Source organism: Dendrobates tinctorius, unplaced genomic scaffold, assembly GCF_039654945.1.
Source record: "Dendrobates tinctorius isolate UK_male_01 unplaced genomic scaffold, ASM3965494v1 ptg000007l, whole genome shotgun sequence".
In the NCBI taxonomy this organism is placed as follows: Eukaryota; Metazoa; Chordata; class Amphibia; order Anura; family Dendrobatidae; genus Dendrobates; species Dendrobates tinctorius.
In genome coordinates this window covers 37,889,277-38,033,455 of record NW_027361675.1, presented here as the reverse complement: position 1 = coordinate 38,033,455, position 144,179 = coordinate 37,889,277, and the positions used below count along the sequence as shown (strand labels likewise).

Here is a 144,179-nt window from a genome sequence, read left to right as displayed (position 1 = left end):
ATTGACACCTTAGAGGTAGGTATTCGTGGAGGCAAGGTTTCCCAACGCCTTGCATAAATGGAGACCCAATGGATCTGGAGGTTAAACACGGTCCACCCAAATGAGCTTAATGAAAACCTAAGTTTCGTCCCTTTCTTGTGATCACTTTGGTTTGCTGCACTTTTGTGCCGTCATCCTTAACCAATTGTGTATTTTTATTAATTGCTTTTATTCCTTTTTTTAGTTTGCATTTACCTCGGTATCACTTATATAGTGCCGGTCACCTGGAGGATTCAGAAAAACCTTATGAATTGGATGCCGTCAATTATACATTCCCCTTTCTTTCCTTTCCTCTCCCTCCCCTTCCCTCCCTTTCCCCCCCCTTTTTTCTGATGTATACCATAATATATACATATGATTAGTAATCATCTGAATTATTAGTTACAATTATTGGCTGTATTTGAAATTATGATGTGAATATGATATCTGGAATTATGATCTCTGCGCCTATATATTTTACTATGCGTTCTAGATATATGTTTTTTGATATTTAAATTGATTAATTGATGCATTTGTATAATTGTATATTTCTAGGCTGCAGTTTACATTTTGTATAGCCATATACTTTATGCCTCATATAGCTATATGCCATATGTTTCATGTAAACTTTAATCTTTAATCTATTATGTATTTATATGTGGCTTTCTATCCATATTATGTATATTATATATGTCATTGTAATGTTATGCCTTACATTTGACTATCCCAATGTGCGGACATGTGCATGCATCTATTTTTAGGGCACTTTGCCACTCATTTGGCATAAATAGGATACATCACCATTGATGGGTTGATATTGGCATTTTTTGCATCCTCTGAACTCCCCTCCTATACTGTGGATATTCCGCTGCCGTGGTGCATGTGCGTCCTGCTGGGTGGCTTTCGGCATCTCCATGCTTCAGGCGTTGCTATGACGCTCCCCTGTTGCATGACACTGACGCCGCGCGGCATCTCGGTTGTTGGGATCGCGGATGCGTCACATCCGGTTTGCGGCGCATCCACTTCCGGTATTACCGGTACTTATACAGTGCTAATTACCTCAATTGTCACGCCCCCTGATGTAGGACTGACCCTCCGAAATGCGCGTCGGGGTGGGTGTCTGGACACAAGGAAGGAAGGAAGCCTCTGGCTGCTGTCTCTCAGGTATAAGCATTTCTCCTTTCACTTTCATTATGACGCCTGCATCTGACCACACAGGGCTATCTAATGTGTGATGCTTTCTCTATGTGATGTTGACTAAGTGGATGTCTATTATACAGACTACAACTAAACTCTTCTTTTGAGTCTCTAAACTGGAGCAAAAACCAGGGAGCGTCCTCCCGTTTGCAAAAAGAAACAGCTCCCCGCAAGAGAGCGCGTCCCCCTGAGCGGCAGACAGCCACGGCCGATGGCGCCGCCGAACAGTAGCGTGGTGAGCAAGGGGCGTGACTGGCGGGGGGCGCGAGTTGTGGGTGGTGACGTCACCGTGCAAGGGCCAATCCTGACGCGTTTCGGGGGAACCGTCCCCCTTCCTCAAAGGTATGGATCTTGCACTACCGCCCACACTCTATATACCCCTGCCTCCACAAGAAAATGACGCAAACTTATCCCATTATGTGGCGTAATACCCTCAGACTAAATATTACTAAAAATCAATAAACAACTAAACTTTATTCAAATAAGACGCTGACAAATAAGACAATTTAAAACCAAATGCAGACTACTTAAAATCAATTATAATACGAGTAACACAGACTCCACGCCCCCCAAATTATTTCAGTTTGTAATTATAATTCCAACACTAATTAATATCCAAAGGGGCAGTCCTTCTTAACTATGGGAAAGCAAGGAGAGATCTTTTTATTATTATTAACATAGAGAAAAGAACCCTACATACAAGGGGAGAAATAAAAAAGGAGGCAATATATAAATAGATCACAAAGCATAAAGTTCGATTTCATGATTAAGCCCATTTGGCACCAAACTATCCAATGTAAAAATCCACCTAGACTCAACCCTCGACATACTCTTAATGTAATCACCACCCCTCGGATTTTTTCGAACCTTTTGAATGCCAAAAAAGGTGGACCCCATACCTGTCTTGCCATGTTTCTCCACGAAATGGCGAGACAGCGGATGTCCTAAAAATCCCTTAGAGATATTATTCAAATGTGCTTTTATTCTCTCTTTAAGTTTTCTTTTCGTACGACCAACATAAAACTTATTGCAGGGACATTTTACTATATAAATAACCCCCGTAGAATGGCATGTTAAGTTGTCCTTAATATGGAACATCTCAGTTTTTTCCATATTCCAAAAGGTAGTCTGCGTGACTCTCTTGTTTTTCACATGCACACAACATGAACAATTGCCACACGGTGTAAAGCCCCCAGTAATGTTGGAATGTTTCCCATTTGATGTATTACTGCCATTTATCAAACCCTTCTTCTGGGTGGGTGCTAACAAATTGCCAATATTTTGGGCCCTTCTATAAACAAACCTGGGTTTTTCAGGTGGCTGTCTGCCGCTCAGGGGGACGCGCTCTCTTGCGGGGAGCTGTTAATTTTTGCAAACGGGAGGACGCTCCCTGGTATTTGCTCCAGTTTAGAGACTCTTCTTTTTAATATTCATGATTCTAAGAGCAATATGATTAGCCACAATCAGTCTTCGCAACAGTGAGTAATGTTTGTCTTTTAAAGTTTGACTGTCATTTTCAGTTTGCTTGATATATTTATTACACAGCGTTTAAGCACGGCCACTTCCAGTTTAGTTGCAGTTGTTTTTTCAGTGGCAGATAGCACACAATCTGCCAGGTGTGCCAGCAGCTTATCCATTGACTGTGTATTTGCAGCGCCGGTGTGTATTTGCTTTTTTTTGTATTATATAGACTATTTTACCTGATGACATGATTTACTTTACTATATTATACCTAATACTATATCAGCCAGCTAGGCCTTAATTGGTCCAGCACTCTTTTTGCTATACCCATGCGGTTGTGGATGTGACACATTTCATTGTTCCCATTCGTTCCCCTCACTTGTCATCTGTCTCTTTGTAGTGCATTAATAAATTTGAATTTTACTCAATCCCTTTCTGGACCTTTTTTGTCGTGTTTTTGGAGCTTTGCTCACTGTTGCTATATATGTGCGATAGGTCCATATTCTTCCATGTTGCCAGCTGATATCACTATTACGTATATTAATCCTTGATTTGCTATAACTAACATGCTGACAATTGTCATTAGCATCCTAACAATTTGAGGGAAAGAAGCAATGTATTCTGGGACAAAGAAGGGCCATTTTTCTTCTGTGTATATCACAGGATGCATGTGTTTACCTGTCCTCCATGTTAACTCTCCAATTTGAGTTCGTTATCCGGGTAAAGCATATCTGTTTTACCGCATGTTCTATACTCTTCACCAATAAACAAGTTAGACTACAGAGAACAGTCTGCTTATTTTGGAAGACAGAGCTGTGGTTTATGCTGTATGCTGGATTGCACAACGTGTCAGCGTGCCTGAAGGCAGAACAGTAAAACAGATGCCAGACGCCTGCGATAGTGAATTCAGGCTGTAAGGGACCGCTATCACCCAGACTGCTCCGCATACGTGTACTACAGCAGCCGCCATACAGCCGCAGGAGACAAGTCCAGGGCCCAGTAAAACAGATTGCCAGATGCCTGCGATAGTGAATTCAGGCTGTAAGGGACCGCTATCACCCACACTGCTCCGCATACGGGTACTACAGCAGCCGCCATACAGCCACAGGAGACAAGTCCAGGGCCCAGTAAAACAGATGCTAAACGCTTGTGATAGTGATTAAGACTTAAGGAGCCACTGGTCGCAAGCGGTTGTTACCCAGGCTATACGGCACCGCTATCACCCAGACTGCTCCGCATACGGGTACTACAGCAGCCGCAGAGACAAGAGCCCAGAGCTCAGTAAAAGACCGCCGGTCGCACGTGGTGATTGCATAGACTGTACAGGACCGCTAACACCCACACTGCTCTGCATACGGGTATCACAGCAGCCGCCATACAGCTGCAGAACACCACTGCAGACCGCCACGAAGTGCTACATCTTTCCTGCCCAGAATGGAATACCCGGAGGACACAGGTGCTACCTCCAGTTAGACCCCGGACACGTGGCAGCGGGACCAAAAGGGATAACAGAAGTTACAGCAGAGTCCGTAATGAGATGGGTCCTGGATTCGGGTAGTTGGTAAGTAGTTGGTTCCAGTGACCTTCACACAGTCCTCGGACTCGGATAGCTGTTGGAGGAACGGGATGACTTTCGCCCAGATGGTTGCAGATATAACCAGGAAGATCAGGATACTGATACTCTGTGGAGACAAATAGCATTAGAGAATGCACAGAGACTGCAGACATAGTGCAGACAGGTTAGCAAGAGAACTGGATGTAGCAATGATAGATACTCGTTGCTCTGGCGCTCTCCCTATGGAGGAGAGGCCAGAAATATCAGCCAGTGCGCTGCCACTGGTTAATTGTTCTTTTTGAAAAATGCACGCTGTCCCTTTAAGAAGACAGGAGAGCCCGCGGGCGTGCCCTAATAGCTTTAGTTACAGATTTGCCGACAGGACGCCAGGAGGTGGAGGCAGGGAAGAGACCTGAATGCTGAGCAGCAGCATGAGACACAGAGGAGGCTGGCTGCTGCCTAAGGACAGCGTGCGAGGAACGAGGTGAGTGCCCAGAACGGGGGGCAGTGGCAGACCTGGACGCAGCGCCAGAACGGGGACCAGGTGTAACAGTGGCAGACCTGGGTGCCGCGCCAGGACAGGAACCGGGTGTAACACACCTGTATTTCAAGATTCCGAAGAATATTGGTATCTACCCATTTTTGGCGTGTATCATCCTAAGAAACCTGGTCAGATAAGAGTAGTATTTGACTCAAGCGCCAGATATGAAGGTGTATCGCAAAACGATGTCTTTTTGTCTTGCCCAGGTCTACCTCAACAACAGACTTCTAGGAGTACTTCGCTTCTGCAAAGATGCAGTGGCATTCATGGCTGACATACAACAGATGTTTCATTGCTTCCTTGTCAAAAAAGAACATAGAAACTATTTGAGGTTTTTCTGGTAATGCAATAATGACCCCTAAAAGGACATTGTGGAATATCGGATGAAAGTACACATCTTCGGGAATGGTCCTTCCCCTGCTGTCGCCATCTATGGTCTTAGACATTCAGCCAGAGAGGGCGAGGCAAATTACGGGTCGGATGTTAGATCATTTGTGGAAAAGGATTTCTACGTGCATGACTGCTTGAAATCCACACCCACAGATGAATCGGCAGACACAAGAAATGCTTGCTTTGTCCAACTTAAGGTTGCACAAAATTGCTTCCAACAGCCAAGGAATGATGGCAGGATTCCCCCTCTAGATTACTCAACTGATCTAACAGACTTGGATTTGGACACGGACTCCCTTCCCATGCAACGGAGCCTTGGTTTGCTCTGGGATTTGAAGAGAGATGCATTTACCTTTCGGATCAACGAAGAAGAAAAACCTCTCACACGTAGAGGCATCCTATCCGTGATAAACAGCCTGTACGACACTCTAGGATTTGTAACCCCTGAAACTATCCAAGGTAAAATGATGTTGAGAGACTTCACTCAAAAGATGTCTGAATGGGATGACCCGCTTCCCATGGAGAAGAGAGATCTGTGGGCAAGATGGAAGAAATCTTTAGAAGCCTTGTCAGATCTTTACGTGGCACGACCATACGCTTCAGTGCCATCAACAGAAGTCAAGAATCAAAAGCTCTGTATCTTCTGTGATGCCTCAATCAAAGCGATTGCAGCAGTAGCATACCTGAAAAGTACTGACATCAGGGATAAATGCCATGTAAGGCTTGTTATGACCCGGACAAAACTAGCGCCAGTCCAGGAGCACACAATACCCAGACTGGAACTCTGTGCGGCTGTGCTAGCAGTAGAGTTAGCTGAACTTATCTCGACAGAAATTGACATGGAAATCAAGGACGTTGAGCTCTACTCAGACAGCAAGGTAGTGCTTGGGTACATTTGCAACGAAACTCGATGCTTTTATGTTTATGTCATCAATCGGGTGCTAAGGATCACGAGATCCACTTGCCCTAAACAGTGGCACTATGTGTCCACACACCACAATCCTGCGGACCACGCAACTAGATCAGTTGAATCTGGACACCTTAAGGACACAACCTGGTTTATGGGCCCTGCATTCTTATGCCATTCAATGTCTTACAGTGACGAGTCAGACACCTTTGAAACTGGTAGATCCAGATGCAGATGAAGAAATCCGCCCTCAGGTATCCGCTCTAAGTACGGTGACTTCAGACAATCACCTCAAATCCCACCATTTCAGCACGTTTTCAAAGTGGACTTCGCTTGTTCGTACCATTACTTGTTTAATTCATGTGACTCAGTCTTACAAGTCAACATCACCCACCAGTCAGAAGTCTTGTAAAGGTTGGCACCATTGCAAACACGCATTTACCGCTCCGAACCTGGAAAATGCCAAGAACACGATAATTCATGCCATACAACGCAAGGTCTAGGTCAAAGTATGGAAAGCTGGGGAGAGTAAACTATTCCTCAGACCAGTGGCGGAACTGGTTCTATTGCTTTCGCCAAAGGAGCCTGTAAGTGGCATTAGTTAATGCCAAGCGGGGAGTGCTCTGCCCTCTGAATAGGGCAAGGAATGTTCATATTATATGCTGGGTTAGTTATAGCACCATCTAGTGGTGGCTGAATTTATAGCAGTGTCTTTGATAGAATTTACAGTCTGTGACTTTAACAGAAGCAATGCACATGGGATTGAAGCAATGCTTTGTGGGAAGGAAGCAATGTATTCTGTGACAAAGAAGGGCCATTTTGCTTCTGTGTATATCATAGGATGCATGTATTTACCTGTCCATGTTAACTCTCCAATTTGTGTTCGTTATCCGGGTAAAGCATATCTGTTTTACCGTATGTTCTATAATCTTCACCAATAAACAAGTTAGACTACAGAGAACAGTCTGCTTATTTTGGAAGACAGAGCTGTGGTTTATGCTGTATGCTGGATTGCACAACGTGTCAGAGTGCCTGAAGGCAGAATATGCGCAATGTGAGAATTCACAAGTATGCAGTCACATACTTGTGCTCACATGCCCACTGCCGGTACTGGAGACTCCCCACACCTCGCAGTGTGCGCAATGTGAGAAATCACAAGTATGCAGTCATTACGAGTGACTGTAGACTTGTAGCTTAAGACTGAACAACCAACCCTTTAAAAATGTAATGATCATTTAATTTTTTTTATATATTATAGGAGCTGCTATGTGCTGCTGAATGGTGGGGGATTGGGTCTTGCGACCCCAACAATCTATCAGAACACTGCCTTGAAGAACGCAGCTCGTATACAAGCTGTGCATCATACAGGCTCATCAGTAGTAATTCTGTGGATCCTTCCACCATTCTGATGAAAGTGATGTACGGATGCATACTCTGTCTGTGAGCCCGTACACTGATCGCTGCAAAACTTATTTTTTTAATATATTATAGGGGCTTAAATGCGTTGCTTATAGGTGGGGGTCCAAGTCCTGACAACCCCAGAAAACCGTCAAAACACTGCGCTGAATTGCACGCGACGTTCTTCACCACTGGGTTATGACCGATTTCTTGGGTTCTCAGAACTTGGACCCCCACCTATCAACAGTACATTGAAGCCCCTATAAAATATATATATATATATATATATATATATATATATATATATAGTGGGAAAAAAAGTATTTAGTCAGTCAGCATTAGTGCAAGTTCAACCACTTAAAAAGATGAGAGGCGTCTGTAATTTACATCATAGGTAGACCTCAACTATGGGAGACAAACTGAGAAACAAAAATCCAGAAAATCACATTGTCTGTTTTTTTTTTCATTTTATTTGCATATTATGGTGGAAAATAAGTATTTGGTCAGAAACAAAATTTCATGTCAATACTTTGTGATATATCTTTTGTTGGCAATGACAGAGGTCAAATGTTTTCTGTAAGTCTTCACAAGGTTGCCACACACTGTTGTTGGTATGTTTGCCCATTCCTCCATGCAGATCTCCTCTAGAGCAGTGATGTTTTTGGCTTTTCGCTTGGCAACACGGACTTTCAACTCCCTCCAAAGGTTTTCTATAGGGTTGAGATCTGGAGACTGGCTAGGCCACTCCAGGACCTTGAAATGCTTCTTACGAAGCCACTCCTTCGTTGCCCTGGCGGTGTGCTTTGGATCATTGTCATGTTGAAAGACCCAGCCACGTTTCATCTTCAATGCCCTTGCTGATGGAAGGAGGTTTGCACTCAAAATCTCACGATACATGGCCCCATTCATTCTTTCATGTACCCGGATCAGTCGTCCTGGCCCCTTTGCAGAGAAACAGCCCCAAAGCATGATGTTTCCACCACCATGCTTTACAGTAGGTATGGTGTTTGATGGATGCAACTCAGTATTCTTTTTCCTCCAAACACGACAAGTTGTGTTTCTACCAAACAGTTCCAGTTTGGTTTCATCAGACCATAGGACATTCTCCCAAAACTCCTCTGGATCATCCAAATGCTCTCTAGCAAACTTCAGACGGGCCCGGACATGTACAGGCTTAAGCAGTGGGACACGTCTGGCACTGCAGGATCTGAGTCCATGGTGGCGTAGTGTGTTACTTATGGTAGGCCTTGTTACATTGGTCCCAGCTCTCTGCAGTTCATTCACTAGGTCCCCCCGCGTGGTTCTGGGATTTTTGCTCACCGTTCTTGTGATCATTCTGACCCCACGGGGTGGGATTTTGCGTGGAGCACCAGATCGAGGGAGATTATCAGTGGTCTTGTATGTCTTCCATTTTCTAATTATTGCTCCCACAGTTGATTTCTTCACTCCAAGCTGGTTGGCTATTGCAGATTCAGTCTTCCCAGCCTGGTGCAGGGCTACAATTTTGTTTCTGGTGTCCTTTGACAGCTCTTTGGTCTTCACCATAGTGGAGTTTGGAGTCAGACTGTTTGAGGGTGTGCACAGGTGTCTTTTTATACTGATAACAAGTTTAAACAGGTGCCATTACTACAGGTAATGAGTGGAGGAAAGAGGAGACTCTTAAAGAAGAAGTTACAGGTCTGTGAGAGCCAGAAATCTTGATTGCTTGTTTCTGACCAAATACTTATTTTCCACCATAATATGCAAATAAAATGAAAAAAAAACAGACAATGTGATTTTCTGGATTTTTTTTTCTCAGTTTGTCTCCCATAGTTGAGGTCTACCTATGATGTAAATTACAGACGCCTCTCATCTTTTTAAGTGGTGGAACTTGCACGATTGCTGACTGACTAAATACTTTTTTTCCCCCACTGTATATATATTTATTTATTTTTTTTAAAAGGTTATCTTTAAAGCTCTGGCATGTAAGACAACATTTATAGTATTCCCTTGTCCCTGTAGTCAAGTAGTCTGTTAATCTTGTTTTCACAGGAGGTGTCCTAGATGAAAGTGGTAAACAGGTTTTTAAATTACCTCTGTAGTGTCATAAAAGCCCTCAGAAGCTGTCCTCTATAACCAATGAAATGGCAGAAAGGTATATGATGGTTGTGTACACTAAATTTGGTATTTTGGGAATTTAGCACCATTAAGGCTGGTTTCACATTTGCGTTTTTTAGCGCTGGAAAAAAACGCACACCTGCGCATGCGTTTTTTCCCCTATATTTAACATGGGTGCGCATACCTGCGCACTGGTCAGCGCATGTATGCGATTTTCATGCGCTGCGTTTTTTTGGGGTGTGCGTTGGGATTTTCCAGACGCAGCATGTTGCATTTTTTGGCCCTGCAAAAAAGCGCATGCGCACATATGCGCACGTTTTGCGCTAAAAATGGCCATTATAGCCTATGGATGCGCATATGTGCGCACTGGCATGCTCATGTATGCGTTTTTTTGCATATGCGTTTTTTTTTTAAACCATGGAATTTAGGGGTTTGGGTTAGAGTTAGGGTTAGTTAAGGGGGTTTAGGGTTAGGGTTATGGTCAGGGTTAGGGTTAGGGTTAAGTATGGTTTTGTTAAGGATTAGGGTCATGGTTAGGGTCAGGATTAGGGTTAAGTATGGTTTTGTTAAGGGTTAGGGTCAGGGTTAGGGTTAGGGTCAGGGTTAGGGTTAGGGTCAGGGTTAGGGTCAGGATTAGGGTTAAGTATGGTTTTGTTAAGGATTAGGGTCAGGGTTAGGGTCAGGATTAGGGTTAAGTATGGTTTTGTTAAGGGTTAGGGTCAGGGTTAGGGTTAGGGTTAGGGTCAGGGTTAGGGTCAAGTATGGTTTTGTTAAGGATTAGGGTCAGGGTTAGGGTCAGGATTAGGGTTAAGTATGGTTTTGTTAAGGGTTAGGGTCAGGGTTAGGGTTAGGGTCAGGGTTAGTTAGGGTTTAGGGTTTGGGTTAGGGTTAAGTATGATTTGGTTAAGGGTTAGGGTCAGGGTTAGGGTTAGGGTCAGGGTTAGGGTCAGGGTTAGGGTTAGTAAAGTCATGGTTTGGGTAGTGTGAGGGGCCACCTAAAAATGTTGGAAAAAACCGCAAACGCGGTAAAAACGCGCTAAAAACGCATACAAACGCATAAAAACGCTGCGTTTTTTTCATGCATGCTCATAAAAATGCTTGAAAAAAACGCAGCAGTTGTATGCTTATGTATGCGTTTTTTCAATGCGTTTTTTTGCGGGAAAAACGCGCTGCAAAAAAAAGCAAGTGTGAAACTAGCCTAACAACATTGTTTCAGTGCTTTTGTTTCAGACCAGGGCTTGGTGCTTTTATAGCATGCAGCTGAAATTCTAGTCTCACGCAAATTCCCCAGAGCCACATACATTGCAGTCACATGGTAGTAAGGTCACGGCCTTTTCCAATTACACCTCGACAGAATGTAAAACCAGCCACTTATTTAAGAAAGCTTTTGCTTCTCCTGTTCGGATTAGCCACAATGTTACAGAAGACAGAATGAATTATAAAAATAAAAGCACCGCCTAGACAAAAATGAACAATAATGGCAATTTTTGCATTAAAATTATTACCATATTAAATAGCATAAAATTATTCTTCTGCCTTAGTAACACCAAACCAACACTAAATCTGATCACATGTAAGCACACATATACATTTACAGGTCAGGAAATATAAAAATAACCACATACGGTGCCCACATGTAGTAATTCCACCACAGTGGTCTCATTTTGTGTTATATGTTTTGTCCCTTCTCTGCCAATTTTTGAATTTAGTTAATGAAACCACCCTTTCATTATATAGATGATTAGTAAGTTAGCTGTATGGCTGTATTTAAGCTACCTAATCATATATAGTGCCCATATGGAATCAATGGTGCTATATAAATAATAATAATAATATAAAGGAGCCGCCTGGTTAAAACTTGCTGATCAATGTATTTTTATCCGTGACATAGAACTTTTATCCCTGTTACAAAATGGAGCAGCCCACAGGACTCCCGACACTGATCCATATATTCTTTATAGGGCTACAAGAAAAAGAGGAGTACAACGTTTAGCAGCCCAACACGGAACTAAAGCACTACTCCAGTGTTTTTTTTTATTTTACCACTGGAGTGGTGCCTAAGGTTTCTGACACTAGTCTTATACTCGCCTACTGCTGCCTTTCACCACCGCTTTCATCAATCTCCAGCAATTTATGACCTGCCGAGTCACTCCAGTGTTTCATGGAGTGAGCTGGAGTTCACTTTTCAATGTACCATAAGTCTATGAGAGCCTCGTTCTGGTTCTCATAGAATGGCATTGAGAGCTTGTGAATTAACGTCTGACTTCCGGACAGTCAGAAGTTGCGGTCACAAGGTGAGGCCGCGGGACTGGAATGGTGCCGAAAAAAGGTGAAGATGCCGAAGGGTGAGTATATGACTGTGGGCAGAGACCTTTCATTGAAAGTGGTGCACACAGTGCAACCCGGCCCCCCCCCAAAAAAAACCCAAAACAAAACAAACAAAAACGCAGGAGTTGTGCTTTAATGGAACGCAGGTTGCACATGTACGCTTCTGCTACATTCTACCAGGGATAAAAGTTCCCCAATCTAATCGTTGCAGGTCCCACCGATCAACAGGTCATGAACAGATAAGCACTTTAATAGCATCATTAAAGTCATTACAAAATAAAACAATTTTATGTTTGGAAAGCACCAAGTTAGCATAATGAGATTTTAAAGTCATGCAATTCTCCCGAGGGTATTTAAATATACAAATAGATTTTTCAGAGAGAAAGCAATCAGGAACTCTAGTGCCACCTATTGGAAGTAGCAATCTTAAAAGTCAATATCGACACTTTACAGGGTCTTGATCTTGACACATGATTTAGGCTTAGAAGTCACACCAGAAATTTAATGTTTTGGAGTGTTGACCATTTATCAGTGCAAAGCATGAGAACTGGTTTGGCTGGGTGAGAAACGTTTGGAGTTGCTGTCCTCCTCCTCTGAAGAGACTAGATTAATATTTTAACCTTAGGGCTAACATACCAGTTCAACTTAATGTACTGTACCCTCTGTTTCCCCACCATGAACCTGTAGTTATAAATATTAGAACCTAACACTCCAATGACCAATAGATCACCATGTTATATGATGTACTGCTACATTAGCTCATTGAATCTTGTTCGATAGCAGCAAGTAATAGTGGTAGTCTGACATCTCCTCTACATACAAGAATTGTTGAAGGCACTGGCATTTCTAGTTTTATGCATATCATCTTGCCATCACGTTCTATACATCCATTTATTCACATAGTATCTGTATGAAACATTTCTTCTATCAAGACTGCAGCAATAGTCAACTATTTGTTGCAAGAACTGTGGAACCATCTTGCATATCAGATAGTACGGCAGTAAATGGATCTCTAACTTATGCCTGACCACTACAGTTGCATACATTTCACAGTTCTATATGATACTCATATAACGGTAGAATGTGCTAACCAGTAATACAAAGCCTGTGGACTACCACTTGCAGGCAGAAAAAAAAAATGCTAACCATGATTTTTTTCAATTTTTCAGAAGTTTGTACTGCGCATGTGCTAAAACCGCCGACATGTGTAGTGTAAACAAACTATAAAACTCTTCAATAACCGCCAACCCAATGACAGCATCTCCATGCCTATGGCTGTGAGCTGCACTCAAGAAGAAGCAGAGGCTATTGGTGAATAGCATAACTGACTATCTTCTTTGCTGTGTGAAAGTGGCAGCAGGCAGGTGAATGTGTCTCAACATGGTGTATTCTATGTGATGTATATATACAGCAGTTTCAGTGTATCCTATGTGATGTATATGTTGAAGCCTGTTTATCCTATGAGATGTGTCTAGCAGTCTCTGTGAATTCTATGTGATGTATATAAAAAGCAGTCTCTGTGAATGCTATACAATGTATATGCAGCTTTCTCAGTATTGTTGTGTTTATTATTTTCTAGGTCTGCGTGCCTAGGGGCATGTGAATGAAACAGTGATTGATCACTTTCATATACACTTAATTAACACAGGCTCGTTAGATTCTCAGGATGAGTAGTGGTCTCTTCCAGGCTCAATCTGGCTATCTGCCCCCGACCTGGTTCCTGCAGTTGGACCCCAGTTATCAAAAAGTTGTCACCTATCCTACGGGTAGGTGAAAGCTTACAAACTTAAGCCCCCGTTACACACTGCGATATCACTAGCAATATCGCTGTAAAGTCACCGATTTTGTGACGTTGCAGCGATATTGCTAGCGATATCGCTGCATGTGATACTTACCTCCGACCGGCTCCCCCCGCTGGTTATCGCTGATCGCGCGAGAAGCTGCTGGACCATTCCTCGTCGGTCACTTCCTGCGGCGCTTCCTGCTGTGACGACGAGCGACGCGTGGAGCCGGGCGGGAGGACGCAGGATCGCCGCGTCTGACAGGTAAGTAGCGATCCCCGTCCCCAGCGATGTCGCTGGTGAGATCTGCCTGTGTGGCAGCTCACTAGCGACCACCTAGCGATGCACCAGCGATCCTGGCCGCGTCGTATCGCTAGTCGGGATCGCTGGTGCATCGCTAGGTGTAACGGTACCCTTAAGACAGACCCTTTAAGGGAGTAGTAAAAGACATGACCGAGTAAAACAAAATTTGCTTAACCTTGCACTGGGCCTTGATGATGGTTGGGAAAGATATAAAACTGGCAAAAATTAAGATACCACTGCACAGTTTTATAAAAATCATCTCTGCATGTCTGAAAGCCATTCCATTCCAGTGTCAGTTGAAATCCAACCAGAGTACACCTCATTCTACTTAATGTGCTTCTGATTAGGTGATAAGATTTGGTTCAGGTTATTTAACGAAGGAAAGTATAAAGAACCCTGCTGTGGTGTTCACAATCCTCTTGCAATAGGACAAGCTGGATGGCAAAACAAGTGCTAGTAATATCCCAAAAGTAAGTGGAATGAAAATAATCACTTTTAACCATGCCAAAGGAGTTGAAAAGAAAAGTCTTGAGTGAGGAAAGGAAGGGCTCAATTCTGGATTTACTAGCAGAGGGATACAGTAGGCGTCAGGTTGCCTCCATCCTTAAAATTTCTAAGACGGCAGTCCATTACAACAAGGTCAAACAGCAATATTGGGGACAACAAAGCTACAGACCGGCAGAGGGCAAAAACGACTCTCCACTAACCAGGATGATCATCGTCTTATTCGAATGTCACTCAGCAACCGCAGGATGACATCAAGTGACCTACAAAAGGAATGGCAAATGGCAGCTGAGGTGAAGTGCACGGCAAGAACAGTTTTTAACAGGCTGTTAGAGGCAGGGCTCGAGTCATGTAAAGCTAGAAAAATGCCTTTCATCAATAAGAAGCAAAGGAGAGTCAGGTTGAAGTTTGCTAAAGACCATAAGGATTGGACCATGGAAGACTGGAGTAAGGTAATCTTCTCTGATGAGTCTAATTTTCAGCTTTGCCCAACACCTGGTCATCTAATGGTTATACGGAGACCTGGAAAGGCATACAAGCCACATTGTCTTGCACCAACCGTGAAATTTGGTGGATGATTGGTGATGATCTGGGGATGCTTCACAAGGCTGGAATTGGGCAGGTTATTCTTTGCGAAGGACGTATGAATCAACTCGCATACAAGGTTATCCTGGAAAAACAGTTGATTCCTTCTGCTCAGGCAATGTTCCCCAACTCTGAGGACTGTTTTTTTTCCAGCAGGCCAATGCGCCATGCCACACAGCTGCTAGGTCAATCAATGTGTGGATGAAGGACCACCACATCAAATTCCTATCATGGCCAGCCCAATCTCCAGACCTGAACCCCATTGAAAAACCTCTGAAATGTAATCAAGAGGAAGATGGATAGTCACAAGCCATCAAACAAAGAATGTTTAAATTTTTGTACCAGGAATGGCAAAGGTCACCCAAAAGCAGTGTGAAAGACTGGTGGAAAACATGCCAAGACACATGAAAGTTGTGATTAAAAATCATGGTTATTCCACAAAATATTGATTTCTGAACCCTTCCTGAATTAAAACATTAGTATTGTTGCTTCTAAATGATTATGAACTTGTTTTCTTGGCATTATTTGAGGTCTGCAAATGTGGCGCCCCTGAGGGTCCAGTTGCCACAGAGATACTGCACCTCACCCAGAGGTGTGGTATCCCACAACCAGGTAAGGTGGAGACACCCAACCACATTCCATCCCACATACACCAGTAGGGTAGCAGAGCCCCTTTATGGCCCCTGCTTGGAACACGAAGTGTGCTGGGAGGTGGGTGGAGCGTAGTTAGAGAGACGGATAGGAAGTAAGGTGGAGTTCCCTCAGAGGGAGGGAAGGAGAAGGACGTGTCTGGAGCAGCTCCTATGACTGGAGGCTGCTGGATGGATTGGATTATAAAGAAAGCTCCCTAAAAGAAAAGAAGGTTCTTCTGGGACACGGCTGGAGCATACTCCCTGTGGGTCCCTTATCCACGCTGACTGATGTCAGGTGGAGGGAGAAACTGGTCGCAAAGGGTCACGGCCCCTAGCCTAGCTAGCGTACTTCAGGGCGCTACTAGCAAGCCGATAGCTTTGGTTACTTTATGGACCATTGCTCCTACCACAGTTATTCCCAATAAAAAGGCAGCTATATAGGATCACAGAAATGGCAGGGCGTTGTCTGACAGGATTCGCAGCTGCCAGCCTGGAACGATAACTGTGAAGTGCTGGAAAGGAAGGAAGGAGACGGCCAAGAAAGGTACATACTGAGACAGGGAGTGCTGGAACGGTGTACTTCATCTTATCCGGAAGTTGTCTGGACCCCTCACCTGGAGAACACAGCACTGAAGTGGGCCTCTGTGTGCACCAGAATTGTAAGTAAAGTATTGGAACTGCACTCCACTGTGTCTTTGCCTGTTTCCTGCGACTTCAACTTAGCACGGCTACATCCTTCACTCCACACTACCTCACCATCTACAAACTCATCTCTACTGCCCTGGGACTACAGCTCCGCCTGTGGGGAACTTCACCAACTCTGCTGCATCATAACATCTGTCCCAGAGAAGCAACACTGTAGCGCTGGTCATTCTGACCAGAAACCACAGGTGGCGTCACAAATTCATACAAACTCTACTCCTATTTAAATTCTACCCCTTTTACATGAGCGCCTGGGGCCACAGACCGGGTCACTACCACTGTGACATCCCTTTAAGATGACCGGCCCGGTACCGAATATACCACGGCCCCTGGGGCGCGTCACAAGCACTGCATTTTTTGTTCTTTTGACCATTTCTCAATTTCTTAAAATAGATACAAAATTTAGTGCTTGGGAATTCAAAGACATGTTGTAATTATTTTATAGAATAAAAGCACAATTTACATTTTACTCAAAAATATACCTAGAAAGAGAAAAATCAGACAAACTGAAAATTTTGCGCTGGTCTCTTAATTTTTGCCAGAGCTGTAGTACTGTATGTTGGCTGTTGAGGTTGTACGAGATGGCTGCTTTTTTGCCCTAGTTTGTCCCTGAAAAATACTATTTTACTGATTAATGGGTAGTCCAGGGTTAGAAGCACATCACTGTTTTCTTCCAAAAAACAGTGTCTCAGCTGTTCACAAGTTGTGTGCAGTAACTTTGTTTCATTTACTTCTATGCGTCTGAGCGGCAATCCTAAATAATCATATTTGATAATTTACAATAAGAAATCAGTGGTTCTGGTTGACACAGGGACATCCAGTAGGGCTGAGTAACTTATCAACTATTGAAACTGTCATAGTAGTATTAAAGTAAGTGATTTTTTTTCGAGGAAGGGAATAGCAATATTAGTAATTTTTTTTGTAAAACAAACAGGAAATAGATTATTTTTTCAAAATATGTCAAAGGGGACTACAGATAGGACATAAGGTTTGAAAACTTTAAAATGCATAACCGTATATGGTTAAAAACTCATAATTCTGTTTTGTTATCCATGGACCATTTGACAGATGCAGAAAGTAAATGGTCTTGTGTGAATCTAGTCAACATCAAGTTACATAACCATTGGCCTAAGATGAGAGTTGAAAAAACATCAATAACTTAAGCTTATGTAAGGGGATAAGACAACCTAACAATAATAAGTTTACAGGATTCTAAGTTCTTAAATGGAAAATCTACCTAAATGTGACCTTACAAGACAGTCACATTATGAGATCACCATGCTGGAGTTTATTTTCTTGGTCCGATTTTCCATTGCCAATCATGCCCGACAAATCAATCATAATTTACATCACAAAAGTGGCATAAATTTTGTGTCCATATGCTGTTAGTGTGACACATATAGAATGAAATGTAGCATAGAAATTAAAGCATTTTAAGATGTTCAAACTTAGAGATAAATAGCGGTGAGGAACATGATAGATGATAGAAATATGTCAATCTGATTTCTAATCACTTGCTTTGCATGCTTATTTTTCTGTACTTGCATTTATTCTTTAAATAAATTTTTTTAAAAAATGGCATACGATAATCCTTAATTTTCATAACCAGCTGAGAGAAAGCCGACAGCTGGGGGCTGATGTTAATATTCTGGGAAGGGCCTAATAGCTATAAAGGTTCCCTGTCTATTAATATCAGCTCACAGCTGTTTGTTAAGCCTTTACGGATTATAGGGGACCCCCACAAAAAATGGCGAAGGGTCCCCTATATTTACCAACCAGCAAAAACTAAACAGACAGCTACAGGCTTAAATTAATAACCTAGCAAGAGGCCATGGCTTTTGGCCCCCTCCCAGTCTAAGAACATCAGCCATCTCAGAAATATTGCATCCATTAGATGCTAGACACCTCTCCATTACTAACCCCTGGGCTTGAAGTCAGTGAACAAAAAACAGAAGCCATCAACTCCACAACTATTACCCCACTAGCCACCGCACCAGGGCAATTGGGAAGAGTGGAGACTAAGCACCAGAATTGGTGCATCTAATGGATACCCCATTTTTGGGGTGGTTGATGTTCTTAGTCTGGGAGGGGGCCAATATCCATGGCCTCATGCTAGGCTATTAATATCAGCCTGCAGCTGTCTGTTTAACATTTGCTGGTTAGGAAATATAAGGTGGACCCCACATTTTATTGTGGGACTGGGTCCCTCTAATATCCAGTACAGGCTTATCAAACAGCTGTGAACTGATATTAATAGCCTGGAAACATTTAAGGATATTGCTCCCTTTTCAGAATATTAACATCAACCCCCAGCTGTAGACTTTCCTTCAGTCGGTTAGGAAAATGAAGGTGGTCCCCACGCCGTTTTATACACACAAAGCGGGTGCTGACTCAAACTCCCATCAGCGTCGCTTGATTTTGCTGATCGCAGGGAGAACAGACAACAATGATGAGAGCTGCACTCAGCAATTGGCGCCTTCAAACAGCGCTAATTGTTCTGCTTTTCCTGGTCTATGTGAAAAACTTGACATGTCTGCACCAGCATTGAATACAATGGATGCGCGTGTCTGTATTTGTGGTCCTTAAAAAATGGACCACATACAGACATAAAAAACGGACATGTGAAGGGGGCTTTAGGTGCATCTTTCACCAGGGCTCCCTTCATTAAAACTGGTGTAACAAATGCCAGTCTTAATGAATCAAAGCCAGAGAGTGCAAATGTGCCTTGATTACTAATATCTATTTTAGCCTCCAAAAACACAAAGCAAACATGGAAGCACACAAAAGGAATTGCTTAGATAGCGAAAGTACAGTAATATTCTACAGTTGTCGATTTATTCAACAGATTTACTAAAACATATTGATTGGGCACCATCTAGTGGTCATTACATATTATTTTACATGTTTAGTTGGAAAAATGCCATATTTGGATGAAAAATAACATCCTAAGGCCTGGGTCAGATGGCAATTGTAAAATCGGGCCAGTCAAATCCACAAATAGCAGATGTGACTGATCCCACGTGGACAGTGTCGGACTGGGGTGGAAAGGGCCCACCAGTAATACTGACTTCGGGGACCCACTGTTCAGCTTCATGCCCTGTTTCACAAATTTATTTCTGCTTTTATACAAGAATAAACTAGGTAGTTTGTTGAATGAATGATGAGAACCTTCCCTTGCCTGCATACAGTGAATTAATTTATTGGCCAACTACAGCTCATGTTGGGGGTAAGTGGCTTATTCTTGCAGACGGGCCTACCGGAGGATTCTCCTGTTCTCCGGTGGGCCAGTCCAAGCCTGCATGTGGAGGTCTGCATAGTGGTTCGATGCAGGAGCTGCCGGCTATTTTTCCATGATTCTGGTCTGTCAAACAGACCCAGACTGTAAAATGCCGCTATTACACATGGACCATCGGTCTTTTACACCTTAGCTAATATTGTGCACCACGCACAGTTAATGAAAATACAGCCGTCTGAATGAGGCCTAACTGGAGTGTGACAGTTTGGAGCTGGTTTATTGGCTCAAATCCTGAACACCGTGCAACCAATGAGGGAACCATTAATTCAAGTGTATAGAAACATTTTACAGGAGATCTCAAGGAAAGCACCCTATGACTTCAAGCTGAAGAGGCGTTGGGTTCTGCAACAAGACCCAAAGCAGACAATTGAATCATCTAAAGGTTGGTTCACAAGGATTATGATTTGTGTTTTGAAATGGTCATGTGAGAACGCCACCCTTAATCTTGGCGAGATGACAAAAGAATGTGCTTGCAAGACATCCTTAAAATACTGATTAAATAACATATTTGCAGGAAGAACAGGTCCAAAATTCCTCCTCAATGCTATGTAAATCCTGTTTCAACTTCAGGAAACCTTTGGTCGAGGTGACTACCATTAAATGACAAATGTGTGCATTAAATCCAAGTTATTAAATGTTTTCTATATTCACTGTATGTGTTCAATACAAGAGATTAACCCATTCCAGCAAATGGACGTAACTGTACATCCATATTGCAAGAGCTTTACTGCAATCGGGTGTACAATTATGTTTCAGGGATTGCATGGGCACAAGAGTTTTGCCTGTGCCATCCACAGCTACGACCAGAGCTAGTCAATAGTGACAGCTGCATGTGAGCTCATGGTCACCTCCAGCGTCCCTGCTTATTGACATCTCTGCACTATAAAACTAACTTAATGCACAGTGAACGACCTTTTATAAAACAAATATATGAACAACCATGTCATTATAACTACTAACATAAGTGACAAAAAAAACCTAAAAAAGTGATAAAAAGTTGTATGTATTCCAAAAATTACCAATAAAATCTACAGATCATTAAGAAAAAAAAAGTTCTGTAAACAGAAAAGTGAAAAAGTTAAGAAAGATACCTACATAATGACAAACAAAAAAAAATATTGGATTTCTCTGGACTAAGATATCAGATAACAGATATCAAGGTATCATTTTATTCAGCTTCCTAAGACCTACATGCCCATATAGACGGCTTGGATGATTGATCCTACTAACAGATTCCCTTGAATACGGTTCTGATCGTATGGACCTGTAGAATAAAGAAGTCAGAACGATGAATGATGTTTATTTTTCATTTTACTTATCAAAGTGTGTAATAAAAAATCACCATGTTGTCACACAAAAAGCCCTTATACAGATCTGCTGATTAACCCCTTAGTGACAGAGCCAATTTGCTGCTTAATGACCAAGCCAATTTTTTTTACAATTCTGACCACTGTCACTTTCTGTGGTTATAACTCTGGAACGCTTTAACGGATCCCACTGATTGTTTTTTCATGACATATCGTACTTCATGTTAGTGGTAAAATATATTTGATATGATTTGCGTTTATGGAAAAAAAGAAATCTGGCAAAAATTTTGCAATTTTAAATTTTTAATTTGTATGCCCTTAAATCAGAGAGATGTCACACAAAATACTTAATAAAAAACATTTCCCACATGTCTACTTTACAGCAGCACAATTTTGGAAACAATTTATTTTTTGTTAGGAAGTTATAAGGGCTAAAATTTGACCAGCGATTTCTCATTTTTACACCACCATTTTTTTGGGGACCAAAGTGTAGTCACTTTGAGGGGTGTACATTACAGAAAATACCCAAAAGTGACACCATTCTAAAAACTGCACCCCTCAAGGTGCTCAAAACCACATTCAAGAAGTTTATTAACCCTTTATGTGCTTCACAGGAACTGAAGCAATGTGGAAGGAAAAAATGAACATTTAACTTTTTCACAAACATTTTACTTCAGAACCAATTTTTTTTTTTTTATTTTCACAAGTATAAAAAGAGAAAATGAACCACAAAATTTGTTGTGTAATTTTTCCTGAATACGCTGATACCTCATATGTGGGGGTAAACCACTGTTGGGTGAATAGCAGGGCTCAGAAGTGAAGGAGTGCCGTTTGACTTTTTTCAATGTATAATTGGCTGGAATTGAGATCGGATACCGTGTCACCTTTGGAGAGCCCCTGATGTGCCTAAACAGTGGAAACCCCCCACAATTGACACCATTTTGAAAACTAGACCCCTCAAGGACCTTAAAAAAAACAAAGGCAAGACAATGTGTGCAAATACCATAATGAAAATAAATAAGTAAAAGCAAGTGCATTGAACAATTAACATAGGGTACTTAGTAAACACTGATTTTGATAAAAAAAAGCATAAAGCTGTCCCACCGCGACAAGGTGTACCCCACTGGGACAATAGCTACACTCTCTAATGTTAAAACCTACTTAGTGTGAATAGTGGCAGAGAGTCACCGAGTCCCAACCGGACACCCAGCTTTGGAGGGACTATATATGAACTGTCCAGCTCAGTGAAAAGGGGGCCACACCCTATTTGTACTGAATACAAAAATATTGAAGAAAAACAGAAAACTGAGCCGGAATATAACTTGAATAACATGCATGATTTAAGAGCATGTTCACACTGGCCATGGAAACAAAGTAAAAGAAAAGGAACTTATCTAGATATGTGGTGAGCACTTTGAACTCTCAAGTGCATCACAGAAGTTTATAACATAGAGCCATGAAAAGAAAAAAAAAAATCATGTTTTTTCCACAAAAATGATCTTTTTGCCCCAAATTTTTTTCCCCAAGGGTAACAGGAAAAATTAGACCCCAAAGTTGTGTAATTTGTCCTGAGTACGCTGATAGCCCATATGTGGGGCTAAAACACTATTTGGGCGCACGGCAGAGCTTGGAAAGGAAGGAGCACTGTTTGACTTTTTCAACGCCGAATTGGCTGGAATTGAGATCAGACGCCATGTTGCGTTTGGAAAGCCCCTGATGTGCCTAAACAGTGGAAACCCCCACAAGTGACATCATTTTGGAAACAAGACCCCCCCAAGGAGCTTATTTAGATGTGTGGTGAGCACTTTCAACCCCCAAGTGCTTCTCAGAAGTCTATAAACCCCCCACAACTGACCCCATTTTGAAAACTACACCCCTCAAAGATTTTATTAATAGATATTAATAGATCGTTCCACTCCATAAGCATATATGTATACACAGAGAAACGTAGATTGACTGAATCCAAAAAGATTTTAAGTAAAGTATAACAAACTTTATGACAAATGTGTACAATAAATATCCATAGCAAAATTGCACATAACTAGCTGACACCAAAAACCAAGGGGGAAAGCGAAAGGGGGGATGACACATAACCCATTGCACCGACAGATTGAACCATACTCTATGGAGAGCCCAGATGGTATGTGAATAAAGCGCCGCTGCCTATACTCATTGAAAGTGAAGTCACAGCCATAATAGGTCTGAAAGAGCAGCAAGCCCACAGGGCTGACTCAACATGATGAGAAGGAATAGCGGTAAAACAGTCCCATACCCAGCATAATCACACCATAAAGGCAAGGTGTAAAGCGGAGGGAACACTTACCAAACGGTGCCCAGGTACCCCAGGTGGTGAAGAGAACCCCGACGTGCATTTCGCGCTACCAAAGAGTGCTTTCTCAATATATTTCCCAATATATTCTTTGGTTTCACATATGTCTTGCATTGGTGGCCTAACACCTTGAAATGTTCAAGCTTGTATAGTTGAAGCAAAGCTGAACTTTAGGATCCTGAAAAACGCAGCAAGAAAAGCAGCAAAAAGCCAGTAAAACCTTTTTGTCTGCAACTTTTCTACTGCCAAAAGATCAGGTTTAGGCTTCATTTACCCCTGAAGCCTGTTTTCCTCTTTGTGACCAGGCAAAATTTTACAATTCTGACCAGTGTAACATGTGGTAATAACTCTGGAACGATTCAAAGGATCCCACTGATTGAGATTTTTCAGAAGACATTTTATGTAATGTTAGTGGTAAATTTATGCTGATATTTGTTTATTTGTGAAAATATTGAAATTTTGGCAAAAATTTTCAAACAAGTTATTTCACACAAAGTACATGTCTATTTTGCATAAGCATCATATTTTAAACTTTTTTTTGTTAGAAAGGTTAAAATTTTATTAGCAATTTCTCAATTTTCCAACAAAGTTTACAAAACTAATTTTTAGAAACACATCACGTTTGAAGTGACTTTGAAAGGCCTATATGCAAAAAATATGCAAATATGACATTATAAAAAAACCTGCACCCCTCAATACTCAAAACCAAATTCAAGAAGTTTATTAACCCTTCAGGTGCTTCATAGGAACTAAAGCAATATGGAAGTAAAATATTACATTTTATTTTTCCCACAAGAATGTTAATTTAGCCCCAAATGTTGCATTTTCACAAGGGTAACAGGAGAAAATGAAATGAATGTGTATTTTGTTGTGCAATGTCTCCTGAGCATGCCGATACCCCATACGTGGTAGATGACTACTGTTTGGGCGCACGGCAGGGCTTGGAAGGGAAGGCAGCATCATTTGACATTTGGAGTGCAAAATTGGCTGCGATGGTGGACGCTATGTCGCATTTGCCTAAACAATGGAAACCACTCACAAGTGACCCCATTTTGGAAACTACACCCCTCAAGAAACTTATCTAATGGTGTGGTGAACACTTTGAAACCACAGGTGGTTCACATAATTTTATAAAGTTGAACTGTAAAAATGAAAAAAATCAATTTTTCCCGCAAAATATTGGATTTGCCCAATGTTTTTTTCACAAAGGTAACAGGAGAAAATGCACAGTACAATTTGTGCAACTTCTCCTGGGTACACCGAAACCCCGTATGTGGTGGAAAACTACTGTTTGGGCACAAGGCAGTGCTCGGAAGGGATGGAGCACCAGCTGAATTTTGGAGCTCAATTTTGGCTGAAACACACTGTGGATGCCATGTCACATTGAAGAGCCCCTGACATAACAAAACAGCCGAAAACCCCACAAGTGGGCCCCATTTTGGAAAGTACACCTCTCGAGGAATTCATCTACGGTTTTAGTGAGCATGTTTAACCTTCAGGTGATTCACAGAATTGTATAACATTAGGTTTATTAAATGGCAAATTACCATTTTTTCCACTTAAAATTTTGATTTTTAATTTTCAAAAAACATAATAGGAAAAAATGACCGGTACATGTAATTACACAGTTTATCCTGCGTACATCAATACCCCGTAAGTGGGCAAAAAATACTTTTGAGGCACAGTGCTAAGCTCAGAAGGGAATAAGTGTCATGCTGGAGTTCAGATTTTGGCGGAATGGTTTGAGGGTGCCATGTCACATTGCCAGAGCCCCCGAGGCACCAGAACCTCTTCATATGTGACCCCCATTTTACAAACTACACCCCTCAATGAATTCATCTAAGGGTGAAGTGAGCATGTCACCACATGTGCCCCACAGAATTTTATACCTTTTTATATTTTTACCATTAACATTTTGTTTTAGCCCAAATTTTACATTTTCACATGGAAAAATGTGTAAAAAAAAAATGGCACCAAACTGTCACACAATTTCTGCTGAACGTGGCAATACCCCATATATAGCTGTTTTGCTATACAGCGAGACTCGTGAGGGATGGTGCCAGAAGAGAGGAATTCCCCTCTCAAGTGACCCATTTTGGAAATTACACTCCTCTATGAATTTATCTACAGGTGTAGTGATGATTTTGACTCAATTGGTGTATTCCTGAAACAAGCAATTGTGGATGTGAAAATTGCAAACCTGCTATTGTAGTGCCCATATATTATGCTTACCTTGTGCTTCTGGAGACATGCAACTGGATTTGGAAGCACAGAATTTGCCAGATTTCTTTTTGGGGACTAGGGGCCATAGCGCTTTTCCAGAGCGTTTGTACTACCTGTAATGTGGAAGCCCCTAGATTTTCATTGACACGTGATGGACCTGAGTGGGGACTTGTTTTTTGTGGAGTGAGTTGAAGCTTTTGTTGGGATAATTTTGCATAACTTTTAGGATCACATTTTTCCGGTGCTTCTACACTAAGCACTTACATTGGGGTTTACATCTAAATCTCCAAATGATGTGATTCAGTGAAACCCCCGAGGGAGCCATTCACTATAATGAGGCATCAGTTACTCGGGACTCCGTTTGGCAAATGTTCAGCGGTGTCCTTTTCAGAGATGAACAAAACTGTGGCCAACTGTGTTTATATGCATGCTTAAAAAGATGGACACTGCTGGATCATAGGCCAGACGGCGTCCACAGTGACTCCATCTGCCTCACTAGAGTGAATCTTCCGTCGGGGATTCTGTCTGAATCACGTATTTCAGACATTTACACAGAAACCCTGGTGTAAGCGGTCAGGGTAGATCGCAGGATAAATGTGAGCTGAGCTTAACTGCAATCTTTGGGAGACAGAATGAAAATAATCAACAGCACGTTAAGAATTTATTATGCCTTCCCTTATGTGGTATAAGTGATTAGACGACTTTATTCTTGGTGCGATTACAGCAATACCAGATTTACGGTATAGTTTTTTTTTTATGTCTGGCTGCTCTCAAACACAAAAATTTTGTTTTGCAAAATAAAGTTTTTGTATCACTATAATCTGAGTTATAATTTTTCAGTATTTCTGCTGACAAACTCATGTGAGGGCTTGTTATTTGCAGAACAAGATGTTTTTACTGGTACCTTTTTCAGGCACAAAATTTTCTGATTGCTTTCTATTCAACTTTTTGGAAAGCAGAACAAAAACCAGCAATTCAGGATTTTTTTTATTTACATAAATACACCTGTTTATTGGGTATTGTGTTTGGCGGGCACGTCAAAATGACGCAACCGCATACAACGCTTGTCCCTGTGTACACAGTGTTAAATATAGGTACGCAAGATGCATGTGGATCTATGCGGATCTTAAGGAAAGTACTCAGGCCTACGCTGCGCACAGAAACGCTAATGTGAAACCAGCCTTAGACAATGTCCTGAGAATTGAGGTTAAATGGCCCGGGGTGGTGTGGGCAATGCTTCTGGGAGTGATAGCCGAGCTCTCAGTGGCGATCAGGTGGGCGCTGCTCCTGTGCCCACATGATCGCCATGATAAGTTTATGTAATTTTGAGGGAACTCCTTCCTGACTATGACGTAAACATATGTCAAATGTTGGGACGGGTTAATAAAGTAAGAATTAATTTTACTGGTAATTAGCTTTCCAGGAGTTTATCATGACAGCACAATCAGTAGGTAGTCCTTCGTATCCTTCATAGGAACAGGAACACATAAGAGGTGTGAAAAAGACCCCGGCTCTCCACTACCCACCAGTGATTTTCCAAGTACCACACCAGAATGAATGTAAATCTATTTTGAGATTCCTTCTACATAAGAAAGGGAATACAATGTGTGCTGCATGATGGACTCCTGGAAGCTCAGTTACCGGTAGGACTAATTCCTACTTTCCAGGACGTCACCTCTGGCAGCACCTTCAGGGGAATACCAAAGCATACATACAGGGAGCGACTACTGCTTGGAGGACTTTACTTCCAAAGGCCATAGAATCATAGAATCGTAGAGTTGGAAGGGACCTCCTGGGCCATCTGGTCCAACCCCCTGCTCAAAGCAGGATTCGCTAAATCATCCCAGTCAGATGTCTGTCCAGCCTCTGTTTGAAGACTTCCATTGAAGGAGAACTCACCACTTCTCGTGGCAGCCTGTTCCACTCATTGATCACTCTGTCAAAAAGTTTTTTCTAATATCTAATCTGTGTCTCTTCCCATTCAGTTTCATCCCATTGCTTCTAGTCTTTCCTTGTGCAAATGAGAATAAAGTTGATCCTTCTACAATGTGACAGCCCTTTAGATATTTGTAGACAGCTATTAAGTCTCCTCTCAGTCTTCTCTTTTGCAAACTAAACATTCCCAAATCCTGCAACCTTTCCTCATAAGACAGGGTTTGCAGACCGGTCACCATTCTGATCGCTCTTTTCTGAACTTGCTCCAGTTTGTTGATGTCTTTTTTAAAATGTGGTGCCCAAAACTGGACACAATATTCCAGATGAGGTCTGACCAAAGAGGAGTAGAGGGAAATAATGACTTCACGTGATCTAGACTGTATGCTTCTGTTAATACATCCTAGAATTGCATTTGCCTTTTTTGCTGCTGCATCACACTGTTGACTCATATTCAGTCTGTGATCTATTAGTATACCCAAGTCTTTTTCACATGTGCTGTCACTTAGCCCTATTCCTCCCATTCTATATATACTTTTTTCATTTTTATTGCCCAGATGTAGTACTTTGCATTTCTCCCTGTTAAAAACCATTCTGTTAGTTGCTGCCCACTTCTCCAGTTTATTTAAATCTTTTTGAATCATCTCTCTCTCCTCTCTAGTATTAGCTATCCCTCCTAGCTATCTTTTGGCCTGACAAAATGTCCCGCTTATAATGTCTGCAAAAGGTATTAAGATTTGTTCATGTTGCAGCTCTGATGTTGTCTTGGAGCGATTTCCTTTCTGCTGAATAGGTCAGACTGCATACCGACTTGATCCATCTTGCTAAGGTCGCTTTCGACGTAGTCTTCCCCTGCAAATTGAATTAACAGATTGTAATCTACCTGCCAACTTTTTGTGGCCTCCAGGTATTGGAGGACTGTTCTACAGAATGATACGCGAGCTCTCGACTGTCTTTATAGTTTTGTCAAAAAGAAATCAAGACGACTTCTTGGCTCATATAGAAAGTGAAAGTCGTTACTTTAGGTAAGAAGGTTGGATCTAACCTTAATATAAATACAGTCTTCCAAGGTCCTTATGTATGGATAATTTATGGAAAGGCCTGTAACTCCCCTATCAATCTTGCTGTATATATTGCAAATAGAAAGGCTGCTTTGAAGGAGAGTGTATGTGAGTCGTTCATATGGTGGTTTACATAGACTGTTCAATACTAGGTTAAGGTTCCATGGAGGGACAGAGTTTTTAACTGGGGGCCTAATCCTACTTGTGGCCATAACAAAGCTTTCAATCCATGGATGGTTTGCTAATGAATAATCCAAGAAGGCACTTAAAGCTGAAATTTGCACCTTCAATATGCTTGGTCTTAGGCCTTTATCAAAACCCGACTGGAGAAGATCTATAATTTTGTAATATTAGGGCTTGAGATAACCACCATTTTTCCCTGGTATTGTGTGCAATTTTTTCCAGATCTTCATGTATATTGCTGATGTTACGGGTTTCCTACTTCACTGGATAGTGGATATGACCGAATATGAAAGACTTCTGGATCTCAAAATCTGCATTTCAGGATCTAGGCAGTTAACTGCAGGAACTTCACATTGGGATATAATACTGGTTCTTCAAAAATAAGATTGTGCCTTACTGTAAGGAAGATGGGGTCCTCTAGAGTGATCTTTAACAGGGGAAAACAGCTTCTCTTGAGTGACAGCATCACTATTACCTTGTCCTTGTCCTTCTGGATTTTCCTCATTTCTGTTGGAATCAGTGGCAAGGGACGTAAGGCATATGCCAAGTCCTTATTCCATATCTGGGAAAAGGCATCTATTCCTGTCAGATTGTCTCCTAGATATATGGAAAATAATTTTTGAGTTTTTGCATTTCCCTTTGTGGCGAATAAGTCTATCTGAGGGATACCCCAGTGATGGGTTAAGTGATGGAATTCCTCTCAATTCAGTTCCCATTCCAACTATTGTACTTCTTTCCGACTGAGAAAGTCTGTCACCAGATTCTGAGACCCCATTAAGTTTATCGCTGACAGTGAAAGGACTGACTTCTCTGCCCAACGGAAAATCTTTTCAGCCACAGCCTGAAGATGGCGATGTCTCAGACCGCCTTTATAACAGAGGAAGGCCTCTGTCATGACATTGTTTGATAGAATTCTGATGTATTGATCACTGAAGCTCTAGGCCCAGCTTCTGCACGAAGGCATGAGGCTAGCATTAGCCCAGAGGCCTAGGCCTTCAACACAACATTCCACCATGCACTTACTTGTGCTGGCTCCACACTCACTAACAGAACAGGGGGAGCTGGTAATGCAGAGAGCCCACCCCGAAGTGAAGCGGCGTCACATCAGGAATGCTGCATTACTGGTGATAATGCACGGGCTGGCTGAGGGACCTCTCTCAGAGAGGTGTCAGCTACAGAATGATTGACGAGGAAGGGAAGCCCGTGACCCCCAATCACACTGAGCCTGTACTGGTACAGCGACTGATGACTGTGGTTACCTCTCTTCAGAGAGATGTCGGCCACAGACTGCTTGACCGGAGGAAGGGAAGGCCGAGACCCCGATCCTCGAACTTGACTGATGGTTGAGGGATCTCCATTCAGGTCTTGGCCACGGATCGCTTGACAGGGGGAATGGGAGGCTGAGACCCTCCCGATTCTGTTTAACAAAGCTCCACAGGTTTTCACTGTAGGAACAACCTCTCATACAACTATCCCCTGTAGGGACAGGAAAAACACTGGAGAGGGGAAGTGGGAGGGGTCATTTAAGCTCTCTGTGATCCTGTCCTGCTATAGGTCAAGGAAGGACTACCTCCATGGTGCTATCTAGAGGGACGGACTGGAAAAGGCATTTTTTTCCTCTGGTAAGGTTGGGGTTAACTCTTCACCTTTCCTCTGTTCATGGTCAGTATAATAACAATTTGTCCACTAAAATTGACTGCATATCCCATCACGGTCTTTTTTTTGTCTAAGTGCGGCCTTGGAGGACTGAGGGGAAACTAACTCCGTAATGGAATTCTGAACCTCTTCTTATTATGGCCCTCATATCAGTCACGAAATAGGAATGTTCTTCCCTTACTACTTTTGCAGTACATTCTGGACATAATTGTTTCCCATGTGTGTTCGAAAATTTCATATTGCATGTGGTACATTTTTCCCCTTTCTTCTTAGATACAGTAGGGGCCATACATCTTTTAGAACATCTATCTCCTAAAGGATAAATATAAATAAAATAGCATACAGTGGGGGAAATAAGTATTTGATACACTACCAATTTTCCCACCTACAGAGAATGGAGAGGTCTGAAATTGGTATCATAGGTACACTTCAACTGTGAGAGACAGAATCTTTAAAAAATTTTGCATTTTATTGCATGAAATAAATATTTTGTAAAATAGAAAAACAGAACATAATATTTGGTACAGAAATATTTGTTTGCAATTACAGAGGTCAAACGTTTCCTGTAGTTTGACCAATTTTGCACACATTGCAGCATTGATTTTGGCCCACTCATCCATACAGATCTTCTCCAGATCAAGTTTCTGGCTGTTGCTTGGCAACACTGAGTTTCAGATCCTTCCAAAGAATTTCTATTGGGTTCAGGCCTAGAGACTGGCTAGTCCACTCCAGGACATTGAAATGCTTCTTATAGAGCCACTCTTTTGTTGCTGTGGCTGTGTGTTTCAGGTTATTGTCATGTTGGAAGACCCAGCACACGGCGAGTAGGAGTCGATACCTATTTTGGTCTCACCGGACCTTCTCCCATGCCTCCTCTGGATCATCCAGAACTTCAAATGGGCCTAGACATAAGCTGGCTTTAGCAGGGGGACCTTACATTCCCTTCAGAGTTTTAATCCATGACAGTGTAGTGTTTTACTAACAGTAAATGTTTGAGACTGTGGTCCCAGCTCTCTTCAGGTCATTGAACAGGTCCTCCCGTGTAGTTCTGGGCTGATTCCTGACCTTTCTCAGAGTCCTCTTGCATGGAGGCCCAACATTGACAGTCATCTTGTGTTTCTTCCATTCTCGAATAATTGTGGTAACAGTTGTTGCTTTTTTTCCCCAAACTGCTTGAGTATTGTTCTGTAGCCCATCCCAGCCTGTACATGTCTACAATTTTGTCCCTGGTGGCCTTAGACATCTCTTTGGTCTTGGCCATGGTGAAGAGGTTGAAATGTGATTGATTGAGTATATGGACAGATGTATTTTATCAAGGTACCGCGTTAAACAGGTGCAATTCATACAGGTAATGAGTGCAGAGTAGGAGGTCTATGAGTCAGAATTCTTGCTGGTTGATAGGTGATCAAATACTAATTTAATGCAACTTAATTGTTTAAAAATCATACAATGTGATTTTCTGGTGTTTTTTTTTTAGATTTTGTCACTCACAGTTGGATTGTACCTACGATAAAAATTACAGACCTCTCCATTCGCTGTAGGTGGGAAAACTTGCAAAATCGGCAGTGTATCAAATACTTATTTTCCCCACTGTAGATGCTCAGTGGAAAAAAAAAAACATGTAAGTGTGATTAATTTCAATATCGCTCACTTGTCCCAGGGATTCAGAATGGGTATCAGAACGGACAGTGTTTTGTCCTTCCATTGCTGGCTGTTTAAATGCACTGGTAACTCAGCTCCCTTCTGGTAGTATAATAGTACCATCTCACCTGCCTTGCATCTGAATCATCAAAAGACGCTTCGCCTTTAATTAGGTATCGGGCATCATACCCCTGTAATTGGAAATGATCCAGCATGCCGACATCTTCGATGCGTACTCCAGCCACGTGACCAGGGATGAACAACATGAGCAGAGAGTCCCCTAAAGGGGAAGCGGCTCAACCCAAGAGCTCCAGCTCTGCTGGCTATGCTGAGACCCCTTGTTCAGCAGGGTGTCAGCCTCCGGGACTCTGCTGCGGGTGGAACGAGATATGAGGTATTCACCCCGATCCTCCTGTGCCCAGCAGTTAGGAGCTCCTGCTTGACCAACAGGTGATTTCTTCCTCCGGTCTCTACTTCTGTACCACGAGCACACCTCCTCTGCGTCTGTCCATGGTAAGGACAGAAAATCACTGGTGGGTGGTGGAGCCTTTTAATCTATTGCGTCTTCCTGTCCCTATCAAGGATACGAAAGACTACCTTCTGATGGTGCGGTCATGAGAGACGTCCTGGCAATAAAGCTTTTACAGCCTTTGTCAATTTTGCTGTATTTTTTTTCTATATACCGAATATACTCGTGTATACACTATGTTCCAAATTATTATGCAAATTGTTTTTAAGTGTCATAGCATTTTTATTTATTTTTTTTTAATGAAACCCATTAATGGTATTGTGTCTCAGGGTTCTTTGGATCACTGAAATCAATCTCAGATACCTGTGATAATTAGTTTGCCATGTGAGCCCAATAAAAAGGAAAACTGGATGTTCCACACTATTTAGCAGGCAACAGTTTTCAAGTAACATGGGAAAGAAAAAGGATCTCTCTGCTGCCAAAAAGCATCAAATAGTGCAATGCCTCGGTCAAGGGATGAAAACATTAGATACTTCCCAAATACTTAAGCGTGATCACCGTACTGTTAAGATATTTGTGGCTGATTCTGTGCACAGACATCTTTGTGCTGATAAAGGCAGAATAAGGAAGGTTTCTGCCAGGCAAGTTCATCGGATTAAGAGAGCAGCTGCTAAAAAGCCATTACAAACCAGCAAACAGATATTTGAAGCTGCTGGTGCCTTTGGAGTCCCTCAAACCTCAAGGTGTAGGATCCTTCAAAGGCTTGATGTGGTGCATAAACCTACTATTCGGCCACCCCTAAATAGTGTTCACATGCAGAAACGGTTGCAGTGGGCCCAGACATACATGAAGACTAATTTTCAAACAGTCTTGTTTATTGATAAGGGTCGAGCAACCCTGGATGGAGTAGTGGATGGTTGGTGGATGGCCACCATGTCACAACAAGGCTGCGACGTCAGCAAGGAGGTGGAGGAGTCATGTTTTGGGCCAGAATCATGGGGAAACAGCTGGCAGGGCCCATTAAGGTTCCTGAAGGTGTGAAAATGACCTCTGCAAAGTATATAGAGTTTCTGACTGACAAATTTCTTCCATGGTATAAAAAGCAGAAACGTGCCTTCAGGAGCAAAATCATCTTCATGCATGACAATGCACCATCTCATGCTGCAAAGAATACCTCTGAGTCATTGGCTGCTATGGGCATAAAAAGGAGATAAACTCATGGTTTGGCCACCATCTTCCCCTGACCTCAACCCTATAGAGAACCTTTGGAGTATCATCAAGCAAAAGATCTATGAGGGTGGGAGGCAGTTCACATCAAAACAGCAACTCTGGGAGGCTATTCTGACTTCATGCAAAGAAATCCAAGCAGTAACTCTCCAAAAACTCCCAAGTTCAATGGATGCAAGAATTGTGAAGGTGATATCACAGAAGGGTTCCTATGTTAACATGTAACTTGGCCTGTTAGGATGTTTTGGAGTTAAATAGCTTTTTTGTTCAGTGAATGTGACCTCCTAATGCTGCAAATTCCACAAACGAGCATTTTCAGTTCTTTAAAACATATCAAATGTTTAGAAATTCTACTGTGCCTAATAATTTGGAACAGTGCATTTTTAGTTTTTATTCATTTTGGAGATTATACTGTTATCATTGGGAGGTTTCTTCAATAAAATTCGATGTATACTCTAACGGGTGATGACTTTTATTAGACTGACTGTCGTTTGCACCGGCCACTTAGGAAAATCAGAGAAAAATATAATTTCCATAATAATTTGGAACATAGTGTAAGCCGAGATTTTCAGCCCATTTTTGGGCTGAAAACACCCCCCTCGGCTTATACTTGAGTTAATTGCCCTAGAAAGTCGGTGGGGGAAGTGGAGTGGCAGAGCAGTGAGTCAGAGGCAGGAGCCGGCGGCTGTAGCAAAGCCTGTGCCGCTGCTTTAATAGCGCACAGTGCCAGCCGCAGGCTTTCAGCACAGATATCTACCTGTGCACCCGTCACTGCATTTCGTTCGTTTCGGGGCCAGCAGCTCTTCTGGCCGAGCTCATTAAGGTAATGAATATGCACGCCTCTCCACTTCCATAGGCATGGAGTGCATATTCATCACCATAATGAGCGGGGCCACGTGAGGAAGAGCTGCTGGCGCCGGAACGAGATCCAGCGAGGGCACGCAGGCAGGACAGAGACCGGGGGAGCCATGCATATCAGGAAAGGGACTGGGGGAGCCATGCATACAATGACAGGGACGGGGGAGCCATGCATACAATGACAGGGACGGGGGAGCCATGCATACCACGATAGGGACAATGCAAACCTGGCTTATACTCGAGTCCAGTTTTCTGTGGCAAAATTTGATGCCTTGGCTTATACTCGAGTATATACTGTATTCAAAACCCATATCAGTCAAATTACATGGCTTTAATCATTAATGTAGGTACAAATATGGTTTTACGACAGTAGTGGATAAAGGAGTATTCAATTGCAATCCTTTCCATACTGTTCTTATTTGGCAAGAAGAGGCATAATTTCTGTAAGTATAAAGGACTTTAACTTTAGAGCGTCTACCTACTTAATAGTCTATGTAGTTCAGTAGCCCTTGATGCCGCTTCATTCCAGTCATCAGCCGTGGGTCTTTGTACTCAAATCTCCGCCACTTTTTTTAAAATGTCAATGCCACTTTGGAAGATGTGAAAAAAAGATTCTGAAGTCTGGTAATGTAGATTGTCAGCTCCAGGTCAGTCGATGAGGGAGTTCATCATTGCTTGAGTGGCGGACAATTTCATACTCTTGAATTCTCATTATTCCTAAGCATGCAATTATAAAGCAGGCCAACGACACATCAGATAGGTTTTTATTCTGGTCAGTGCCTGTACTGCTGGGCATAAATTTAGCAGAACAGCAGCTCATTTAATTTTTTAAGTCCTTACTCCTTCTGAGAATATGTTGATTTTAATAGTGCTTGCTAGAGTACACCACCAATTTACATGTATAAAATACACATTACATGTGGGTATCAAGTGGTGATGGGTCTACCAATCCTCTTTGCATGATGAATTGTATTTTCGGTCAAGCTGTTATGGACCACACGCATGAATGGTAAGCTTTATAATGAAAGCATTAAAATATTTCTCCACACCATGCCAGTTTCTTGCCAGACTCACCGCCTCCATCTGTAGTGGAAAGGTACACAAATTTACATATTAAATATGGTGGACTTTAAACTGTGGGAGGAGGAAATAAGGCAGTTGTGCATTTCAGTAAAAACAAACTACCATATTCAAAAAACTATTTTGCACTTCCATTCTCGCTTCATATTTGCAGCAAATTCTTGCAGGACACATATATAGTGTTTACAAAAAGGAAATTACTTTTGTGCAAAGGAATCAGTAAGGGTAGTTCAGATAGGTTTACAAAATTTCTGCTTTCGATGAATATTAATATAATGTCAGCTTTATTAATAGGTTTTTTTTTTTAGCTGAATGATCACATGAAAAGTGTCCAAAAACGCCTTTAAAATGAAACCTGAAAAACTACAGTGACCAATATAAATTTGGTTTACGTTACCTGCCAAAAGGGTTTCCAGAGCAGGTTACTTCCACATGAGGAGGTGAGCAGGCTGATGACTTTGCATCTGTAAAGGCCTACCTGTATGTGTGCACAGGTCCTATTCTAATTCAATAAAAAAGGAACAAAGAATATCTACTGACTGTGCATGTGTTTCAACGTGTCCTGGCCAACACAATGTCATCAGCTCCACTTGCATCCCGATGCAGAATGACTGGCTAAATAGATGGCAGACATATGGTGATACTTACATCCTTAAGCATTTATCCTTCCCACCACTGGCTACTCTCTGTCCATCAGGGCTCCAGTCAACAGCATAGACCTAAAATAAGATATTATCATGATAAGCCCATTTTTTTACCAATTAAATTATTTATATGGCCACAAATGACCAACTAACAAAAAAAGATACCCAACAAATGTTAAATTCTTCTATACAATTCGTAGTGGAACATGCAAAAAAGCACATCAGTAATCCAATTAAAATGTAGTTCTTCTTTGTTATTTTGGATTTAGGAAATACTGTTAAAAAAATCAAATGCGTGCAATATATCAATGCATTTTTTTTCCCTTGGGTGGTCCTTTACGGCAGTGGTCCCCAACCTTTTTTGCACCAGGGACCGGTTTCAAGCAAGACCATTCTTCCATGGCCCGGCAGGGCGGGGATGGAGGTGTGGCAGGGGTGGGGCTTTGGTCATAAGGGGGCGGGGCTATGGACACGGTTGTAGTGTAGCAGTGCATACTTATAATTAAATAACATTTATAATGTGACTCAACTCACCATAGGTTTTGAATAAGTGCTCCATCACCCCCTTCTCCCCATCATTGCCTTCACCCCATCACTCCCTTCTCCCCATCATTGCCTTCACCCCATCACTCCCCTCTCCCCATCATTGCCTTCACCCCATCACTCCCCTCTCCCCATCATTGCCTTCACCCCATCACTGCTGTCTCCCCATCATTGCCTTCACCCCATCACTCCCCTCTCCCCATCATTGCCTTCACCCCATCACTCCCTTCTCCCCATCATTGCCTTCACCCCATCACTCTCTTCTCCCCATCATTGCCTTCACCCCATCACTGCTGTCTCCCCATCATTGCCTTCACCCCATCACTGCTGTCTCCCCATCATTGCCTTCACCCCATCACTCTCTTCTCCCCATCATTGCCTTCACCCCATCACTGCTGTCTCCCCATCATTGCCTTCACCCCATCACTGCTGTCTCCCCATCATTGCCTTCACCCCATCACTGCTGTCTCCCCATCATTGCCTTCACCCCATCACTGCCTTCTCCCCATCACTGCCTTCACCCCATCACTGCCTTCACCCCATCACTGCCTTCACCCCATCACTGCCTTCACCCCATCACTGCCTTCACCCCATCACTGCCTTCACCCCATCACTCCCCTCTCCCCATCACTGCCGTCTCTCCATCACTCCCCTCATGGCCTTCTCCTCATGTCCCCATCTCCTCCAGGGCCAGGCTACACAAACACAGACCAACGCACACACAACACACAACACACAACACACACAGACACCACCTCTCTCCTCTCACCTGCCCGCCGCCCGCGCTTCCTCGCTCTGACACAGCAGCCACGCTCTCCTCTCTGTGTCAGAGACAGGAAGCGCGGGCGGCGGGCAGGAAGCTGGACGGGTCCTTGCAGCTCCGCTCCTGCTATTCCCTCTTGCAGGCAGCGGAGCTGCTTGGATCGCTCCCTGCCGCCGCTAAGAACTGCTGCGCGCCGCCCCAGCCCCCGCTACTCCACTGACCGCCCCTGGCTCCCCTTGTGTCCGCGGACCGGCAAGGGCACTGCAGCGGCCCGGTGCTGGGCCGCAGACCGGCGGTTGGGGACCCCTGCTTTACGGTCACTCCAGAATCATAAAGGATATGCTATGTATGGAATATTTGGCTTCCTGATGGAAAGCAACATAAGCATGCAATCTAGAAAGTAACCTCGCCATTTGCACACAAGAAAGGTTCCACCTGAAGCCGTGGCCCCAAAGATTGACAAAGAGGGGGAATGAATTTTAAACAGCAAGAACAATTGAATGGGGTGTCCAGATTTTTTTTTTGATTCAAGCATTTTCTTGGAGCAGAGACACGGGAAAAGAGAATGGACCCACTAGAACACTTTTAAAATCCTATGGATTAGAAAAACTGCAAATTATAAAAGTACCAAAAAGGCCAACAGTAGTAGATTGGGCAGTGTAGTCTTGATGGAATCTCAGCACTGGAAGCAATGTATTTTAGAGATCAGACTGAAAGCAGAGGCAACAGTGTACACATTAAAAAATGTATTTATTAATCATGAGCCAACAAATTGCTATGGGATTTTGCATAACGCAAAATTGTAGCCTTCATTACTAGGGTCCTAATTAGATTTTTCCTCTTTAACTGCATTTACACTGAAAGATAATCATGAACGAGTGTTCTTAACGCTTGTGTCACAGTTGTTTTGAAGTGTAAACAGCCTGCAGATCACCTGACGAACGAGCAAAAGCAGAGTGCAAATAAATCATGGCTCCTGGCGGGTGCATCATTCTGTGTAAAAAGGATTCTCACTGCCGAGAACCATGGCAGTCTATCCGCACTGAGCAATCTATTACAGATCGGTCAATGTGCATTGTTTGCTTTTGTCCACCTGTGTAAACAGGCATATAACAGACGGCCAATCAGTAACGGTTCACCAATTGGCGGTCACATTGTGCTGCCAGTCCGTGTAAACCAGTGTTTCCCAAACTCCAGTCCTCAAGGCCCCCAACAGATCATATTTTCAGGATTTCCCTAGTTTGATAAGTTGGGGGACATGTGGACTGAAGTATGGGAAACACCAGTGTAAATGGACTCTTACTCTCTTTCACTTCACCCGCTTCCTATTAATCTACCAAATAGGTTAGAAAAAAAGATGGATTTGGATAATGGTACCCATACACTTTCAATAGCGGTTGGCTGAGTGCTTGCTTAAAAGGGACTGTAAGCACTGGATGACTGTTCAATTAACGTACAGGCGCTCGGTGCTTCATGGCAGGGCCAATCATTTAACTACACCATCCACCTGCTTGGTTTCCATCAATCTCCACCCTTCTCTGGCTCTATGAAACCAGAGGTATCAAAGAAGAGTAGGTGGGAGATTGAGCGAAAATAAGTATGCCCCGCCATGAAGCATCAAGTGGTGGGACTTAGTTTAATCAATTGTTCTTTACTGACAAAGTGCATTTAACTAGTATTCTTTCCCATACACATGCACGCTTGTTTCAACTGGGTGTTCATAATGTAAAGAAGGGAGTAAGTTTCTCCTGAGTACAAGTTTCAAGAGGCCACCATACACCTAAGATTGTTGTCTGGTCACAGTAAAATCAGCAAGTTTGGACGATACTGTAATGTGTATGGGAGTCTTAACATTTGAATGCAGGATTAGACTAAAGGGTTTGTTTCTATTGTCACACTTGGCGAAGCATCAGCGATCCTGACAACGACGCGACCTGTAGCGATCGCTGGTGCGTCGCTATGAGGTCACTGGTGAGATGTCAAACAGTCAGATCTCAACAGCAACAATACGACGGTCGTTGGGACCCTGTCTCTCAGACCTGTAGTATTGAGGTCGCTTGTCATTGTCCCTGTCTAAACAGCGATGCATGCTGGCCAGCGGGACACCAGTGATCAAAAAATGGCCCAGGACATTCGAGCACGATCAGCGACATCGCAGCAGGGGCCTGATCGCCGCTATGTGTCACACGTTGCGAAATCGCAGGCGAGATCGCTGTTGCGTCACAAAATCGGTGACGCAACAGCGTTCTCGCTAGCGATCTCGCTATGTGAGACGGGGGCTTTAGAGCAACCTTAGTACACAATTAAGCATGGAAGACGTGTACAAGACAGTAGGCAAGTTTGCTATTTTAGATACATTGCAATAAAAATGATAACGCGCAAATAAAAATACACACATTGTGTGTCTTACCTCATCTGCGTGCCCTGGTAGGTCCACAAACAACTTCATTGTCTTAGCATCCCAAACTTTAAGTGTGCTGTCACTGCTTCCGCTAACTAAAAGCCGACTATCTGCAGACCAAGCAATCTGATACACAGGAGAGACATGACCACGTAAGGAAGCCAAGTACCTGCATTACAAAAAAGACACATTGCATTTTGTAATATAAGTACCGTATATATAAGAAAATATAAACCTAAACCTTTTTGTTGGCCAATATTACTAGAATTTTTATTTTAATTATTTTCTTTGCAGAGTAACACTTATACTTCTCCACAATGTCCTGTAAACTACAAAAATAGAGGAAAATGCCTGTATTTTGCCAAGCTCATGACACACAATGGGTGAAAGTATTGGTGTAGTACCTGTGCAACTGACTCTTCTACGTGCTAAAATGACCAAATTCTCTGAATTACGATTGTACTGCTCATTTGGCTGACTAATTAGGATATGTTATGTCAGTAAATGCTGTGGGTTTGATGCTGCGTACATTCACAGCGTCAAACCCGCAGCGTCCAGATGTTACTGCATAGTAGATGGGATTTCAAGAAATCCCATGCCCACTATGTGTTCAGAGACGCCCACGGCATCCCTGTGTAAATGGCCATGCAGTGCATCTTTCCAGACCGCATCATGTTTATCATGTCTAGACGCTCAGTCTCCGCAGCATAAATTACCCATAGGATTTAATTAGATACGGTAAAACCGCATTATCTTTATAGGCACATGCATATTAAATGCGGGAAAAAAGCTTACTACGCATGTGAACTAATTTAAATAAAGGCGTACCTTGTGCCACAGCCGGAAGTTTGCGTCCACTGCAGTTATCGCGATGAGCTGAGCTGACCGCGAGAACTGCCATGCATGTGACTGCCAGGGACAGGGTTATCTCCGGTGACTTGCCAAGTTCTCACGGTCAGCTGATCGTGAGAACTGCAGTGCAGGTGACCACCGGGGATAGAGTTATCTCCGGTGGTCCTCTACAAGCTCCACTGTGTCTGGATGTCAGACTGGATGGTGTCATAATGCGACTGTTCAGCCAAAGGCATCCAGATGTAGCAGAGCTGGACTCGTCGTGGGACAGTATGCATTATCTTCTCGGCGGACAGGTAAAGATATTTTTGCTTTTTTATTTTATTTCTCTTACAGGAGAGCGAGGGCATAGGTGGAATAGGCAATGCAGTAAGTATAGTTTAATTAAGATCTATTAAAGGAGTCTGTGTCATTATTTCAATTAAAAGACTTTATTCTGGCTGTGTTTATTTACCATATAACTATAGGATTAGTAATGGATAGGTGTCTTATAGACGCTTGTCCATTACTAAGCCGTGGGCTTGATGTCACCCAACAATACAAAGTTGACATCAACCCCACAAATATTACGCCACCGCTACAGAGCAAGTGGGAAGAGCCGGGTAAAGTGGGACAATTGGCGCATCTTTGGATGCGCCAATTGTGCGCCGGCTGCTATTTTTAGGCTGGTGAGAGCCAAAATCCATGGGCCTCAACAACCTGAGAATACCAGGCTGCAGCTGTCTGCTTATTCCTTGGCTGGTTAACAAAAATAGTGGAGCCCCCACGCTATTTTTTTTTTTTTGGAGGGGATATCCCACTATTTTTGCTAACCATCCAAGGTAAGCAGACTGCTGCAGCCTGGTATTACCAGGCTGGATATTGGATCCTTACCAGCCCGAAATACCAGTCCCAGTAGTCTGCTTTACTCTGGCTGGTTAAGAAATATAGGGAGACCCCACATTTTTTTTTTTTTTTTTTTATTAAAAAAGAGGGGACCTCTCTCTGTGCTTTCCTCCACTTCCTGTGTCATGTACTTCCGGCTGTGTCACAAGATTCACCATTATGTTAGTACACATGCGTAGTAAGCTTCTTTCCCGCACTTAATACGCATGTGACTAGGAAGATAATGCGATTTTACCGCATTTAATGAAAGCGTATGGGTAATTTACACAGCGGAGACGGAGCGTCTCCACTACATAAATTGACATGCAGCGGTCTAGAAAGTCACACCGCATGTCCATATCTGCATATGAGCCTCTGGCATCGGTGCACACATAGTGGGCATGGGATTTCTTGAAATGTTGTAACAGCATCCAACCCGCAGCGTTTACTGATCGTGTAAACATACCCCAATATATCTGTAAACAGGACATCACTTTTTTTTTCCTTCCCAGAAGCCAACTTTCAATTACCGTATATACTCGTGTATAAGCCGACCCCCTCAATGTTGCCACAAAAAACTGGGAAAAGTTATTGACTCGCGTATAAGCCTAGGATGGAAAATGCAGCAGCTACTGGTAAATTTCAAAAATAAAAATAGATACCAATAAAAGTAAAATTAATTGAGACATCAGTAGGTTAAATGTTTTTGAATAGCCATATTGAATCAGGAGCCCCATATAATGCTCCATACAGTTCATGATGGCCCCATAAGATGCTCCATACAAAATACACCCATATAATGCTGTACAAAGGTTAATAATGGCCCCATAAGATGCTCCATAGAATAATATGCCCTGGCCCCATAAGACGTTCCATAGATTATGCACCATATGCTGCCCCATAAGATGCTCCATAGAATATGCCCCCATATGCTGCCCCCATAAGATGCTCCATTGAATATGCCCCATATGCTGCCCCATAAGATGCTCCATTGAATATGCCCCCATACGCTGCCCCCATAAGATCCTCCACTGAATATACCCCCATATGCTGCCCCATAAGATGCTCCATTGAATATGCCATCATAAGATGCTCCATTGAATATGCCTCCATAAGATGCTCCATTGAATATGCCCCTATATGCTGCCCCCATAAGATGCTCCATTGAATATGCACCCACATGCTGCCCCCATAAGATGCTCAATTGAATATGCACCCATACGCTGCCCCCATAAGATGCTCCATTGAATAAGCCCCCATATGATGCTCCATTGAATATGCCCCCATATGATGCTCCATTGAATATGCCCCCATATGATGCTCCATTGAATATGCCCCCATATGATGCTCCATTGAATATGCCCCCATAAGCTGCCCCATAGATTATGCCACCATATATTGCTGCTGCCGCTACTGCAGGTATTTATTAAAAAAAAAACAAAAAAAAAAAAACAAACACACAAAAACAAAAACATACTCACCTCTTGTCTCTGGGGGCCAGGTGATGGTGTGCTGAGCAGGCGGACTCCGACGCGCTATGGGGGACAGGTGTCGCCGCTGGCTCAGGACCTGAGATATTCACCTGTCCTGGTTCCAACGCTGCTCGCCGGTCTGCCCGCTGGGTCCCTGTCTGTGACTGTTCAGGCAGAGGGTGTGCACTGACTAAGTCGTCGCGCCCTCTGCTGCCTGAACGTCACTGACAGAGGGAGCGGCGAGCAGCGTTGGAACCGGGACAGCAGAATATAGCATATACTTAACTCCCCCTGGCGAGGTCTCTGCAGCCCCGTTCTCCCACAGTCTCCCTTCCTTCCTTCAGCGGTCACGTGGTACAGCTCATTAAAGTCATAAATATGTGCATATTCATGACTTTAATGATCGGTACCATGTGACCGCCGTAGGAAGGAAAGGAGACCGTGGAACAAGCAGGGGGGCTGCAGAGACGTGCCGGGGGGGGGGGGGGGGGGTGTCAGTATGATGTGACACCCCTGCTCCCCCACCTACCCCCTGGCTATATGACTCACGTATAAGTGCCAAAAAAAAAAAAAAACATGCAATGAAAAAAGGCATCAAAAACGTATGCGGAAAAAAGGCATTAAAAACGGTGTCTGCCAGTGACCTCAGATGAAGATTTCACCTATGTCAAATCCTGAGCCATTCCTGATCATGTGCAGATACTTTAAGTTTAAAGGAAATACCCAAAGACCCAGCAAGACACAGAATTCTGCCATTTGGTATTACACATACTGTAAACATGAAAAGAGAAGGAAGATCCGGCACTGGAGACTTAATAAAATCCACGATAAGTTTTATTCACATAATTTCATGATAAAACCATAAAGGGGAAAACAGACCCCCCACGCCTGACGCGTTTCGAACCTTACACCAGGTTCTTCCTCAGAGACATGAAACAAAACAGTTCACAAAATGATTATAAACATTCCTAATCAGCAGAGGGACTCCACACATGTGTATAGTCAAAGAGGCAGACAACTAAGCCCTCAAATCACTGGTGGAGTCACTCCCTTGCAAGAAGAAAGAAAGAAAAAAAAAAAAAAAAAAAAAAAAAAAAGGGGAAAAGACCAATACAACAATGGACAAGACATAGAATAAATAAAAACATGTGCAATACACACGTATAAATGCATAAATACATAGCAACTATCAAATGACAAACAAAAAAAAAAAAAAAACCCCAAAAAAAAAAAAACAGCAAAAATCTCAGCACTCAATAGAAATACATAAGATCATTTCTATAATTTAGACCTTGCGGATATCGTGCATCAAGCGCAAGTATCCAGAAGGCTTCCCGACAGTGTAGTAAATGTTCCCAGTCACCCCCTCTGGGGGGTTTCAATACCCGTTCTATTCCCTTAACTTTAAGACTGCATAAATTACCCTTGTGTATTTCAAGGAAATGTTTGGACAAGCCAGACACATTCCTACGACTGGACATAGACTCTGGATTAGAAGCGGTGATGTGCTCACTTAGTCTCCTCTTCAGGCTGCGTGTGGTACAGCCAATGTAATATAAACTGCACAATGTGCACTCTGCCATATACACTAAGTGTGTGGTGTTACAGTTCATATAGGTTTTAATTTTGTAGGTTTTGTGATTGGCTGTACCACACGCAGCCTGAAGAGGAGATTTTGTGAACTGTTTTGTTTCATGTCTCTGAGGAAGAACCTGGTGTAAGGTTCGAAACGCGTCAGGCGTGGAGGGTCTGTTTTCCCCTTTATGGTTTTATCATGAAATTATGTGAATAAAACTTATCGTGGATTTTATTAAGTCTCCAGTGCCGGATCTTCCTTCTCTTTTCATGTTTGCAACACATGGTGGTCAGCCATTTGATCCCTAGGCACGACCGGCTTACAGGACTATTTTGGTGAGCACAAATTTCCCTTTCCCCTTCCTAATTTTCTAATTACACATGCTGTACCTACTGATTCGCATGTTCAGATTTACGTGCATTGTATATTCTGGGTTTAACCAGTAATATTTAATGAAGATTTGCTGTAGCTGATGCAGCTGCGGATGAGATGATTTAAGCATAGGCAGCAATTTTAGAGAGTCTGAGAACTGTCTATTGTTGTCCCATCAAAGAAGATGCATACTAATATAAAATTTTTTATTTTCCATTTCTTCCCATGCACGCTATGCATTTTATACAGTATATACAAATCCCATAGTCATTGCTTTGATACTTAATTGGACAGTGTACAAAACGAAGGCAATCGTACCCAGAGAAAACGAAAAATTCAATTACACACATAGAAAGGATGTGCTCCTATGCCTTATATTATTTCTAACAGATAGTACCGTCTGGAAGAAAACAGCAATAAAAATACATTCCTGAATATTGAAATTGCAACATCAAAAAAGAATAGTAGTCCTTGCTATTGCCATTTTTCCAGTGTTTCAGGACCCGTTCTGAAACACAATAATGCCAGTCAGCATGTTACTTATGCCACAGTGAGCATAGCCTTTTGTATAGCCTAAACATGCTACCATTGCCTGCAGCGTCTCCAGACTTGTCTCTCATCAAGCACATCTAGGATGTCACTATTCTGTAATTGTAAAGAGACTTGCCAGCAGCAGACCTTAAAGCACCACACCAGCGTTTTTTTTTTTTTTTTATTTCAGCACTGGAGTAGTGCAACTAATCTAAGTTACCTGACCCTTGTATTATACTTACCTGCTGCCATTCTTCATCTGCAGTTCTGGTCCTGTGCCACCATCTTGTGACCACAACTGGAATTAAGAAGCAATGGTCACAAGCTCTCAATGCAAGTCTATGAGAGCCTCATTCTGGCTCTCATGCTTACACCGAGTAGTGACTTCCGGGTGGCCCAGCAAACACTGGAGTGATCCGGCAGGTCACAACCTGCAGAAGATGACTGAAGCAGTGCCGAGATCGGAAGGAAACAGTGGCTGGTAAATATAATCCTGGGTGCAGGAAACTTAGATTAATTGCACCACACCAGGCCTGCAATAAAAAAGAAAACAAAAAAAAAACTCTATAGTGGTGCTTTAACAATTTGGCTGCCTAAATGCATTCAGTGTTGCATACAACCATTACCGTATATACTCATGTATAAGCCAACGCGTGTATAAGCTGACCCCCCTAATTTTGCCACTAAAAACTTGGAAAACATATTGACTTGCGTATAAGCTTAGGGTGGGAAATGCAGCAGCTACTGGTAAGTTTCAAAAATAAAAATAGATACCAATAAAAGTAAAATTAATTGAGACATCAGTAGGATAAAATGTTTTTGAATATCCATATTGAATCAGGAGCCCAATATAATGCTCCATACAGTTCATGATGGGCCCCATAAGTTGCTCCATACAAAATACGCCCCATATAATGCTGCATAAATGTTAATAATGGCCCCATAAGATGCTCCATAGATTATGCCCCTATAAGATCTTCCATAGATTATGCCCCCATATGCTGCCGCTGCAAATACTCATCTCTCGTCGCTGGGGGCCAAGTCCTGAGCAGGTGGAGACACCAACGCGCTATAGGGGCCAGGTGCCGGTGTCACCGCTGGCTCAGGACCCGGCACCTGCGATACTCACCTGTCCCGAGTCCATCGCTGCTCGCCGCTGTCTTCCGGATCCTCTGCAGTGACTGTCAGCAGAGGGCATGCACTGACTAAGTCATCGTGCCCTCTGCTGTCTGAACGTCGCTGACAGAGGACCAGACAGACAGCGGCGAGCAGCGATGGACCCGGGACAGGTGAATATCGCATTTACTTACCCCCTCCTGGCGCTGTCTCTGCAGCCCCGCTTCTCCCACTGTCTCCCTTCAGCGGTCACGTGGTACCGCTCATTAACATCATGAATATGTGCATATTCATGACTTTAATGAGTCGTACCACGTGACTGCTGAAGGAATGAGCGTGAGACCGTGGGAGAAGCGGGGGGCTGCAGAGACGTGTCAGGGGGTGTAAGTATGATCCGACACCCCCACTCCCCCGCCAATCCCCTGGCGTATATGACTCGTGTATAAGCCGAGGGGGGCGGGGACTTTCAGCCCCAAAAATGGGCTGAAAATCCCGGCTTATAAGCGAGTATATACGGTAATAACCTCAATGATAGCAGTCAAGGAGTGTAAATAATTTCTGCATGCAGCGCTCATACGTGATACTGAATAATTTGAGAGATTTAAAAAATTTCTATCAGTCCTGTGATTTCCATAATTCCACGACTTTCCCTTCATGGTGTTGTAATTTAAAACAGGATTTTTAGTTACTCACCATAAAATATGTTTCTCGGAGCCTTCATTGGCGGACACAGGAAACCATGGGGACACAGGGTGTATGCTGCAGACACTATGCACAAAAAAGTTAGCTCCCCCTCCTCTCTCTGTCAAAGAGAAATGAGGAAAGGACCGAAGCTTACGTTTCAGAGGAGGCAGGTTTGGACTGAGGAAGGTGAGCGCTCGTCCCTCTGGTGGCCGCCTTAATAATTTGGTCCAACCTGGAGCCCAATAGACGGGAACCCGGGAAAGGCAAGTTGGTAACGGACTTTTTTGAAGATAAGACGGCTTGCCAAGTCTTAAGCCAAATAGTTAGTCAGATGGCCACTAAATTGAACGCCTGAGAAGCACATGAAGCAGCGTTCAGGGAAGCGGATAACATGTACTTTCCAGCATGAGAAATCTGGTCCGCGAGGTTGACCAACTCCTCCTGTCTGGCTCCAGAAAGAATGCCCTGACGGAGTTTAGACCATGCAGATATGGACTTTTACACCCAAGTGGTGACAAATACAGGGAACAATGTAGAAGCGAAGGACTCTATGATGCTGTCATTGGAGTCCTTGAGGGATGCTCCATTCTTAAGAGGGAGGAACGTGTTGGTGGATAGTCTGGAAACTGGAAGGTCCACAGCTGGAGAAGTGGTCCAGTTCCCAGTGAGCTCAATGGCGAAGGGATATAGGATGCCGTGGCGCTTCCCTCTTTGGAAGCGTCTGGACGGGTTATCCTGTTCCCTGGAAAGTACCTCTTCAAATTCTCTGTGCGAGGCTGAGAACTTGGGCGCTGGTCTCAACCGTCTAAATGAAACTGTCTGTTCTGCGGGTTCTCTAGCGGTATCCTTAATGTTAAAGGTCTGGTTGACTGCCACAATGAGGCTCTGAACCATGTCTCTCATTCTAGAGGCCTGGTCAGAATCCAGGTCCGTGTCATCCTCTTACAATACATCCGAAACCACCTTGCCTGACTCGGGAAGACGACCGGGAGGAAGCTGTGAGCTGGGAGAGGTCAGGGGGAAAGCAGGAGTGGGAGGAAGACCTAGAATGACATTTCTGCCTAGATTTCTTACGGCCCCTGTTGGTAGGTATAGCTAATGAGTACTGTGATCCGCTAGTAAAGGTGGAGGTAGGAAGGGGCAATCTGTGAAGAATGGACACCAGGGTCTGCGACACCTTGGTGAGGTCCATCACAGATTGCGACCGATGAGGCTGGAAAAAGGTACGGAGCTAACCGACGGAGCTCCGATGAGGGGGCGTTTCTACATTGGGTGGAAAAAAGCCCACCCGATGTTGCTGGGAAGAAGGGGGAGCTAGCCGTTGAGGCTAGGTTGTGCTGAAGCCGAGGACTAAAGTGGAAAACAATCACCGATGAAGCAGGGGAGGGCGGCGTGGAAGCCCCAAAGTTAACGGTACCGTATCCCTGCACCCCCGATCCCTGCTGTACTGCTCATGCCCAGTGCCTGCCCACATAGGAATCCTGGGGGACAGCTGCACCAGGGTTTGCTCTACTAGCAAACATACCAAAAGCAGACAACCTAGGAGATGAGAAATTAAATAAAATAAGGGAAAGCTAGATCTTCCTCTATCTTCATTCTTCTTTCTTCATCCTTACCCGAACCTTCTCAACACCTGAGCAACAAGAACCTGAGAGGGAGAGAAAGAGAGATGTACTTCTCCATAAAAAAACAACAATAGACGTCCGAGCTTCTTGGATTGAGGGACGTCCATGCCTCCTGAAACTGACAGGCTCTGGTGGGCGAGTGGGTAGGAGACGGGAGCCAGGACCAAAGTTAGGGGTCACCTAAACACTCTTCATGTGTTAGGGGTTGGGATCCTGCCAGATAGACGTATGAGGATACAGGGTGGCAGTACACGCCATACTCATAGTCTCTATGTGGGAGTAACAGTGTGACTGCTCACACTGTATCCTTCCAGAGGTAAAGGAGAAGATCCATCTAAAAAAAAACAAAAAAACAAAAAAAAAAACGCTGAAAACGGAGGTAGATAAGGGTCTAGTGAAAGACCCGTTGTCCACCTCCTACTGACACTAAGCTAAAACTGATTAACCTAGTGCCAGTCGGAGGGGTGTACACTGTGGAGGAGAAGCTAACTTTTTTTTTGTGCATAGTGTCAGCATCCTAGTGGCAGCAGCATACACCACATGGTTTCCTGTGTCCCCCAATGAAGCGATAGAGAAAATATATTTTTCAACTTCAAGATTTTCTTTTTTTTAATTAGTAGTCACCCAACAGGATGGCGCAATTTATCAGTATCACATTCATTATCCACCAGAATTTTTTCCAGGAAATACAGTTGACAATTCCTACTTTTCCTTTAGGTTAATAAACATTTCTTAAGAATTGCAATACAAACAAATGCAGATTGACAATTCCGCAAATTGTGGATGTGACTGCATACATATCTAGAATGCGTGCAAAGGCTAGATACCATAAGCTAGCAGTGTCCCATTCTTTAAAAGGACAAGCCTATTGTAGGCTGCAATTATTTTTTCCAATGTCACAAAGGAAGAAGAAAAAGACCGGGTTTTTCCAATGTATCCGCGCTGACCACACAAGGACAGAAATATTCTTCATAGCTTTATTGTGACGACACGTTTCATTGCAGATCTGCCACTTTAAGTCCTCAGGGCCAAAGAATTACAGTATCTGATTACAGCAGTGGTTTTATACAAAACCTTCATGACATCACAATTACATGCAAAAAGACATCACTTCCTGTGGAAATGCCCCCTCCAATGACAATGTCATACACCAGTCACAACTTTATATCAACATCTAACCTCTGATAAAACACATTAAACATCTAAAAAAAAAAAATCAATCTTTAATTTGAAAAAGAGTATGAAATTATTTTTGCCAGGCAGACCCATAATCGAGCATGTGCATTAGTAGTCTGTTGAGTACGAGAAGAGAAAACGGACAGAAAAACTTCTAAACGTACCCTTCGAGTTATTGAGTTCACTGTAACAATACCTCAATTACTGCCTAACATGACATTATTAGATCATAATTTAATGAGTCTGTCCTAAAATTAAAAAAATATGTATATTTTTCCAGTAGAGAAGCTCAGGCTGCATCTGGTAGTGTCATGAACCCAAGTTAATCTAATGGGACACAGCAGCAAAATCAGATACAATCCATGAACAGGAGTGGCACACTTCAGGGTAAAAAAAAAGATCACAAAAGATTAAGTCACTTACTTTCCAGTTCTACCATCCCATAGCTTAATAGATTTGTCAAAGGAGGCACTGGCAACGATTCTGGTGTCAGGGGAAAACAGAACTTCATTGATGAGAGCCTGGTGTCCGGTCATCCTCTGTAACGGCTTCTTATCTTCAGCTGGTGCCCAAAGGAATAATGTGAAGTCATCAGAGCCAGACACGAGCCTCTCAGGATCTTTTCCCTGATTGAGAACACAAATTGATGTTAAAAGTAATCCGTGCAAGAAAGTCTCTGGTGATTTACTATTCAACACTGCTTTATTAAAACTGAAAAAAAAAACAAACAAACAGTCATACAATAAAGAAAGACACCATACCAAAAGGTGCACAGTCAAATTTCTAGAACACATTATGGAACAACATTCACTCTGGTAATCATGAATCTTTATCATAGACCTGTAGTGTACATAGTGTACAGCATTTTGGTGAATTATCTTTGCTATCATAAGAGATACCGTATTTTTCGCTTTATAAGGCGCACTTTTGTTCCCCCAAATTTTGGGGTAAAGTGGGGGGTGCGTCTTATAAAGTGAATCTGTGTGCTGCTGTGCTATAGAGTGGGGGGGGGCGGCTCTGGCATGGAGTCAGGGTGCTGGGGTGGACCGGATGGGGGCTGCAGAGACAGCGGGAGGTCCTATGCTCCCGCTCATTAGGCTCATGTAATATTCACTGCACCCGCTGTCCATCACCTCGGTGCTGAAACAGCGCCGAGTTGGTAGAAAGGAACGGTGCATATTACATGTGCCTGCACTCACCCCCAGTCACTATAGTCACTTACCTACTGATGATCACTCCTGCTCTCAGCTCCCCCATGGCTTTCCTGTGTCCAGTCTGCTGTCATCCTCCTCCTGCAGGGCGAGCGGCAGCAGCAGCTCATTCAGGCAGCTCATCGCTTCAGGACTTTGCATGATGTGACCATAGGACCTGCGGTCACATGACTCCCAGTGTGCACTGCGAGTCACATGACCGCAGCTGAGCAGCTCCTATTGGTCACATCATGGAAGGTCCTGTAGCTACAATGAGCTGCTTGAATGAGCAGCAGCTGCGTGTGCCCTGCAGGAGGATGACAGCAGACTCAGCACAGACACAGGTAAGCCACAGGGGAGCTGGGAGCAGGAGCGATCATCAGTAGGTGAGTTAACTGTTTATTATTTTAGCACGTGCTTGCCAGCAGGGGGGAAATATATGAACAAGGGGCCATGTGTGCCAGCAGGGGGGAATATAGGGATGGGAGGGGGCAATATGTGCCAGCAGGGAGGAATATATGGAGGGGCGGACAATGTGTGCCAGCAGGGGGGACAATGTGTGCTAGCAGGGGGAAATATACGGAGAGGGGGACAATGTGTGCCAGCAGGGGGATTATAGGACCGGTGGGACAATGTGTGCCAGCAGGGGGGATTATAGGACCGGGGTGACTGTGTGCCAGCAGGGGGGAACATAGGGACGGGGGGGGGGGGGCTGTATGAATGCCAGCAGGGGAGAATATAGGGACAGGGGGACAATGTGTGCCAGCAGGAGAAATATAGGGACGGTGGGCCGTGTGCGTACCCACAGGGAGGCATATAGAGAGAGGGGGACCATGTGAGTGCCAGCAGGGAGGCATATAGTGACTGGGGGGGGGGGGGGTCATATCCAGGATAGGATGGGGGGCTATGTGCCAGGATGGGGGTTATATAGATACCAGGATGAGGGACATATATATGATTTGTAAGACGGACACTGGCATAAGACACACCTCCATTTAACATAAAAAAAACCTTTTTTTTCCTCTTTTTCTTCACCAAATTTGGGGTGCGTCTTACAAAGCGAAAAATACGGTACATGTTGTACTCTAATATTTACAAGGTAGGTCAAACCATTGCCACGTGTTCAGGATTTGATTCTATCCAACACTATGTTTTCTATAAAATCCTCAATTAAAAACTATTTCCACACCTAATGGCTGTATTCATCTTTACTCACCCGAACCTGGTTGTACCTCTGTAAAGCTTTCTCTTTCAACTGCTCCACTAAATGGTAACAAAAATAAAACAGGTATTGGCATTTAGATGTCATTGAAAAGTACAGAAAACAGTTTAAAAAGCACAAACACAATATTGTTAAATCCCTTCCTCACATTAGACATATTGGTATATCCAAAGCTGGGTCATAGTCTTCGATGCCGGCTGTGGAGCTGAGCCTACATCATCCCAGAAGATGATGGCTGCACTACACAGCTATCATCAGCCTCTATCAGCTGCAAGCAGAGTTCTGCCCATGGCCGTTAACCTCCTAAATGTCACTATCAACCTCTGACACTGGCACATACAGTATGTGGTACAGAATTCCCATACACCCACAAAACAAGTGCAGAATTGAGGTTATTGTGCATTTTCACTGCACTTGGAATGTTTCTTCACATTTTCCAGTACATTGGTAAAATGAATGGTTTCCTTCAAAACAACAACTAAACCTGCAAACGAAAAGCCTTCATATGATGACATTGATGGAAAAATAAAAAAGTGATGTCTCTTGGAAGAAGAGAAGGAAGAAATCAAAGCTGAAAAACGTAAAGCCACACTGTGGGAGAAAGTTAAACATGTGCCTACCAGTTTTCCAATAACGATTCTTTCACTCTATATGGGTTAATGCAGTAACCCAGTGATCTAATAATACTACTATGGCTATAATGCTGCTTATTATCAGAAGATACCATCAGCAGGGATTCATGAGCTAGCTCCATATAGCCACTCAGGTCTCCTCAAAGGGTACAGTAATTCCCATGACAAGTTATCACCTATCCGTAGGATGGGAGCTACCTTGCTGATCAGTTTAGTTCTGACAGCAGGGACCCGTACTGATACAGATAATGGGGCAAGGAAATGCTCTGTCTAAATAGAACAGTGCCCGCTACTCTGCTCCTTTCTACTGTCTTAAGGATAATGAATGGCACCGTGGAATCTTGAACAATTATAAAAAAGAAAAAACTAGGGATTAGTAGTATTTACATTATGTGCACACGTAGAGTATTTTCAGCAGATTCTTCTGCACCAAAAATCCGAGTGTTGGCAAGAAAATCACTGTGTAAATTAAGAAAAATTAAGCAGCATGTGCATGAGATTTCAGAAGTCTCATTCACTTTGCTGATATTGTAAAGTGAAGCGAATTGTATCCTTGAAAAACGCACTGAAAAACAGGGCAAAAAAATCTCTGTGTGAATTATTGGTGTTTTTACATTTCATATCTTGTTATTGTACATTCATAAAGAAAAAAGAAGAATCAACGCCTTCGAAATGTGGTGCTTGAGAAGGATGTTATCAATACCATAGATGGCACGAAAAAGAAACAGAACAATCTTTGAATAAATTAAGCCAGACATGTCACTTGAAGCAAGGATCACCAAGCTACAACTTGTCTACTTTGGACTTGTCATACAAAGATAGCAATCACTGGAGAGGAACATCATGGTTGGAAGAATAAAAAGGAACAAGGCGAAGAGAAAGACCAGCAACCTGATAGCTTGATACAAATCAAGATAACGGCGGCGAAGACTCTGGTGGACCTATCTAGGCTTGCACAAAATCAATCTTCCTACAGAACGTTCATCTATCAATTAGCCATGGCTCAAGATCAAGCGGAAAGCTGATAATAATATTGCACATTGTCAGTTTTGAAATTCTATGCGGGAAAAATCACTAGAATAAAAATGCCATACTCAAAGCATTCTGTATCTAGGAAAAAAATGTAATTGACTCTTAAATCACCTCAAACCAAAAATGCTTTGTAATTACGGTAGCTGGTTTAAATATTTCACTACAGTCTGGAAACAAATCCCGCTGCATGATTTTTGACCTCTAAAAATAAAATAAATATAAACATATATTACAAGATTAGTTTAAAAGTACATTTATAGCAAATGGCTAATGCACAGCTAATGTAAACTGACAATTAAAAGAGACGGAGATGCTAATGGTCATTATAAACAATAAGGATGATAATGAAACCAAATGCTTACAGGAGCCTTGCATGTCTTGAGGATTGATGGAGGCTTCAGCTGGATTGAAAGCCCCGGTGCGGAGAACATAGTCTGTGCTAAGTGCCATGGTGTTAACCCAGTGTCCATGACCTTGCAAAGTACGGCACAGAACACCCTAAAAGAGATTTATTAATTAGACTATGGCCAGTACATGTTTACTGTGATTTAATAGAAGAACAAAGTACGGTAGATTTCTTCACCAAAGGTATCAATTTAATCTGTGTTACATGTCTTTACTTTGCAATACAAAGTTGTACAGACAGGTTCTCTTTATGAGTGCAAGGTCGGGCTCACACATTTAAGATCCGATAAGGACAACTATGTCTGGACTGGCCATGGGAATCCTGACCTAAATGCAATAGCCTCATATATACGGTACCTAAAAGACTGTTGAGTTCTGGTCAGGTGACCAGAGGGTGGTCTGTACTCTGACAGTGAATGTCAGATGTGTGAAACTGGCATAAAAGAGACTTACGTATTGCTTTCCCATAATACAATGTAAGATTAAATGTGGTAATATCATATTTTAGAGGCCTTCAAGCAGGACAACAACCAACTGGTGTTTGAAATGAATGAAGGCAAAAACAACCCCCATGTGATGGAAGCCAATTTTTTCCTAATTCATGAACTGCATTCTACCCCACCCACAGCTTTTCCCTATATTAGTATGCATAGGAAAAAAAGATATCAAACAACTGTGGGTGATGGGGACTGGACACTTACATATAAGAGAGACTAACAGTGTGCTGCAACTAATAAAATGGAAGATTGGCCAAATTACTCCACATTTACACATAACCGGCACATACTGTAGCTAAAAGCAGAGATGACAGCATGAGGTAACAGATTTAAAGTGTTTTGTTTTTTGCTACTAAAATAAAGAAAATTAACATTTTGGCTTTTTTTTGTAAAATTAGTTTCTCAGAGCCTTCATGGGGGACACAGGAAACCATGCGTGTATGCTGCTGTCACTAGGCAATAAAAAGAGCTAGCTGCTCTTCAGTAGTATACACCCACCAACCGGAGCCCCCAGAAGGAGTAGCAAAACGACGCCCGTCTGGTGTGGGGGAAGCACAGCTCTGCCACACCACCCCTTGCCAAGCATAACCTGCCACACAACATTACATGGGCAATTTTAGCCATATACAGTGATACTGTGGCAAGGGTTGGTTTAAAAAGGAGCCCTTTTTCAGTCAGTTTTGGGTTACCCCTTGTGGGGAGTACAGGATATAATGCACATGCATGTCCATTTCACCTGCACTTGGTAAATCCTGTTTTTTTGAGTACTGCTGTTTTTACACCTCTTGTTTACTTAATACCGTAGCTCTATTACAATAATTTCTCACTGTTCAAGTTTACTTGCTACCTGAACTAACATTCACCTGGATCATTGTAATTTCATTAGTAGAGTTATACAGGGTGGACCATTTATATAGATACACCTAAATAAAAATGGGAATAATTAGTAATATCAACTTCCTGTTTGTGGCACATTAGCATATAGGAGGGGGGAAACTTTTCAAGATAGGTGGTGACCTTGCCGGCCATTTTGAAGTCGGCCATTTTGGATCCAACTTTATTTTTTTCAATGGGAAGAGGGTCATGTGACATCACACTTACTGAGAATTTCACAAGAAAAACAATGGTGTGCTTAGTTTATTGTAATTTTATTCTTTCATGAGTCATTTACAAGTTTATGACCACTTATAAAATGTGTTCAAAGTGCTGCTCATTGTGTTGGATTGTCAATGCAACCCTCTTCTCCCACTCTTGACACACTGATAGCACTGCATAAAAAATGCTAGCACAGGCTTCCAGTATCCGTTGTTTCAGATGCTGCACATCTCGTATCTTCACAGCATAGACAATTACCTTCAGATGACCCCAAAGATAAAAGTCTAAGGGGGTCAGATCGGGAGACCTTGGTGGCCATTCAACTGGCCCATGACGGCCAATCCACTTTCCAGGAAACTGCTCATGTAGGAATGCTCGGACCTGACACCCATAATTGATGGCGTGGTGTGGTGTGGTGTGGTGTGGTGTGGTGTATGGGGTACAAAGATAGTGGGGGCCATTCACCTCAGTGCCACTGGATATCTGAAATTGCTACATGATGATGTGTTGCCCCCTTTATGCACTGAAGATGGCACGTCCCTGAGTTTTTCCAGCAAGATGGTGCACCACCACATTATGGGTGTCAGGTCCGAGCATTCCTACAAGGAATCTGACCCCCTTAGACTAGCATTTCTTCTGCGGTGTTGCCATCAGTGTGTCAAGAGTGGGAGAAGAGGGTTGCATTGACAATCCAACACAATGGGCAGCACTTTGAGCACATTTTATAAGTGATTATTCTTTCTTGAGTTATTTACAAGTTTATAAAGTTACATTAAAACCAAGCACACCATTGTTTTTCTTACACAGAAAATCATGGGACGTACCAAAGCAGTCCCCAAGTGTGGGAAGACAAAAGAGCCAGTCAAATGTATGAACAGAGGTGAAAATCTAAGGTTGGAGACCGGTCACTGTAATATGCAAAACATTTCTGCCCTGGCCTGAAACCGGCAAGGAGGAAAAAAGCGAGCATTCTGCAGAACCTGGAAAAAGGTAGTACAGATAACTGAGAAACAGCTTAGAGAGCTGCAAATAGAGGCCCGATGATGAATGGTGCAGGAGTCCCCAGGCCCAGATGAAGCAGGAAGACAGTGATGGAACTCTGCAAATACGCTTCCAGAATTGTAAAGCGGATCCATGCTAGAAGACCATTATGATAACTCTCCAGTAAACTGTTAACGACAGATGGGGTGCTGCGACACACTCTGACCAGTTACAATATATCCAAGAGACCGAAAGAAGGACGAAAAGGAGGATAATTCAGTGAGAGAACGCTCTCACAATAAACTGCCAACCCAAGCGATACGGATCATACATTTAGATTCACTTAGGGGCTCTTTATAGACTAAAGTGCTGGTACATAATAGGAGCTACTGCTGACTGTAGCGCTACCTAGTTTATGGAGAGGGAATTTCAAATCGTTATGACCAATGTAGTCACACCTAGTTTAGTCACATTTGAAAATGGTGATTTGAAATTCCCCCTCTGTAAAATAGGTGGAGCTACAGTAGGCAGTTTATTGGAAAGGACAGGCTGATTACGATAGACAAATGAGGCGGGCAGACCTGTGTCATTAGTCAGCAATGTGAATATCTCCTTTATGTGTACTAAAATCCAATGAATGTAGGGATAGTGCAATAAAATAGACTTAAAAAGATAAACAAAGCCAACGGCGCTAAGCGCGAACCCACTTGGTACAAAGCTGCAAATAAATAGACAAAGACCACTCAACTTGTCCAAAAACGTATATTGATAAAACATATGTTGTGGAGGGGGTTTGCATACCATCATGGGTCTCGAGATGGAGGGGGCTACCAAATTGCCCAAATTATGTGCCCTCCTATACACAAACCTAGGATGTGCTGGCAATGCCGCACCAATGATCTTATTCCTCAAAATTCCCCAATATTTATTCACGATTATTTTAAGAATCTGACTATTAGAATTATACTGGGTCACTATGGGGATTTCTTCCATAATGGGACTTTCTTTATTTTTTATTTTATGTTTAAGAAATTGTTCATGTGGTATATTTCCAATTTGTTCCGTGGTTTCAAACAGGGATTGGATATCATACCCTTTTTGACAATTTTTTAATTAGGGCATCGGACTCAATATTGTAATCTTGTGTACGTGAACAATTTCTATGGGCTCGTATAAACTGGCTTTTTGGAATATTAAGGAGCCAGCTAGGAGGATGACAACTTTCTAAAGAGATATAGTTGTTTGAATCAGTAGGTTTGTGAAATAATTGTGTCTGAATGGTATTATCTTGAATGAAGATTTTCAAATTTAAAAAATTGATTTCTATAGGGCTAGTGGTCGCAGTAAATTTTAAAAAATAATTTATATTTAATTCATTAATAAAATCCATTAAAAGAGTTGGGCCTCCAGACCAGATAAAAACAATATCGTCTATGAAGCGGCGCCATCTCGAGACCCATGATGGTATGCAAACCCCCTCCATAACATCAGCTAAATGGCTTTTTTCCCCTGTAGAAAATGTGCTCCTTGCAAGAAGCTTGGCAGCAAAAAACTTACAATCATGAATAAACCTACAGAAATTTTAATAAATGATTTCATCACGTGTGATACAAAGGGGGTAATATACAGCATTACTTGCCCCTGTGGCAAATTATACATAGGACGAACAATACGTCCGTTAAGCGTTCGGATTGGTGAACATCTGCGCAATATATGCAAGAAATTTACAGGCCATCCCCTTTCTAACCATTATCTCATACATCATGGGGGTTGTATAAAGAACACTAAAGTTACTGGCTTTCAAGTGGTTAAAAAGTGTTGGAGGAATGGCAATTTTATCCATCAGATGTCCAGGGTAGAGAGCAAGTGGATTTTTGAATTAGACACTCTGATACCAAATGGCTTAAATAGCGAGATTGAGTTGTTTGCCTTTAATGCGTAAATAGAACGATATGACCTTGTAGGCTATATAAGGGCCAAACTACTTTCTAGGGCCATCCCTGAGGAAGGAATCCGATGATTCTGAAACGCGTAGGAAAGGAAGAAAGCAAGTTTCTCTCTTGGTCCTTACAGCGCTTCCTAGCGCATCATTGCCTGTCACGTGGTTCACCACATGGGTGTGACATCACGCAAGGTCCTGCAGCCTCCTGGGACCTTGCAGGCTTGCCTCCCAACGCGGCGTCTGTTAGCCAGTACAGACGCCCGCTGCCTTTTTTCTGAGTGAACGCTAGTCTCCGGCCGGGACAGCGTTCTATATGGAGATTTTATCTTTACCCATCTGGATCACTCGCTATTGTTAGACCGCTGCTCAGGACTGAAAAGGATCTTTCATCTACCGCTCTCCTAAGTACCTCTCTCCAGGACTAAACTTGTTTTTATGCCACCTAAGCATCGCTTAAGGTAATTGACCCCTTTCATCATACAGTATTGGCATTATCAGCATTGCTTTTATTGAACCTTGGTATATTTCTTTAGTTCAGGACTGAAAAGGACCCTTTCATCTACCTCTCTCCTAAGCATTTTTCTTCAGAACTACAAGTGTTATTTTGCCGTCTAAGCATCGTTTAAGGTAATTGACCCTTTTCTTTCAGCATTGGCATTGTCTGTATTATTACATGCCTTTATTGAACCCTGGTACTTCTCCCTAGCACAAGTTCCATTTATTTATATGTTTTATCAATAAAATAGACTTGAATGTGCACTAGCACTGTCACTATTCGGTACTTATGTGACACTAGTATCATTCACACACTAGTCTTATATTTTTTAAATGTGTGTCCCCCTTGTTTGTTTGATGTAAATAAAAGTTATATTTTACTTTATAATCTTTATTTGCCTTTGGCAATTTGTGTGTTACTAATTACCCTATGCTGAATCCAGACAGTGTACTTTAGTGGTGGAAGAAAACTATGCTCAAACAAGAGAGACAGGGAAGGAAAATATAGAGTGATTGGAGTTCGGAGAAGAAGAGTAGAGAACCCTTCTGTAGAGATAGGAAGGCTGCGTGTTTGGAATGAGACAGCATGTTCAGAAAAACTAGAGACTGAATTGAGATAAGGGGCGATTCTGACCTGTTGAAGCGTTCTCCGAGAAGTGTGTCAAGAATCTCCCAGCATGTAAAGACAAAAAAAAAAAAAAGGGAGCCCTGGACCAAATGTGTGATCCTTGTAAAAATACTGAAGAGATTATTGGGGTCTCTACAGTCCAGAAGATGAATAGAAGCAAATTCAAGTGAAATAGCATGGAGGAAGGCCATAGGATCCATGGGACTAGCTGTCCTGGGGGCTGTTGAAGGGCACATTAGAACGTAAGCCAGAGATCCAGGTACTGTCCTATGCTTGACCAGAAGAGATTAAGATGAGATTAAGTTTAAGCCTGAGTGGCTGGGTTAAAGCCATGCAAAATATGGGAAGGAGACTTAACAATTCTCTGGAGATTTGATGATGGAGAGATCTGAACCTAGAAGTGCTGAGGAACAACAGTGTGAAACAGAATCGGAAAGCGCCTGAATGGCGAAAAGAATGACTGATGAAAACGCTACTTGATAGGACGATGACCGGTCCAGCTCATAGAAACAAGTACAGATCTAGGGGCTTTGAGTAACTTTATATTACACACACATACATATTATATATTACACACACATACATATTATATATTACACACACATATTATATATTACACACACATATATATATATATATATATATATATTACAAACACATATATTACACACACATACATTATATATATATATATATATATATATATATATATATATATATATATATATATATATATATATATATATATATATATATATATATATATATATATATATACACACACACACACACACACATACATATATACACCCACACATATATATTAGTGCTGGGGGTGAGTGAGGACTTCCTTGAAGGACTCAATAGCAATCAGAGAAACTGCTGTTAAGCACAAAGCCTCTAGTCACCAGGGGACCGGCCCAAACACAGCGGTGTGACTGCTTTGGATGCAGCCAGCTCACCTCTGCTCATGTTTTGGTGCAATGTCGGCAGACTGGGGTATAAATTTGGCGCTGAGAAGGGGAAGTTGTCAGAAAGAGTGCGGAGTTCCCACGTGTCTCGTACGCAAGGTGCATGGTGGTGGATAAGATGGTGGTGTAATGACAGCAGTACGGTGGATAAATATGGCGCTGAGAAGGGGAAGTTGTCAGAAAGAGTGCAGAGTTCCCACATCTCTCTAAAGCAAGGCGCACGGTGGTTGGATAAGATGGTGTCGGGTGGCATGGGAGAGCCCGTGCCAGTGATTGGTTGGATGGTGGGGGCATGTCCCAGCTGCAGGAGCAGGCCATGAGCCAAATTTAGAGCCACTGTGGAGAAGCTCGGCAACGTGTGCACCACGACTGGGATGTAAAGCTATATAAAACATGACCCCAGCGAGCTGCCCATGACCTTGGAACTCCAAATCCATTCCCCAGTGAGGAGACAGGGAGTGGTATCTGTTCTGAAGGCCCTGGCATCCATCGTCGTATCACAATGGGGAAGTCAGTTGAGTGGCTAGAAGGTACCAGTTACGTCTTCCCACCCTACACGTCTGACTCTGGAAAGCACGCGTGGTAGTCCGCCTGTCCCTCTGTGCAGATGCCCCAAACACTTTTGATGTATTAGGGGGGATAGCCTGACAGACACAAGAGGGTACAGTAGTAACGCAATCCCACACTGTGCTCTGGGTCTCTAGAGGGGAGAACCAGTGACCAGTTACACTCTGGTTCCCAAATCACAAGACACAAAAAAAAAAAAAAATAAATAAATTACAACATAATCTAAAGTAGAAATGGGGCTGAGAGTAACCCTGTGTCCACGTCCTATTGACACTAAGCTAAAACGAACTGGCTAGGCTCTGGTTGGTGGGTATATACTACTGAGGAGCTAAGTTTTTTATTACCTAGTGGCAGCAGCAGCAGCACACACCCGCGGTTTTCTGTGTCCCCCAATGAAGCGATAGAGAAATGGCATTTGCTATATACTTACATCACTGGCTCTCCAGGCTTTTATGGTTCTATCCTGTGAGGCAGAATATAATAAGCCATCTCCACCCCATTTAACAGTGGTCACTGACTGTGTATGACTGGTAAGGATCTTCTGGCACTGCCCCGTGATGGTGTCCCAGACACGAATGCTGCAGTCTTTGGATGCACTGGCAAGGTACCTGCACTCTGGGTTCCTAAAAAATGAAAGGGAAACAAACTCCAAACTCAAAAAGTGTATATAAAAAAGTAGTTTGGGTCTAATTCAAGTACGGTACATCAATACCTTTACTGAAAAAGGGAAATACAAAAGGAGAGTTTAACTTTATTTCAATGAACATGTAGTATATCAGATGTGGTTTCTCTCCCAGTCAATTGTATTTTCTGTGCATCTTCCTTGTCTAGAAAAAAAGGCACTAAACAATGAAAAGAGGAATTTTTGGTGCTTACCGTAAAATCTCTTTCTAGGAGCCTTCATTGGGGGGATACAGGTAACCATGGGTGTATGCTGCTTTCGCTAGGAGGCTGACACTAGGCAAAAAAAGGAAAAAATAGCTCCTCCCCAGCAGCATACACCCACCGACAGGCACCAAGTACATCAGTTGGTGTAAAAGCAGTAGAAGAAACCAAAACTCTACATATGTACCGACACAACAACAAAAGGTATGTAGGCCCAAAAAGCAGTACAAACAGTTACGGAGGGTGCTGTGTGCCCCAATGAAGGATCCACGAAAGATTTAATGGTGAGCACCAAAAATCCCTCTTATCGCTTCATAGGGGGACACAGGTAACCATGGGACGTCCAAAAGCAGTCCCAAGGGTGAGAACAGAAAGAATGCAAAGAAAATTGACTTAGATCGGTTGGTGCGCAACCGCCACCTGCAGCACCTTCCTACCCAAGCCTGCATCGGACGAGGCATGGGTATGAACCCTGTAAAACCTCGCAAAAGTGTGCAAGGACGACCATGTCGCGGTCTTGCAAATCTGTAAGGCCGTAGCCTGGTGATTAACAGCCCAGGAAGCCCCCACGGCCTGGGTGGAGTGAGCCCTCACTCCCGGAGTAAGCTGTTTGTCCTGAACATGGTAAGCCTCCAATATCGCCGAACGAATCCAACAGGCGATAGTGGACTTCGAAGGTAGTCGCAAGGGTCTCCCAGCTTCTGAGATGACAATTAGGGAATCGTACTGATGAAAAGAAGCAGTCCTTGAAAGACAGACTCGAATAGCTCTGACCAAATCCAACTTGTGGAGGGACTTCTCCAGGGGATGAACCGGAGAAGGACATAGAGTAGGAAGGACAATGTCTTCATTGATGTGAAAAGAGGAGACCACCTTGGGAAGAAAGGAAGGAAGGAACAGGTCTGAGAACTATCTTGTCCTGATGTAGAATCAGGAACGGAGAATGACAAGAGAATGCTGCTAGTTCGAAACCCTCCTGATAGATGTAATGGCGATTAGGAAGGCCAACTTCCATGACAGGAGAGAAAACAAAATATCTTGAATGGGCTCAAAGGGCGCGCATGTTGGAGGGTGCCGAGATCGAGATTAAGATCCCATGGTTCTATTGGAGGATGGTAAGGTGGTGCCAAGTGGGCGACACTCTGAAGAAAGGTCTTCACTTGGGAACGAGTAGCCAGATCCCTCTGGAAGAGGATAGACAGAGTGGAAACCTGAATTTAAGGGTACTGAGCGACAGACCTGAGTCGAGACCCGCTTGAAGAAAACCAGGGACAGAAGGAAGGGAAAAGGACATTGGAAACAAATTGTTCCCCTCGCACCACTGGAAGAAGGCCTTCCAATATCTGTGGTAGATGCGCGAGGAAGATGATTTTCTTGCCCCAATCATGGTCCAAAAGACCTGGTGAGAAAAACCAGCCTCCTTCAGGACTGCAGTCTCGATGGCCATGCTGTTAAACTCAGAGACTGAGAACTCTGGTGGAAGAGGGGGCCTTGTGAGAGAGGCTCTGGATGGTCTGGAAGCCTCCAGGGGGCGTCCGAAAGCATGTTTACTAGCTCTGCATACCAGGGTCGTCTTGGCCAGTCTGGAACTCAGGATTATGGTAATCCCTTCTGTCTTTATCTTTTTCAAGACCCTCGGAATCAAGGGGAGAGGAAAAAGATAAGGCAGCGCAAACTGGGACCACGAGGGCATCGCAGCCAATGGCCAGCGGATACCAGGACCTGGCTATGAACAGAAGAACCTTGTGGTTCATCTGAGATGCCAAGAGGTCGACGTCCGGAGTGCCCCATCTCTGACATATTTGGTTGAAGATGGTGGGATTGAGACACCACTTGCATGATGCGACGGCCCTGACTCCTCAGAAAATCGGCTGCCCAATTATTCACCACCACAATGTGAACGGCTGATGTGGCAGTGACGTGTCGTTCCGCCCATCGCGGAATCCTTGTCACCTCTGTCATAACCTGTTTGCTGCGAGTCCCGCCTTGGTGGTTTATGTAAGCCACGGCCATGGTGTTGTTCGATTGAATGCGGACCGGTTTGCCTGCGAGGAAGGACTGCCAGCGCAGTAGGGCAAGAAAGATAGCCCTGATCTCCAGAAGACTGATGGGAGAAGGGCTTTATGAGCGTTCCAGCGACGCTGCGCTGTGTGATGAAGAAAGACCGCTTCCCAACCGAGGAGCTTGGCGTCGGTGGTGATGACCTGCCACCGGATGGCATCCACCAAGTCAGAGGTCGCCTCACCTTGAGACGCAGAAGTAGCGGTCGGTCCAGGGAGACTGTTTTCTTGTCCCAAGCAGACAAGAGGGCCAGTTGAAGAGGACAGGTGTGGAACTGGGCATAAGACACGGCTTCCATGGGGGCAATCATCTTCCCCAGAACCCTCATGCAGGACCGTAAGGGAAGAGGAGCTGGTTGCCTTAGAGAGCAGATTCCCTGTCAGAGAGATGAAAACTTCTTCTCTGGAAGGAAGACAAGGGCCAGAGTCGTGTCGAACTCCATACCCAGGAACACCAGGCGCTGAGCTGGGATCAGGGAGGATTTCTCTCTGATGACTATGCAGTTGAGATGGACCAGAGTGCCCAGAGTGACCTGAAGACTCTGGTCGCAGCCTCGGCAGGCCGGTCCCTTGATCAGGAGATCGTCCAGAAAAGGGAATGCGAATTTCCTTAGAGCAAAGAATGGCCTTGACCGCTGCCATGACCGTCGTGAACACCCTGGGGGCAGACGCCAGGCTGAGGGGAAGGGCTGTGAACTGATAATGATCCTCCTGGATCGCAAACCGAAGGAATCTCTGATACTGCACACAAACTGGAATGTGGAGATAAGCATTCTGGATGTCTACAGAACAAAAGTTCTCCTGGTTCCATGGAGGAGATCACCGACTCCATCCTGAAGTGGTGGATCCGAACGTGGCGGTTCAACTGCTTGAGGTCCAAGATCGGACGGAACGATCCGTCTTTTTTCGGAACTACAAAAAGATTGGAATAGAACCCTGGAAAACATTTGTTCCAAGGAACGGGTACGATTACTCCTGAGCATAGAAGGGAAAAGACAGCCTGAAGAACCCCTGGGGCTTGAGACAGAAAGCATCGTCTGCCGGGGGGGGGGGGGGGGGGGGGAAGAAAAGTCTATCTTGTAACCGGACGTAATGATCTCGCTGACCCAAGCATCGACGACAAATAACCATGCGTCCCTGAACCTGTGAGAGCGGGACCCAGAGGGATGGAGGAGCAGCCCGTTGGCCTACAGTGAGGTGCAGGTTTGAAAGATCGTTTCGTTCTTTCCCATAGAGCGGAGGAACAGTCCTGCTGGGAGGTTCTTGAAGAGAAAGGTCGAAAGTGACGAAAAGGCAGGGGCCCTTTCCTATTGAAGGAACGTTTAGACCTGGACTGAGGCAGAGAGGTGCTTTTCCCCCTGGTAGCGTCCAAAATGATCTGATGGAGTTTGGACCCAAAGAGCCTAGAACCCTGAAAGAGGGCGAGGGCGCCAAAAAGACGCGTGTAAAGCGAGGGGCGTGGCCTGGTCAGAGGAGAGACTCTCTGAGCCGGCGAGGCCCCCTATAGGTCTAGAAAGAGTGCGAAATTCAAGTGCTTGGCCGAGAATGGCAGGGAGGAGGCACGGCCAGGGAAGATAGAAAATGGCCGCGGATGATTAACCCCTTAACGACCGCCGATACGCCTTTTAACAGTGGTAATTAAGGGTACTAAAACCACAGCGCCGTTAATTCACGGCGCTGTGGAGAAAGTACATAGCGCCCCCCAGTGTTGAATTTTCTCTGGGGTCTCGGCTGCCAGGGGTAACCGAGACCCCAGAGAACATGAATCGGTCGGTTTTTACCGACCCCGCTTTTGCGATCGCCGTTATTAACCCTATAACTGCGACTGCAAAAAAAAACAACCTGCGACTATGCATTAAATTTCTCTTTCCTCTGATGTGATCGCACATCAGAGGAGAGAGAAATAGGGTTTCCGATCCCCCCCCCCGGTACCTCTCCGTGGTCCTCACTTCCCTCCCGGTGGTCCCGCGTCCCGCCGGCGTCCTCCGATGGGCGCCGCCATCTTGAAAATGGCGGGCGCATGCGCCCGCCGGGAATCTGCCGGCTCCGGCTGGCAGATTCCATTCATTATTTTGATCACTATGATAAACGATCATAGTGATCAAAATAAAAGAGTACATAACCCCCCCGTTTATCACCCCCTTATATAGGCAAACAATGAAATAAAGAAAACATTTTTTCAGTTTTCCATTAGGGTTAGGGCTAGGTTTGGGCTAGGGTTAGGGCTCGGGTTAGAATTAGGGCGAACTAGGATTAGGGTTGGGATTAGGGTTGGAGCAAGAATTGAGGGGTTTCCACTATTTACCAACTTTGGGGGTCTAAAAATTGGGGTCTAAAAAAAAAAAAAAAAAAAAAAAAAAAAATCACTTTTGTGGAAATAAAGACTATTTTCACGGCTCTGCGTTTATAAACTTCTGTGAAGCGCTTGGGGGTTCAAAGTGCTCACCACACATCTAGATAAGTTCCTTAAAGGGTCTAGTTTCCAAAATAGGGTCACTTGTTGGGGGTTTCCGCTGTTTAGGCCCATCAGGGGCTCTGCAAACGCAACATGATGCCCGCAGACCATTCAATCAAAGTCTGCATTCCAAAATGGCACTCCTTCCCTTCCAAGCTTTGGGGGTATGATTTCTCCTTTTACCCTTGTATAAATAAAAATTTGGGGGCAAAAAGATCATTTTTGTGGAAAAAAAATGGATTTCTTATTTTCACGGCTCTACGTTATAAACTTCTGTGAAGCACTTGAAGGTTCAAAGTGCTCACCACACATCTAGATAAGTTCCTTAATGGTCTAGTTTCCAAAATGGGGTCACTTGTTGGAGGTTTCCACTGTTTAGGCACATTAAGGGCTCTCCGAACGCAACATGGCATCCGATCTCAATTCCAGCCAATTCTGCATTGAAAAAGTGAAACGGCGCTCCATCCCTTGCGAGCTCTGCCGTGTGCTGAAAAAGTGGTTTACCACCACATATGGGGTATCGGCGTATTCAGGAGAAATTGTACAACAAATTTTGGGGTTGATTTTCTCTTTTAACACTTCTGAAAATAAAAAAAATTGGTTCTGAAGTAAATTTTTTGCAAAAAAAGTTAAATGTTAATTTTTTCCTTCCACATTGCTTTAGTTCCTGTGAAGCACTTAAAGGGTTAATAAACTTCTTGAATGTGGTTTTGAGCACCTTGAGGGGTCTAGTTTTTAGAATAGTGCCACTTTTGGGTATTTTCTGCCATTTACACCCCTCAAAATGACTTTAAATATGATGTGGTCCCTAAAAAAAATGGTTTTGTAAATTTTGTTGTAAAAATTAGAAATCGCTGGTCAACTTTTAACCCTTATAACTTCCTAACAAAAAAAAAATTTTGCTTCCAAAATTGTGCTGATGTAAAGTAGACATGTGGGAAATGTTATTTATTAAGAAATTTGTGTGACACATCTCTCTGATTTAAGGGCATAAAAATTTAAAGTTATTTTAAAATTGCAAAATTTTCAAAATTTTCGCCATATTTCTGTTTTTTTCATAAATAAACAAGACTTATCGAAGAAATTTTATCACTAACATGAAGTACAATATGTCACGAAAAAAAACAAATCTCAGAATCAGTGGGATCCATTAAAAGCATTCCAGAGTTATAACCTCATAAAGGGACAGTGGTCAGAATTGTAAAAGTTGGCCTGGTCATTAAGCTGCAAACTGGCTCTGTCGCTAAGGGGTTAAAGTCCCTGTTAAGGGATGAAAAATTCAAGGGGGGGGTGGGGGTCCTGCCAGGGAAGAAGAGGCGCCCTGTCCCTGTTAAGGGACAGGAATGTGAGGGGACCTGCCTGCGCCGCTGCGGGGGGGGGGGGGGGGGGGGGGGAACGGGACGGAAACATACATTACACCTGAAGGTGGATCCATGATTCCTCTTCAGAGATGAGGAACACATCAGGAGCTCTCGGGTGGGAGAGGGTCACTGGCATCGGGGATCCTCCTTCACGCATTGTCTACAGACTGTGCACGAGACGGCATCAACCCCTTACAAGGGGGAGGCCACCGCTGGTGACCACCATCTTCACCTCTCAGGGGTGAGGAGGGGAAAGGCAAGGAATGGACTCTAAGTATCACCCTAAAACACTCATAAGGGTGACAGGGGATAAAGTTCTGCCTGCGGTTCCGAGAGTGGGCGATGTGGGTGACACCACACTGCTCTCTCGGTTGCATACGTACGGGAAAACAGGGTGAGACATTACACCCTGTTACCCTAGAACGATGAACCTGAAAAACAAAGGGATAGGATTAATAAACACAAACAGGGAATCTGCAAAGGAAAATGCGGATCTGGGATCAGATCCAGGCCCGTCTCCTACAGACACTAAGCATAAACTGAGGTACTTGGTGCCTGTCGGTGGGTGTATACTGCTGGGGAGGAGCCATTTTCCTTTTTTTTGCCTAGAGTCAGCCTCCTAGCGAAAGCAGCATACACCCAGAACTTTTGTTTATGATGCACTTGGGAATAATAAAGAGGCAACATATTGTTACAAAATGGCAAAAATACAGCAAAAGGATTTTTTTCACCATTTTATATTCAAGAACTTGCCATACAACAAGATTGTATCCATGCATTTGAGATGTCCTTTATTTTGCGAGATGGTTACTTCTTTTTACCTTGGACTGCAATATACTGTTGCCCACATTAGTTTTTGCTAAGCCAGTGACCAGAAAACAGGGTTGAAAATAGGTCAGCATGGGGCAGTGGGGAAAGAGCTATTTGTATGGGGTGAAAAATAAATAGATAATTCTCCCATGTAAGAAGTGACATATTTCTTGAGCAGATGACTGGACATTCGTTTACATTTTTTCTTTCAGAAATTGTCAGCATTATTTTACAAGGATTTTAACATTCCTGACTTACAAATGAAGAGGTTCCCAACACAGCCATGTAATCCATTTTGAGTGTCCTATTAATGTTTTGCCAATTTGCTTTCCTGTGTTTGGGTCCCAGATACAAATCTGAAACAAAATGTAACCTGGATTAGATAATATATAAAATAATAAATTTACACATTAGTACCGATAACTATAATATGATTACTATCAAGTAAAAGCAGATATTGCTACAGAAATGAAAGTGTTTACTTAATGCCATATGTTCCCAGGCTAGGTTGCAGTGGCGTATCTAGGGGGGGGGCAGCCGGGGAAGTTGCCCCGGGCGCAGCCAGCAGGGGGGCGCAGTCGGGCCGCCTAATGCAGCGGTCCGCAGTGTCCTCCCTGGCAGCTGCGTTCTGCCGCCCCCCCCCGCCTGAGAGTCGGCGGTTCTCTGTGTCGGCTGTCAAGCTGACAGCCGGCGCAGAGAAGGAGGCCGTGCCGGCTCCCAGGGAGCAGTTGTACTGGCGTCTATACAGACGCCTGTACAATTGAAGCTCTGACCGCCGGGCCAGAGCGACGTCAGCAGCGTGACATGTCATGTGATCACGCTGCTGACGTCACTCCCCGGCGCCCAAAGCAAACGCTGGTGGTAAGTGTGCTCCACTGTGGAGCTGAAGAACCACCGAAGATGGGAGATGAGGGGGAGTTAATGAGTGGAGATGGGGGGGATTTGTAGAGGGGATGGCGGTTAATGTGTGGGGGTATTTAGAGTGGGGATGGGGGTTAATGAGTGGGGATATTTAGAGTGGGGATGGGGGTTAATGAGTGGGGATGCCATGGGGTTAATGTGTGAGGGTATTTGGAGTGCTGATGGGGGTTAATGAGTGGGGATTGGGTTAATGTGTGGGGGGTTAATGAATGGGGATGGGGGTTAATGTATGGGGGCGTTAATGAGTGGGGTTGGGGTTAATGTGTGGGGGTATTTGGAGTGCTGATGGGGGTTAATGAGTGGGGATTGGGTTAATGTGTGCGGGGGTTAATGAATGGGGATGGGGTTAATGTATGGGGGCGTTAATGAGTGGGGTTGGGGTTAATGTGTGGGGGTATTTGGAGTGCTGATGGGGGTTAATGAGTGGGGATTGGGTTAATGTGTGCGGGGGGTTAATGAATGGGGATGGGGGTTAATGTATGGGGGCGTTAATGAGTGGGGTTGGGGTTAATGTGTGGGGGTATTTGGAGTGCTGATGGGGGTTAATGAGTGGGGATTGGGTTAATGTGTGGGGGGATTTGGAGTGGGGATGGGGGGTTATTTAATATGTGGGGGGATTTAATGTGTGGGGAGATTTGAGGACACAAGATAAAGAGTATGTATGAGGAAACAGTATGGGGAGCGAATGGGTTAATGTATAGGTGCAGACAGTATGGGGAGTCGGGGGTATGTGTGAGCAGACAGTATAGAGAGTGAGGGGGTAAATATATGAGGAGACAGTATGGTGAACAGGTGGGATGTTAGAGGAGACAGTATGAGGAGGGAGGGGAATAGTGTGAGGAGACAGTATATTGCAGATATTTGTATTTAGGAGCATTATAATGACACTTCTATCTTTAAGGGCGTCGTGTGGAGATTTGCTGCAGAAGATGGAAGTCTACAGAGACGAGATGTGGATGAGAAAACTCATCAAGGGATCTAGAAGAAAAGGAGACTGACTGCAGAGACGACGTCATCTATAAGGTACTTGGATGTAAATGTTATTTGTGATACTGACTAAGTCTCATGTTTTTATTTGTTAGGAACATTATAGGGTTTGTACGGAGTCTGCAGTCATTCTATGTGACTGCAGACGTCTGAATTCTCACAGTGCTCACTGAACGCTGTCAGGATTCTCTCGTGCCGGTAATTTACATACATACGGTCACATGCTGACTAGACATGTGTGGCCTCACTCAATGAAAGCGAACGGAGCGAGGCCGGGCACGTCTAGTCGGAATGTGGCCAGAAGTATATAAATCACATACTTGTGCTGACATGACTGTACATTGGCAAGGGAGAATCCTAAATGTGTGCAGTGCATTCGTTGTGAGAATTCAGAAGCTGCAATGTCAGGATTCAGCTCTGCAGGTTCCAGCAGTCATCACATGGACACTTCACTCATATGCGATTTTCATACTTGACAACGAGCTTCTCTTCCTGCTTCTCTCAGTTTTTTACTGAACATTGAGAGCATTAGGAGGAGCAGCTCGTGGGTACATGGCTAAGTGTGCAAGTCGCATATGCACTTGGGGGGGGGCGCCGAACCGAATTCTTGCCCCGGGTGCCAGAGAGCCTAGATACGCCTCTGCTAGGTTGTAGCAAGACATCCACCCAGATGTTTTAGGGAATGTGGTGCATGTGAAGAACGGAGGACATGCTCCTATCTTTGTTGCCTTCAGGGCCAGATCTCTGGTCTTACTTAATCCTTTTTTAATACAGCTACACATTTGTAACTTTGGCTCCTAAGCACCATTTTTGATCTCCTGAGGTATAAAAGCATTAGACATCTTTATTTTGGTTGAATAAAAGATATCTACATGTCTCGCATTTGCCAATCTCAAACAAGATGGACATTTCCACATCCTGCTTTAAATGATATCATATTCACCTCATTTTAAAGACATGCAATGGAATATACAGTACATTCCTCAACATTGAAATTGCAACACTAAAAATGGAAACGTCGATGAATCATGGAAATCACAGTCATGCTAATAATAGGTAAAGGAGGAAAACATCTTGGTTTATTCCGTATAGAGTAGGGGCACAAACCGCAGAAATACACACATAACCTCACTGACAGCATGCAGAGGAGTGCAAGAATAGGTGCCCGAGTAATCTCTTGCCAGGCTGATTGCACTTGCACACGCAAATCATCAAGATCCCTGCTGAGAAATCCCTCTGTAAATATTGACCAAGTTCAAAGACACTGGAGACCATGGTAGCACATTTAGGACACGCAGGCTGCTCACAATAGTGCAAGTAACATGCGGCCTGGCTCCTGGAACACTTGCACATTCCCATATGAACTTTTGTTCATGAAGTTGCCTACATGGTCTCCAGACTAAACTCCAGCTATCATTACAGCCAAATCAAAAGCAGGACTCATTACAGCAAAGCATAGACCTCCATTCCAGCCACCATTGCTATATTGCTCTGCATCATGATAGCCTTTGAGTGCAGTGGTGTGTAGTCAACAGAACACCTGTATCTGGACGTCCGGCTCGTCGCCCAATGTTGCGCAAATGCATTCAGTGGTTAGCACTGCTGCTTTGCAGCGCTGGGGTCATAGGCTCACATCCCACCAATGATAACATCTGCAAGGAGTATGTATGTTCTCCTCATTTCTGTGTGGGTTTCCTCTGGGTTCTTCGGTTTCCTCCCACACTCCAAAGACACACAGATACAGAATTTAGATGATATTGAGCCACAAAAGGGACAGTGATGATAATATCTGTAAAGCACTGTGGAATATGATAGCGCTATATAAGCAATGCATAATAAACGCATTCTGATTGGAGTAGAAACTGTTTGACATCTGAAGCTATTAGACACAATTTTACTTGCAGTATAGAATGGATCACTAAGAGCCATTCTTTGAATCTGATGAGACCAAAGAACCCAAAGAGGAGGTCATCATGATGGAACTTCAGACCAATCCTACTCATGGGATCACGGTGTGGGGTGGCAGAATGTGCAGTACCCAGACCCCTTCTAGTCTTCATTCCAGGTAAACTAGCATCTCAGCATTAGGGTAGAGTAACATGAGAGTATAAAAAAAAAAAAAAAAAAAAAAAGTCATCAGAGTTTGATGCAGGAAACTAGGACTATTACAATCCAGTTTTTATAGCAGCAGTTACTAGTCATTTAAAAGACCATTTACCGTTTCATATTTTACAGAACTGCAATGTATTCCTAAAAATTGGATGCTATACTCATTTGCACTACATCATTGAATAACATTGGTCCAAGTGCTGTACATTTTTCCCATGCAGTGCACAAGACCTCATGTTGGTTTAGTTGTGGAATCAGTGGTATAGCCATTTTCTCAAAGTGTACCACGAGACATTTTTTCAACACAAAGCCAGGCCTAATTTTGTTAATGCTACTGTGAGCAACCTGCCTGGCCCAAATGTGCCTTGCATGCATAAAACACAGCAGAACATTCCTCAGACAACCATTAATAATCTCAATCATAGCATGCCAAGGTGTGCAAGTACGTTAATTTCTGTGTGTGGAACTCACTCTCGATACTGGATATATCTGGATGTCTTGAAAATAGGTATTAGACCTACCGGTAATGATGTTTCCAGGAGTCCATCCTGACAGCACCATGGAGGACGTCCTCCTCCTCCTTACAGGGACAGGAAAGCACACGAGAGGTTAAAAGGCCATGTCCCACCCCCTTTCCCTCAGTGATTTGACAAGTACCACAAGGTGGATGATGCTAGTAACGGTTTAATGAAACAATCATATTACAGCATATGACATAACATAATACAACATAGTATAACATAACAGGGAGGGAACTACCCGTGCTGTCAGGATGGACTCCTGGAAACATCATTACCGGTAGGTCTAATACCTATTTTCCAGGACGTCCACCTGACAGCACCATGGAGAGTACCAAAGCACCTCCTCAGGGTGGGATTACTGCCTGGAGAACTTTTCTCCCAAATGCAGTTTGTTGGCCAGCTAACACATCTAGTTTGTAGTGTTTGCAGAATGTATTAAGACTAGCCCAGGTTGCCGCTCGACAAATTTGATCAACTGACGCCCCCGCCCGCTCGGCCCATGAGGCCGATACCGCCCTCGTAGAGTGGGCTTTTAAGGAATCAGGCGGGCTGGCGCCTTCAGCCTGGTAGGCGTCCGAGATTACTGAGGTAATCCAACGCGCGATGGACGCCTTAGAGGCCTTCTTCCCTTTATTCCTACCTCCAAAGAGAACGAACAGGTTCGGGTCGACACGCCAACTATTGGTGGCCTCTAGGTATTCTATAACTGCGCGCCTCACGTCTAGCGAGTGGAGCCGCCGCTCCTTCTCATTTCGGGGATTATCGCAGAAAGAGGGTAACACTACCTCCTGGTTCAGATTTCTTGTAGAGGCTACCTTCGGGGTAAATGCCGGGTCTAACCTTAGGATTATACTATCCTCTCTTATCTGGAGGTATGGATCCTTAGTGGATAGGGCCTGGATCTCCCCTATTCTTTTGGCCGTGGTAATGGCTACTAGAAAGGCCGTTTTACGAGTGAGAGCAGGGATGGCTATCTTCTCACTAAGGGCGAAAGTGTCCGAGCAGAGGAACCGAAGTACCAGGCCCAGGTCCCATGGCGGGGTGAGCTGCCTAATCGTGGGGCGCAGGCGCTGTGTGGCTTTTATAAACCTTATCACCCAGGGATGTGCAGCTAACTGATAATCGAAGAAGGCGCTCAAAGCTGAAACCTGGACTTTTAGAGTGCTGGGCTTGAGGCCTTTATTAAAACCTGCCTGCAGGAACCCTAGTATGTTAGGGAGATCAGGGGTACCTGCCACGAGCTCGGACCTGCCACCCTCCAGACAGAATCTTTTCCATATCTTCCGATAAATTGCCGACGTCACCGGCTTCCTGCTGGCCTGTAGGGTGGATATGACCTGCTCCGACAATCCTTTTGCCTTCAGGATGTCCCTCTCAGGATCCAAGCCGATAAATGGAGTCTTGCTGGGTCCGGGTGGTGGATCGGGCCCTGGTGGATGATGTTCTCCCACAAGGGCAGCTCGACTGGATCTTCTACTGCCATGGCTCCCAGAAGGGAAAACCAGCTTCTCCTCGGCCAGTATGGCACTATCAATATCACTCTTGCGTGGTCCTCGCGTATCTTTCTGAGCACTGCCGGTATGAGGGCCAGTGGTGGGAACGCATAAGAGAGGGATTCTCCCCAAGTCTGACTCAGGGCGTCTACGCCCTCTGGATGGTCCATCGGATTTAGGGAGTAGAATCTGGGAACCTTCGAGTTCTTCCGGCTTGCGAAGAGATCTATACTGGGGTTCCCCCAGCGCTGACAAAGCTGGTCGAAGATCTCTACGTTCAATTCCCACTCTGTCGGGTGGATCTGTTGTCTGCTCAGGTAGTCTGCCACTTCGTTTTGGGAACCCTCTAGATGTACCGCGGTCACGGATCGAACTGTCCGTTCTGCCCACGTGAATATCTTTTCCGCCAGTGCCTGTAGTGGTTGATGTCTGGTTCCTCCTTGGTGTTTCAGGAATGCCACTGTCGTTGTATTGTCGGATAAAATGCGAACATGACGACTCTTTAGTACCGACCGGTTTCTCCGCAACGCTTCCCAGACCGCGAAGAGTTCCTTGAAATTGGAGGATCTGGCCTTGATGCTTGCTGGCCACTTCCCCTGGAAGATCTTCCCTTCTATGTGGGCTCCCCATCCCCACGCACTTGCGTCTGTGGTGACTACCACGTATGGAGAGGTTGTCCAATGCACGCCCACCTGAAGGTTCCTGGCCTGTAACCACCAGCGAAGGGACTCCTTTACTCGTCCTGAGAGCCTTAGGGGTTTGTCTAGCGACGCCTGACTCCTGTCCCACCTCGCGAGAATCTCTTTGTAACAACCGCGAGTGGAATTGAGCCCAACGGACACACTGGATGCAGGCCGTCATGAGGCCCAGGAACTCCATTGCTTCCCTTATGGAGCATTGACGCTTCAACAGGCCTCTGGTTCTGGCCTGAATGGACTTCTGCTTCTGCTCGGGTAGCCAGGATATTCTGTCGGCTGAGTCTAGGAGGACTCCCAGGAATACCTTTCTGGTGTCTGGTGTGAGGTCCGACTTCTCCCAGTTGATCACCCAGCCCAGGAACTCCATCACAGTAGTTGTTCGGATCCTGTCTCAGATGAGCGCTTCTTTGGATCTTGCCACCAGTAAGAAGTCGTCCAGGTACGGCACAATCACAATACCCTGATCTCTCAGGTAGGCCACCACCTCTACCACCAGCTTTGTAAAGATCCTGGGAGCTGAGGCCAGCCCGAATGGAAGACCCTGGAACTGGAAATGGCAGGTCCGGGCTGGTGAACTGATCGCGAACCTTAGTAGGCCTTGGGATGAGGGATGAATAGGAACCTGATAGTATGCCTTTTTTAGGTCTAGGGTGCACATAACTGCGTCCCTGTCTATCAGAGGAATTGCGGATCGGATTGATTCCATCCGGAACCTCCTGTATCTGACACAAGCATTTAGTGGCTTCAGGTTTATGATGGTGCGGGCCTCGCCGGATTTCTTTGTGATTGCAAACAGGGAAGAGTAGTGCCCTTTCCCTCTTTCTGACGGTGAAACTGGTATTATGACCCCTGAGTCTAACATGTCCTGAAGATCCGACCACATTGCGGAGTCCTCCTGGACGACAGTGGGGGCAATATATCTGTCGGGGGGAGGAGAATAGAGCTCTATCCTGTAACCTTCCCTGATGGTTCTGAGGACCCACTGATTGTTGGTGACTCGTGACCAGTTTGCTGCAAAGTGGCGAAGTCTCCCCCCAATGCCTATGGCGTCATTGTCTCCTCGATCTAGATGTCGATGCAAATGGGGGACCTCTGTTCCTCCCACTTTGGCTGAAGGAGCCTTTGTAGGAGCTTCTATTAGACCTCACCCGGCCCCTAAACTCTGACTGTCCTCTGAAGAAGGAGCCTCTCCGAAAGGACTGGGACCGCCTGGGCTTTTCTTCCGGGAATCCCTTATTCTTATCGGACACCAGCTCAAGGATATTATCCAGGGCTGGACCAAACACCCTCAGACCCGAGAAAGGGATGGCACATAACTTTGCTTTAGAAGGGTTATCCCCCGACCAGGATCTAAGTCAGACTGCTCTCCGGGCCGCATTAGAGAGGGAGCTGTTTCTGGCCGCAAACCTAACTGATTCCGCCGACGTATCCGACAGGAACGCCGTGGCTGATTTCAAGAGAGGAAGAGATGCTAGTATCTCTGACATTGGGGTCTTGTTAGTTAGGTGTTCCTCCAACTGCCCCAACCACAGGAACATAGACCTAGCCACCGAGGTGGCTGCTATGTTGGCTCTAATCAGGGCCGCCGACGTCTCCCATGCTCTTTTTAACAAGACGTCCGCCTTTCTATCCATCGGGTCTCGAAGACCGGATGAGTCCTCGGCTGGGATAGCCGACTTCTTAGTAACCTTGGCGACCGGGACGTCGATCTTAGGGACTTCTTCCCACGCCCGAGTTTCCTCGGGATCGAAGGGCAGTCTATTTTTAAAGTTTCGGGAGAGTGTCAACCGACGCTCTGCTTCTTTCCACTCCTCCAGGATCATTGCTTTGATGTGCTCGCTTACAGGGAACACCACCTGTTTGCGGGACACCAGTCCTCCAAACATTAAGTCCTGTCTGGACTGTGGCTTAGGGACTTCTTCCATCTGCATGGTATTTCTGACCGTGTGTACCAGCTCGTCCGTATCCTCCAGTCTGAATAGGTACTTTCTGTTCTGCTCCTGACTATCCCCCAGGATCTCGCCTTCTTCCTCCTGATCTGAGTCCCGGAAATCGGATTCCTCGCTAGGGCTCGCCTCTGATACTGGGACTGGTTCCCACCTCGGACGCTTGCGACCTGGCCCAGGGCTGGGGGATCGACGCCGGGTTGTAGAGGCCTGAATCTCTTCCCTTATCAGCGACCTCATTTCGGAAAGTAGAGATGGCTGTTCCTCGCCTATGACCCTGGAGGTACAGGGACCGCATAGGGTCTTGCTATAGGTGTCTGGCAGCTTTACTCTGCACACCGGACATCTGACTGATTTGGAGGTGGCTTTCGCCGGGTCCTTCCCCGAGGGGGACTCTGCCGGGGTTCCCTTTTCCTGATAACATAAGGGGCACCTCATCAGATCTGGGCTGTGGGGACGGGTGGGGAGGGTGGTCTGCGCTATGCGCACTTACCCCTCCACCAGATGCAGTGTTGCCTTCCATCCCCTGGCGTCCGATGCAGTCACACAGCCTGGAACGACCTGTGACGACTCTGGAGAACGCTTTGGTCCAGGAGCGCGCGCGCCCTGGATTTGAAACCGGCGTCTGACGTCACCGGATGTGACGCTGGTAAGCCGCGCCTCCACTTCCTGCCGGGCATCTGCGCGCGACCGCGCTCGGCGCGTGCAGGGAGCCGCCTCCCCGCCTGCTATGGCGCTCCGGCCTCCACTGCCCAGCCGTCGGCGTCGTCCTGCGGTACTCGGCCCGCCACGGCCGATTGCGCCCACTTCTGTCGGTGCCCGCACGGCCAGCCGCCTGCGGGGAGCCGACCCGTCCTGGAGCCGAGAGCCCCCCCACCGGGAGGAACGGCTCCCTCCAGGAGCGTCGTCCTGCTCCTGGCCTTTGGAGCCGAGGGACTCCCCACCGGGAAGTTTCGGCCCCGGGACCTCTTGACAGAGGAAGGATTGGACCGGCCGCACGATCCCCTGGGCCCCTCCGGTAAGCTCTCGCGTGTCCCTCCGTGCAGGGACAGGAAAAACACTGAGGGAAAGGGGGTGGGACATGGCCTTTTAACCTCTCGTGTGCTTTCCTGTCCCTGTAAGGAGGAGGAGGACGTTCTCCATGGTGCTGTCAGGTGGACGTCCTGGAAAATATTGTTTCCATTTTATCATTTGCATATTATTGTCTATCGATTCTGTGACCTTCATAATTCTATAACTTTTCCTTCTCGGTGTCACAATATCAATATTCAGAAGTCTAACATACCTGGTTATTTTTACATCCTGATGCCAGCTTTTTCCCATCTGGGGACCAGGCAATGCTAAGCACCCAATGTGTATGCCCTGTAATAAAAAAAACAAAACAAAAAAAAAAAAAAACACACATTAAAACTGAATAAAAACAAAATTAATTATTCAAGAGAAATTGTAATTTGCTACCCTACACAAAGTTTTTTCCAAGTTCTAAAGTGTCTTATTGAATTTTTTTCTTATTTGTTTTCTAAAAATGTATTATAAAATTTTCTTCAAACCAAGAAATCAAAAATATGTTAAGAGATTTATACCTAGTTTTCAAATTGCCTTTTACTTAAAGGGGTTGTCTATCGTTTGGCTAAAAGTTTGCAGTCACTATGAGACTGGAGACTTAAATCTTCACAGTGCGCGCGCTGTGACGATTCTTTGGTGTCCACGCTGGGAACATGACTAGAAGTATGCGATTTCAAGCGGTCATGTGCCGAATAGAAGTGTGCCTCGCTCAATAATCCTACATTGAGCAAGGCAGGACACATCTAAGGCTAGTTTCACACTAGCGTTTATGAGCGCAGCGACGGCCTGCGCACTGCCGCCGATAAGCCCCGCCTCCGCCGGTAGCTCCGCCCACCGGCACATGACGCTGCATGCGCCCTGCGTCCCCTATCTTTATCACTGGGGGCGCAGGCCGTGCGCAGTATGCGTTTGGCGGCGCATGCGTCCTTTTGACGGTGCACCGACCTGCGCCAAACGCAACCTGCTGCAGTTTGGTTGCGTCGGCGCACCGTCAAAGAGGCGCATGCGCCGCCAAACGCATACTGCGCACGGGCTGCGCCCCCTGTGATAAAGATAGGGGACGCAGGGCGCATGCAGCGTCATGCGCCGGTGGGCGGAGCTACCGGCGGAGGCGCGGAAGGGGGCGGGGCTTAGCGGCGGCCGTGCGCAGGCCGTCGCTGCGCTCGTAAACGCTAGTGTGAAACTAGCCTAACCAGAATATAGCTGAAAGTGTACAAACACATAGTTGTGGTTAAACTACTCTTCTGTCACCGAATAATCCGGCGTGCTGTAAGGATTCACATGTGTGCAGTCAGAGTGACTGCAGACTTATAGCCTAAGGCCTCTTTCACACTTCCGTTTTTTACAATCAGTCACAATCCGCCAGGTTTTGAAAAAAAAACGGATCCTCATTTTTTTTTTGAGGATCCGTTTTTTTCCCCATTGACTTGCATTAATGGCGATTGCTGTCCGTTGCATCCGTTTTTTGTGAGGATCCGCCAAAAGTTGCTGTCCGTCACCATCCTCAAAGATTTCAGAACGGAGCTTGTAACGTTTTTTTCTCTTGCGGATCCTCCAGACACTCATTTAACCCGAAATTCTTTCTGGGTGCCGGACAAAAATAAAAAATCTCTCTCTCTCTCTCTGTCCACACATAACTCTGCATGGACATTCTAAAACGTCAATACAGTGTAAGTAGCTTGCACAAGAATGGGCAGCTGTGGTGCTATAGACGTGGCTTTCAGAAACAGGCAGACTTCCCAGAGAGAAGATCAAAAATACCATGTTTACCTTCATAATCTATGTATGCCCAATGCTAAACCAGCGCTTGTGTATACAGATTAACCCCTTCACCCCCAAGGGTGGTTTGCACGTTCATGACCGGGCCAATTTTTACAATTCTGACCACTGTCCCTCTATGAGGTAATAACTCTGGAATGCTTCCATGGATCCGGGTGATTCTGACATTGTTTTCTCGTGACATATTGTACTTCATGTTAGTGGTAAAATTTCATTCATATAACTTGCGCTTATTTGTGAAAAAAAACGGAAATTTGAATTTTTATGCCCTTAAATCACAGAGATACGACACACAAAAAACTTGATAAGTAACATTTCCCACATGTTTACTTTACATCAGCACAATTTTGGAACCAAAACTTTTTTTGTTAGGAAGTTATAAGGGTTAAAAATTGACCAGCGATTTCTCATTTTTGCAACACCATTTTATTTTTACGTACCACATCACGGGGTCTATATGATAGAAAATACCCAAAAGTGACACCATTCTAAAAACTGCACCCCTTAAGGTGCTCAAAACCACATTCAAGAAGCTTATTAACCCTTTAAGTGCATCACAGGAATTTTTTGAATATTTAAAAAAATGAACATCTAACTTTTTTTCACAAAAAAAATACTTCAGGTTCAATTTTTTTTATTTTACCAAGGGTAACAGGAGAAATTGGACTGCAAAAGTTATTGTGCAATTTGTCCTGAGTACGCTGATACCTGATATGTGGGGGGGAACCACTGTTTCGGCGCATGGCAGAGCTCAGAAGGGAAGGAGCGCATTTGACTTTTTCAATGCAAAATTGGCTGGAATTCAGATCGGATGTCATGTCACGTTTGGAGAGCCCCTGATGTACCTAAACAGTGGAAACCCCCCACAAGTGACCCCATTTTGGAAACTAGACCCCCCAAGGAACTTATCTAGATATGTGGTGAGAACTTTGAACCCACAAGGGCTTCACAGAAGTTTATAACGTACAGCGGTACAATTAAAAAATCATTTTTTCCAAAAAATGATCTTTTCACCCCCAATTTTTATTTTCCCAAGGGTAACAGGACCCTAAAAGCTATTGTGCAATTTGTACTGAGCACGCCGATACCCCATATGTGGGGGTAAACCACTATTTGGGCGCATGGCAGAGCTTGGAAGGGAAGCCGCGCCATTTGACGTTTTTGGCTGGAATTGAGATCGGACACCATGTCGCGATTGGAAAACCCCTGATGTACCAAAACAGTGGAAACCCCCCACAAATGACCCCATTTTGGAAACTAGACCCCCCCAAGGAACTTATCTAGATGTGTGGTGAGCACTTTGAACCCCCAAGTGCTTCACAGAAGTTTATAACGCCCGGGCGTGAAAATAAAAAAATCATTTTTTCCACAAAAATATTTTTGCCCCCAATTTTTTTATTTTCCCAAGGGTAACAGGAGAAATTGAACCCAAAAAGTTGCTGTCCAATTTGTCCCGAGTACGCTGACACCCCATATGTGGGAGAAAACTACTGTATGGGCACACGTCGGGGCTCGGAAGGGAAGTAGTGACGTTTTGGAATGCAGACTTTGATGGAATGGTCTGCGGGTGTCATGTGCATTTGGAGAGCCCCTGATGTACCTAAACTATTGAAATTCCCCACAAGTGACCCCATTTTGGACACTAGACCCCCCACGGAACTTATCTAGATGTGTGGTGAGCACTTTGAACCCCCAAGTGCTTCACAGAAGTTTATAACGCCCGGGCGTGAAAATAAAAAAATCATTTTTTCCACAAAAATGATATTTTTGCCCCCAATTTTTTTATTTTCCTAACGGCAACATGAGAAATTGGACCACAAAAGTTGTTTTGCAATTTGTCCTGAGTAGGCTGATACCCTACATGTGGGGGTAAAACACTGTTTGGGCGCATGGCAGAGCTTGGAAGGGAAGGAGCACCATTTGACGTTTTCAACGCAGAATTGGCTGGAATTGAGATCAGACGCCATGTTGCATTTGGAGAGCACCTGATGTGCCCAAATAGTGGAAACCCCCAATTCTAACTCCAACCCTAACGCCAACACACCCCTGACCCTAATCTCAGCCCCAACCCTAGCCGTAACCCTAACCCTATTGGGAAAATGGAAATACATTTTCTTTTAATTTTATTATTTTTCCCTTACTAAGGGGGTGATAATGGGGGTTTGATTTACTATTTTTGGCGGTTTTTATATTTGGCAACTGTCATACGCTAAAAGACCCTTTTTATTGTAAAAATAGTTTTTGCATCACCACATATTGAGAGCTATAATTTTTCCGTATTTTGACCCACCGAGTCATGTGACATCTTATTTTTTGCGGGACGAGTTGACGTTTTTATTGGTACCATTTTCGGGCACGTGACATTTTTTGATCGCTTTTTATTCTGATTTTTGGGACGCAGAATGAACAAAAACCAGCGCTTCATGAGTTTCTTTTGGGGGGTGTGCGATTACACCGTTCCGTGTGCGGTAAAATTGATAAAGCCGTTTTATTCTTCAGGTCAGTACGGTTACAGCGATACCTCATTTAGGTCTTTTTTTATGTTTTGTCAGTTTTATGCAATGAAAACTATTTTATATAAAAAATAATTATTTTTGCATCGCTTTATTCTGCGAGCTATAACTTTATTTTTTCGCTGATGATGCTGTATGGCGGCTCGTTTTTTACGGGACAAGATGACGTTTTCAGCGGTACCATGGATATTTATATGCGTCTTTTTGATTGCGCGTTATTGCACTTTTTGTTTGGCGGTATGATAATAAATCATTATTTTTTGCTTTGTTTTTATTTTTTAAGGGGTTCCCTAAAGGGGTTAACTAATGGGACAGTTTTATAGGGAAGGTCGTTACGGACGCGGCGATACCTAATATGTGTACTTTTATTGTTTTTTTTTTTCCAAAAGATGGATTTATTGGGGGAAATTTTTTTTTTTTGTAATTTATTTGGCGATTTTTTAAAAATTATTTTAACACTTTTTTTTAACTTTATTACATAGTCCCAGGTGGGACATCACTGTCCTGTGACAGATCAGCGATCTGTCACAGGCACTGCTGCAGACTTCCTCATGCCTGCGCTTTGCAGGCACTGAGGAAGCCGGCTCCCTGCAGGCCCCCGTTGCCATCTTGGATTCGGGGGCCTGCAGGGAAGGAGCCCCCCGCAGCAGCACTGCACATTGCGCTGCCGTGGGTGGCTCAGGGAAGCACGGAGGGAGCCCCCTCCCTGCCGATGCTTCACTTTAACCCCCGGTACACCACGATCATGTTTGATCGCAGTGTGCAGGGGGTAAAAGTGTCGTAGGCGGTCCGTGACCGCCCCTGACACATTGTGCCGGGTGTCAGCTGTGATAATTAGCTGACACCCGGCCGCGATCAGCGGCGCTCACCACGTGGGCGCCGATTATCACTGAGACGTACTATCCCGTCCATGGGCATAGGGGCCCGGGTCTCATGGACGGGATAGTACGTCTGATGTCAGGAAGGGGTTAAATAGTATCACTGACATTGTTTCCACCTCTGGACCCAATGAACATGTCATCACTGGGTGTAGAGATCGAGCAGGAACTGCTAGATCCTAAAAGATCCAGACCATTCAGCTATGCAGCCAAGAGGCTGAAATTCCCCAATAACTCTGGGAAATATACCAGTTTCACAGAAAAAAAAAAATATAGGGAGCACAGCATGTAAAAAAAAAAGCATAAAAAAGGCTCTGCCAGTCCAAATCACTTTTTAGCAATAAAAGAAAAAAAAAGTAATATAAAATAAAATATAAAAACTGAGCCCCACATATAATGAAAAGAAACAAAAATTCAGACCATTAAAAGAGGATGTATGATAAAACTCAAGTGTGCATGGTCAAGAATGGGGGTAAATCGCCCGGTCCGGCGCACTGCTCTGCCCTGTTGAGGGCAGAGCAGAATACTGTAGTGCGCAGGCGCTGGACTTCTCTGACCTTTCCTGGCGCCTGCGCACTGCAGTACTCTGATCTGCCCTGTTGAGGGCAGAGCAGTGTGCCTGCGCCAGAGCCACTACAGGAAGGAAAGAAGAGGACGGCATCACATGAAGATGGGAGGCGCCGGACCGCCCCCTCCGGTGAGTATAATCTATTGTGTTTTTCTTATCTTTCAGGTTACATCAGGGGCTTATCTACAGCATTACAGAATGCTGTAGATAAGCCCCTGATATCAGTGCCGGCAGCTGATAGGCAAAAAAAAAAAAGGGTGACAGATTCCCTTTAATAGTGGATTTCAACTGAAGGTCTAGCAAAATGTCATACTCGTCTGTGAGCTTTTCTATTCCCCTCCCTAATGACACTATAGTGGTGTGAAAGTGTTTGCCCCCTAATTTCCTATTCTTTTGCATGTTTGTCACATTTAAATGTTTCAGATCACTAAACAAATTCAAATATTAGACAAAGATAATACAAGTAATCACAAAATGCAGTTTGTAAATGAAAATCTTTATTATTAACCCCGATATAAGAGACTAGCATTTCCCGAAGGGTGACAATTCAGCAGTTGTCAGTTGTACACTATAGCGAACAACTTGCTGTATCGACCATGATCAGTGTTGGTACCGACTATAGCCGTTTAACCCCTTAGATTCTGCTATCAATAATGATTACTGCATCTAAATGGTTACCACAATGTGGAAACTCCTGCTTTAACCCCATTGGCACTCTGAGATCTTGATTGTGTGGTCCTGATGTTTGCCATGGCAATTCATGGCCAAACAATGACTTTCGAGTCTACTGGCTATAGCACCCTGTTCAGAATGCCACACAGCATCAATTCCTGAAAAGCACCTGTTTGGTTAATGAACTACTTGAAAGCAATTTTGAATAGTCGAGTGATGCGGTTTTTAAAATGGTATGACTTTTGGGGGTTTCCAGTATAAAGGACACTAAAGTAATTTCAAAACTGAACAGGTCCTTATAAAAACAATGAAAAATTACTCCTAAATTTTTAAACCTTCTAAAATGCTAACAAAATAAAAACACATTTTACAAATCGTGTTGATATAAATCAGACATGAGGGAAATGTGATTTTTTTATGTTTTCGTGTGGTATGACTATACATTAAAAAGCTTATCAAAGTTTGAAAATTGCAAATATTTTGAAATTTTGTGTCAAATTTCTGATCTTTTTTAGATAAACGAAAAGCCGGATTACTTACCGGTAATGCTCTTTTAATGAGTCCACGACAGCACCCACTGGAGGTATCGGATCCGCCCATTTGGAACAGGAAACCCTACAGGAAAGATAAAAGGGGCGGTCCGCCTTTCCTCCTCAGTTTTACGTTTCAGAGTACCAGAAGGACCGCCAAGGATTAGGCAATGTTCTCTTATTTTAACATCTTTCTTATCCATTATTTGGTTAATATACTTTAACTATTGATATCTTTAGGGGGGGGAAGTGAGCGGGTGCTGTCGTGGACTCATTAAAATGGCATTACCGGTAAGTAATCCGGCTTTTTACTCTTCGCCACGACAGCACCCACTGGAGAGATTCCAGAGACCATCACCTGGGTGGGACCACTGTGTCAAGGACAGTCCGGCCAAAGCTTAAGTCAGAGGCTGATGAAAGATCTAGTCTATAGTGGTTATAAAAGGTAGAAGGGGATGACCAAACTGCCGCCTTACATATAGTTTCAATCGGAACATCTCCCTTTTCTGCCCAAGAAGTTGCCATTGCCCTGGTGGAATGCGCCCTGATGTTCCCTGGAGGATCTTCGTTTTTTGCGGAGTAGGCTAAACGAATGGCTTCTCTGATCCATCGGGAAATGGTACTCTTCGTGACTCCATACCCCTTCTTACAGCCCTGAAATGAAACAAATAGGGCCCTACTCTGCCTCCAACTGTTGGACCTGTCAATATATTTTAGGACAGTTCTTTTGACGTCCAGAGTATGGAACTTCTGCTCTTCCGGAGTAGAGGGATTTATATAGAAGGTTGGGAGGAGTATCCCCTGAGATCTATGGTATTTTGTTGCTACTTTTGGCAGGTAGGCAGGGTCTGGTTTTAATACCAATCTGTCTTGGTATTCTTGAAAAAAGGGTGGATCTATTGACAAGGCCTGGATATCACCCACTCTTCTAGCTGAGGTCAGTGCTACCAAGAGGGCCGTTTTAAGTGCTAAGTGTTTGAAGGGTATTGTGTTGATCGGCTCAAAGGGGTCTACCGTTAGGGCGTCTAGGACCAGATTTAGATCCCATGTAGGGACGGAGGGTATGTGGATTGGAGCTATTCGTTCACATGCTGTAATGAATCGAGTTATCCACTTGTTGCCTGCTATATTATGGCCATATAGCGCTCCTAATGCCGATATTTGTACTCTTAGCGTATTTACTGCTAGGCCTAAGTCTTTCCCTTTCTGCAGAAATTCTAAGATTGGGATTATCGGAACTTCTGCTGTATGAGGTACTGTATGGAATTGAAGAAATTTTTTCCATATTCTAGTGTAAATTTGGGTTGTGGACTGTTTCCTACTTTGTAGTAGTGTAGTAATTAAAGACTCAGAAAAACCTCTTGTCCTCAATAACTGCCTCTCAAATTCCACGCCGTCAAGTGCAAACTGACCACTTGAGGGTGGAAAAAGGGGCCTTGGGAGAGTAGGTTGGGAGTCGAAGGAAGGATCCAAGGATCTGTTATCGACATAATCTGCAGCCACGAAAACCACGGTCTTTTTGGCCAGAACGGTGCTATTAAGATTATCCTTGCTTTGTCGTCTCTGATCTTCCGAATTACTTGAGGTAGGAGGATCAATGGAGGGAATGCATACGCCAGGTTGAAATTCCATGGAGTTAGAAGGGCGTCTAGTATGTCTGGGTGGTCTGATGGAGATAGGGAGGCAAATATTTTTATCTGCCTGTTCTCCTTTGTGGCGAAAAGGTCCACCTCGGGTTGTCCCCATAAGGCTACTATGTCCCTGAAGACCTTCTGATTGAGGCACCACTCTCCTTGCCGCAGAGTGTGTCGGCTTAGGAAGTCCGCCTTTTGATTGCTCTCGCCTCTGATATGAAGGGCCGAGAGGGACAAAAAAATAGTTTTCTGCTAAGTTTAAAATTCTTGCCGCTGAGGACATCAGAGTCTCTGATCGAGTTCCTCCTTGTTTGTTTATATAGGCCACGGTGGTGGTATTGTCCGATAGTATCCTGACATGCTTCTGTTGGAGCTGCGGAAGGAAGTTGTATAGAGGATAGAACACTGCAGTCAGTTCTTTTAAATTGGATGAGTATTCGCATTCCTCTCTATTCCACTTTCCCTGATGAAACTCATTCTCCATGTGGGCTCCCCAGCCCTGGGGACTGGCATCGGTGGTTACGATACAAGATGGGACTATAACCCACGGAACTACTGAACATAAATGGTCATCATCTAACCACCACTCTAGAGAAGTCAAGACTTCTTGTGACAGGGTTATTTTGCTCTGTAAATGCCCACTATGTCGCTTATCCTCCTGGAGGATCTGGTGTTGTAATGTACGGACATGGTACTGGGCCCACCGGACTGCCGGGGTGCAAGAATTTAGTGATCCTAATAGTGACATTGCTCCTCTCAAGGATACCCGTGGTCTATCTATAGCTGCTCGTATTTTTTGTTTCGTGAGGGTGATTTTTACCTGAGGTAGTAGGCATCTCTGGGTCAAGGAATCTAGTTGAAATCCTAGAAATGTCTGGAGAGATTGTGGATCGAGTCTGGACTTTTGGATATTGATGATCCAGCCAAGGCTCTGAAAAGACGAGATTGCGTCAGTCACGCGTTCGGTACATTGTTTGACTGAATTCCCAATTATTAGGAAGTCGTCTAAATATGGCACAATCAGTGTATTCTTTTGGCGAAGGTAGGCCATCACTTCTGCCATCACCTTGGTAAATATTCTTGGTGCCGTGGAAAGCCCGAAGGGCATGGCCGCGTATTGGAAATGACGAATCCTGCCTTCGACTTCCACTGCGACTCTTAGGTATTTCTGGAATCTATTGTGAATAGGGAGATGATAATAAGCATCTTTTAAATCAATCCCTGCCATTACGCAATTTGGGAACAGAAGCCTTATAGTGGATCTAATTGATTCCATTTTGAAGTTATAATTTTTTATAAACGAATTAAGCTTCTTTAAATTAATAATGGTTCTAAATGTACCGTCTGGTTTAGAAACCAAAAACAGGGGAGAATAAAAGCCTCTACCCTCTTGTCCTTCAGGGACGTCAACTAAAACTTTTTTTAGCTAGTAGCACTCGAATCTCGTCTTCGAGAGCCTTTTGCTGAACTGAGGAATTAAGGCGAGTTATAACAAAGAATTCATGAGGGATCTGAAGGAATTCAATCTTTATTCCTTCCCTGATTATGTTCAAAATCCATGGGCTTAACGTAATTTGTTCCCATTTGGTAACAAAAAAATTTTAATCTACCCCCAACTGGTGGGTCTAAACTTTTAATTTTTATCTCTCCTATATGTTGGCCCTCTGAAGATGGTACCCTTCTGCTTTTCATCTTTCGTGGCCTATCTATTCGTTCTGTCCGACTGTCTTCTTCTCCCGAATGGCCGTCTCTTAAAGGTTTTCCTATAAAACGGAATGGGAGAATCACTGAAGGCCTTTTTCCTCTCTTTTGCCTTGGCGAGAATTTCGTCTAAGGCTTTTCCAAAGAGGAACTCACCCTCGCATGGGGTTGCACTAATTTTGGATTTTGATTGTGCATCCCCTTTCCAGCTTTTTATCCACAGCGCGCGTCTGGCGTTATTCACCAGGGCTGCCGACCTTGCTGCCAGTCTTAGGGTGTCCGCTGAAGCATCTGCCATAAAGGCAGCTGCACCTCTTATCAACGGGATGGCTGCACGCAGTTTCTCCCTTGATATTCTTTGTTCGATCTGCTGATCTAACTGATCTAGCCATACCAGCATTGATCTAGCCGTACATGTGCTGGCTATTGCGGGTTTAAATACCCCGGTGGTGGACTCCCAGGACCTTTTGAGCGAAGATTCTGCTTTTCGGTCTAATGGGTCTGCTAACAATCCTGCGTCCTCGACCGGAATCGAGGTCTGTTTGGAAGTGGAGGCTATGACGGCATCCACCTTTGGTATTTTAGTCCATTTCAATAGGTCCTCATCAGTGAACGGATACTTCCGTTTTGAGGCTGATGGGAGAAAACCTCTCTGGTCGTGCTTTTCCCACTCTCTTTTGATGAGGTCCTTAATTGCCGGTATCACCGGAAATGATCTTCTCTTTTTTTCTGCCAATCCCGCAAACATAATGTCCTGCGCGGTTTGGGCGCCCCTTTCCTCTTCACACCCCATGGTATTTCTAACCGCTTTTACTAGATTATCCACGCTGTCCAGTGGAAAACATGCGCGTCCTTCCATCTCCGAGGATGACGATGAGGATGTGGATGCAGAGCCTGAGTTTAACTCCTGTTCCTCCTCTGACTCTGAACTAACAACGGCCTGTCTCTTATGACTGGACTCTGAGGGAGTGCTGGCGCGGTTGATGGCTTGTATCTCCTCCCTAATTATGGCTCGGATATCTTTAGAAGATATCGTCGACCCCTGCCTGGTCTCTTTCATGCATTGTTTGCAGAGTTTTTTGGGGTAGGAGTCAGGGAGAGGCTCTGAACATAATGCGCATTCTTTATGTTTAGTTTTTACTTTTTTCTTTGACTGAAGTGGAAGGTCAAAGGAAAGGAGAGAGGGGGGAGGAGGGGGGGGGGGGAGGAGAGGTTTTAGCTTAATAGGTAGAGTTTATACTTTGCACACTCACCCAGTGAAGCTTAATACCGGGTCGGATGGCTGAGACGGTCTGGATCGGGCTTCTGCTGCCTCGCTCCTGCGGGCAGTCTCTGTCCTGGCGCTGCGGTCCCTGGAGGAATTGCCCCCAGCTGAGTCCCCTGCTGGGGCCTGCGACTCCGTGGGGGACGACATGGTTCCCTCGTTGCAGCGCTGTTTTATCTTCTCCTGTCGTGCCCCCGGAAGTCGCCCTGTGTCAGGGCGCATGCGCCGCGTCATCGCCATCCTACCCCAGAAGTTCAACCATTACTTCCGGGGTATAGGAGCGTCAGGCGCCGGCCGGCTCCTGCGCCACCGCTACTCACACGCGCGGTTCGCGCACTCATGGCCTCACCTCCCACGCTGTGTCACCACCGAAAAAAAGGGGGGGAGGGCTGTGCCTTCGGATGCCAGACCGGTCCGCTCCCTGGTAAGACCGGGCGCCATACCCGGACCCGGTCATCACCATTATGCCGTCAGACGAGGGGGGAACCGTCAAACGGAGTCTCCCCTGACGCTGCTTCCGGACCGCAGCCCCTGCCGTTCCCAAAGAGACCGCACAGGCGGATGCATGGCCCAGGTAAGATCCTGCAGGATCCTGCTCCATTTGGAACAGGAAACCAAAACTGAGGAGGAAAGGCGGACCGCCCCTTTTATCTTTCCTGTAGGGTTTCCTGTTCCAAATGGGCGGATCCGATACCTCCAGTGGGTGCTGTCGTGGCGAAGAGTAAAAAACATATCAACCTAAATTTACCATGATCATAAAGTATGTGTTCTGAAAAAACAACCTCAAAATCAATGGGACTACGTTGAAGCATTCCAGAGTTATTACTACACAAAGTGACATGTCACATTTAGAACAATTGTCCCGGTCACTAATGGGTTAAGGGAAAAAGAAATCCAAACCTACAGGGCCCTGTGTGAAAAAGTGATTTCCCTTCCTCCCCCTTAAAACATAAATTAACTGTGGTTTATCACATCTTTGAGAAGCTGAGTTCAAATTCCCTAGCCAGATGCAGGCCAAATTACTGCCACACCTGCTCTCAATCAAGAAATCACTTAAATGGGACATGCCTGAAAGTGAAGACGACCAAAAAATTCTCAACGTCGAGATCCAAAGAAATTCTGGAACACATGAGAAACAAAGTAATTGAGACCTCAGTCTGGAAAAGGTTATAAAGCCATTTCTAAAGCTTTGGGACTCCAGCAAACCACAATGATAGCCATTATCCACAAATGGCAAAAACATGGAACAATGGTGAACCTTGCCAGAAGTGGCCAGCTGACCAAAATTACCCCAAGAGCGCAGCGACGACTCATCGAAGAGGTTACTACAACGTACAAAGAACTGCAGGCCTCACTTGCCTCAGTTAAGGTCAGTGCTCATGACTGCACCATAAGAAAATGGCCTGCACGGCAGAGTTCCAAGATGAAAACCACTGCTGAGCAATAACAGAAAGTCTTGTCTCAGTTTTGCCAGAAAATATCTTGATGATCCCGAAGAATTTTGGAAGAACACTCTGTGGACTGACGAGATAAAAGGTTGAACTTTTTGGAAGATGTATGTCCCATTACATCTGGCGTAGAAGTAACAGCATTTCAGAAAAGCAACAGCATACCAACAGTAAAATTTGGTGGTAGCAATGTGATGGTCTGGGGCTGTTTTGCTGCTTCAGGACCTGGAAGACTTGCTGTGGTAAATGGAACCATGAATTCTGCAGTCTTCCAAAAAATCCTGGAGGAGAATGTCGGGACATCTGTTCGTGACCTCAAGCTGAAGTACACTTGGGTTATGAAGCAGGATAATGATCCAAAACACACCAGAAAGTCCACCTCAGAATGGCGTAAGTAAAACAAAATTAAGACTTTAGAGCAGCCTAGTCAAAATCCTCACCTTAATCTGATTGAGATGCTGTGGCATGAACTTAAAAAGGCGGTTCATGGTAGGAAACCCACCAGTGTGGCTGAATTACAACAATTCTGCAAAGATGAGTGGGCCAAAATTCCTCCAGAGCGTTGTAAAGACATTGCCACTTATCACAAATCTTGATTGCAGTTTTTAATGTCATGGGTGGACCAACCAGTTATTAGGTTTAAGGGGCAATCACTTTTCCACACAAGGCACTGAAAGGTTTGGAATAATAATAATAATAATATTCATTTAAAAACTGCATTCTATGTTTGTGTTATATTTGTCTAAAAACTGAAATCTGTTTGGTGATCTGAGACATTTAAGTGTGATAAACATGCAAAAGAATAGGAAATCAGGAAGGGGGCAAATACTTTTTCACACAACTGTATATACAAAAACAGGAGAGGATCAGAGAAGTCAACTATCTGAATACAGATCTTTACTAGAACTGCAGTTTAAAATCAGCCACCAAGACAGTATTAACAAGGCAAATAAGTAAGCACTTACAAAATAAGGCAATGGAGTATAACCCAAAGGTTTATAACTTTACATAGACTGATCATTAAAAAAAGTTTAAATTACTCCTTCATTAGCATATTTTTCATTAATCCACTTGCAGGCTGTCTCCTAAGGTCACGTTCACTCATTCAGCATTTGGTCAGTATTTTACATCAGTATTTGTAAGCCAAGACCAGGAAAGGAACACTCAGAGGAAAAGTATAATAGAAACACATTACCTCTGCTGTTTTTTTTTTTTTTTTTTTTTTTTTTACACACACTCCTGGTTTTGGCTTACACATACTGATGTGAAATACTGACCAAATCAACGCGTGAACGTGGCCTTAGACTTCTTGTTAGTGATGAGCGCAAATGCTCGATACTTGGGTATGCACCAAGTATCGGGGGTGCTCGAGTGACATGTTCGAGTCTCCGCACCTGCATGTTTTGTGGCTGTTAGACAGCCAAAAAACATGTGGGGATTGTCTGACATAGCCAAGCAATCTAGGCAAACTTGAGTAACCAACACTTGCTCTCATCACCAATCCTTATGTCCAATGACGTTCCAGTTATATATAATAGAAGATGTGCAGTACCAACACCATGCTACACTTAGCAAAGATTTAAATGGCTTCGTCTCCTGCTGCAAGATTTGTAAGCCGTGTCCATGAACTGGTATGTACTGAAAAGGATAGACAGCCCACATAATTGCATACAATACAATGCATTTCTTTGGACTACAGTAGTAGTGCCGCCTCAAAAAGTCAGAGAGAAGGCCACTCTATTGGGACAGTTTTTTCTTATAAAAGAATAAACTCTTAGAGGTATACGTGACGTTGGCATCTGCTTTAACCAAGCAGCTAAACAACGTCACATATATATCTGTTAGAAGTTTCTTCTTTTACAATGGACACCAATTCTAGAAAGAAATACAGAAAATGTTGCATATGTATCTCACTAATATCAGTATAGACTCACCGAATGTGAACGTACACGTCAAACTAAACAACCAATACTGACATCTAGAATTAGAATATATGTCTCATTTCATCGGCTTACCTTTGGATGTAAAAAGAGGTGTCTCTAGGCTAAGGTCCCAGAAGCGAACAGTAGTGTCTCCTGATCCACTGGCCAAGTGTCTGCAATTACACACAGATTACGCTTACCATGTGCTCCTCTACATTGAGGTTAGCTCAGATCGCAATGGTATATTTGTAGTCATACTTACTTTCCAGTTGGGCTGAAAGCTACAGAGATCACAGCTTCAGTGTGACCCTCCAAAGAACTGGTGCAGCGTGTGACTGCACGGACCTTAAAGACAGCTTGTGGCTGATAGATGATATCTAACACTTTTTCTGTTTCTACCGTCTGTTTTTCCAGTGTTTTTTCTAAAGATGTCACAATTTCCACATCATGGACAAAAAATGCTAAAGGTACCGACTCTTCCTTTAAAAAAGAAAAGCAACCATAAGGGCACAGGTTTAACGAATCAAAATGAAAACTTGTTTTTTTTATGCAATTTTCACTTGTAAGACTAACGATGGCTTAATACATCAGATAGCCAGAAGACATGCATTGCCCACAAAGTATGTTCAGCTTTATCAAATGCAAGGTAAATAAAGGAAGGAAAATGGCTGACTGACAACTCACCAAAGAACATTAGATTACAAACGGATCCCATCATCATAATCCCATCTTTCAGAGGGATCTGTGAACTAAACTGTACTGTTCATGACCACATAAGATAAACGTCTATCACACAGATTCTGCACGATCTGCTGCCAATCTAATACAATTAAAGAGCAGACAAGGACTAGGTATGTTTGTAGCTGAAAAACTGCAAGAAGGGTTTTGTAATTGTGTTTAGAACGATCTGTGAATGGGGATGGAGTAGCTGCGTGACAGAACCTTCCATGTTCCTTTTTATAACTATGGTCTGGATTCATTAATGGGTCATCGGGGACATTAACATTGATGGCTTACCCTTAGGGGTTCAATGTCTGAACAGTGGGCGTATAACAGCTGGTACCCCCATCGATCAGCTGTTCCTCAGAACTGCTCAGTTGTGGAGCTGTACAGCTCAGTCAACTGTATAGCTGGGTACTCACCCCATATGCAAATCAATACGAGTGTTGGTATGCAGTACCTGGCCGTGGCCGCTATCCCGTTGACTGAGCTGTGCAGCTCTGCAAATTTGCCGTTCTGCAAAAGTTGATTGGCAGGTTTGATGGGTCGTAACTCCAATCAGACACTGATGACCGAACCTAAGGATGGGCCATCAATGTTATAGTTCTTGACAACCCCTTTAAAGGGGACACCGGTAATCATGAGAACTATGAAAAGCCCCATCTGAATGGAGCAGAGGTCGAGCATGCTCGGCTCCATTAATTGTTAATGGGAGTGCTTAAGTCAAGCGCGGTGCCATTAAGAATGAATGGAGTAGGAATGTGCATGCTTGCTCTCTACTTCAATCACAAGTGGCTCACATTCTTGGGATCAGTGCGAGTCCTAGGGGTCAGACCTACGGTGATTGAGAATTCCTATGGATAGAGCTCAAATTCTAATCTTGGTATATACTCTAAGTCTGGCGTTATGCACGCTAGTCAATGACAGGAATAATAATAATCTTTATTTTTACATAGCGCTAACCTATTCCGCAGCGCTTTACAGTTTCATTATCATCGCTGACCCATATGGGGCTCACAATCTAAATTCCCTACCAGTATGTCTTTGGAACTCTGGAGTAAGTTGTACAAAATTCAATAAAAAGGCGCTGGAGTAAGAAGCGCCAAATTCAATAAAAGGCATGTACCTCATAATGAATTCGGTGCATCTTTTAGCTATGATGTACCACTGCCACAAACGTACACCACGCAGGGTCTGGAGTAATATTCTTTCGTGCTGGCTCATCAGAGCTTGGTTGCAAATACCTCAGCATTTCAGTATAAAACAGAGCTATCTGTAATGAGGGAGCCCATCAGAATTTCATGTAGTCCTCATTGATGATTGGCTCTGATTACATAGAATACCTCTAATCTTAGTAGACATATAAGCGATTGTCATTACCTCCTGTAAAAGGGCATCACAGACGAGCTGTAATTTATCAGGTGTAATGTCCACAGGAACATCAAATGAAGTGCCGAGCACCTCCCCACTTTCATTCTTAAACTGAACCAAAATTCTTCCCACGTCTTCCTTCATATCTGTAAAGAAAAAAAGTTAGTACAAAGATAAGTAGTTCTCTTTTTAAAATCCACTAAAGTGAGCACAGGAGGACACAGCACATGTGAGCCACAGTTAAGCCCCCGTTACACACTGCGATATCGCTAGCAATATCGCTGCATGTGATACTTACCTCCGACTGGCTCCCCCGCTGGTTATCGCTGATCGCGCGAGAAGCTGCTGGACCATTCCTCGTCGTCAGCTTCCTGTGGCGCCGACGAGCGACGCGTGGAGCCGGGCGGGAGGACGCAGGATCGCCGCGTCTGACAGGTAAGTAGCGACCCCCGTCCCCTGCGATGTCGCTGGTGAGATCTGCCTGTGTGGCAGCTCACTAGCGACCACCTAGCGATGCACCAGCGATCCTGACCGCGTCATATCGCTGGTCGGGATCGCTGGTGAGTCGCTAGGTGTAACGGTACCCTAAGGCAGAGCTCCTGAGGGATAACCTCTGAATCTACTCCCATCCCGACCAAAAATCACTCAAAACTCAAATTTTTCTTTTGGATCCTACTAAGGATTTGATACACAACATTTTGAGCCCAATTTGGACTGTTTCGGATATTTACAAGCACAGATTTTTTACTTGGAACTGGAGAGAGACTTCAGGACTGAGGCCTAGGCCTCTTCTCACTGCTACAGGCCTCTTCTAGGCCCTGCCGGCTAATGGATTATATACAGAACTCATACATTTGTGCTATAATTACCTAGGCAGTGCCATAGTACCCGGACCTAAAGCTTTCCTTCCAGCACCACAGGAACGTTGTGAGACATAAGAGACACCGCTCTGGATTGAAAAACAACAGGGACAACCGTCTGCTTCACTGGAGGCCCCACCAGGAAAATTGCCTCAGGCACAAAACACTGGACCCTCCAGCAAACAGGTACTTAACCTTAACAATAGGGGGAAATTTCATTTTTTACTAGAGCCACTGAACAGACTGCAGACACCTTTCTGTTTCCTGACCTTGCACATTAGAGGGTTGTATGTGTTGCCCTGTCTCCAGCTGGAGGAAAAGCCATGAGACTGTAAAATCTAATATAATCTCCATAGCTGCCGCACTTTATATTTGAAGATCTAGGACTCCATCTGCTGGTTGTTTGGCAATATTGCCCACAATGAAAATTTTTTTTTCTTTTTTCACCTCCTTTTCGGACCGGCAATATTATCTGTCGCTCAGACCTACTGGCTCACCCGCCCCTACATTTCTGAATTATTAAAGGGGTACTACAACAGAGCTACACTAGAGACATACTATGTCCTACAAAGTTTACCCCATATCCTGCTAAAATCCAACACAGAGGGCATAGACATTCTTGGTGGACTATGATAATGGAACACTGTCGCCACGGGCACAAAGATGCGCTCACTTTTTTAGGTAGTTGTCATGCACTGACTTTCAGAACACAGGAGGTCTGTGAGCAATGCGCCCCAAAAAACCTGCCTCATCTGAAATCAACACCCGATCATACAACTATTGTCTCAACGTACAAAACCAGCAAGCCACACTATGTCAGCGTCAAAATCATCCTCACTGAGCTCCAAGGGCTCCCCTCAAAAGGTCTCAGCTAACTGACTCTGCCACCTCAACAAACATGATCCCAATGACAATGGAGGCTCTTCTGGCCACCATTCAGAAAACGTTCAGAGCTGAGTTATCTTCTGCTGTGGATAATTTCACACAACAAATTCAAGACATTTCCCAAAGAACCAACGATTTGGAGAGAAGAATTGATGACACCGCTGACGCCACTGAGCATAATAGTGAGCTACTACAAGAACAAGATGCTAGACTCGAATTTCTGGAGCTTAAGAGTGAAGATTTGGAGAATCGCTCACGCCGAGGTAACATTAGAATTAAAGGACTCTCAGAAAGTAGCTCCAACCTAATGGAAATTGCCTCGAACCCTTTTCCCACAGGCAGACCAGAGTTCTTTAAAAATAACCAGAATTCACAGGGCCCTGAGAGGTCCCAAATCTGATGCATCCCCAAGAGATGTTGTCCTCAAAATGCACCATGAGGAATCCAGAGACCTGATTGTATCTGCTGCTCGTAGACTGAATAAACTACCAGGCATTCAAGACACTGTTTCTTTGTTCCCTGACATTTGTCCGGTGACTCTAATGAGGAGAAAGGCCATGAAAGACGTAACAATGGCCTTAATTAAAGCAAATATCAAATACAGGTGTGGATTCCCACATGCTCCAATCTTCTCACATAATAATTCTACCTATCCTCCAAGAAATTGTGAAGAAGGTAGAAAAACACTGGAAAAAGCTGGCATCCCAATCCCAGACTCTGGGGCCCTACCAAAGAGACAGAAGCATCGCAGAGAATGGATAGAAGTTTGCCGTACCAGACCCAATAAAACACAGCACAACAAACAGTCTACTTCTTGAGACCGCTACCGGCGAATGTGCGGGGACAGATTCAAAGAGCAATCGAAACGCTGGGACATTGTTCTATTTGATGTGATTTATGACAATTTACATATAATATTGTTTTCTCTTTTCTTGTTGTTGAGCGTTGTGCCCCTGGAGTAAGTATGCCACTCCATTTTGGGCTGTTGCTGCTTCTGGCCCTACTAATAATGGGCCGGCACACTCTAGCCCGCATATCGGTCATTGGTTGAGACCATTTCTTTATTATATTTTTTGTTACCTCCCCTCCCTCCCTTCCAATAAAAGAGTGCTAATGTCTTATAAACATGTTCCTAGATTGATAACCGACGTGAAGCTATCCACCCTGGATGTTATTATGCTTGAGGTTTATTTAGACCTATTTAATTAAACCGAATGCTTAAGACACTTTCACACAATGTTAGGGGGTTCAATTCTCCGATAAAAAGAAAACGCGCCTTTATTGACTACCTGAAACATTCCCCTGATGTACTATTTCTACAGGAAACTCATTTCCATAAGGTTTACTCGAGATTTTTTATTGCCTCTCATGATAAAAAAACGAGAGGCGTCGCCATACTGCTCCATAATTCTTTCCCATTTTTGCAGGAAGGTATGACTGTGGACACAGAGGGTAGATACACAATCCTTTGGGTCACGGTACAGGAGAAGCGACTGTCTTGCTAATTGCTATGCACCTCCGACATTACAAATGAAAACAATTAAATCTATTGCAAAATCCCTAAGGTCCATCTCCTATGATACTATCATATTAAACCCAACCCTTGATAGCTCCAATAATAAGAGGTCCGACATGTCAAGGAAGGATAAAGTTATACTTGAAAATATCTTCCAAGCCCATCATTTGGTTGATACATGGAGAGAATCCCATAGACAGTCAAGAGGTTACACATTTTTCTAGGGTTTTTCATTCATACTTCAGGATATACTGGGTTCTCACCAACTCGGAAAATATACCATCACTGATGTATTCCAGGCATGTCTCCTCTTCATGGTCTGACCATGATAGTGTACTCTCTGCATTTAAACTGGGCGTAGCGAATACACACGTCTGTACACATGGAGATTGAATGAATCCTTATTGTCCGAACCTCAGACTCGACTACTGGTTGAACAGGAGCTTAATGCCTTTTCCCTCTTTAATATTACCCCTGACACCTCTATGGGTAGTGTGTGGATGGCCCACAAAAAATATATCACTGGCGTACTCATTAGGACAGCATCCAAAAAAAAAAAAAGAAAAATCGTCTTCAGGAGCAACTGATTCTCGAGAACGAACTCTATAAATTAGAAGCCACCAACCAGTTACACCCCTCATTATACTTAACTAAGGAAATTTATGATTTAAAACTAAAGCTAAACACTTTGCTAACAACCCGCACAGAAAGAGCAATTAGATGGACGCAAGCGACATTTTATCGAATCTCTAATAAAATGGACCGAATGCTTGCTCAAAAATTAAAACAGAAAGAGCGAATAAACTCTATTTTTTCTATAAAAGACGAACAGTCCCAAACTACCTTTAATCCCAATAAAATCTATAAAACGTTTCAAAATTACAACCAAAAATTATACACTGATAGTCCTCCAGTTTGGGCAATGAGAAATTTGCACTTTTTATCTAATGTGCCACTACCTTCCCTAACCCCGACTTACGCTGCCACATTACACTCTCCTATCTCCGAAGAGGAAATCACATCCACAATAAGCCACCTAAAAGTTGGGAAAGCTCTGGGGCCCGATGGATTGACCGCACTATACTATAAAAAATTCTCAAACATCTTGTTTAAACATATTCAAATCTACTGCAATAACATACTAACAGGCCAAACAATGCCGCTGGAATTTTACACAGCACATATCACTGTTATCCCAAAACAAGGGAGAGACCTGTTACTCATGAAAAACTATAGGCCAATATCCCTCTTGAATGTGGACCTCAAGATGTTTTCCTCCATAATAGCCAACAGGATTAATAAATGCCTACCTTGCATTTCACAGGGATCAGGTTGGATTCATTCCAACAAGGCAGGCCCCAGATAATATACGTAAAAACCTAAATCTTATTCATAGCGCCAACAAACGTAAAACCCCCTTAACTATACTTGCTTTAGATATAGAAAAAGCTTTTGATACCGTCACATGGTCATATATGTTTAATATAATGCACAAATTGGGGATATCGCAACAATTAATCAACTCACTCAAACTACTCTACAATAACCCAGTAGCGTATTTAAAACTATCCTCAACTTCTCCAGAACCAATAGTTATTCATAGGGGAACTAGGCAGGGTTGCTCCTTGTCTCCAGCTCTATTCGCTATGGTAATGGAACCATTGGCGCAAAAGATCCACCTACACCCCGATACCAAAGGCCAAACTATAGGTAAACATGAATGCAAGGTCAGTCTGTTTGCCGATGATCTTCTTTTGACTCTGACGAACCCACATGTGTCCCTGCTTAACCTTATAAATACACTTAAACACTGAGGAAATTTCTGGTTTGAAGGTCAACGTTGATAAATCAGAAATCATGTTCCTTAATACCTCCCCTACTGAACAAACCTCAATATTAGAGAACTTCCATTTCCGCCATGCGAAGCGCTATATCACCTACCTAGGAATCAACCTTACACTATCCAAATCCACGTTATTTAAGCATAACCACACCCCTCTTCTCCAAAAACTAACGCAATCTTTATCAAAATGGTCCTCCCGTCTCTTTCTTTTTCGATTACAATGGTCACTTTGCCTCAATTCCTATATTTGTTTCGATCTCTGCCCATTGCAGTGCCTCTGATGACTTTCAAAATGATAAACTCGCACATAACACGTTTTATCTGGAATACTAAAAAGCCCCGTATCTCTCAGCAAATTTTGTTCAGACATAAAAGACAGGGAGGAGTCTCTCTGCCAAACTTTACTCTTTATTACAGGGCGGCCCAGATTGCCCAGCTGGCAGGGGTCAACGCAGAACAACACGCCCCCATTTGGCCGCAAATAGTAAACTCACAGATAGCACCTTATTCCTTGGAGAGCCAAATCTGGGCCACAGGACCCTTACCGAAGGATCTGGCTTTACATTCGCCGTATACTTCTCACTCCCTGCGTCTCTGGACAGCGAACAGATTCCAATTCGCACTACAATCTCACCCCTCCCCACTTTCAAACTTGTTTAATAACCCCATGTTTCCTCCAGGAATTACGTCTCGGAACCACTCGTGGTGGCACCAGAATAAATTAACTAGGCTGCAGAATTTATCGACTCACTTTAAACTAATGTCAAAACAAGAGTTTGTCGCAAAATATCAAATCCCGAGGTCTGAGGCTTTCAGACTGGAACAAATTTTCCACTTTCTGCAAAACAAAACAGTAGGCTCACCAAACATAGTTAGGTCCATATATATTTGGACAGAGACAACATTTTTCTAATTTTGGTTATAAACATCACCACATTGAATTTTAAACAAAACAATTCAGATGCAGTTGAAGTTCAGACTTTCAGCTTTCATTTGAGGGTATCCACATTAAAATTGGATGAAGGGTTTAGGAGTTTCAGCTCCTTAACATGTGTCACCCTGTTTTTAAAGGGACCAAAAGTAATTGGACAGATTACATAATTGTAAATAAAATGTTCATTTCTAGTACTTGGTTGAAAACCCTTTGTTGGCAATGACTGCCTGAAGTCTTGAACTCATGGACATCACCAGATGCTGTGTTTCCTCCTTTTTGATGCTCTGCCAGGCCTTCACTGCGGTGGTTTTCAGTTGTTGTTTGTTTGTGGGCCTGTCTGAAGTTTAGTCTTTAACAGGTGAAATGCATGCTCAATTGGGTTGAGATCAGGTGACTGACTGGGTCATTCAAGAATATTCCACTTCTTTGCTTTAATAAACTCCCGGGTTGCTTTGGCTTTATGTTTTGGGTCATTGTCCATCTGTGGTATGAAACGACGACCAATCAGTTTGGCTGCATTTGGCTGGATCTGAGCACACAGTATGGCTCTGAATACCTCAGAATTTATTCAGCTGCTTCTGTCCTGTGTCACATCATCAATAAACACTAGTGACCCAGTGCCACTGGCAGCCATGCATGCCCAAGCCATCACACTGCCTCCGCCGTGTTTTACAGATGATGTGGTATGCTTTGGATCATGAGCTGTACCACGCCTTCGCCATACTTTTCTCTTTCCATCATTCTGGTAGAGGTTGATCTTGGTTTCATCTGTCCAAAGAATGTTCTTCCAGAACTGTGCTGGCTTTTTTAGATGGTTTTTAGCCAAGTCCAGCTTAGCCTTTTTATTCATGATGCTTATGAGTGGCTTGCACCGTGCAGTAAACCCTCTGTATTTACTTTCATGCAGTCTTCTCTTTATGGTAGATTTGGCTATTGATACGCCTACCTCCTGGAGAGCGTTGTTCACTTGGTTGGCTGTTGTGAAGGAGTTTCTCTTCACCATGGAGACTATTCTGCTATCATCCACCACTGTTGACTTCTGTGTGCGCCCAAGTCTTTTTGCATTGAAGAGTTCACCAGTGCTTTCTTTTTCAGGATGTACCAAACTGTAGATTTTGCCACTCCTAATGTAGCAATTTCTTGGATGGGTTTTTTCTGTTTTGGCAGCATAAGGATGGCTTGTTTCAACTGCATGGAGAGCTCCTTTGACCGCATGTTTCCTTCACAGCAAAACCTTCCAAATGCAAGCACCACACCTCAAATCAACTCCAGGCCTTTTATCTGCTTAATTGAGAATGACATAACGAAGGGATTGCTAGAACCAAAATTAGAAAAATGTTGTCTGTCCAAATATATATGGACCTAACTGTAAAACCTACAACGTGCGAGTTAAAATGTTTATATGACCCCCTGGGTAATGGCCTTATATCCCATCTCTATTCTACATTTAATCAACCTAGAGACGGCTTTAAATTGAAATCTATGGAGCAATGGGAAGCAGACCTACAAATCTCCCTCACACCTTAAAGGTGGTACAGGTGTTACGAGAATATAATGAGGGGTAGCAATCAAGTTTCACTCACTGAAACATCTCTTAAACTGTGCCATAGGATTCACTACGTACCTAGATTCCTGCACAATATCTACCATTCAGTCCCTGGCGGTTGTTTTAGAGGGTGCACGGATAGTGGGGATACTCTCCACATATGGTGGACATGCCAGATAGTAAAGTCTCTCTGGAAAGATGTGGTAAGACTAATTGACAATATATCGGGTAAGAAATTGCTTCTGTCGCCGTCAGTACTACTGCTGGGAGACAGACCAATCAATGCCAATACTGGGACCTGCCGTCTTATTGACTTTATTGCTATGGCATCGAGAAACCACATAGCTAGCAGATGGAAGACTAGTACGCTATCAATAACGCAGGTGAAGAGAAGGGTTAATTTGATAATGTTATATGAGAAAATAGAAGCCATCAGATCTGATTCACTCTACGCCTTTCGAAATATCTGGGACCCTTGGATTCAGGCTTATGGGGATGATTACCTTTCCAGGATGATATCTTTATCTGCATAGCGTGCTGACATGGTAGTTGTCTCTTACAATTATAGTCTCTAAAACAAACTCTCTGGTACCTCACGTCTATTTACTCTATACTATTGACACTCATTACATACTCCCCTCTCTCCCTCCCCACCTCGTTAAGACTAGATTAGTCGTGTCAATTGTTCTTCTATAAATTTCTAAAAATTTAGATTACAAAGTCAAGGATAACGTATGACATATTGTGTCTTTTCTTGTACATTTCCCCCTGCGAGGGGATCCTTGTACTCTAATATGAATGTATTTCATGATGTTTCCTTTTCAATAAAACCGTTGAAACTAAAATCCACTAAAATGTTACAAACATAATACGTTTCACCAATAAATCTTAAAGGAGTTTTACCCCCAATAAAGATTATGTTTAAAAAGTCAAAAATAGTAAATGAATTGAAACTCCCTCTCATGATGCCCTGGTGGCAGAAAGGACAAAAACGCCTTTACAGGAGTCACTTATACTTGAAAGTGCTTTTTACTCTTTAAAGTCAGTCTAATGCATACACGTACGCATTATTGAGCAGATGATAAAAGCGGAACCAGGGAGCTGTACAAGAAAGGCCCTCCATCAATTTGAGAAAATAAAATACACACACTGCACAGTTAGCAGGTCTGTCACACTGAATGGAGGGATTCCTGGGATTTATTAGCATCAGTAGTACAGAGAGCCAGTGACCTGCGGAAGAAGGGCTGGGAGGTCACATCTCTGTAGCATGGCTGCTAATACATCTGTTAGGACACAGCGTACAGTTATGGGGAGATCGGAGAGGAAGGAGCCTGCACATATTAGGGGAGTAAGAACAAGACTGGCTTTATAAGAGTTGATCTGCGCTGAATTACAGGCCAAGTTACATTGGCCAACCAGGAATTACATGTATACAATTGTAAATGGGGTTTCCTAGTCTGAAATGAAAAGTCAGCAGTCACTCAGAATCCGGATGCCACGTATGCCATTTACATAGGTGCTGTCACATGCTAACTAGACTGTCCTCCGCTTCTCACAATGGAAGGGAAAACGAGAGAAGTTGGAGGAGACTAGTCGGCATGTGGCTACAAGTAGGTAAAATGCATCCAAGGAGCGCCATGACAGTAGGCAGCACATAGTGACTGCCCCATAATCAGCATGTTATCGGCAGCACATACTCTTCACACTGCTGCTGATAGCTGCTCCATGGCCAGCCCCTCACCGTCTGTCAGTTATCACCTATCCCATAGCTTGTGGCACTCGGCCAACACCTTTCACCTTCTCCAATACATCTGCACAGGTTAGTACAAGACCTAGCCTGATACTCGCCTTGTTCTCAGGTGTGCAGCGCTGGAGCAGTCACAACTGATGTAACACATGTACCGAGAAGCCGCACTCTACAACTACCGCACCCGGCCGCAATACCTGTAACTTCAGTGACTGGAGACAGCAGGCATGTGTACACCGCGCGCACATGGGAGCAGACGTCATCTGTCAGCGCCAACCTACCAGAGAGCTTCTGCAGTGCAGTGCACTAACGAGCGGCACCTGTGCGGACGGCAGCGCCACCTGCTGGAGTGCTGACGCGTTACATTGGAGGAGGACACATTCTGCACTTCTTGTAGGTCTATGAGGGGAAGTAGTTATGTGCATTATTACATAGATTGAGCTCAGGTGACTTTGCGACTACAGAGTCTTCTAGAATGGGGAAGAAGTAAATCTGTGTGAGGGGCATTGCATGCAGTGATTCTGGAGAATTCAAATTGTCTAGTAAGGCCATGTTCCCATGCAGTGTTGTTTTGATTACTGACCATGGGAACGTAGCCTGACAGTATAAGCAAAAGCTGTAGGATTCTAGTAATCTAATGCACACGAATTAGAGAACGGCAGCGTTCTTTACATCTGCAGCATGCCAATGCGTTCAGCGTTTTTGCAGCGTTTTTTTCCCACACATACAAAGCAATGAGAAAGTGATAAAAAATGCAATGGTGTTTTGGAAGCGTTTTTAGTGCATGAAATTCATTGTATTAAATCTAGACGTAGCTCACCGCACCCAAAAACATAGCAAAAAATTGATTTAAAAAATCAGTGAAAACGCCGAAAAACTGGCATTTGGAACTTAGCATTTTTCCTGCCAAGAGAGCAGATTTTAGCTGCAGAAAAAAGTAGCAAAAACACTGTGGCTGGACAAGCGGCAGCAGGGTGGCTCAGTGGGTAGCATTATTACTTTGCAGTGCTGGGGTCCTGGGTTCAAATTCCATCAGGGCAACATCTGTATGGAGTTTATGTCCTCCCATGTTTGCGTAGGGTTTTCTCTGGGTTAAATAGAATATAAGTCATCTCGCCCACAGGGAGATCCGGTGCATGGAGACTTGAAGGGCAGGAGGAGGAGTCTTTGATAATAAAAAAAACCTTTTCTTTATTGAACAAAAATTACATATAAAAGTCTGAAGTCGCTGCTTCTCATCCAAGTTAATGCTTAAGCAAATCTTTAGCAAACACATTTTGGTCGGCTGACCTTAGTCATTGCAAAGATGTCTCTGTGTTACATTGTACAGATAGAGTATGAGTTAAGGATGGAAGAAGTGGTCATGGTGGTCTGGGCCGAAAGGAAAAGAAAACGAAGAATGAATAACTATGACCATCGAGAACATCACTGGTGAGTATCTGCACTGTATACACATATACGGTCTGGAGAGCACTGGTGTAAAACTGATATTACCATTACAGGGTCACTGTATGGTGGTAATATCAGTTCTACTACAGTGGTTTTGGTTAATGATCAGTATGGCGGAATTATCACCACTGTATATTTGGTGATATTCGGTAATGGTCGGGTGGCGTTACAATGCCGTATTATTATTTAATCTTATACAGCGGTATTATTGGAATTCTAGGTACTGTAGTAAATCTCGATTTCCTGGCAGGGTAATATAAGAAATAGACACCCCAATCTGGGGAAGGGGAGGGGGGATGGGTGTAAGAACAGCATGGGCCTGTGTGTTTTCAAATGCCAGGGCTGACTTTTAGGCCAGGGTCACACTTGCGAGTGTGATGGGAGTCTGTCGCATCAATACCCGGCATTGCCGCTGGCACTCGGACTGGAGTGTGCGGCTGCATGTATTTCTATGCAGCCGCACACTCCAGTCCCGAGTGCCGGCGGTAGTGCCGGGTATTGTTGTGAGAGGCTCACGCGAGTTTCTCACATCACACTCGCGCCAATACCCGGCACTGCCGCCGGCACACTTCAGTCCCGAGTGCCAGCGGCAGTGCCGGGTATTGATGCGAGAGACTCACGCGAGTTTCTCACATCACACTCGCAAGTGTGACCCCGCTTTAGTCTCAGTCCATTCCTGGTGCATACTGTCACATTTCCTCAATATTTCAGGAGACAGTCATGTGACCACATATATGCGAGGTTGGGTGTCACCTAGATGTGTTTGGCTTCTCTCAACAGAACTAAGTTGAGAGAAGCAGGATGAGACTATTCGACCCAAACACCTCAATACATATATTAGTATTCCTAAAAGCTCTAGCGAAATACTTCAGGTATGTTTCCATGGTCAGTATTGGCTGCGTCCAAAGCGCTGCCGGCTTTTGTACGCGTGGTGATTCCGCATGTGTTCATTGAACCATACGGAATCACTGCACCCTATACATAGACTGTGATATTTATCTTGCGGAGACTGAGCGTCTCTGCAAGATAAATAGACATTCTGTGGTCTGGAAAGACACGCCGCATGTCCTGTTACGCAGGAAACATCCCTTCACATGAGTCGCCCTCCCAGGGCCGTGGGGTACTCGGTACCGGGCCGGTATCAGTGGGACGTGTCACAGTGGCGGTGACCCGGACCGTGGCCCTGGACGCCCAAGTAATAGGAAGATGTGAATGGTGGAATGTAGTTAGATGAATAGTTTGTGACGCCACCTGTGGTGTTCGGCAAGGGAGGTGTTAAGCCGACGCTGCAGACAGATCCTCCGGGACAGATGGTGTGGTGCAGCAATGATGTTATAGCCCTCCACAGGCAGGGTGTCACGGTCACGCGTGTCTGGACGCAGCGAGTACCGCAAGGCGAACCCATGTGACACACGTGACCCTGGATACACCGCCTCCAGTGGGGCGAATTTAAATAATAAACATGTGCAGCTGGATACACCGCCTCCAACTGGCGAATTTAGACATTACACGTATATACAAGTCTGGAAACCCCGCCTCCAGTAAGGCGAATTTAAACAATAAGGGAAACCTGGGAAACATTAACAATGGTGGGCCCTGCGATAGTTAATAGGGAAGTGGAGACCTCCTGAGCTCCCCTGAGCCAGTGTCCCTGCACTCCTAATGTTCCCTATGCCGGTTCCGCACCGGGCGCGCAACAGGAACCTAAAAACCCTAGCTCGCCCTGACCTAAACCCTCACTAGGGAATTGGTCGGTGTGGAAACTAATCCCACCACTGCACTAAAACACACATGAGGAAAGATGACAAAACAGGGGAAACACCACTAAGCTTTGCTCTGTTGCGTACGCTCCTAGCAACAGAGCCCAACACCTGCGTGCATCTTCTCCTCCACCCGGATCCATCACCATAACTGGATCCTTCACCATAGTGCAGCCTTGGAGCAGAGTCCACCACCAGTTGCAGAAGTCCAGTAACAGAGTCCCAAAGATGAGTTCAGCTCCTGCCCAAAAAGTCAATCATGCTTGAGTCCAGCTCTCAGCAACCAAGTCCCGCATGCTGAGTGCAACTCTCTCCATAGTCGTCACTCCACCAAGCCATGCAAGCACTTCCTGCCAACACCATAAACTGTGACTCCACCACGCCATGCCAGCCCTTCTTGCAGACCACCTAGCTGCCACTATTCCCCTCTGGCTGGGCTGCGCAGGACTCATGTTCAGCTCCCTCATTCACCCAGGCTTCCTTGTGAATGACTAACAAACACACAATATCACCAATAGTGATTGAACCCACCTGGCTCCCTTTTATAGAGCCTAACACCTGATTTGTAATTGTGTGCACATTAACCTCAAAACTAAGGTGCGATACCACTCACCACCACCGGGCAACTTATAATGAACGACACCACGTGTAATAATTCTAATGGCCACCGGGGTCAATCAACCCACTTTGGCACCTAGCCAAAGGAAAAAAAAGTTCAACTTTGTCCATTTAAACTGTCAGATCCAGCCTGGATCATGACACAGGGCTGTTGACACAGGGCTGTTGTCCCAGGGCAGTGTAGATGTGGAGACACTTAGATGGTGTAGTGTTTGGCGCAGGGGGATGTAGCAGTGCCAGGCAGACGGACGCAGGAAGGAATGGAGGACACCAGGGCATGTAGTTCCAAAGCTTTACTCACAGTCTGTGGTGCCCGCTTCTGTGCCGTGTCCTCCGGGTCAGGGACTCAGTCAACCTCCAGGCAAGATGGAATGCTCCCTTCCACTCTCCGCCAACTTATGTGCCTTTTCTGAACGTCTCCTCTATAGCGCCTTTAAGTGTGAAGATCTCCTAGTACTGAGTTACACTGGAGTTCCTCCTGACAGATGTTCCCAAGAACTCTACTTGTACGGCAGACATCTGTAGCCTGCTTCAGGGACTCTCTACTCCTAAGTCCCGGCTCTCTATCCGTGTTGCTGTTGTGCCCTCAAGTCTTAGATGGGAGTAGTGCATTTACAGCCCACTACTCCACCGGTGTCTGCTGCAGAACCATTAGTGTCCATTCAACCTCCGTGACCGGGCCCCGGCCTTGCGCTTAGAACTTCTAGGCAGGGTTCTTCCTCTAACCCACGTCCTCTGGGTTCCCTTTTACTCCTACGTTCCGTACTTGTCTTTCTCTCCTATGGAAGCTCAATGTCTTTCTCCTTCTCTCCTTTCCCGTGCCAGCTGGCTCAGGTCACTGAGGCAGCTGCAGCACTCCTTCCTCCATCCCTCTTCCAGGGATCCCCACTCCTCTCCGAGTGGCTTCCTCTCTCTCAGAATCCCCGTCTGACTCACCGACTGACTGACTGACCTGTAATCCTAAACCATCCCTCTCTTTTATGTATTCTCAACTCCACCCACCTCCCAGCACGTTTAGTGTTCCAAGCAGGGAACCACCAAAGGTGCTCTGCTCTCTCTCTAAGCAAGGAGCCACAATGTGGTTTTGCTGAACTACTCTATTGTGTGGGGTGCGAGTGTTGGAGCGTGGTCAAGAGCCCCCAACTTACCTGGATAGCGAGGCACCACACCTTAGGAGAAGGTGCAGTACCTCTGTGGCGACTGAGCCTCAGGGGCGCCACATACCCCCTGTTAAACACAGCACGTCCGCGGTCTGCAAGGTAAACAAAGTTGACAACACAGGAACATACAAATTTTTGCAATGCTGAATAAACATTTCTTATGCTGAATAAACATTTCTTATACTAAACTTCCCAATGTGAGAGGCACTCATTCTTGAACGTTGCAAACAATTCCTAATTAGCTATCTGAAATCCTAAGTCAAAGTGCAATTTTTCCATACAATACTTAATTCACAGTGCTATTGTCTGTTACTCACTATCACTTCAGTATTCTTCATCTTTCCATCTCTAGTGCACATTTTCTACTCTCTTTCAACTCAGAGCGACAACCGTGGTGCATCTACATTTTCAATTCTTTATTCAAATCTCTGTCCAAATCTCTTATATCTTTATCAAAACATTCTTAATTCTATATAAAAGCCATTTCCTAGTTACCAATACTCTCATAAGACACATCATTATCAAAGACTTCACATTAAAACTTTCAATAATTCTTGTAGGTGCTGGACACCGCTCCCAACCGGAATATCTTGCAGTGTCCTTTGATTGGAGTCATGGTCCAAATGAGGTAGACGTTATCTTCGCAAAGTGTCCTATGTAAAACCAAGAGAGGGCACCTAAAGAGGTGCAAACTATTTACAATAACAGTTCTGGACCATTCAGCGTTCATGATCTCTGCAGTTCAAGTGTGAAGGCTGCCAATATAACTGGGCAACAACTGGAAAACAAAACTGAAACATAATGGAAAAACAAAGCACAACTGTGCAAATACGCTCCTGGGTAACGAGAGTTATGTTGTAGGTTACTAGTGCTGGTCCCCTCCTGGGGTTCTGGAAGCTGGTGACTGGGAACCGCTACCAGATGTAATACTTTGGGGGTCATCATCCTGTTGCTGGTTTCTTGCTAAGCGCATGTACTCCACCTCCAGTGGAGTGAAGCTTGCAGCTTTCTTTGCTTTTGGCACACTTTGGTACATGGGGGCAGTAGGTGGTTTCTGCCTGTAGGTCTGGATGAGATCCTCCGGGACTCGCCTGATGATCATCGCGTACCAGCCTCTCAGACCTTCGTGTCTGGTAAATGTTACGTGATCTCCCGGGCTCAGGTTCCTGGCAGGGTGCCCCTTCCTCAACTGTGGCTCTACATCCCTCCGGTTGAAAAACAGATCGGAGATTCGGCTAGGGTCATGGGTAAAGCCGAACCCCCTCTCGTGATTCATGTTCAGGAGGTGGTTCCAACCTGCTGCATCTCTAGGACCATAATGACCAGCATGGACCCGCTCCTTCCGGTCCAAATCTGGGCCTAGTACCGCTTGCCGGTGCTGCTCCCTCTCCCGGTGTTCAGCTGCCAGTTGCCGGATGGTAGCTTGACAACTAGCCCAGTTCTCATCATCCTCCCGCTCCTCCCGGGACCGATCCAGGCTGGTATGGTACCGCGGCGCCACCTCCAGGGGTTCCGGTGTTCCCCCCCGGGGACTGGTATCCCAGTTCCAGACCAGATCTAGCATGACCTGGCCAGCCGCTGTGACCGTGGTACACCCCAGGGCCTTCCCAGGTGTAGGGGCATCGGACGTACCTGGAGCCTCCTGGCGGCGTGGTCTGTGCTCCGGTGCTGGTGAAAGCGGGCCGGTGGCAGTGGGTGGTGGCTCCGGGTCTGCGGGGGCCTTTGGTGGGACCTGCGCAGCCGCGTCAGGTCCAGGCGGGAGCTCCTCTTTCTCTGCTCCGGCTTCCGGGGCCTCGTACAAGTCTTCCTGTGGCGGCAGCAAGGGGGCTTCAGATGCTGCCGGTGGTGTGATGGCGGCGACAGGCTCCACGGAATCTGCCTGGGGAAGCTCCGGTGCAGCAGCGGCGGTTACCGCCGGTGTAGGCCCCTCCCGCGTGTGCTGCCAGTTCAGCCTCCACAAGGCCTCCTGCCGCAGTTGCAAGCTGCGCGTCAGCTGGGCAATTTTGTCCTCCAGCTGCTGGCGGTTCATCTCAGCTACTGTGTCGGAGCCTTCAGCCATGGCCCAGGGAGATTCACTTCCCCGCACTCCGCAGGCCTCCTCCCATCTCTCTCCAAGATGGCGTTCTGGCGTTCTCCCTCCTCTGTCGGCCCATTTCCCGCCACTGGCTTCTGCCCCTCCTTCCTGGGGCGGCGTCTTCTTCCAGCGCCTCCATACCAAGCCAGTATACGAACCCCTCGGGGGGTGGGCCATGTTGCTGTCACATAGTAATTCAGGCAGGGGAGGCCCAAGACTGTTTGCGGTCTTTTCCTAGGACCTCCCATCTCGTCACGCCCTTCTTCTCCACGCCAACGGCCATTTTTAATGTTCATTTTACAGTGTATTAAATTAGGTCTTCTGCACATTCTCAAAAGTTTTAAGTCCAACAAATCTTAGGCACACAGAACCCGATGGCATTGGGTCTTGTCATCCTGTTCGATGGCATCGGGTCTCGTCATCCTGTTCGTGACGCCAAGTTGAGTCACCCTCCCAGGGCCGTGGCGTACTCGGTACCGGGCCGGTATCAGCGGGATGTGTCACAGTGGCGGTGACCAGGACCGTGGCCCTGGGCGCCCAAGTAATAGGAAGATGTGAATGGTGGAATGTAGTTAGATGAAGGGAGGTGTTAAGCCGACGCTGCAGACAGATCCTCCGGGACAGATGGTGTGGTGCAGCAATGATGTTATAGCCCTCCACAGGCAGGGCTGTTGTCCCAGGGCAGTGTAGATGTGGAGACACTTAGATGGTGTAGTGTTTGGCGCAGGGGGATGTAGCAGTGCCAGGCGGACGGACGCAGGAAGGAATGGAAGACACCAGGGCATGTAGTTCCAAAGCTTTACTCACAGTCTGTGGTTCCCGCTTCTGTGCCGTGTCCTCCCGGGTCAGGGACTCAGTCAACCTCCAGGCAAGATGGAATGCTCCCTTCCACGCTCCGCCAACTTATGTGCCTTTTCTGAAAGTCTCCTCTATAGCGCCTTTAAGTGTGAAGATCTCCTAGTACTGAGTTACACTGGAGTTCCTCCTGACAGATGTTCCCAAGAACTCTACTTGTACGGCAGACAGCTGTAGCCTGCTTCGGGGACTCTCTACTCCTAAGTCCCGGCTCTCTATCCGTGTTGCTGTTGTGTCCTCAAGTCTTAGATGGGAGTAGTGCATTTACAGCCCACTACTCCACCGGTGTCTGCTGCAGATCCATTAGTGTCCATACAACCTCGGTGACCGGGCCCCGGCATTGCGCTTAGAACTACTTGTCTTTCTCTCCTATGGAAGCTCAGTCTTCAGTTCAATGTCTTTCTCCTCTCCTTTCCCATGCCAGCTGGCTCAGGTCATTGAGGCAGCTGCAGCACTCCTTCCTCCATCCCTCTTCCAGGGATCCCCACTTCTCTCCGAGTGGCTTCCTCTCTCTCAGACTCACCATCTGACTCACCGACTGACTGACTGACCTGTAATCCTAAACCATCCTGCTCTTTTATGTATTCTCAACTCCACCCACCTCCCAGCACGTTTAGTGTTCCAAGCAGGTGCTCTGCTCTCTAAGCAAGGAGCCGCAATGTGGTTTTGCTGAACTACTCTATTGTGTGGGGTGCGAGTGTTGGAGCGTGGTCAGGAGCCCCCAACTTACCTGGATGGTGGGGAACCACACCTTAGAAGGTGCAGTACCTCTGTGGCGACTGAGCCTAAGGGGCGCCACACACGCATAGTGGAGATGGTATTTCATAAAATCCCATCCATTATGCTGTAACATCTGGCCTCTGTGTACAGCCGTTGCGTCCAATCCGCAGCGTTTACTGACCGTGGAAACATACCCTTACTGGCTGTGTGCTTGTGATTATTTTCTGAACCTCAAAATGGTCAAGCGCTGCAAATTTACATAGTTTGGTTGTAAGCTATAATTCCGTAGCATTGTAAATATATAGAGTGGGATTAACCCCTTCCCAACGCATGACATACCAATACATCATATGTCGGGTGCCGTTCTGTGCTGCGGGCTCAGGAACAGAGATCATATCTTTTCCTTTACCACAAGTACAAAACCAATTCGGGTTATTGCTTCTCGACCTTTTGGCTAAGATCAAGTGTAGTATCTGTTCTTATCAGTTTAATATCTGATACATCTCCTATCTGTGGACCATATATTAACCCCTTAACGACCGAAAGGTATTTTTGTTTTTACGTTTTCGTTCTTTTGCTCCCCTTCTCAGAGCCATAACTTTTTATTTTCCAGTCAGGCCATGTGAGGGCTTGTTTTTTGCGGGACAAGTTGTACTTTTGAACAACACCATTGGTTTTAACATATCGTGTCCAGGAAAACGGGAAAAAAATTCCAGGTGTGGTGAAATTGCAAAAAAGTGCAATTCCACAGTGGTTTTTTGTTTTGCTTTTATACTATGTTCACTAAGTGCTAAAACTGACCTGACATTATGATTCTCCAGGTCATTACATGTTTAGGTTACTTTTTATCTATGTGGTGAAAAAAAAATTGTGCCATATTCCGATACCTGTAGCATCTCCATTTGATCTCGGGTTGGGTGAGGGCTTATTTTTTGCGCGCCGAGCTGACGTTTTTAATGATACCATTTTGGTGCAGATACGATGTTTTGATTGCCCGTTATTGCATTTTAAACAAACAATGTAATTCTTGCGTTTTGACTTTTTTTTCTCTCTACGCCACTTAGCGATCAGGTTAATTTTTTTTTATTGATAGATCGGGTGATTCTGAAAGCGGTGATACCAAATATGTGCATGTTTGATTTTTTTATTGCTTTATTTTGAATGGGGCGAAAGAGAAGTGATTTGAACTATTATATATATATTTTATATATTTTTAAAAACATTTTTTTTCACTTTTGGCATGCTTCTTTAGTCTCCATGGGAGACTAGAAGCTGCCGTAACCAAATCGGCTTTGCTGCATACAGGCGATGATCAGATCGCCTGTATGTAGCAGAATTGCTGACTTGCTATGAGCGCCGACCACAGGTGCGGCGTGCTGCAGAGTTCAAGACTCCCACCAGAGCAACCACTCCTGGAGCACATTGCACTATAAGCCCTCACACTTACCCAGCCTAGTGACTTCAATCCTGGAGGGCATGGTTTCTACCAGTTGACTGTATGAGCCACCTGGCGTACTAGCAAGTGCACCAGCCCAGTGTGTATTGTGTACCAATGTACTAGGGTGGTAGGAGCAGGCCACCTTTTCAAAAAAAAATTTTTTTTTAATGCAATTTGGACATGAAAATGTCACCATCGTCCTCATCATCCATATTCAGATATTTTTTTTTATTTTTTCCTATTTTATATATTTAATAAAAGATAACAAAGTCTCCCTACAGAACTTCCTTACCCAAAAACACACACAAAAAAACAACAAACACTATTCAAGTTATCTTAAACCCATCCTTATTGGCTGAGTAAAATAAAACATCCAACTAATCGTCTGGAATTTGTTCATCACTTTTATTAAAAAGTTCCAGTACCCAACAGTCACTTCCACCGGAATCTTATACACTTCACAAAACCTCTTTGGATGGGCCTTAAAACTCTTCTCCACATTCTTACTCGTTATTTTAAGTTTTCCTGGATCTAACACACTCCTGACCTTATTGACTTTCTTCAAAAAACATCGGTTTGGCTTACTTCACCAGTTTTAATTTTTTCCAACCTTTCTTCTGATTTTGGTTTTCCTTTCTCTTTTTCCTCCTCTTTTTTCTTCTCTTTCCTCCACCTTTTAGGACAAAAACTAAATTTGTGGACTATCCCCAAACACAAATCACACATTTTTGGTTCTTTACAGTTGTCATGTCGGACGCTGTTCACACCACAGCGTCCGGCAGGCAGAGGTAGTTTCACCTCCAGCCACTATAGCCTCAGTGGCGCCGGCCTGATCTTCAGGCTCTCGGGGGTTAATCCTGCTGGAGACCAGGTTGGATGGTTAGTCACGCCCACGGTCTTTAAATAGTCATGCTGGCCTATGGGCGTCGCCGATTATAGCTTGTGTTTCATACCAAGTGGTTCCGGTCTGGAGCGGAGGTGTTGCAGAGAGAGAGATTCGTATCTGGTGTCGTATGATCCGTTGTTATCCTTTCTCCTTCCCATATTTGTGTTTAGTTGTGCCCTGTTCACATTACTGTATATTCCTCTGTGTGTGCGGCGCAGTGCAGTTTAAGTTCTCCCTGTCTGTCTTTATTTGTGTGGGGGCTTTGGTGGTGTGTCTCCTCACTGGGTGGAGGGTGGAGGGTTAAGTGCAGGGCTGAGCAGGAGACAAGGAAAGGTTGGAGGCTCAGGCATTTGCACCATCAGCAAAAACCCTGGGTTGAGGGTCAGACAGGGTTTCCCCTAGTTATAGGGACATCACAGGGCCCCCGGGTATTACAGCCTTAGTGGGACTAAGCCCCACGTGACAACAGTCTTTTGCCAAATTACCTTCTTCCCTACACACAAATCAAATAGTCTTCTTACAGTCTTTAGAATTCAGCCACCACTAGATGGTGCTATAATTAACCCAGCAATAATAAAACATACTTTACCCTATTAAGAGGGCAGAACACTCCCCGCTTGGCATTAACTAATGCCACTTACAGGCTCTTTAGGTGACAGCAATAGAATTAGCTCCGCAACTGGTCTGAGGAATAGTTTACTCTCCCCAGCCTTCCACACTTTGACCTCGACCTTGCGCACCTCATGTTTGCTTGGGAACACCTTGGTGATGAGGCCCAAAGGCCACTCATTTTGATGTGACTGACTGTCCTTCATGAGCACAATATCACCGGGTTTGATGTTCGGCTTGTCGATCTGCCACCTATTCCTAGGCTGTAAGGTGGAGAGGTATTGCTTTCTCCATCTGTCCCAGAAAGTATTGGAGAGACTTTGAACTTGTCTCCATTGATGTCTGTAGAGGTCCTTGTTGCTGAATTCTCCCAGTGGAGTGCTAAGAGTGTCGGTTTTCTGAGTGAGTAACATGGCGGGAGTGAGAATGGTTGGATCTTCAGCATCATTGGAGAGTGCAGTCAATGGTCTGGCATTTATGATGGCTGAAACTTCTGCCAAGAATGTAGTCAAACCTTCGTGTGTGAGTCTTGTGCTACCTTCTTGTAACAAGACAGAGTCTAAGATTCTGCATGTTATTCCTATCATCCTCTCCCAAGCACCTCCCATGTGAGAAGAGTGTGGTAAATTGAAGGTCCAGGAACATCCCTATTCACTCAGGTATCTTTCCACACTGGTAATGTCTAGGTTGGAAGGAATTTGGAGTTCTTTCACTGCTCCTACGAAATTTGTGCCTCTGTCAGAGTGAATGTGTTTCACGGTGCCTCTGATGGCAATGAAGCGTCGGAGTGCATTTATGAAACTTGATGTGTCCATGGATTCAATCACTTCGATGTGGACAGCTCTGATGGACATGCAGGTAAACATAACTGCCCATCATTTTGCGTTGGCTTGGACTCTTCTAGTATGCTGTGCAACCACAGACCACGGCCCGAATACATCCAGTCCAACGTTGGTAAAGGGAGAATCCATACTAAGTCTGTCTGATGGAAGATTGGCCATCTTTGGGCTTTGAGTCGTGCTGCGGAGTTTGCAACAAGTCACGCAGTTGAAGATGAATTTACTCACACATCTCTTTGCTCCGACTACCCATAGTCCAGCAGTTCATATATTCCCTTCGGTAAACAATCGGCCCTGATGTTTCACCAAAACATGATGGTGCTGTACGAGCAGAGTAGTCACATGGTGATGACCAGGAATTATTACAGGGTGTTTTTCCACGAATTCCACCTTGGCTTCCTGAAGACGACCTCCAATTCTTATCAGCCCATTTTGGTCAACTATTGGATCAAGCTTTTTCAAGACACTGTCTCTAGAAATGGGTTGACCTTTGTTAAGGTTGTCTACTTCTTTGGCATAACACTCGTGTTGTATGGTACGAATTATCGTGTTTTTGGCATTTTCCAAGTTCGGAGCGGTAAATGCGTGTTTGCAATGGTGCCAACCTTTACAAGACTTCTGACTGGTGGGTAAGCGTTGCCTCTGGGGTTTAAATGATAGAGGGGCCATCCAACTCTTTGACTCATCTCTTACCATCTCTCGATCCATGATGTCCAAAATCAGTCTGTCTTCTATGGACATTGCTACCTTGTTGTCCTCTCTTGTTCTGTGGAAAACTGTGCACCCTATGTGATCTTGGTCGCCGTCACATGAGTGGTCTTCACAGGAAGGATCAGCTAATGGACAAGGTAGAGGAGCATTGTGTGGCAACTCTTTTACCAGGAAGCTACTCTTACATGGCTGGAAGAGAGACGGATGTCCATTTTCAAGACTATTGGTAAGCATGCTGTCGACTAAGGCCGGCTTGTGTACTCCTCCTAGGCAAACGTCTCCTACAATGACCCATCCAAGGTCGTGCCTCTGTGCATATGGAGCATTCCTTGAGCCGTTTATACATTCTCTAGCCTTGTGGACTTGTAGTATATCTCTTCCTAGAAGTAGAGCTATTGGGGTTCCTGGATCTAGTTCAGGTATCAGGTGGGCTATACGCTTTAGATAGGGGTGATATGTCGCCACCTCCCGTGAAGGTATTTCTGACCAGTTGTCAGGAATCTGGTTGCACTCCAGGATGGTCAGTAATGATAGGCAGGTCTGGCCATCTATGGACTCCACTTTGTATCCGGTTGCTTTTCTCCCGCTGTCTCAACGGTACCTGAACACATCCTCAGGGTGTAGGGAGAAGCAGGGCCTACGATGCTGAAGTTGTCAAAGAAGATGGACCTGGCTAGAGACCTGTTACTTTGGTCATCCAGGATTGCATAAATCTTGAAGGCTTTGTCCTTGCGGCCTGCAGGATAGACTCGGACAAGGCAGATTTGTGAACAGGAACTTCCTCTTGTGAGTCCTCTACAGATCTCAGTACATTTACAGCTGACCTCAGGGGTGTCTTCGTCAGTGTCCTTCTGCTTCCCATCGTGCTCCTCTGCTTGCGACAACACTCGTGGAGGTGATCCAGGGTTCAAGGCTGAATTGTGATATGTGCTGCTGCATTCTGCACATTTCACGCTAGCTTCAGAGTTCCTGGCGAAGTGAGAAGTTGCAGCACAACATTTGAAGCAGATGTTGTTCTCCTTGAGGAAACCTTTGCGATCCTCTAAAGACTTCTCCCTGAAGGCTCTGCATTTTAGTAGAGGATGTGGTTTCTTGCGTAGAGGACAATATTTACTGACATCCTGAGGTTTGTTCTCGTCTGAAGGGGGTTTATTCACCTTGTGAGGAGGGCCTGTGGAATCAATGTTAGTTTTGTGGACTGCCACGGGTGTCTTACCAGATTTGACACCAGTGGCAGTGGAACACGACAGAGTAAAATCAAAACTAGGGTCATTTCTAATCCTAGATTGTTTGGTGACAAAATCAACAAATACAGTGAAAGTAGGAAATTATACATTATGATTGTGTTTATACTCTGAACCACATGTAATCCACTTTTCTTGTCGGTTGTAAGGAAGTTTCTGTACTATCAGATTGACACCCCTAGCGGTATCTAAGAATGCCAATCTGGGCAAGTCTCCTTCCTGCTGAGCAACCTGCAACTCATTCAATAAATCTCTCAGTTCTCTAAGCTTTAGATAACCTTTAGGTCCTATCTTAGGAAAATCCTCAATTCTTTTATATAAAGCATTCTCTATGACTTCTACTGACCCATAGCATTCATCAAGTCTTTCCCACACTTTATGTAGGGCTGTGCGAGGATGTTTTACATTAATGTCTTTCAGTCTTTTGGCATGCTCGACTGACTCACTTCCGAGCCACTTTACCAGGAGATCTAACTCCTCACCACAAGAAAGGTCCAGACCATGAATGGCATTCCGGAACGAGGCTCGCCATGACTGATAGTTCTCGGGATTGTCAGAGAACTTTGCAAGTCCCTTTGTAACCAGTTCTTGGCGGGCAAGGAACTTTGCAAGGTCTTTGATGGCTACATCAGTGCTGGCACGAGCCGGTGTGTAATACTCATGTCTAGTGTGTGGTGCATCACCATACCTGTAAGATGCTTGTGACTCCGGATAACCTATGAGGTACCTTGTTGGTGAAGAAGTTGTCACTTTAAGCTGTACCTTGTTTTCAGTGGAACAGTAGCTGGAGTCGACCTCTCTGTGCTGGACGTCTCCTTGCCTATGGTAGTGAAGTTCAGGTTTGCATCGCTGGTAATCGGTATGGGCTGATCGATATGATGCGCCAGGGCTGTCATCTATGCTGGAATGTTGACGGACGTACTCTGCGACGCATTGCGCTGGATCTTGCTGCTCTAGATCTGGTCCGAGAATGTTGCTGCGTCTTTCATAATCAGGATCTTTCATAGCTTCCAAATACTCTGCTTTACCTATTGCGGCTGCTGTCTCTTTGTCTGCCGCAAGTCTTTCTAGCTCTGCTTGCAAACGTGCAGTTTCCGCTTCTCTCTCTGCCTGCAAACGTACGGCTTCGGCTTGCAGGCGTGCAGTTTCCGCTTCTCTCTGCCTGCAAACGTATGGCTTCGGCTTGCAGGCGTGCAGCTTCCACCTCTCTCTGCCTGCAGACGTGCAGTTTCGGCTTGCAGGCGTGCAACTTCTGCCTCTCTTTCTGCCTGCAAACGGGCGGTTTCTGCATCTTGGTCTGCCTGTCTCAGCTTTAGATGCATCTCTCGTTCGGTGAAGGAAGATCTTGCTTTGGCTGCCTCAGCCTCGGCACGAGTGACAGCAGCTAGCTCTGCTAATGACGATCTGCTGGAGCTTGCTCGTGACCTCATTTTGAGTGAGGATGTGCTTTTCCGAGACATTGTGCGTTTGGCTGAGTACTGCTGAGTATATTTGAGTGAAACAGTCTGTGTATGGCGGGCTTCCGCGTGGCGGGAAAGATGTAGCACTTCTTGGCGGGCTGCAGTGGTGTTCTGCGGCTGTATGGCGGCTGCTGTGATACCTGTATGCAGAGCAGTGGGTGTTAGCAGTCCCGTACAGTCTATGCAATCACCACGTGCGACCGGCGGTCCTTTACTGAGCCCTGGGCTTGTCTCCTGCGGCTGTATGGCGGCTGCTGTAGTACTCGTATGCGGAGCAGTCTGGGTGATAGCGGTCCTTTACAGCTTGAATTCACTGTTGCAGGCGGTTTTAGGAAGTTTCGCCCCCAGCAGTTCGCCCCCAGCAGTTCGTCCCCAGGTACACTTCGCCCCCCGAACATTTCGCCCCCAGGTTGTTTCGCCCCCGCACATTTCGCCCCCAGCAGTTCGCCCCCGGATGTTTCGCCCCCAGCAGTTCGCCCCCGGATGTTTCGCCCCCAGCAGTTCGCCCCCGGATGTTTCGCCCCCGGATGTTTCGCCCCCAGATGTTTCGCCCCAGATGTTCGCCCCCGGATGTTTCGCCCCCAGAAGTTCGCCCCCGGATGTTTCGCCCCCAGCAGTTCGCCCCCGGATGTATAACTATTGGTCAGATGATCGTAGCTAACACAATCACAGAAGTGTACATTGAGATGCAAACATTACATAGGAATACATTAGTCTATGATTACATTTACTGAGAACTGGCAACTAAAGGGTTAATGACATCTCTTGGCTGCTAGACAGTAAATAACACCTCTCTGAATCACTGCATTGCAAGAAAGATTAAGCTTACCAGATATGCTTTAGCCGGGTAGTGACTCAAGTAGAGAAGTTGCAGGAAAAACAAAGGTTACACAGGAGGACAAAATAACATGTGCATCCTATGAGATTCACAGAAGCAAAATGGCCCTTCTTCATCCCAGAATACATTGCTTCCTTCCCACAAAGCACTGCTTTAATCCCACAGTGCATTGCTTCTGTTAAAGTCACAGGCTTTATAATGCTATTGAAGTTACTGCTATAAATTCAGCCACCACTAGATGGTGGTATAATTAACCCAGCAATAATAAAACATTATTTGCCCTATTAAGAGGGCAGAACAGTTTCCATTACCAAAAGAGACACCTACACAACAGTGAATGCAAGGTTGATCACTTCCCGTTGTCCAAGGACTATTCCAACTTGCCAAAAGCAGAGGTAAAGTTCCCACAATTAAGCAAGGACGATCCCCAAGGCCAACAAGCCAGGTACCTCAGACACCTTAGGTCAGACCAAGTACAGCAACTGTTAGATTACTGCACTTGATCTTAGCCAAAAAGCTGAGTGTCATGATCCAAGGTGGATCTGACAAGTAGGCCATTAGAATTATTACACGTGGTGTCGTTTGTTCTAAGTTGCCCCGGTGATGGTGAGTGGTATTACACTTTAGTTTTAATGTGCACGTATTACAAATCAGGTGTGAGGCTCTATAAAAGAGTTTCAGGTGTGTTTGTTCACTGTTGGTGATAGTTAATCATTCACAAGGAAGCCTGGGTGAAAGATGGAACTGAACAGGAGTCCTGGGCAGCCCAGCCAGAGCGGACGATTGGCAGCTATGGAGTCTGCAGGGAGTGCTGGCATGGATTGGTGGAGTCCAACGATGGGGTCTGCAAGAAGGGCTGGCATGGCGTGGTGGAGTCGCAGTTTATGGTGTCAGCAGGAAGTGCTTGCATGGCTTGGTGGAGTGGCGACTATAGTGAGAGTTGCACTCAGCATGCTGGACTTGGTTGCTGAAAGCTGGACTCAAGCATGCTTGACGTTGGACTCAAGCATGCTGGACTTTTTGGCAGTGCTGGACTCGTCTTTGGGACTCTGTTTACTGGGCCGCTGCAACTGGTGGTGGACTCTGCTCCAAGGCTGCACTATGGTGATGGATCCGGTTATGGTGATGGATCCGGTTGAAGGAGAAGATGCACGCAGGTGGTGGACTCTGTTGCGGGGAGCATAAGCAACAGAGCAAAGCTAAGTGGTGTCCTCCTGTATTGTCATTTTTCCTTATGTGTGTTTAGTGCAGTGGTGGGATTAGTTTCCGCACCGACCAATTCCCTAGTGAGGGTTTAGGTTCAGGGCGAGTCAGGGTTTTGTGGTTCCTGTGCGTCGCCCGGTGCGGAACCGGCATAGGGAACGATAGGAGTGTAGAGACACTGACTCAGGGGAGTGCAGGAGGTCTCCACTTCCCCGTTTCCCTATCGTAGGGTCCTCCATTGTTATTATTACCCAGGTTTCCCTTTATTATTTAAATTCGCCTTACTGGAGGCGGGGTTTCCAGACTTTTGTATATATACGTGTAATATCTAAATTCGCCAGTTGGAGGTGGTGTATCCAGCTGCACGTCTTATTATTAAATTCGCCCCACTGGAGGTGGTGTATCCAAGGTCACGTGTGTCATATGGGTTCGCCTTGCGGTACTCGCTGCGTCCAGACACACGTGACCGTGACACTGAGAAGCAATAACCCAAACTGGTTTTGCACTTGCGGTACTCCATAGACTTCAACAGTCACCCATTGTGGAGACAGAGCCAAAGATTGCCCTTAGGAAGACATCTTGAAGAACACTGGACACCTTATAAAACAACAGTTCTGCTGCTTGCTCTAGCTGCAATCTCCGTGTTTTTAATCTGCACTACTCCACCTATTTTAACACACCCTCCCCCTGTTGGTCTGACGCGCCTAAAGATGGATGCTGCTGCACACTGGCTGGCTACAAACCAATGGGACACTCAGACAGACAAAGATAGGTAGCACATTCAAACAACACCACAGGCCAAACTTTTTTAATTTAATCCACATACACAAAATTAAGAAGTCAGTGCTCCACAAGAGGGAGACAATGTTTCCCAAAAGAAATCATAGCGACTAAATAAATGACCTAAAATGCATGATATTAGTCTAGCCTGATGAAGATACCTGAGTAGTCTCGAAAGCTTGCAATATGTTACCATCTTTTCAGGAAGCCATTAAAAGGTATCAACCACTGAGGACTCTCAATTCTAAATATTTTTAAAAATGCATGGGATTCTTCCATACCTACCACATGGGATACTTGAATTAAAACAGCAGGTACTAGGCCAGGGGGCTAGCTAGGTAGGTGGTGTGTGTGCAACAATGTACCAAAGGACAAATGCATTATTGCAGCTTATTACACCTGTAGCATGCAGCAAAACCCTTGATAGATAGATAGATAACATTAATGACAATGGTTTACAGATGAAAACAATGCACACACGAGATGTAGCAAAGTTGGTCAAGTTCAACCAAAATGCGTTTGGCATCTGAAACGTGCAACTTAAACCTGAAAAAACAAATGAAGGGAAAAAAAGAGCAAAAAAAGAATTAAAATAACAGTCTGAAAATACAACTTGCATTGATTTCAATTCACTATGTTTGTGGAAACCCGTCATGGAGGTACTTCAATACCAGGTCAATGTGTGGAGTGGACAGACTAAGGCTACTTTCACACATCAGGTTTTCGCCATCAGGCGCGTTCCGGCGTCGTGCCGGAGCGCCGGGTCCGGCAAATGTTTTGTAAAACCGGATGTGACGGATCCGGTTTTCTGCCGGATCTGTCTTGCGCATGACAGCCAAAACCGGATCCGTCTCATCTGGTTCATCCGGTTTTCGATCCATTTTTCGACGGATTACGCCGGATCCGGTTTTTAAAAATGCCCCTTGTGGCCTTCCGAACAGGATTGCCTACTGAAAAACTATATATACCGTGATACCGTGTTCCTACAGCCCTTCTTTGACAGGTTGTAGAGGAGAAAGTGCAGGTTTGGAGAGAAGAGCAAGTGACTGGCGAAGATGGATGTTGTGATTGGAAATATTTTGAAGAATTTGGCAGATTTTACAGCACACGCGAATCGTTTGAGGGTGATTGTTCTGGAGAAGGAGAGAGCGAGACAGCAGCGCATCAGGCATCGTAGACAACGTTTGTGGATCCACCCCATCACAGCCAAGAGAATGACGCGTGGGGTCTATTCTACACTCTGCATGGACCTTAGACGAAACCCAGAGAAATTTTTTGGATATGTTCGGATGAAAATGGAGAATTTTGATTACTTGGTGGAGCGCATTGCACACCTCATAAGAAAAGCGGACACCTATTGCCGCTTCTCTGTTTCACCCGCAGAGCGTCTGATGGTGACTTTAAGGTAAGCCACATTTATTGGATGTGATCGCATCAGAGCACACTTTCACTGCAATCTTGTTGGTGGTAGTTTGTATCTCCTAGTGTTATAGCTGACTTTTGGTATGTAATGCTGTTATTTTAAACTAATTGATTGAAATATTTTGAAGAATTTGGCAGATTTTACAGCACAGGCGAATCGTTTGAGGGTGATTGTTCTGGAGAAGGAGAGAGCGAGACAGCAGCGCATCAGGCATCGTAGACGACGTTTGTGGATCCACCCCATCACAGCCAAGAGAATGACGCGTGGGGTCAATTCTACACTCTGCATGGACCTTAGACGAAACCCAGAGAAATTTTTTGGATATGTTCGGATGAAAATGGAGAATTTTGATTACTTGGTGGAGCGCATTGCACACCTCATAAGAAAAGCGGACACCTATTGCCGCTTCTCTGTTTCACCCGCAGAGCGTCTGATGGTGACTTTAAGGTAAGCCACATTTATTGGATGTGATCGCATCAGAGCACACTTTCACTGCAATCTTGTTGGTGGTAGTTTGTATCTCCTAGTGTTATAGCTGACTTTTGGTATGTAATGCTGTTATTTTAAACTAATTGATTGTTTTTTAATTCCCCACAGATTTCTTGCAACTGGAGAATCCCTTTCGTCACTGCATTTCCAGTACAGACTTGGGATTTCCACCATATCTGGAATAGTGAAGCACACATTCCGTGCACTGTGGGACTCCTTAGCTGAAGAGTTTTTACCAGAGCCCACAACAGAGAGGTGGATTGAAATTTCTGAAAAGCTTCTACAGATATGTCAGTTTCCGAACTGCTTGGGCGCTGTGGACGGGAAACATATCCGCATTGTAAAGCCAGCAGGATCGGGATCGGAATATTTCAATTACAAGAAATATTTTTCAATTGTCCTCATGGCCATCGCTGACGCGGAATACAAATTTATTGCTGTTGATATTGGGGCCTATGGCCGCTCAAATGACTCTCAAGTCTTCAAACTGTCTGCCATGGGGCGTAAACTGTATGGAAACACCTTCTAGTTCCCATCCCCTAGACCGCTGCTGCAAACATCTGGTCCACCTATGCCATTTGTCTGTGTAGGGGATGAAGCCTTCCAGCTGTCAGAACACCTTTTGAAACCGTACGGTAGCAAAGGATTGTCAAGAACAAAACGCATTTTTAATTACCGCCTCACAAGAGCAAGAAGAATGGTTGAATGTGCCTTTGGTATTCTGACAGCCAAATGGCGGGTCCTATTGACTGCGATCAACCTCAAGACAGAAACTGTTGACGAGGTGATCAAAGCTTGCGTGGTACTCCACAATTTTGTTATCTGCAAGGAACCCATTTCCATTGAGGACACCTCTGAAGAAACCACCTTGCAAGATTACCAGAACATTACCACTAGAAGTTCTGTGACGGTTTCAGTAATGAGGGACAATTTTGCACAATACTTTATGTCACATCAAGGCAGAGTACACTGGCAGGATGACAGAGTGTGAAAGATTTGTGCCCTAACCAAACTTGTGTACCTTCTGTACCAACAGTACTATATACCTTTGCCAACCAAAGTTGGCTATCTTGTCATGGTTTAACTATTTTTACCTTTAGGCCACAGGTGTGTACCTGGTTGTGTTTTATGCAAAGTATTTCACCTTTTAACAAAAGTTGTGTACATTGTTAGGAAATTACCAACAAGATACACAACTTTTTAGGTGAAATACTTTGCTTCAAACACAACCAGGAACACAACTGTGGCAAAAAGGTAAAATTTATTTACCTTTTACCCACAGTTATATACCTGGTTTAGAAAACCTTTTTACCTTTTAAATACCCTGTATTTAACCTTTTTTTTTACCATATTTCGCCGCAGAAAGAAATGACAGACAACCAGTGTAAAACAATAATTAAACTTTTATTGAAAATTTTTTTTTTTAGTAAACTTTTTTGAAATTTAAATAAACTTTTTAAATAAACCTTTGAAGCCATAAAATTGGTCATTTATTTAAAGACACACATTTTTATAAATTTGTGTAGTGTGGGGTGGAAATACTGCTGGAGGGGCTGCGGGACACTTCGACACTGGGAGTGTGGAGAGAGGACTGGGATCGTGGTGGGGAAGGAACAGTTAGAGGTGAAGATGTGGAAAAAGCTAGAGAATGGGTGGACATGTGGGAGGCAGAACAGGTGGTGGGTGGTGGAGTGGAGGGTTGGGCAGGGACTGTAGGAGCAGATGATATGGATGGAAAGTGGTATGGGGAATGAGTTTGGTACGGGGAAGGAGTTTGGTACGGGGCAGGTTGCTGGAAGTGGGGAGATGTCTGGTAATGGGGAGGTTGCTGGTACTGGGGAGGTTGCTGGTACTGGGGAGGTGGCTGGTAGGTAATAGGAGGGGGAGGAGGGAAAGTGGCTGGAGGGGGTGCAGGTGGAGGAACTACTGGGGTGGGAGGAGGAGGTTGGGAGGTAACGTGCTGGAGAGCACCGTGGCACAAATGCATTACATGCATCTGCTGGCTAGGAGAGAGCATTTCCATGCGCTCCACAACAGACCTGAAAAAGGTGTGGTTTGGCAAAGATCTTGCTTCTGAATGCATGGTTTGCAGAAGTGTCTTCACCTCCAGAATGCTGGAGTTGATCTGCTGAAAGCCTGCGGAGATTTGCTCTGACAAGACTTTTAGACAGTTCTGGAAAGATGCATTCAGATTCAAGAACTCTGGCGCATAAGTCTTTTCCTGACCCCTCTGCCGCTGTCGCCCAGTACCCGCAGGTGTACTAGAGGTGGCAGGGGCAGAAGGGTGGGGTAAAGGGAAAGCGATCTCCTCACCAGCAGCTCCATGTAATGTTGTCGGCCACGATGCTCCTGCGCTGGTGGATGGGACAGATGGGTCTAATGTGTGGGAAGGCTGGGAAGGTGCAGATGTACCAGGGCGGTCGAAGTGTCCCTCAGTGCCGGTCTCCTAAGGGATCGCCTCAGAAGGGTCCAACCGTGCAGGCTCCCGAGTGCTGCTCACCGTGCTGTGGAATAAAGAGAAAAAAAACAATTAAAATAGCGACATGGCATGGCCCTGGCTGAAAAATTTTTTTACATCTAAACATTTTTTTTTTACATGTGGTGTGTAATATTTACCTTCTGGTGACCATTGTATCCCGGAGGAACGACAGGGCTCGTGCGTACTTGTATTTGCTCCTGCGTCCTCCAGATCCACTCGGGGCCCGCATCTCTTTATTGAACTCCTTCTTGAAACGTTCCCTCACAGACTGCCACTGCTTCACAATTCTCTCCCCTGAAACGAGAAAGGACAAAGTGGTTAGTATACAACATCAGTGTTTCCCAAACTCCAGTCCTCGTGGTCCCCAGGGGTCATGTTTTCATGATTTCCATAGTAAATAGAAATCCTGAACACATGATCCGTGGGGACCATGAGGACTGGAGTTCGGGAAACACTGGTTTACATCAAGCAACCGGTACTGTATATACTTACGCTCTTTAATCTGGGCCCGAGCATCGAGGTCCTCCCAGCGGTCCACAAGGAGCGAACAGATTTCCTCCCAGAGCCGTCGGGTAACTATCAGGTCAGCATGGCGGTGGTCAGCCATATTCCACAGCGGCTCCCTTTCTCTGACAAGATCGATTAGCTGGTCAACATCAATTCCTCCATCCTTACCGTCAGAGTCGGGAGCACGCTGTGAAGGCTCTTAAAGTAAAAGAGAAAAATAGCTAAATTAGGCACCACACTTTAAGACATGAAATAAAAAGTGTACAAAAATTTAACTAAAATATTATACTTACACGCTAGTGACCGCCGCGTTGCTGTCGCCGACGACCCTGGGAGGCACTGCAAGGACCTCTTGGCCGAGCACCAGATTGGGAAGACTAGAGAAGAAAAGAAAAAAAATTATGTGTTTGGATGTTGGCATATTTGTTTGCTGTGTGATGTCTGCGGTACATTGTTTTCTATGTGTTGTGTGTAGTGTGATGTTGTGTTTCTGCGTTTGATGAAAAAAACTTACCAATTGTGAGCCCACTCCAGGTGTCTGTCCACCCCTTCCTTCTTCTTCTGGGAGCTCCTCTTCAGCTTGTGATTCCTGTTTTGAAATAAAAGCCAATGAATAGACATATATTACAGAGATTATGGATTTTGGAAATAAAAACTTACCATCAAACGCTGACGATGCGAGGGAGGGCTCCCAGAAGAAGATGTGGTGTCCTCCTGCTGGCCAGACTCCACTCCTGTGGGTGGTGCTGCTGCTGCTGCATCTCTTGGGCGGCTGTTGAATAAAGAGAAACAAAGGGCCAATGAATATCTTGATATTCCATGGCCCTAGTTTTGAGGAATGGGGGATTTGATAATTACCGTCTGTCATCTGCTGGACTCCCTTCCGGTTGTTCCGCATGGTCGCTTTGCTACATTTGGGGTGGTGGTGCTGGTGCAGTAGTCTCCTGCCTTCTCCTGCAGCTGGTTCCTGTCTTGGGTGGCATGTTGGGTGTGGCTGAGGGTCCCACTGTCATGGTTTTATATATGTGTGCTGTGGGCAGAGCTACTGAGCATGCTCAGACCCAAAAAAACGGATCCGGCCACCGGATCCGGCTTTCGCCGGATCAGGCACATTGCGGCGCTCATAGACTTTCATTGTGTGAAAATGCCAGACGCGCCGGATCCGGTGGGTCCGGATTTTTCGCCGCAGACAAAAAACGTTACAGTAGCCATTTTTTCCAGACGCCGGATTGCGACACATTGCCGGATCCGGCGAAAACCGGACAAAACGCATGGCCATCTGGCGCGATCCGGCGCTAATGCAAGTCAATGGGGGGGAAACCGGATCCGGCATTGCATTTCGCCGGATCCGGTTTTTGTCAAAAGAGCCGGATCGCGCCTGACGGCGAAAACCTGATGTGTGAAAGAGGACTAAGCTCTTTTTCCATCTCCCTGTTCTAAAAATCCATTTACTATATGGTCCCCAGATAGGGGACGTATCACATACTAACCCCTTCCCAACATGCGCCGTACATATACTGCTCTGAAGCTGCATTCCCGCAAAGAGAAGTATATGTATGGCAGCACGATTGTGCGGCCTCACGCTGAGCGCCACGGTGATCGTGTACGGGTGTCAGCTCTGTATGAGGGCTGACACCCTGCAGCAACACCCACGATCGGTGTTAGAACTGATCGTGGGCATTTCACCGATCTGATGCCGCTGTCAATAGTGACATCAATTCCCTGTGCGCTTCCGTCAGAACAACACAATGTGATCGCGTTGTCCTGATGGTCTCTATGGAGACTCCCCGCCGGAAGATGGCCACGGGTTCCTTTGGGGACACCGACATGCCTCCTTCCCTGCCTGACAGATGCTGATGTGACACTTTGCAGTGCAGAGTATCAGATCAACGATCTGATGATATACAACAGGATGTCCAATCCTGGGACAATGTAAAAAAAAAAGTTAAAAAAAAATTAAATAGTTTAAAAATATTTTTTTTAAATCCCAAAATAAATAAAAGAAATATATATTTTTCCAATAAATACATTTATTTAGGCAAAAACAACAACAATAAAAGCACACATATTTTGTATTGCCGCATCCTTAACAACCCGCTCTAAAAAACTGTTCCATTGGTTAACCCCTTCAATGAACACCGTAAAAAAAAGAAAAAATCAAGGCAAAAAGCAATGCTTTATCATCATACTGCCGAGCAATATGTGCAATAAAACGCAATCAGAAACACGAATATAAATAAAAATGGTACTGGTGAAAACATCATCTGTTCCCGCAAAAAACAAGCTGTCATACAGCTCCATCAGCAGAAAAATAAAAAAGTTATAGCACTCAGAATAAAGCGATGCGAAAAAAATATTTTTCTCTAAAATAGTTTTTATTGTGTAAAAGTGTCAAAGCATAAAAAAAAATAAATGAGGTATCGCTGTAATCATAATGACCCGAAGAATAAAAATGCCTTACCAATTTTACCATATATTTTTGTAGTGAATGGATCCATTGGGAGTTTCATCTGTCATGTCATTTAAATGTAAACCCCAATGTAAGTGCTCAGCACAGAGCGCCGGATTAATGTGATCATAAATGTTAGGTAAAATGTTCCCAATAAAAGCTTCAACTCAATCCACAAAAAGCAAGCCCTCACTCAGGTCTGTCATCTGTTAATGGAAATATAGGGGCTTCCACGTTAGGCCTCTTTCACACATCCTGTTATTTCCGGTACCGGAAAAACCGGTACTGGAGATATCCGTGTCCGTTTGTCACATCCGTGTGCTATCCGTGTGTACATGTGTGCCATCCGTGTGTGATCCGTGTGCTAAATGGCTAGAGATGTCAAAGGTGTGATCCATTAGTGATTATGTATTTAAAGAGTGTCAAAAACATTTGTCTCAATGACATCTCTGATTTGGCTTGTTTGTTAGTAGTCCTTTGGCGTAATAAATATGTCTGTTTCAAATGAGGCATTGTTGTGGTTGGCATGGCTTGTGTCACGTCGCTTGTTACATACATACATCCATAGATAGATAGTATAAATGCCGCGAATTCAGTAGCCGTAAAGTATATAATCACTGCATGAGCCGACAGGATAGAAGAGAGAGATTACATACAGTAAATACCAAGAGAATAGATTAATATATAGATGTCAGTGACAAATACGATTAGTACAGTGTGTGCATCTTACTATACATTTAATTAATAAAAGATATTTTTTAGGAAAAAAATGGCGTGGGCTCCCGCGCAATTTTCGTAACCAGCAGAGAGAAAACCGACAGCTGTGGGCAGATGTTTATTGCCTGGGAAGGGGGTAATACCCATGAAACTTCCCAGGCTATTAATATCAGTCCACAACTGTATACTTAGCCTTTACTGGCTATTAAATTTGGTGACCCTCCCAAAAAAAGATGTAGGGTTCCCCAATTATTAATAACCAGCAAAGGCTATGCAGATGTGGCGCACCAGAGGGTTCAGTCACCACAGAGGTACTGCACCTCCTCCTGAGGTGTAGTACCCCACTCCTCAGGTAAGATGGAGACACCTGACCAGACTCCAGCACCTGCACCCAGCACGGAAACCTTAGAACAGCAGGGCACCCTCTATGATCTCTGCTTGGTTCATGAAGGGTGCTGGGAGGTGGGTGGAGCTTAGTTTGCACTAGAGAGGGGAAGACTGATAGGAAGTCAGGATCAGTTCCCCAGAGCGGGAAGCAGAGAGAGGACATTTATGCAGCAGCCTCCTGTGAGCTTGAGCTGCTGGGGAAAGAGAGGAACAGAAGGATCAGTTCTTCAGAAGAAAGATAGAAAAGGACGGAATGTGTGGAGGAGAGCTGGGGACTGGGGCTAGAGCAGAGCCCTTCCCTAAGCTTATGCGCCAAAGGCCAGGCAACGGTATCCGAGGCTATGTGAATTGTTATGAATGAGTCACCGTAGGAGGCAAAAACAGAAATACTAGCTAAGTCCAGAAAACCAGAGAAGTTGGCAGCTATCGGATTACAGACCCCTGAACCTATCAACAACAACTAGCAGTAGCCGTGGGGGGTTCCTACGGTGCCCTAGACCCCTCAATCACAGCCGGAGAACTAAATAGCCTAAAGACAGAAAGGGAAATCTAAACTGCCCCAGAGCAGACCCCAAAGCAATAGGCAGCCCCCAACATATAATGATGGTGAAGCAAGATGAAAAAACACTCACACAGATAGAAAGATAGGCTGAGCAAATGATGGGGCCCAAGCTAACTAAATAGGACAGGATAGAAAAGCTGCTGTCTGCAATCCGCCAAAACCCTATCGAAACAAGAGCCAACAGACTGGTAGGGAAAAAAGGCCTGAAGACGCTAGGCTTCAATCAGACTATATCACTACCCAGGTATTTTCTGAAGACAGAGCAAAAAGGAATTCAGCTCACCCCAGCAGGAAATGGCAGAAATCCAGCAAAACAAGGCAAAACAAAACCAAAACAAAAATGCAAAAAGCAGAGCAGAAAACTTAGCTTTTGAGGATCAGGAATCAGACTGGTCTCCAAGAATCCCTCAGAGAAATCACCCGCAAGGCAGAAGGGCGTCGGCTGCCTTATATCCAGTCAGCAATTCCAGTCACCCAGTCATCATAATTCTGCTCAGCTGTTTGGTAATCAGCCTCACTACCTTCCTTCACCAGAAGAGGGAGTTCATCAGACCTCAATGGTGAAGGGGAAAATGAACTCACAACAGTACCTCCCCCTTGAGGAGGGGTCACCGAACCCTCATCCACGCCACCAGGGTGATCAGGGTGAGCCCGATGAAAGGCACGCACCAATCTTTTGGCATGAATATCAGAGGCAGAGACCCAGGAATTATCCTCCTGACCATAACCCTTCCACTTAACCAAATACTGGAGTCTCCGTCTAGCCAGACGGGAATCCAGTATCTTCTCTACCTCATATTCCATGTTTCCTTCAACCAATACAGGGTCCGGAGGTGCCACCCCAGGAACAATTGGTTCAACAAACCTCTTCAACAAGGACTTATGAAACACATTATGGATTTTAAATGTGACAGGAAGAGCCAAACGAAAAGAGACCGGATTAATAATCTCCAAAATCTTGTAAGGTCCAATAAATCTAGGCTTAAACGTAGGAGAAGCCACCTTCATAGCGATATTTTTTGATGATAACCAAACCATATCACCAACCTTAAACTGGGGACCAATGGTCCTATGTCGGTTGGAAAACCGCTGGGCCTTTTCCTGGGAGAGAGAGAACTTATCCACCACTTGGTCCCAGATCTGGTGCATTCTCTCCACCACAGTGTCAACACCTGGGCAGGCAGAAGGCTCCACCTGCCCTGAATAAAATCGTGGATGAAACCCAAAGTTACAAAAAAAGGTGACATCAAAGTGGCAGAACAAGCTCTATTATTTAACCCTCCGTCAGGAACAATATTTGCACTAACTCATAATGGAACAATGTGCCTGTCAAGTGCAGGCTAGAAAAATGCCTAGAATATCTAATTTTCTCAATTTCAGTGATCTAAAAGTGATCAGAGACCTTCATAGGGATGTAATAAAAGAGACTACACATTATCAGGTGCAAAACAAACCCATTTACTCAACATAAAAGTAATAACTTTGATATACACAAATTTCAAAACTCCCACCAAATAGCCCCCAATGATATCAAGTAATGGTTATTGAAAAGAGAAAATTTTGGCACAAAAACATTTTCTAGGCACCTAGAATAATATTACACACAGAATTAATCTGAATTAGATCCTGAAGGTTCCCCAGAAAAGACACATTTGCAAAGCAAAGAGCAAGAATTGCAATACATTTTTGCATGTGTTAGGCAGATTGCATGATGACATTTGAGACATTCATAATTAGAAAGCCTTCTGTTCCCGCTTTCCATGGTGCAGGTGGTGCATCTCCTTCTTTTGGGAGGTGGTACAGGTGTTGGATTTTCAGTATCAATATCTGGGCGGAATCTTTTGAGCCTAACTTGAAGGCCAGAGGGGATACCGATGGTTTTCATACTTCTCCGGCGTAGCTCTCCAAGCATTAGTTCATGGGCCAATTTTTTCAGGTACAATCGTCTACGGAGTGGTTCAAGCTGGTTTTCAAGGTAAATGATTTGTGAATTTATAACACCCAAATTTAGCACAGCGAAAAATATGACCATTGGCCAGCACTTGGTGTTTCTGCTGACACTGAAAGTTGAGCACATCTGATCAGCTGTATCAACTCCCCCTTTGGTTTAATTATAAAATGTAATAATCTCTGGTTTTTGTTGTGCTTCAGATTTAGGATCGATGGCATCATCATTATGAAGTGTTGAGAGAAGAAATAAATTTTTTTTTTCGTGTGGTACATAGGAAACCAAAACCTTTCCATCATGGAATGCAAACATACTGCTGTACTGTTTTCTCCCTGTCACAGTAACAAGCTGTGGCGGCAATTCTTTTTTATTTTTTCTTACAGTTCGGACATATGAAAGCTTCTGCGTTTTTAGATAATCAATAAGACCACAATTTGAAAACCAATTATCAGCAGTTATATTGCGACCTGATCCAAATAAGGGCTAAGACATTCTTTTCACAACATCAGTGGGTTTGTTGCTGACACAGTAAGGACCATCTGCCTGTTTTCCAGCATAAATTTCAATGTTGTATGTGTAGGTCTTACTGGCATCAACAAGGGCATACATTTTTATTCCGTATTTGCTAGGTTTTGATGGTATGTATTGACGAAATGTGCATCTGCCACGAAAACCAGGGAGCATTTCGTCAATTGTGACATTTGCCCCAGGGCGATAGTTTATCTTACAGTTTTCCACAAATTTTTGGAATACATCGCGAATTGGAGCAAGCCGGTCATATGTTTTATGTTCAGTTCGGGTAGTTCTGTCATCAAACCAAAGGCAACGAATTAGAATCTTGAATCTTTTTAGAGACATAACAAGGCTAAATTTTTCAATTCCATCACTTTCTATACCCCAAAGTTCCTCCAAACTTTGCCGATTTGCCCTATAAGCTCCTGCAAGGTATAATTATCCAAAAAATGCACGCAGTTCGATTTCATCCCTGGGCTTCAGGATTCTGTCACAGATGAACTTGTGCTTTATATTGTCTATATATTGATTAGTGTATATGACAATAGAGTCCAGAATGTCATCTGTGAAAAAAGTATTCCAGCATTCAGCTGCATTTTTTGCATTACGTGCTGTTCCCATAACTGCAGGAAGGTGAGTGATAATGTTATGAGGTTCCATACGTTTTTTTATCGGTGGATTCTTGTTCCATTTGTTTTTTTTATCTTTTCCCATATAATAAGTGTCATGATCCAGGACGGGATTTCGGTTTGACCCGTCCTGGTTAGACTATGGGTTAATTGTGCTGCCTCTCTCTGGCAGAAGGAGGCTATTTAGTGCTCACTGAACCTGGGTCCGGTGTCAGTTATACTCCTGCCCTCGGCTGAGTTAAGTGACCTCTTGTATACGTGTGCCTGATAACCTGTTGCCTGCTTGGTTGTGATCTGGTTCTGTCCCTGTTACGAGTTCTGCCTGACCCTCTTGTACTGCGCTACCTCTCGTGTATGACTCTCTGCTTGTGTCCCGACTTCTCTCTGCTTGTCCCCTTGGTACCACGTCGCCCTCTTGTGTATGACCTTTGGCTTTGTCTGACTACCCGTCTGTTTGTCCCTCCTGTACCTCGTTTGCCCGTACTGTTGTGACCTCCATTTTGCCTGACTCTGAGTTGTTGTATGGTGTCCTGTCATATCTGAAAGCAGGACGCTAAGCCCCGCCCCCTTGCAGTCACATGACCATAGGTCCTGTGCCAGCTTGCTCATTTTCAGTGTCCGCAGGTCCCGTGCCTCTTTACTTTCCAGCGCTGACTGGACCCTGACACTATTAGCTTGAAGCACGCCTGGTCACCTCTGCTGCCCTGCTCCACAGGTAACTTTTAGCACTGCTTCTGTACTCAGGACACGCGCACTGGCTCTATGAGCAAGTGTAGTGCGATGTCTCTGACATTATAACTGACCATACCATTTTTTTTTCTCTGCCCCCATTGACCTGTGTGTGTGATGGATCCTATGCACACTCTTTCTGAACAGGTTAAGCACCCGACTCAGATGTCTCTGAATCTCCTTGGAGAACAACAAGTCCTGGCTCTGTCTCAGCAGCTGATCGCTGACACTGTGCAGGGAGTTCTTTCATTGGGGGCTCGGGATGTTACATTAATTTCCCCGGAAACTCCGGTTAAATTACCCGATACCTTTTCTGGAGATAAAAATGAATTCATAGTTTTCAAGGAGGGCTGTAAGCTTTTTTTTTCCTTACGACCACACTCTTCTGGGGATGAAAGTCAGAGAGTGGGGGTCATTATGTCCCTGTTAAGGGGAGCCCCCCAAGCTTGGGCTTTCTCCCTTCCTACCACGGCCCCTGAACGTATGACCGTGGATGCATTTTTTGATGCCCTGGGGCATATTTATGATGAGCCTGATCGGATGCGTATGGCTGAGGACATGTTGATGAATGTTTGCCAGGGGAAGCACTCAGCCGAGTGGTTTTGCTCAGAGTTCAGACGCTGGGCTGCTGAGGTCTGCTGGAACGATGATGCCCTCCGGGGGTTGTTCCGTAGAGGCCTGTCTGAGCATCTGAAAGATGCCTTGGCTCTCCACCCCGCACCTGATTCCCTGGAGGAGGCTATGACACAGGCCGTCTGGATGGATCGCAGGTTACGGGCAAGGGGAGTGATACAAACCGAGACATCATTATTCTCCCAAGGAAGGGGAGCCAGTTCTACATTTAAAATCACGGAGATGGGAACCATCGACCTTAAGGAGGAAGAAAGGAGACAACGGCGTGTGAGAAAATGCTGTTTTCACAGTGGCGAGTCTGGACATTGGAAAAAAGATTGCCCCTCCCGGCCACGAACCAACAAGCGACTGAGCCCGGGTGATTATCGTGGAGGTCACCCAGGCTCTCAGGTACCCTTTTCTGCCTTCTCTAAAATGTTGTTTCAAGTGGAATTTTGCTGTGGGAGTGTCTCCTCATCCACTTCTGCCTTTGTGGATTGCGGTTCATCATTGAACTTTATTGACTCTGACTTGGTGGCCAGGTGTAAGTTAGGGACAGTTAGGTTGGAGACTCCGATTCACATTGTTGCTATTGACAAAACACCACTGGTTAAGAATGACATTATGTTTCGTACTGAAGAGTTTCTCCTTAAAGTGAGTTCCTTGCACCAGGAACGTATTTCATGTTTTCTGATGAACAACCTGCCTGCGGGACTGGTGTTGGGGTTTCCCTGGTTACATCTGCATAATCCTGTGATTAATTGGGAATCTCGGGACATTGTTAAATGGGGTCCCTATTGCTCTGAGAAATGTCTTGTTTCTGTGTTTGTGTCGTCCGTGGGTCTAGAAGGTATTCCGGAGTGCCTGATAGATTATACGGACGTTTTCTCCGAAAAAGAGGCTGAGGTTTTACCACCACACCGCCCATTTGATTGTGCCATTGACCTGGTTCCAGGTGCTAAATTGCCCAAAGCCCGCTTGTATAACCTCTCGGGTCCGGAATGGGCTGCGATGAAGGAATATATTTCCGAGAGTCTCCGTAAGGGACATATTCGTCCTTCTGTTTCTCCTGTGGCAGCGGGGTTCTTTTTTGTAAAGAAAAAAGACGGTGGTTTGCGCCCATGCCTCGATTTCCGTGAGTTAAATAAAATAACTGTGAGGAATACGTATCCCCTTCCACTTATTCCTGATTTATACAATCAGTTGTCCGGAGCTAAGTGGTTTTCGAAATTAGATCTACGGGGAGCGTATAACCTTATCCGAGTCCGGGACGGAGATGAGTGGAAAACCGCTTTTATCACTACTGAAGGGTTGTTTGAAAATTTGGTCATGCCTTTCGGCCTGACCAATGCTCCAGAATTTCATAAATCATGTGTTCTCTGATTTGATTGGACGTTTTATGGTGGTGTATTTGGATGACATTTTAATCTACTCTCCTGATAAACAGGCTCACATTGATCATGTTCGGGCAGTTCTCCAAAGGCTCAGGAAGAACTGTCTTTTTGCTAAACTTGAAAAATGTTTATTTTTTGTTCAGGAACTGTCCTTTCCAGGGTTCATCGTGTCTGCTGAAGGGTATCGCATGGATCCTAATAAGGTGCAGGCCATTGTCGAGTGGGTTCAACCTTGTGATTTGAAGGCTCTGCAGCGTTTTCTAGGGTTCGCTAATTATTATCGTAAATTTCTAAGGGGGTTCTCACAGGTGGTTAAACCCCTCACAGACATGACTCAAAAGGGGGCCGATATCAAGAATTGGTCAACCGCAGCGGTAGCGGCATTTCAGTTTTTGAAAAAATGTTTCATGTCTGCCCCGGTTCTTATTCAACCGGACCCGTCTGAACCATTTATTGTTGAGGTAGACACCTCAGAGGTGGGGGTGGGGGCGGTATTGTCCCAGGGACCCGCCACTTTGACCAATTTAAGACCTTGCGCCTTTTTCTCAAAGAAGTTCTCCCCTGCGGAGAGAAACTATGATGTGGGGAATCGGGAACTTCTGGCCGTAAAATTGGCCTTTGAAGAATGGAGGCATTTTTTGGAGGGGGCTGTCCATCCTATAACGGTAATCACGGACCACAAAAACCTAGCTTACATTGAGTCAGCTAAAAGGTTGACTCCCAGACAGGCTAGATGGTCACTTTTTTTTTCCCGATTCAACTTCTCGATCACTTTTCGGCCAGGATCCAAGAATATCAGAGCGGATGCGTTGTCACGCAGTCTAGATCCGGTGCCCCCCCGGAACCTCCATCCTCCATTCTTCAGCCTGGGGTGGTGGTGGCAGATGTTTCTAATGTGTTGGAGCGGGAGATTCGAGAAGCCCAGTCTCTTGCACCTCCAGCTAAGCTGGGGGATAAACTTTTTGTGCCAGCTCAGTTTCGTCTCAAGGTCCTCCAGGAGTTCCATGACTCACTTCTGGGTGGACATCCAGGGATCTCAGCCACCTGGAAGGCCATTGCTAGAATATTCTGGTGGTCTTCTTTAGCCTCTGATGTTGGAGTATGTGTCTGCGTGTGAGGTTTGTGCCCGTGCGAAAACTCCCCATAACCGGCCGGCCGGGAAATTGGTACCACTGCCAATTCCTGAGAGGCCATGGATTTCATCACCAACCTTCCCCCCTCCAAGGGTAATACCGTGGTCTGGGTTGTAGTGGACAGGTTTAGTAAGCAGGCACATTTTGTACCTTTGGCAGCTCTACCTAATGCGGAAACATTGTCCAGATTGTTTGTGGAGCATGTGGTACGGTTGCATGGGGTACCCTTGAATGTGGTGTCTGATAGGGGAGTGCAATTTGTGTCCAGATTTTGGAGAGCTTTTTGTAGGAGGTTGGGTATTGGTCTGTCCTTTTCATCCGCCTACCATCCAGAGACTAATGGGCACACTGAGCGGACCAATCAGTCTCTGGAGCAAATTCTGCGTTGTTTGACCTCAGCCCGACAGGACGATTGGTGTTCTGTGTTACCACTGGCTGAGTTTGCATTTAACAACCGTATTAACCAGTCTACGGGTACATCTCCATTTTTTTGCAATTATGGGTTTCATCCTCATTTTGGGGAATTTTCCCATTTGAATTCTGGGTGTCCTGGGGTGGATGAGACGATCCAGCGGTTGGGGGAGGTATGGCGGGAGGTGCAGAGTAACATTACGAAGGCCCAGGACAAATTTAAATTTTTTGCGGACAAAAAACGATCCGTGGGTCCAGTGTTTCAGGTCGGGGATAAGGTATGGTTATCCACCAAAAATATAAGGCTCAAGGTCCCCTCTGCGAAGCTTGGACCCAAGTTTATAGGTCCCTATGAAATTACTGAAGCAGTTAACCCAGTGGCTTTTCGGTTGAGTCTCCCGCCATCTCTACGGATCCCTAATGTTTTCCATAAGGCCCTTTTGAAACCTGTGAGGTCCGGTGGGGAGGGATCATCATCTTCCCCGCCACCGGTTTTGGTAGATGGGCAGGCTGAGTACGAGGTGGAACCAATTGTCGACTCCAGGTTGGTCTGTCGTGCCCTCCAGTATCTGATACATTGGAAGGGCTATGGTCCTGAGGAACGCTCGTGGGTTCCTGCTCAATCAGTTCATGCGGATCGGTTGATCCGAGCCTTTCACGCCAAGTACCCTGAGAGACCTGGGGGTCCGGTGGCCCCCCATTGAGAGGAGGGTACTGTCATGATCCAGGACGGGATTTCGGTTTGACCCGTCCTGGTTAGACTATGGGTTAATTGTGCTGCCTCTCTCTGGCAGAAGGAGGCTATTTAGTGCTCACTGAACCTGGGTCCGGTGTCAGTTATACTCCTGCCCTCGGCTGAGTTAAGTGACCTCTTGTATACGTGTGCCTTGTGCCTGATAACCTGTTGCCCCTTGGTACCACGTCGCCCTCTTGTGTATGACCTTTGGCTTTGTCTGACTACCCGTCTGTTTGTCCCTCCTGTACCTCGTTTGCCCGTACTGTTGTGACCTCCGTTTTGCCTTACTCTGAGTTGTTGTATGGTGTCCTGTCATATCTGAAAGCAGGACGCTAAGCCCCGCCCCCTTGCAGTCACATGACCATAGGTCCTGTACCAGCTTGCTCATTTTCAGTGTCCGCAGGTCCCGTGCCTCTTTACTTTCCAGCGCTGACTGGACCCTGACACTATTAGCTTGAAGCACGCCTGGTCACCTCTGCTGCCTTGCTCCACAGGTAACTTTTAGCACTGCATCTGTACTCAGGACATGCGCACTGGCTCTATGAGCAAGTGTAGTGCGGTGTCTCTGACAATAAGATTCTATATCTTCTTCCTCCTCATCACTGTCACCATCTTGCTCTGTTTCAGAATTTAGTTCACAGACTTCCACCTCATCATGAGAATCAATCTCACTTTCTTCAAAATCCTCATTCATTGTGGGGTCTGCATCATCATCATCTTCATCTAACAGCATGTTTCCCACTTCCTCAACATGATGGGGTTTTGAAAGATCATACATTTTCTTCTCCATTTCAGAAGATAATCTGAAGCAAGAGAGAGAATATGCATTAGGGAACAATGTGCCTGAGAAGCACACTTTCATTTGTACGAAAATCTGCCTTATTTATATGAAATATCCACAAACCTTTCTCTATCCATTCATAAAACAAGCTAAATAAACAATAGTAATGACTAAAAACATTACATACCAACCTTATAAAGTGTGATGTGTTCGGGACCAATGAGCCTGAGAAGCCAGCACAGCTATATCTTCCTTCCTGAAGCTCTGCAGACCAACTGTGGTATCAGGTTTCACACAGCAGCTAGAGTCAGGAGACTATCTAGAGGGAGGGGGTTTCCTGAAAATCTGGTGAGAAGGGAGTAATGAAAGTAGAAGAGCTGCGCCTGTCAGATCCATTGTTCTTGACGGAGGGTTAATTTTAATTGCATTCCGCAATTGCTGTGCCCATGCTGCGTATTTTTCCGCAGCGGAATCGTAAAATACGCAGCACGTTCATTAATTTTGCGGAATCGCCGCCATAGACTTGTATTGGAACGCTTGAAATCCGCAAGTATGAAAAATGTTTGCGGATTTCAGGAGCATTTGCTACGGATTTATAAATCAAAACCACAGCAAATGGGAAGTGACATCATGGGCATCCCATCATGCCATCCCATGAGCATCCCATAATCCAGGAAGACAAGAATCCCAGGTCATTCCCGTTTTCCTGGATGATGGCTGCTACCATGGAATGATATGACCGCATGGCGCTGGATCTCCCTTTCATGATCAGTGTGGTAAGTGTCTATGTGTTTGTCTATGTGTGTGTCTTTGTGTCTATGTGTGTCTGTGTGTGTGGTGTATTTGGGGTTTATGTGTGTAACTAAATATAGGCCGATGAGATTACTACTCCCATCGGCCTATGTCGTTTCCCCTTTCAGTAGGGGCAGCAGGATAAGTTCGATGGGAGCAGTATTTCCCATCGAACTGTTCCTGCTGTAAAAAAAACACAATTTTTTTTTGCCCCGATATTTTTTTATTGCCCCCCCCTTATTTTTCAAAATATTTTTTCCCATTATTTTTTTTTAGCATGGCCCAAAATTATTAATTTCACCCCTTTGGTTTTTTTGCCCCATTTTTATTTTTTTTTAAATTTGTCCCCAAAATTAATTTTCACTGGTGGCCAGTGGTTACCTGTGGAAATGAATTATACATACCAGTCCCCGACGATCACCACCTAAAATAAAAAAAAAACACCATATACTCACCTAGACACCTACCGTATATACTCGAGTATAAGCCGAGATTTTCAGCCCATTTTTTGGGGCTGAAAGTCCCCCTCTCGGCTTATACTCAAGTCATATATGCCAGGGGATCAGTGGGGGAGGGGGAGCGGGGATGTCAGATCATACATACCTCCTCCTGGCGCAGTCTCTGCAGACTCTCTGCTTCTTCCCAGGTCTCCTGCGCCTGTGTTCAACGGTCACGTGGTATCGCTCATTAAAGTCATGAATATGCGCATATTCATGACTTTAATGAGCGGTACCACATGACCGCTGAAGGAAGAGCTGCCGGAGACTGCGCCAGGAGGGGGTAAGTATATGCGATATCCACCTGTCCCCTTTCTACCGTTGCGCACCGCTCTGTACTCTGCGTCCTCTGTCAGTAACGTTCATGCAGCTGAGGGCGCGATGACGTGGTTAGTGTGCCGCACCCTCTGCTACCTGAACAGTCACTGACAGAGGGACCCAGAAGACAGAGCGGAACGCATTGGTGGAATGGGGACAGATGAATATCTCAGGTGCCAGGTCCTGAGCCAGCGGTGACACTGACACCTGTCCCCCATAGTGCGCCGGTGTCCCCGCCTGCTCAGGACACCGGCACCTGGCCCCCAGTGACGAGAGGTGAGTATGTCTTTTTTTATTTGTAGCAGCAGCATATGGGGGCATAATCTATGGAGCATCTTATGGGGCATAATCTATGGACAGGTTTTGACCTGCACACCTGGGGTTAATGATTGTGGCCTCTTTTTGGTTCTGGGAGAGCTTCTTAAACCCCTGGGAAGCTCCAATGCCTGAC

The 144,179-nt window shown here is 44.8% G+C and overlaps 2 protein-coding genes and 1 pseudogene across 6 annotated transcripts; 1 reads left to right on the top strand and 2 right to left on the bottom strand.

The window, feature by feature from the left end:
* Positions 1-34,892: 34,892 nt before the first annotated feature.
* NLE1 (notchless homolog 1) lies at positions 34,893-106,010 on the bottom strand. Of its 3 annotated transcripts, none has more exons than XM_073573443.1 (13): positions 105,860-106,010; positions 96,257-96,393; positions 94,419-94,636; positions 94,250-94,329; positions 79,468-79,544; positions 69,766-69,863; positions 62,367-62,559; positions 54,718-54,853; positions 52,686-52,732; positions 50,703-50,905; positions 40,021-40,180; positions 36,309-36,379; positions 34,893-35,663 (listed from the first exon to the last, which is right to left on the bottom strand). In XM_073573443.1, the coding sequence occupies exons 2-13, from the start codon at positions 96,389-96,391 to the stop codon at positions 35,651-35,653; spliced, it is 1,431 nt and encodes a 476-aa protein (XP_073429544.1). In that variant the 5' UTR covers positions 96,392-96,393; positions 105,860-106,010; the 3' UTR covers positions 34,893-35,650. The 3 variants fall into 3 exon arrangements, with proteins under 3 accessions (XP_073429544.1, XP_073429553.1, XP_073429562.1); XM_073573452.1 differs by having other exon boundaries at positions 105,776-105,931; XM_073573461.1 differs by lacking the exon at positions 105,860-106,010 and adding an exon at positions 105,680-105,832.
* On the bottom strand, positions 88,050-90,702 carry LOC141087693 (lamina-associated polypeptide 2, isoforms alpha/zeta-like). Of its 3 annotated transcripts, XM_073573430.1 has the most exons (3): positions 88,888-90,702; positions 88,642-88,752; positions 88,050-88,194 (listed from the first exon to the last, which is right to left on the bottom strand). In XM_073573430.1, exon 1 carries the CDS (start codon positions 90,580-90,582, stop codon positions 89,524-89,526), a length of 1,059 nt encoding a protein of 352 aa, XP_073429531.1. In that variant the 5' UTR covers positions 90,583-90,702; the 3' UTR covers positions 88,050-88,194; positions 88,642-88,752; positions 88,888-89,523. The 3 variants fall into 3 exon arrangements, with proteins under 3 accessions (XP_073429531.1, XP_073429512.1, XP_073429521.1); XM_073573411.1 differs by having other exon boundaries at positions 88,051-88,194; positions 88,642-90,702; XM_073573420.1 differs by lacking the exon at positions 88,050-88,194 and having other exon boundaries at positions 88,630-88,752.
* An 8,638-nt stretch (positions 106,011-114,648) lies between the features above and the next one.
* LOC141089144 (U2 spliceosomal RNA) lies at positions 114,649-114,748 on the top strand (annotated as a pseudogene).
* Positions 114,749-144,179: the final 29,431 nt, after the last annotated feature.

Excerpts from the sequence above, each read along its gene's own strand:
- LOC141087693 (XM_073573430.1), bottom strand. The coding sequence starts at position 90,582 with ATGAAAGAGACCAGGCAGGGGTCGACGATATCTTCTAAAGATATCCGA.
- NLE1 (XM_073573443.1), bottom strand. The coding sequence starts at position 96,391 with ATGAAGGAAGACGTGGGAAGAATTTTGGTTCAGTTTAAGAATGAAAGT. Across the intron at positions 79,545-94,249 it reads ACCTCTTTTTACATCCAAAG|GGCATACACATTGGGTGCTT; the intron begins GTAAGCCGATGA and ends TTTTTATTACAG. Across the intron at positions 52,733-54,717 it reads TCAAGACATGCAAGGCTCCT|TGGAGCAGTTGAAAGAGAAA; the intron begins GTAAGCATTTGG and ends GTTACCATTTAG.